The sequence below is a fragment of the Acanthochromis polyacanthus genome, chromosome 3, assembly GCF_021347895.1.
Source record: "Acanthochromis polyacanthus isolate Apoly-LR-REF ecotype Palm Island chromosome 3, KAUST_Apoly_ChrSc, whole genome shotgun sequence".
In the NCBI taxonomy this organism is placed as follows: domain Eukaryota; kingdom Metazoa; phylum Chordata; class Actinopteri; family Pomacentridae; genus Acanthochromis; species Acanthochromis polyacanthus.
The window spans coordinates 4,245,391-4,388,417 of NC_067115.1; the positions used below are offsets into that span (position 1 = coordinate 4,245,391).

General features: G+C 41.2%; 9 protein-coding genes across 14 annotated transcripts; 4 read left to right on the forward strand and 5 right to left on the reverse strand.

Moving 5' to 3' along the window:
• Window positions 1-1,647: 1,647 nt before the first annotated feature.
• Window positions 1,648-13,546, reverse strand: nptxrb (neuronal pentraxin receptor b). The gene is made up of 6 exons (XM_051945245.1): window positions 13,383-13,546; window positions 12,388-13,142; window positions 9,174-9,609; window positions 7,987-8,228; window positions 6,791-6,970; window positions 1,648-4,736 (listed from the first exon to the last, which is right to left on the reverse strand). Exons 2-6 carry the CDS (start codon window positions 13,135-13,137, stop codon window positions 4,491-4,493), a joined length of 1,854 nt encoding a protein of 617 aa, XP_051801205.1. The 5' UTR covers window positions 13,138-13,142; window positions 13,383-13,546; the 3' UTR covers window positions 1,648-4,490.
• Window positions 13,547-22,779: 9,233 nt separating this feature from the next.
• cbx6a (chromobox homolog 6a) lies at window positions 22,780-31,552 on the reverse strand. Its single transcript, XM_051945247.1, has 5 exons — window positions 31,170-31,552; window positions 29,979-30,022; window positions 29,743-29,808; window positions 29,107-29,173; window positions 22,780-27,597 (listed from the first exon to the last, which is right to left on the reverse strand). Exons 1-5 carry the CDS (start codon window positions 31,236-31,238, stop codon window positions 26,311-26,313), a joined length of 1,533 nt encoding a protein of 510 aa, XP_051801207.1. The 5' UTR covers window positions 31,239-31,552; the 3' UTR covers window positions 22,780-26,310.
• Window positions 31,553-34,267: 2,715 nt separating this feature from the next.
• pla2g6 (phospholipase A2, group VI (cytosolic, calcium-independent)) lies at window positions 34,268-49,324 on the forward strand. Of its 2 annotated transcripts, XM_022214020.2 has the most exons (18): window positions 34,268-34,365; window positions 34,998-35,218; window positions 36,117-36,326; window positions 37,319-37,499; window positions 38,553-38,740; window positions 39,546-39,642; window positions 39,903-40,085; window positions 40,425-40,533; window positions 41,683-41,799; window positions 43,105-43,195; window positions 43,593-43,756; window positions 43,835-43,985; window positions 44,402-44,538; window positions 45,634-45,788; window positions 45,942-45,993; window positions 47,096-47,211; window positions 47,375-47,448; window positions 48,175-49,324. In XM_022214020.2, the coding sequence occupies exons 2-18, from the start codon at window positions 35,004-35,006 to the stop codon at window positions 48,317-48,319; spliced, it is 2,385 nt and encodes a 794-aa protein (XP_022069712.1). In that variant the 5' UTR covers window positions 34,268-34,365; window positions 34,998-35,003; the 3' UTR covers window positions 48,320-49,324. The 2 variants fall into 2 exon arrangements, with proteins under 2 accessions (XP_022069712.1, XP_051801822.1); XM_051945862.1 differs by lacking the exons at window positions 45,634-45,788; window positions 45,942-45,993; window positions 47,096-47,211; window positions 47,375-47,448; window positions 48,175-49,324 and adding an exon at window positions 44,809-45,583.
• A 55-nt stretch (window positions 49,325-49,379) lies between these two features.
• LOC110965099 (junctional adhesion molecule A-like) lies at window positions 49,380-67,303 on the reverse strand. 4 transcript variants are annotated; one of them, XM_051946097.1, is made up of 10 exons: window positions 67,101-67,303; window positions 60,104-60,400; window positions 59,788-60,021; window positions 59,615-59,707; window positions 56,697-56,906; window positions 56,122-56,448; window positions 53,651-53,984; window positions 53,508-53,574; window positions 50,700-50,889; window positions 49,380-50,585 (listed from the first exon to the last, which is right to left on the reverse strand). In XM_051946097.1, the coding sequence occupies exons 1-9, from the start codon at window positions 67,153-67,155 to the stop codon at window positions 50,701-50,703; spliced, it is 1,806 nt and encodes a 601-aa protein (XP_051802057.1). In that variant the 5' UTR covers window positions 67,156-67,303; the 3' UTR covers window positions 49,380-50,585; window position 50,700. The 4 variants fall into 4 exon arrangements, 3 of the variants coding, with proteins under 3 accessions (XP_051802057.1, XP_051802056.1, XP_051802058.1); XM_051946096.1 differs by lacking the exon at window positions 67,101-67,303 and adding an exon at window positions 60,646-60,880; XR_007941081.1 differs by lacking the exons at window positions 59,615-59,707; window positions 59,788-60,021; window positions 60,104-60,400; window positions 67,101-67,303 and adding an exon at window positions 65,254-65,401 and having other exon boundaries at window positions 56,697-56,726.
• A 12,461-nt stretch (window positions 67,304-79,764) lies between these two features.
• LOC127533279 (snaclec 5-like) lies at window positions 79,765-80,097 on the forward strand. Its single transcript, XM_051945902.1, has one exon. The coding sequence runs from the start codon at window positions 79,765-79,767 to the stop codon at window positions 80,095-80,097; it is 333 nt and encodes a 110-aa protein (XP_051801862.1).
• Window positions 80,098-110,806: 30,709 nt separating this feature from the next.
• On the forward strand, window positions 110,807-111,139 carry LOC127533280 (snaclec 5-like). Its single transcript, XM_051945903.1, has one exon. The coding sequence runs from the start codon at window positions 110,807-110,809 to the stop codon at window positions 111,137-111,139; it is 333 nt and encodes a 110-aa protein (XP_051801863.1).
• An 831-nt stretch (window positions 111,140-111,970) lies between these two features.
• On the reverse strand, window positions 111,971-118,455 carry LOC127533343 (carcinoembryonic antigen-related cell adhesion molecule 5-like). 2 transcript variants are annotated; one of them, XM_051946100.1, is made up of 8 exons: window positions 118,243-118,455; window positions 116,915-117,241; window positions 116,588-116,818; window positions 115,218-115,478; window positions 114,806-114,893; window positions 114,634-114,691; window positions 114,311-114,414; window positions 111,971-112,489 (listed from the first exon to the last, which is right to left on the reverse strand). In XM_051946100.1, exons 1-7 carry the CDS (start codon window positions 118,415-118,417, stop codon window positions 114,322-114,324), a joined length of 1,233 nt encoding a protein of 410 aa, XP_051802060.1. In that variant the 5' UTR covers window positions 118,418-118,455; the 3' UTR covers window positions 111,971-112,489; window positions 114,311-114,321. The 2 variants fall into 2 exon arrangements, with proteins under 2 accessions (XP_051802060.1, XP_051802059.1); XM_051946099.1 differs by lacking the exon at window positions 118,243-118,455 and adding an exon at window positions 117,406-117,618.
• Window positions 118,456-126,411: 7,956 nt separating this feature from the next.
• LOC110972711 (pregnancy-specific beta-1-glycoprotein 3-like) lies at window positions 126,412-135,078 on the reverse strand. The gene is made up of 9 exons (XM_022223068.2): window positions 134,927-135,078; window positions 134,461-134,757; window positions 134,145-134,378; window positions 133,902-134,006; window positions 133,498-133,710; window positions 131,411-131,746; window positions 130,692-131,016; window positions 130,550-130,607; window positions 126,412-129,213 (listed from the first exon to the last, which is right to left on the reverse strand). Exons 1-9 carry the CDS (start codon window positions 134,970-134,972, stop codon window positions 129,019-129,021), a joined length of 1,809 nt encoding a protein of 602 aa, XP_022078760.2. The 5' UTR covers window positions 134,973-135,078; the 3' UTR covers window positions 126,412-129,018.
• A 7,545-nt stretch (window positions 135,079-142,623) lies between these two features.
• LOC127533281 (snaclec 5-like) lies at window positions 142,624-142,956 on the forward strand. Its single transcript, XM_051945904.1, has one exon. It carries the CDS (start codon window positions 142,624-142,626, stop codon window positions 142,954-142,956), a length of 333 nt encoding a protein of 110 aa, XP_051801864.1.
• The last annotated feature ends 71 nt before the right edge of the window (window positions 142,957-143,027 follow it).

The following is a 143,027-nucleotide window of genomic DNA, read 5'->3' on the forward strand; positions in this document are numbered from 1 at the left end:
TTAACCTGCAGGAGTATCACTTTGTGGACCAAATTTCACGCTACTCTAACCAACAGGTGTTGACAGAATTCCTTTGAAGATTTCCTTTGAAGCCACAAATGTCAATGTTGCCAAAGAACAAAAGTCCAGTGGTGGAGTGGGTTGTCCACTAATCACAAGGTTGGCAGTTCAAAAGGCACAGTACAAGAGCAGACCATTAATCGAAGTCGTGAGGTTTCTTCTTCTGGGCACCACGAATGAAACTAAATTTGGCTGCAACCCTTGCAATAGTGAGTGTGATTGTTTGTCTGTATATGCAGCCCTGTGACAGACTGGTGACCTGTCCAGGGTGTCCCCTGCCTTCGCCCGAGTCAGCTGGGATAGGCTCCAGCACCCCCCATGACCCTAGTGAGGATAAAGCGGTGTATAGAGAATGGATGGATGGAACCCTTGCAATAGTTGATATTTCAGCCTAAACCAGCAGAAAGATTTTTATTTGAACAAGTGTACTGAAGTTTGTTTTTTAACACTGTCAAAATCTCATGGAAATTGGAACTGGCATACTCTACTAAAAATGTACATCTAACAAAAAAGAGACAGATGAAAGAAACTTCATGAGCCAATCACCCATCCATCCATCATCTATACAGCGCTTAATCCTCATTAAGGTTGCAGGGGGAATGGAGTCTATCCCAGCTGATTTAGGGTGAAGGCAGGAGACACCCTGGACAGGTCACCAGTCTATCACAGGGCTACACAGAGAGACAAACAAGCACACCTACAGACAATTTAGAATTACCAATTAACCTCAGCATGTTTTGGACTCATGCATGCAGAGGGAGAACATGCAAACTCCACACAGAAAGATCCCAAGCCTAGGCCGTGAACCGGGGATCTTCTAGCTGCAAGGCGACATAAGTGCTAACCACCAAGCATCCATGAGCAAATCCACTGAATTAAAATCTTTGTAAAGTTGCTGATTGTTCCCTCCACTGTCAGAAGCTGAATTACCAAACAGCCAGTATGGGCAACTGTCAGAGGACTGTTAAGGGCTGCCTACTAACACTTGTTAACAACAGTGGTAATGGTGGTGTCATTTTCACAAGCAGCTTTGGTGGGATGTCAATCATAATTTGCTTGTTCATGAGACTGAAATGATGCACTCTGAGACAAAGAGAGGAAACCAAGTGAGACAAATAACGTTATGAAATGTTATCAGTGGGAGGTTACGCATCAACTGACAGTTCAGCTCAGCCGAACGCCAAGAAATGCTGTGCGTGTGGGCAGATCAGCAGTCACGAAACAACACGGTCTTCGGTAAATTTATGAGTAATGTATTATTTCTGTATCAAAGATCACACTTTGTGCATCGTCTCTGCTGAATACTGTCTCCATGTAAACACACACACACATGCACACACACACACACACACACACACACACACACACACACACACACACACACACACACACACACACACACACACACACACACACACACACACACACACACGTGTCTGAATCAGACGGCAAAGACACTGAGAATCTAGTCTGACTACAGCAAAGTGAAACTGAGCGAAATACCTTTGTGTGGGAGTGGAAGTGTGCCTGTGTGTTAGTGTGATGAAGTCTGAATACAACTGCAACGCACATACACACACACACAAATGTTGTCATAGCCATTTTATTAGTTTATCCACCTATTTCACAATATCAAAGAAGATCCATGAAGATGCAAATAAGGACAAGCGCAACACTGTCACAGCCATCAACAACCAAAAACAAGAGAGAGAAGAAGAAGAAAGAGACGGAGAAGAAAACATAAAAACATTTGACTATTTTTTTGGGCCTGAAAGCCCAGGCAGGCACTTTACAACAAGGTGTCAGATCATATGTGGGGCTGATGTCTTGAGGTAATAAGTGAACAGAAGCACTGACTGTATCTTGACCACAGTTCATTTTGCTGCACAGTGTTGACTGGTTACATTTTTAGTGTAGTTGGCCAAAGTGAGAATCAAACCCTCAGCCCTCACAGTGTGTCTGGCTTCCTCCACCTTCTGTTCCTGTGATGTCCACTGTGAACACGAAGCAAGACATTCGGCACATCCCATCTGTTTTGTTGTTGCGAGCAAAGATGCAAATCAGATGCTGAACATCGGAGGAATGCTGTCATTTCACGGAGCATATTCAAAAGAAAAGTCGCAATCTAATCCCAAGAATGTGATGCAGAGAGCATCAGAGTTTCAGGTGATCAGTCTATCTGAAGCCACACCTGGCTCAAGCAAAACTCTGTCATTGCAGTAGCTATAGAAGAAAATCCTCTATTAAAATCAGTATCAGCATACATGTTGTCGTCTATGCACTGAACATAATGCAGAATAGGATGCTTAGGCTAATTTAGAACTGATAGTTTGTTCAGCAGAGCAGAACATCCTCCATTGCTTACAATACTCAGCACTGTCTGCAGCACATGTAGCAGAGTATGTATCACAGCTGAGCAGACGGTGGTGCGGAGTCCATTGAAAGTGCTTTGTCTTTATGATTGGTTTGTATTTGTAGTTGTGAAATACGCTGCTGGAGAGTTAACAAGTGATTATTAATTATTTTTCCTTTTCAATATAACTTACTGAATGTATAAATATATGTATATGTACAAAAAATATCTGCCACGGTGCTGTTATCAGAGTGTTTTTTTGTTTGCCTTCAATTAGTGTCCGCATTGGCCCCAAATATCCAGTGTTGGTCAGACTCTACATTGCAATGAGACAGTTATCCTCAGGTACTTTTTTTTACTTGTATGACAAACACATCTTGATTCTGTCATTAATTTGCAGTCTAACTATTATTAAATACAGATTATATTAACACCAAAGTGGTAAATGTGACAAATAGCTATAAAGGTCGACTATAAAGAAACTGTGCTGTAAAATTAAAAAATTAAAAAAAACATTTCATTCAAGGGAAATGTCAAGAAGCCTTTTGAAATGATTTTGCTTATGCTGAATATTTTACTAACTGTCTCTGTAATGGATATCCACTATTAGACTCTTTCTGATATAAATGTTTGCATGATGTATACATGGCATTAGATGTTTTTTGGAACAAAGAAGACGGATAATATAGTTTTTGCTGTTTATGACAAAAAAAATGGCATCGGACTCTAATTCAGTTTTCTTTCTATTTATGTGTTTGCTTTGTTGTGCTTTACTTTGCGAAAATAGTAACAGAAGCAGGGATTTACAGTCACCTAACGATAGCAGATCCAGACGCTTCTGTGTGGGTCGACTCCAAATTGTCAGTGTGTGCTTGTTGGTAAAAGAAATTCTTTTCAGGCTGTTCCTCTGCACAGAGCCAGCTATTACATACACATCATTATCTATTCATCATGGAATCTTCAGACTTGCCCCTCGCTGTCTGTGAGGACATTTTTGACCAAAAACACATCGCTAAAGTGTGTTGTGAGGCAGTCTGGGGGACACAAACAATGTAATTTGCATGTTTAGTTGTTGGGGTTTTTTTGACAAGAAATGTGAAAACACTCATGCAAACACACTTAAATTCCATCTGGTTTACATTCAAGGGTACAACGGTTTTATCATCATTATATCAGTGTCTGATTGGTGCTTAGTTAGACATGAAATGTTTATTCCAGAGGTCCGTTGAGAGTGCTGCTTTGTCTACGTTACAAAGCAAAATGCTGCCGCTTTGCTTAGTGAGGTGTGTGAGAGGCTACAGCAGGGGGAGCAGACTGGTACAGAGCAACACTAGCAGAGGTACATTACACATTATACATTTATAAGACCACTGTTTTACCAGATCATGGTATGCAATATAGAAAACTTAAGAGCACACAGACGTTATTCAACAGGATCATATACAGTTAAAATTGAACAAAAACTCGTTTTGTTTCCCATTGAGTGATAAAATGAATATTACCACAAGAGCATCTCAGAAATCAGTTGTAGCATTTAAAACAACCAACTGGACACAAGATGAGCAAAGACAGAATTTTGTGTCACTTTGTTGTAAAACGACAAAACCCTTAGATACAGCATCAGTAAAGGTTATTTCTATGACTGTATTCAAACCCATCAAGGCCCTTTGCCTGAAATAATCATGTATGGTTAACTGGTCCAACAGACTATTCCCTTAAACAGAAAGTGGCACCAGATCCGATCGGTAGTCTATTATTTAGTGTCTCCATTGAAACTGTTCATGCCAGACGTTGATCGCCCCATGCAGCCTTCACTAAGGTGATTCTGTGACTAAACTCACTGTATCTCACTGCAGAAGTAAACACATGAGTGTGGACACCAACACAAAGAACAAAACAGATACACCACTCTTAACGACTTAATAGCGCCATCTTTCAGTCCACCGGCAAGCTTCCCACCCAGGAACAAGTAAATATACTGTAAACTCCAATTTGATACGACTTTAAACTCCTGAATGGACTCCTAAATTGCCCTATCAAACACGACCGCCCTTGGTCGACCTCTCCCAGTCACCCTTCACTGTTTGGGGTTGGAGGGGCTGGACCTCTGAGCAGCATGGCATGGGTCCAGGGACTCCTTGGTGGCTCCGCCGTAGACATCCACGTCATGGTCGGTCCAGGGGGCGATGTTCCCCAGAGCTGAGGAGCTGCACTCAGCCAGGGCAGCCACCTCTGCAGGTTTCAGCACCCGGTCCCACAGGTTGAACTGGGAAAGCTCACCAACCAGGGCCTGGGAGGCATCAAAACGCCCGCCCAACGTATCCTTGGAAAGAAGAGTTGGTACAAACAAAAGGGTTGGATGTCAGCATGCTAACATGAACAGTCAAGGCATTAGCGAGACAACGGGGTGACACTGGAACTGTTTTGTTTTCATCTGTGAAATAGTTTCTACCATTTTTTAATCTGTTTTCAGTTTACTCATCTAATCTTCATGGTTCTTCAGGTGCAGTGGAGATGTGCAATAATATCTTAGTTTCTGCAGTTGGTGACAAAAGCTTGAGTCATCAGGGGCTGTGCTTAGCTTTCTGGGAAGTCCTGTATAAATCATGTCTAATCTTATCTTATCTTATATGGAACTTAATTAAAAGCGGCACAATGAAACCGTTGCCGTCTCTGCACTAAGATGTGTCTGACTGTTCTTTGCAATAACACCCTTAAAAATGACAACAAGCCTGATGCTGTAAAAACTTGAGAATGAGTCAAGAAGAGACGGCAAATAAACACTCTAACAGATGTCAAGGAGACATCGCAGGCAGATTGTGATAAAAGGTAACCATGATAAGAGTTACGCTCCAACCAACTCAAGCTACTTCTCCTCAAGCAGTAATTACTAAGAATGTCAATACATATTTGTGAACAAAAAAAACACCTAACGAGAAAAAACGCATTGGTAGAGTAAAGCAAGAAATGGCTCAACGAGCTATTTTGAACATTTATCGAACTTGTGGTTGAAATCTCTACTCAGTACTTGCCCTTACAAATGTGAAAACATTTACATCTCAGCAAGTACATAAAGGGATGAGAACGTTTTGATGACCACTGAGTAAGAAAGAAGGATACATCTTCAATACAGCAGCTTGATTACTGCACTGTTGCTTGGATTAATGCAAAAGTACATTAAAATTAGTAGACTGTCTGATTCCAAAACGCATCATAACACAACAGGTGAACTATACTGGCAAGCTTTCCTGTCTGAAATATAAGAAAATGTAGCTTAAAACGCCCACAGAAATCTTGTGTTTGGGCGATTCCTCCCACACAACATTATAAATGTTTTTCCTGTTCAGGGCACCTTTATGAGAGGGATGTCCTGGGTTATTCCCGACAACACCTAGTCAACACAACAGCAATTTATCAGTCACCCTCAGTGGAGAATAGTAAGGGCTTGCTCTTTCGACAAAATCTGTCCATTAAATCAAGCCTTGTTGCATCAGTGCATCATCGTGGTGAATTGGAGTCCCAGCTCTGCTTTTTATCCTTTATGCAAGGACGATGGGCTGCACAATGAGCTCTGGGTCGTTCTTTAGACACCAGGGAGGAGGGATAATGTCAGATTTCATAAGGGTTATGTAACGCAGTTGTCTCGCTAATGAAGAAGGGAGGCAGCCCAGTGTGAGGATAAACACCATTAGGTTTCAGCCTGTTCATGTGTGACAAGCTAATGAAAGTTCCTTAAAATAGCCCTTCTCATCTCCCTACGTCTATCTATCCTATTCATCCATCAACCCTCCCTTCCTTTATCTGTCCATTATCCTTGCTGCTGCCATTTGTCTGTCGATCCATCTAATAATCCATCCATCTTTTTTTATCTATCCATTCATCCATCCTTCCAACATGCGTTAACCTCTCGGGCTGTTTGTCATCCATGCATCCACCCATCAGTTCACTGATCAGTCCATCCTTTCATCCATTTTAAACTATTCATCCACTCATATGTTAGTTTGTCCATCCATCCATCCATCCATCCATCCATCCATCCATCCATTTCTACACTTTTATTTAGCAGATGCTTTTATCCAAGCCTAGATACATCTGAGAGTAGATAGAACACAAACAAGGATCGAGTCAGGAGAAAACAACCTGGATAAAATAAATTCATGTGTGATAAGGCCTTGGTGCCTACAGGCAGTGCGGGAGGTAACAGGAATCTTTTTTTAATTCTTTTTTTTTTGCAGTCTTTCAAGGGTAAAGGTGTTCAGTGAAGAGCTGGTCTTTAGTCATGTCTTAAAGCATCATTTGTTTTGTTCATGCGTTCATTTGTCCATGGGCTATTCTTTCATTAATTTGTCCATCCATCCATCCATCCATCAATCTCACCTGCTCCTGTCCCAGTATGAGCACACCCCCAGGTTTGATGGGATGCCAGGCAGCCAGTCCCTCTCCCCTGCCCTTCATCTTGCCCCCCTGGTAGGCCTTCCACACCCCGTCCCTCAGGGTCCAGCTGACACAGATGTGCTGCCACTCGTCCTGCGGTGGAGATAGAGGCAGCTGCGCCACCTGCAAGTCATAGAGCACAGCGGCTACGGTTATAGACCCGCCTGTAGAAAGTGAGTGGGTGTTCTCACGTCCAGTAACCTGTCACACACCAAGCTTGCATTATGATTGGTTATTGGAGCAGTGTGGGTAGTAATGTGAGCAGAGGGTGCACTGATGGTTTATGTCAGCAGAACTGCACCCAGCGGACAGTCCAAACCTTCCTTCAACCACAGCAAACCTTCACTCCTCTCTGCCTCTGGAACAACACACACTATAAAAGGTAAACACCGGTGCACTGTATGAAACAACAGCTGCAAAAAGCTTGCCTCTGTGCCACTTCTGCTTAATAACACATATTTGCTGTGGGTCCCACCACTACAAATGTGAGAAAATAAACAGAGGACATGGGTTTCTCATGCACTCAGAACTGTATTCGAAAAAATTCAGTAGATTACACACAAAGTGATTTACTGCTGTCTATGATTAGGTTTTTTTCTAGAAGCATCTTTGTTTTTTTAATGCACTGTCTCGTTTCCTTTCTTATTCAAAGTTTTAAAATATTAATGTGTTATTCAGGGGCACATCTGCTTTGGTTCTATTTTGGTAGCAGGGATCTTTCTTTATTTTCTTCTTTTTTTCTCATCAAATGGCTGGTGAAGAGAAGGTCGGCACACATGAAACACCTTAGGCTACAGGCTTTACTATAGATTTTCAGTTTCAAGCTTTTTCACCGCTAGTCTGCTGCAAAACATGTTTTCATTGCACATTTTAATCAATGGATCACAGCGAGCCACCCGCCAGCCTGTAGAGTACATCATAATAAGCTGTTTTGGCAGTCTATTTTGCCTGAGTAATTACAAGGAAACCTGAAGGGTACAAAATATCCATGCTTGTCGTCTGAGGGAGCCATTAATTTCCACATAAAATGTTCTTTATTGCACTTCACTTTGTACAGCCTCTCTAAATTGATCTCACAGCCAGTAATTTATGGTCCCAACCCCCAGGTATAAGAGCAGCTACAAGAAAAGCGTTCTTACCTTGTCGTTGATGAGCAGCTCCACAGGATTGTGGACTCCCTGTAGCAGCACCAGCTCATTGGGCTGACCCGGCACAGAGTAGGAGAACGGGGTCCCGATGCCTCCTTCTTTGGCCTTGAGCCATACGCAGGCAGTGAAGGCGTACATCTCAGTTATCTCTTTCCTGACCAGGCCGTACATGTAGTTGGTCCTCATGGGGAAGGACAGCACGAAGCCGTCAGGGAACGACGGTTCAGTCAGCGCTTTGGAGGCACAGATAAAGGAGATAAAGAGAAACAGTCAGGCAGCGAGGGGGAGTTATGAGGCAGGCGGAGAGAGAAAATGGGAAGGGATGATGCCTTAATGGCCAATTTATACAAGGACACTGGTGTTTCTCTTTTCTCTTGTCCCTGTCAGTCCGTGCACGCACGCACGCACGCACGCACGCACGCACGCACGCACGCACGCACGCACGCACGCACACACACACACACACAAAGTGCCTGGCAAGAGCTCAAGTGTTACACTTAATGATCAGCCTCTCTAACTGGAGGCCACACTGCAGCTCTTAAAGCAGAGAAGATTTAGAGACAGTTGGGAAGGTTGGGAGAATGACAACGCTAAAAAGGGAATAGAGAAGTTCTTTTTCTTCCCTTATTACCTTCCTCCTGGCACCTCACTCCCATATTAGCAGACATCTCTTACTTCTTTCCCCTGTACTTTTCACCTACAGTTACCTTGATCTTCCATGGGAGAAATTTCAGGAAGAGCTACCAACATCAAGGTGACATTTCCAAACCGCATCTCCGCCAGCCATAAAGTGAGAATCGTTCATATAAATTCTTATGAGGATGATGAGTTAAAGTTTGCAAGTGATTTCGGGTAATTCCCTTTTCATTTAATTTTAGCTGTATCATTTTTATTTTCAGCTCCTGTCCCTATTTGACATTTCAAACTCTTCAGCACTCATTAATCATCCTATTTTCATCTACAGCGTATTCTCTGCTGCTGTGATGACCTAGTTCCACCCACAGTGCTTGTTAAACTTTCATTTCAGGCTTCTCTTGCAACGCTCTCATGTACGTCAGCTCGGTGATGCAATTGTTTCACTCCCCTTGGGCCTTAGTCTATCCATGCATCTCTTTCTTTTATTTGCCTAGCCACCACCCCGTGCATTTGCCCTCCTCCTCTTCATGCCCCGGACTCACTGTGTTCCAGCTCAGTGACGCGGTGGTTGACGGTATCGATCCCCTGGTTGATCTTCTCATGTTGGCCCTGTGTCTCCTTTCTCATGGCCTGACGCTCCTTTTCCAGCATCTTTATTTTTCTCTCCAGCTCTCCCTCCAGGTCCTCCACCCTCCAGGTGCCCTTTCCACGCCCAGGGGAACCCTTGGCGGGAGGCCTGGGGGCAGGTGAGGCAGGGGAGGCTGGGGAAGCGGGACGGCGGGCCCCTGGGGCAGCGCCGGCAGGTGGGGAGGAAGCACTGCCGGTGGGTGGAGCTGGAGCTCTGCCGGTGTTACCAGGAGGGCTGCTGCTGCTGCTGCTGCTGCTGCTGCTGCTGCTGCTGCTGCTGCTGCTGCTGCTGCTGCTTGTTGCACCAACGGATGTGTCGGAAAGGTTCAAGGCAGCAGGACCGATCTCTGCCTGCACAACGAAAACAAAAAAATGAAGTCTGAGATCAAATTGTTTAAACAATCACAAAGGGAGAACATGCCGCAGAAAAGCATCTAATTCTAGCAGATCTAGCAGCAAAGACTAAAAGACTGTCTTGTGTTCAGGTGGCATTAAAAATTCAATAGCACAGTTTCTTTTTAAAGGAAACAAATAATCATAATGTTTTTGCTTTTATACACTCTGAAACATTTCAACAACAGATGATTATGTGAATTTATTTTCTTTTTTTACAGATATTTATGGACCCCAGAAGATGAATCGCATGCTTTTTCCTCTAGTGCTACCAAGAAAACTTAGCTTTTTCTTGGCTCCAGCTGTTGTAGTTTTACTTGATTTTTTTTTTTCGCTTCAACCTTTAAATTCTAAATTTATTCTTACTGGGTTTACTATTTTATGAATTTTACCTTTTTATTCATTCCATTGTCATTCCTATGCCAGTTTCTTCGCTTTTATAAATGTTTAATTTTGTGACTGACTGAATGAATAAATGAATGAACTGTGTATCGTCCCATCTTGTTTAAGCCGTGGGTTACAAAAATACTCATGATTTTAAAGAGAACTTAGCTATCCCATGTTTTGTACTGTCAGCTAGACAGTGTCAATTTTTTCTGTGAAAATCTTGTTTATATACTGATGTATTTTGGTTTCTTGTTTTAGAGTTAATGCTACCAATCATCTGATGTGTATCGACTAATACAGGTACAGTTAGCCTTCTGAGCTTCACAACAATCCTGTTTAAATGTGTTGTGTGTTCAGCTGCTTGTACATGCACTCTGACAATATAGCTGCATTTACTGAAATTTGGAGCTGGAATAAACTTTACTGGGGCAGCTGCAGGGACGGACAATGACATTTGAGGGTTTTCTGTGTGTGGATGGACTAGAAAAGGGAAGACAGTTAGAGTTTGGCAGCATCATGATTACTTTTGGTAGCTGTGGAGGAGGCTGTTGTGGTTGTTTTTATAGACATTATTATTATTATGTTGAGCTTTTCTTTGGATTATCAGCTGGCGTGGTTTTAAAGTGACCCTCCTTTCCTATATTCCATTATTGTGATTTCTTGCTTGCACTGATTGATCGTGAGCTTGTGTGACATGCTGTATCTGTAGACCTTCCTGTGAATTTGGATTTTACGACTTAAATTTCCCATTTTACTTTGTCAGTATAAGCTTTTAATCGCTTTTGTCACACATCTGCCCTGATTCACATCAAAAGATCAGAAGCTTGACTTAATATTTTGATGTTTAATTGGATCTAAGCTTCTGAACCTTCTTTTTTTCGATTAAATTAATAACACTACAACATCCTGGGCTTCGTCTTTCTTACACAGAGCTGTCTAGGTATATATGACCAATAATCATTTTGAATACACTGATTTTTTTTAAAGGTTGTTTACGTTGCTTCTTCTTGGGAGCACAGAGCCTTCAGCAATGCTAATAAATCACAGGCGAGGGATCGATATAACAGCTGAAAGCAGCTTTGTGGTCCACACATGCTGACGAAATCACAATCAGGAAGATCTAACAGCAAAATGCAGGAAAATATCAAATCTTTCCCTGCTTATCACATGGACTTTTTTGAATTTTTGTTATAGGCAGGTAACCCTAAAGAAAACACTGAACATAAACGCAATAAGTAGAGCCCGTTCCCGTCTTTATTGTAGCACAAACATGGCCACTATTCATTTTAGTTATAGTGGTGGTATTGAACTGGAACGAGGCTGCGGGAGGAGGAGAGAAATGACAAAGCAGCACCACAGTGAGACCTGTTGTGTTGTGATATTAGTTGCCTCACAGTGTCAATATCAGTATGCGGAGCATAAGTTGAAAAAATAAGGTGTTAGAGAAGCAGCAGTAAAGAGAGAGAGAGAGCTGTTAGTGTGGATGAGGTGGCTGTGAGGGCGATATATAATACCAAGAGAGATGCTGAGGCAGGACTGGATCCAGACGTCCAGGGATATAAATTCACACTGACGGAGACAACCTTGTATCTGACTGTGCTTGGAGAGGGCTGGCAGTGATGCAGCAGTGGTTGTGTGGGTGTGTGTGTGTGTGTATGTGTGTGTGTGGTTATAAGAAAGCCTATATCTCAATCTCAGCACACACACACCCACATCCTGGCCCCCTCCTCCTCCTCCACCACCACCACCACCCTCTTTCCTGTCCAGCTAGCTTCATCTTTTATTTATGTCTCTCCTGCTGCTGGATGCGGAGGTAGAGGGTAGAGGAGGCTGACATGACGAGGGGGATGCAGGGGAGTGTGAGGGCCAGCAGCAGGAAAGATTTCCCCTGGGGAGGGTACGCAAAACATGAGGGGGCTTGTGTCACGAGTCACTCAGAGGAGAGGCAAGGTGAAGATAAAAGGAGGGGAGAATAAAGGAGAGGGAGGGTGTGAGAGAAGACCAGAGCACCTAAGATGAGGATCACTGAGGCCACAGCTCAGGCCCAGGACCTGCTCTGACATTATGTCTGCTACAGCTTTGACACTTCTAGTCTGAATATTTCATTTTTGTCAATCATTATTCCTCCAATTTATTCCAAAGAGAACTTAAATTGGCACTGGAACACCTGACTGTTACATGGACCACACATGGGTCTAATTTAAACCGGAAAACTGACTATGGCTGAATAACTTGGGTATCTGTCCAAATCTCCTGCTGTCAGACAAATCTCAAACAGACGGATAAACAGCAAGAACAACGGGCTTTGCTAAAGTTTGAGTAACATGTGCTCAGTATCTCTCTGCTCACCTCTAGTTTCTCTATGCGGTCCTTCAGGTCCATGATTGCCCGGGCCAGTTCCTCCACGGCCCGCGCCGTCTGCAGCTGCGCCGCGGCGGAGGAGCTCACATCATCCCCGGCCATGACGCGGCGGTTCCCGCTCCAGACCCCGATGCTCCGCTCCGGGACGCTCCTCTCGTCCTCCAGACCGCTTTCACACTCGCTTAGCTTCCCGGTCAGCTCCCGGATGGTCCTCTGGTCCATGAGTATCTGATCGTTCTGCTGTAGGACCATCTGCCGGAGCTCCTCGGCGGTGGTCCGGAGGTCTTCATCCCCGTTTCCGTACAGCGGCTCATCCGCCTGCTGCTGCTGCTGCTGCTGCTGCTGCTGCTGCTGCTGCCGCCGCTGCCTCAGCTCTTTGGTCTTACATTCTCCGACCGGGACAGGAGTGCAGATGAGTCGGCTGAAGCTGAACTGTTTGGCCGTTCCTCCCCCTGTTTGCTCCCCGAGGTTGAGCTCGTTCAGAGTGGGAACCTCCAGGCCGATTCCTCCCAGCCCGTTCCCTCCATCGTACGACTCGGCGCCGTGCAGAGCGCCCAGCGGTCCGGCGTGAGCCACCGATCCCGGCTCCAGCGGCTCCAGCAGCGTCTCCGATGCCAGGGTACCGTTGTCGCTGAGAGGCGCGGCGCGTTTTCGGGGATAAACGCTGGCGATGATGCAGATGGCCGCTCCGAGGAAGGCCAGAGCGCCCGCTCCAACAAGAACCACCACGAACTTCATTGTGACTGTGAAGACAGATGGAGACAGATTACGGCTCATGGAGGGATGCCACACACAAACCTGCACATAAAAGACGCATTCGCCTCGGAGTCTAAAACTGAGAGCAGCATCACTCCGTAGGCAGCAAGTAGGAAGACCACACAACACAATCACGATCTCTCCTGGTCAGATGATCCACGTTAGTCTCAGTCTGACCTCCTGTGAAAACCACCAGAGCTGTAGTTTGGGTGAAATGTGACACTTACACACAGCAGACTGACGGCTGTTTGCCAGGCGCTGCTGCTGTTGTCCTCTCGCTGCTGTCGCGCTGTCTGGACCACGGATGCCGCCGCTCTGTCTCCGTGTTGCTAAGCTGCTCTACCCTGTGCGTTACCATGGGGACCGCTGGAGAGGAGGAGCGAGGTACTGGGCATGCGTTAGCCAGAGCAGAGGTGAACCTCCAACAGCAGCAGCAGCGAACAAACAACAATGTGTGTGTGTGTGTGTGTGTGTGTGTGTGTGTGTGTGTGTGTGTGTGTGTGTGTGTGTGTGTGTGTGTGTGTGTGTGTGTGTGTGTGTGTGTGTGTGTGTGTGTGAGTGAGTGAGTGAGTGAGAGAGAGAGAGAGATTGGAGAAGGTTAGTGAACACAATGAAAGAAATGTGGAGTGTATGTGTGATTGTCTGTGTGCATTGCATGTTGAGTAGTTTTATATGTCTTGTCATGAGAATAAAGACATTTCATCACATTTTGCTTTACAGAGACGTCGCGCTTGAAATTTGGGTTATCACAAAACCATCAACTAAAGAAATCATCGGTCTTGAAAAAGTAATTTAAAAAGGGCTACACACAAATGATTTGTCACAATTCAATGCCTTGCATTTAAATACACTGTCTGGCAGACAATAACATCCATAATGATGTAGGAGTGGGACAAAGATAATACAATAGAACAGAATAGAAGAAGGAAAACCAAAAACAGATGTAGGAGCTTAAGCTCTCTGATGTTTTGACTGAAGAGGAGGAAGAACACGTCTTCCCCAAGAGGCAGTCCCAACTAAAGCTCACCACTGACGCCAACAGAGCTGATCTGGCCCTGACACTGTAGTCCTCTGTGGCTTGTTCAGCAAACTAACATTCAATGAAAAGCTTTTCTTCACCGAGTAGGCGAAACACTTGTAGGGAATAGAAACATGTTGACTAGCTTAATGCAGGATGGATCTACTTTAGATAGATAGATAGATAGATAGATAGATAGATAGATAGATAGATAGATAGATAGATAGATAGATAGATAGATAGATAGATAGATAGATAGATAGATAGATAGATAGATAGATAGATAGATAGATAGATAGATAGATAGATAGATAGATAGATAGATAGATAGATAGATAGATAGATAGATAGATAGATAGATAGATAGATAGATAGATAGATAGATAGATAGATAGATAGATAGATAGATAGATAGATAGATAGATAGATAGATAGATAGATAGATAGATAGATAGATAGATAGATAGATAGATAGATAGATAGATAGATAGATAGATAGATAGATAGATAGATAGATAGATAGATAGATAGATAGATAGATAGATAGATAGATAGATAGATAGATAGATAGATAGATAGATAGATAGATAGATAGATAGATAGATAGATAGATAGATAGATAGATAGATAGATAGATAGATAGATAGATAGATAGATAGATAGATAGATAGATAGATAGATAGATAGATAGATAGATAGATAGATAGATAGATAGATAGATAGATAGATAGATAGATAGATAGATAGATGGATGGATGGATAGATAGATGGATGGATGGATAGATGGATAGAGTGATTCAAAGAACACAGATTCAAGAGATGGAGAGTTTTTGTATTGGCATGATCCCTTTATAGACTTCAGTATTCACAATTTGCCAACTGTAATTACCTGTGGATGAGATGACAGTCGTATCCAGAATAGGAGGCACACTACATTCTGGAATCATTAAAGCTACAACGATTGGCTGTGCCTGAGAAAGAAGATAACGAGATTCTCTGGTAGAACCACTGATATCCCAGAATGTCCAACACGTTGACAGCAAACAGTTACTCGATTCTGGATAAAGTACTGCTAATTTGTCTGCCTGCTAGTAGTACTCAAGAGTCCAAAATTTTAACTACAGTGTAGATATCAGTTCATAACTGCATTCACCTCCTTTTGACACTTTCCGATTTTACTGCTTTCCAACTCTGAATTATGATCAATTTAATTTGGCTTTTTTGACAAGAGTGGAGTCCATACCAGTTTAGAATTACCAGTTAACCTCAGCATGTTTTTGGACTGTGGGAGAAAGCCGGAGAAAACCCACATATGCACAGGGAGAACATACAAACTCCATACAGAAAGATCCCAGAAAGGCCGGGACATGAACCGAGGATCTTCCAGCTGCAAGGTGAAAGTGCTAACCACTGATCCACTGTATAGCCCGTCTATAAAGTGACTCGTCTTATTCAACACGGGTGCAGTGCGTTCGGTGCAGAAGTGACACAGTTAGTAAAATGGGGATCATCTGAGTCCAGTGAATGTGTCTCAAGTGATTATAGCATAAAGACACCTCCACTGTCAAGACTCAATGGTGAATCTATCCTCTTGGATATAGCTACACCCTGATGACAAAAGAACACTCCAGGCAACTCTCTGAAAAGGTTATTGAAAAGTATAAGTCAAAAGAAAGAAAGGAAACTTCAAGATCACTGAATATCCCTTGGAGTATCCATGATTAAGAAAAGGAAGGAATATGACACATGCATACCTTTTCTGAAAGCAGACTGTCCTTAAAAACTGATTGATCATGCAAGAAAGAGACTAGTGAGGGAGGCCACCAAGACACCTATGACTCCTCAGAAGGAGTGAAAAGCTTCAGCAGCTGTAATGAGAGAGACCAGTCAAAGTTTTGAAGGCAAATACGTAAATTCCTTCCCTTGGAGTAGCAACTCCTCCCACCCCAAACACAAAAGAAGCAGTTCATGGTTTCTGCTAGAGAACCATGGCCTCAGACCTCAAAGACTCGCCACACTTTTATCCTCAGAGCTACGCTATCCAGGCAAAACGTATAAAAGGAAATGGGTCGAAGGGGAGAGATCAGACAAAAGCAATTCAAAACACTCCAAATATTGCACAGACCTCACAGTACTGCAGTGCAATACTTTACAGCACTTGTTTCACCAGCACAAGACTAGCAGAAGTACACCAATCAATCAGAACATTATGACCACCTGCCTAATATTGTGTTGGTCTCTGTGATGGCTGTGCCCACAGCTACACAAAAGGTTGCAGCATTCACTCACCCACAAACACCACTGTCACGTTTAATTATTTTGAGTTACAGTCATTTAAATTATAACATACAGTTGTTTAGAATTGATTTATTAGCCTGCACATTTACTTTATAGATTTCATCATATGGCTGTTTGTTGGTAGTAATTCATTTCTACTTTGTTTGAGTTACCTGGATGATGCATGGAATTCTGGCCTGGACAAACAAAACATGAGAATGAGGGCGGAGCAGACCTTTATGCTGAAGGCCCTGTCATGGGCCATACCAAGAGCTTTACATCATAGGGGGGAATCAGGGTTTTGTTTAGTTAGTTTTATCTATTTTGTATATAGTTTCCCCCTGTATGTTAAATATGGTCTGATCCATCAGTACATATGTTGCCCCAGTGGGTCTGTTATTTGAGTTGGTGTCTAGTTACTGTCAGTCTTATTTTCAGTAGAGTTATATTTTGTTGACCTCTTTTAAGGACCTTATAGCTTTGATTTAATTAGCTTTAGTCTTTTGTTTTGTAAAAGTTGCTTTTGGACAATAAATTCTTCTTTTTTTTAAACTTTAAACCTGTGTCATTTTGTGCTTGACTGCTTGGCCCACGACAGTCTCCTTTATGCTGCTAAAACTCCTCTGACCCAGCGGGGCATGAACACAGGAGTTCTGGGGATATCCTGTGACACCAGGATGGTGGCAGTGAATTCTGTGGGTCCTGTGGGTTGCAGGGTGGGACCTATCTAGACCAGGTTTATCCTGGCACATCCCACAGATGCTCAATAAGATTTTGGACTGTGGAACCCGGGTGAACAGCTTAGCTCTGCCGTGTCCCCCGGCCACTCCTGAGCAGTTTTTGCAGTGAGTCGGAGCACTTTGTCCTGCTGAAGGTGACAACTGGCATCAAGGACTGCTGAGGAAATGGGGTTAGACAGGTGGAGGGGTTGCTTGACCTGCTATAGTTAGGTAGATGGTACATATCAAACATCTCCATCAATGTCAGAACTCAAGTTTTCTCAGCAGATTATTGCATTATAACAAGATGATTGATGTTATTTACTTCACCTGTCAGTGGTCATAATGTTGTGGCTGATCGATGTACATCATGACAGAACCGCATTACATGCAACAGGTGTAAACAGTAACCTGCTGATTTCATGCACATGTTCTTGTCGTAGCAATGACTGTCAGAGTTTAGACATGCAATATGTAACACACTTAACTCAAATCCAATCATTCCTATGCCACCACTGTGTCCTGGTTTTGTCCAGTCTGCTGGTATCTCTCGCTCTACAGGTGCACATTTGTGGTCTGTTTGGTCCATATCCACAAAATTCACCATCATTCAGCAAACAACTTTTGCAGCACTTTCCTTCACTTTGCATTCATCTTTGGAATGACTGTATCTTTAGATTCAAATATCTGCTTGTTCGGAGTGATGAAAGAATATGTATTGTACTCCCCATAAGCCAAACAAAGCTTACATGACTTCCAGACTCACTTGGAGGCACAATGTAAACTGTATATAAATTACAGCATTAGCTCTGTTAAGCTTGCTCATGTATATGTCCCTTATTCAAAGTTTATCTTGAGTGCAAGTGCTGCATTCACAGTTTTCACTTAAAAACTGCATATTCAGTAATATTTAGATTTTACGCTATTGCACAAAGAGTTGCATTTAAAGAGAATGTGTCTAACCATCAGAGCATCTACATGTTATCCAAATGACCAAAAATAATTATAGGGCTTTTATTTTACTTGAGCAAGAACATAAATTTAATTAGAAGAAGTTGAATGAGGGGGAGCATTCCAGAGGAAAACTAGAGCAACTACTACTGTCATATTAAGATTTACTACTTGTTAGATTTGTTCCATGTCACTCTGTATGTTATCTTCTATGTTTTGCATGATGTGCAAAACATTGGATGTTTTATGCTGTCTGAGTTTTGTCATTAAACTGGTTCTCAGAGAAACAATGTCATAGTAACCTTATTTTGGAACAACAAATTCAAATTTAAGACATTTTGTTGTCGGGTTTCCTCAGTTGTTTTCTGTATTAGACCACACCCCGTGTACCTTTTCAGTCAATTTTGTTTTTATTCAGCAACAGTGAATAAATGTGGTTTAGAAATGATGTGGCCGCATCCCCTGACCAATCCTGAATCTGTTGACATCTTCTCTTGTTATTGACCATTTTGTCTGTAGAATATTAAAACTGTGAAAAATGTGGACCCAGAAAGTTCACATAGTCCAAGGAAATATATTCAGGCTAATTCAGAAACAGTGAGTGTTTTATTATTGTTTGAAAAATGATGAATGCAGTGTTTTTTTCTAGTTTAATCCCACCCAGTCTTTGAAAGAGTCTGCTGTTAAATCGTGTTGACAATTTAAAATCGCAATTATTTCCTCGTCTCTAACTTTTCTTTTTTGTGTGTGTTTTTGAGAGTTTTACTTGATATAACCTAATTCTGAAATAGACTGGGGTTTTTTTCACATCACTGGGGAAATATTTCATGCTAAGCTTTCATTCATTGTTATTCAAGTGGTCTGAGAGGAAACTAGAATTATGTAGCTCCCACTGAAAATAAATAAATACCATTCAGTGATGTCTCTGGATCGAGATGTTCAGTAGCACGTTGAAAGTCTTAAGTTGCCATAAACCTGCTTTAACTAGGTAATCTGCAATACAGGCACCCCACTGAATTTGTTTGAATTCAGGCTGTATAACGAACCATTTAACCAACCTCGAATTAAAGTAGCAGCCAGAGAAATGCAACCAGCAAATTGCATAGGCTGCAATTCAAGACATAGGCCATGATGTGTCCCTTCAAATGACTGTGACACTATTTTGCCTTTGTGGCACCACTCCTCCATGTTCCACATGTATTATACAGTGAATACTAAATTGAAACTCCACAAAAAACAACCCAAAAACATTATATCATATATCAATCTCAATATGTCAGAAAAATCACAACCACAAACCTTTCCTAAATCATGCAGCCTGAGTTGAAATGTTGAAAAACAATGAGTAATGTATTTTTATCGCAGGCATCCTCATTCTTCACAAGGTCTAGCTCATGACAAGAGTTTTTAGCAATTCTTCCACCCAGATGAGATGAAGTAGTTCAGCCACAGTAAGAGTCAGATGTGAAGGACTTTCACTCAGGAAAGTGGGCTTCAAATCCCAAGTGAAGCCACCAATCTATGTTAACTGCTTATTGCAGCTTTAACTTTGAGGAATAGGACTTTGTAATTCAGTATAAGACATTTATTCCACTTTCACAAGGGTTGTTTTTGCAGTAAAAAGACTATAAAACAACAGAGGGAATATTCTTCTCTTTATCTTCCTTCTTCTGTTTTCACTCTTTAGCTTGCTTATTTTTTCTTGCAAGGACTCTTACTGGCTGCTGATTGTTCTGCTTGTAATGTTGGCAAGCTAGAACATGATGTGAGGATGCTTTTTATAGACTTTAGCTCTGCCTTTAACACTGTCATCACCAGCAGACTGTAAACTGTCTGACTTTCACAGTCCACCTGCCACTGGATCAAGGACTTTCTAACACCCACAGACGGTCAGAATAGGAAACCACCCTTCCACCACCATCACAGTCTGCACTTGCTCCCCACAGGGCTGCATGCTGAGCCCCATCCTCTGCTCACATATCACTGTTCCCCCATCCATAGTTCCAACACTATTATTAAGTTCACCGACTATACGACGGTGGTTAGTTTTTATCTCAGGAGGAGATGAGTCCGCCTACAGAGATGAAGCCTAAAGACTGACAGTGTGGTGTTCAGGGAACAATCTGGTCCAAAACTCCACAAAAACCAAAGGACCTATTATGGACTTTGAACAAAAACAAGCAGACCATAATCTGCTAACAACCAACAGGGATTGTGCGGAAAGGGACCTTGCCCTCAGAGTCCTGGGTAAACACACTGATGAAAAATTTCTGCAGGAGTTCCAACACCGCAGCAGCAGTAAAGAAGGCAGTAGCTTCAATTTCATGAGGATCCTCAGCTCGTGTCCTTGGACCACAGCGAGTTTGATGGCGTACCGTATCTCTATGTGGTTCTTCAGCTGCTAAGCAGTGGATACAAGAGTCCTCCAGAGGATCATCAACACCATCCAGAGGATCATCTACACCATCCAGAGGATCATTGGTTGCTCACTGCCTTCTCTGGACAACTTCTTCATCTGCCTCAGTAGAGCAACAAACATTCTGAAGGATCAGTCCCATTCTGGACACCCTCTGTTTGATCCACTACCCTCAGGTAGATGCTTTAAGTCCATCAAAACACATACAAACACAGCCTCTACCCCAGAGCCAGAAAAGAGCTGAACTCTGTCAAATACTCTTACTAACTGTTTGGGCCTACCTACTAACTAATAATGCATTTTCTATTTATTTATTGTGTACTAAAGACTGAGCTCAATACAGTTTAAAAAAAATCCACTAAAGTGCATTTTTTTAACCCCTTCAAGTAAAGCCCTCATGGACCAAACAGCACATGCACATCTTCATTTGGCTTAAAATGACAATTAAATATCCACCACAGCCAGAGATGCAAACACCAGTTCAATCAGGCTGCAGTGCGTTGACCAGTCACCCAGATTGTATGTTAATCTCCAGAGGCGACTGATCTTGCATGCACAAATACACATGTACACACAGATGTGGTCCGGTCGTATCAAACCATGATAACTGTTTTAGTCCCATCTGGCTCGTGAGCTTGGTGGTTATCCTGCCAGGGAGTCAACAGACAAGACACAGAAAGAGATCAGGAAGGAGTGTCTTTATTTTGCATCCAACGGTATGAACAGCAGAAGAATAAAATAAAACACTGCCTGTGGAAGAGAGCACTGCTGTTTGAACTAGGTGTACGTATTCATCTCAACATCAAAACACAGAGATGAATACCCCGACGTGATGACCTTTTCATCACCTCAGCACTCTTGATCCCTCTGAAAAAACAGGATGCTGCGGTTACTCTGAAAGCACCAAAACAGCTCAACAGCGCCTCTCTGTGGGACATTTAGATATCGAGCTTGAGTGAAATGTGCTTTCTATCTTGATTGTGTGGAAAAACATCGGTCATTTCAGTGGCAGTAGAGTGAGACCTGGTCATTGTTTTCCTTGCTGAAAAAAATGTACAGACTAAAGTTCATAAACATTTAATAGAAAATGCTGGCACATAAAAACATGAAAGAAACTGTGAAAAAAATTGGGAAATATTCAAGAAATGCTGTTTTAGTTTGGCCTGCTTAAGTGCTAACTAGCGAAATACTAATAATCTTCGTGTAGAACTGACTCTGCAGTGGCACAGGATTTGATATCTTGTTTAATAATAATAATAATAATAATAATAGTAATAATGGTAATTGTTGCTCTTCTTCTTAATGTTATTATTATATCATCTGGCAAATCACTGCAGGCCAAGTAGCAGTTCAATTTATTGGGCACTCTTATTATTCACTTTATGTGTCATGGCGGGCATGTAGAAGTACACTATGAGGTCTCACACACAGTAGGTTTTTTTATGTAACACGAAACTGATATTTGCAAAATTTTATTTGTTCATTTTACAGTATAAATTCTATCATACAACTATAATTCTGCCTTATAATAACTGTGTTCTGAGTGTTTGCTGAGCCATCCAAGAGTTAAAACTGCACTAAACATTTTATTTTAAAACCCAGACAAACTCCCTTTCTACCTTAAAATGGCTTTAAAGGAGGACTACACCGGCGCTTCCTCTAAAATGTGAAGATCTATTAAGACCTGTCCACTCACTGCAGCTCGTACACACCGGCTCACCTGTGACTCTTCTCAAATGCTATACATTTATTCTATACTACACAAATTCTGATATTGTGGGACTTCAGCCATATGTGTTTGAGCCGGAAACCAATAATGGGGAAGAAGAATGACACAGAAAGTCAAGCTGAAAGGTCTGTCTCTTTAAATGTGCTTTGTGTGAAGCCTCAGAAGTCTGAATCTGTATGTTTGATGTTGTCATAAGTGCACTGCAGCTTCAAGGTGGACGAGCAACAAGACTGACTGCCCTCCACATTACATAGCTGATTTACATCAGAGGGAGTCTCTAATAATGGATCAAAAGACTGCATAAGGTGAAAAACGTATTATTTCCACCTTATCCTATAGCAGTCAGCTAAAGAGTGAGTGTATTTCTCTGCATTTTCTCCCCACGATGTCTACGATATATCTCCTGTCACCTAATTAAATCAAGCATAAAGCAAATGAAAAATTCTGCATCTTCCTTCTTACATTCATATAGTCTAAACTATGAGACAACAGCTGAAAAACAAAACAAAGCAAAGCTTTTTGAAGAGCTTTTAATTAAAAGCCTTGTACAAGAAACACACAGAAAGCAACAACAGTAACAGGTAACATGACACTGAATACATAATCTGTACAATAAGGGTTTGCAAAACATGCTTCAGAAGTTCAGATACATTACAATGTCATCATTATCCTCCACCTCCTCGTCATTTCCATTAATACAATGTACATAATTCATATCAGCATAAAACCAGACAAAACTGCAGTCTTGACACAATAAAATCAGAGTTTTCCTTCTCATCAAACCCATATTGGACTATTTAAAAAAAAAATGGCATTCAAATAAAACAGCATCACATTGACATTATTATGCATATTTCAAAATAGTATTAAAGTACAGTACAAACGAAAAAATAAATGCTTAAAAAGAACACATTTCAATTCATTAAGCATCTTATCCATACATTTAAACAAGGATCCTTCTTTTTTTTTCCAACTAGTGCCAAGTACATCTAGCACTTCAAATTACATCACATATAAATGTAAAACAACTCAAAAGGGGGGGAAAATAGGCTTAAAAAGTCAAATAATAAAATCAAGAGCCCTATTTGGTTGAAAGACAGGCCACTATGTTGAGTTGTGCTACCCCATATGACAAAGAAAAAGAAGGAAATAAAAAGAAAAACATCGCTTAGCAGCCTAATACCTTACACATCTACCAACTGCAAGAGTCACTTCTATCCACCACTTAAAGATATTTAAGATACAGTAGATGAAAAAATCTATTCCAAATCGTGATAAATCCATCTGGAGAAGAAAATAAGCCTTTAGTTTACCGTGTTTGTGGAAAATAAAGGACTCTGCTTTCACTTTCAGTCAAGCAAGAATTAAAGTACTGTCCTTTAAAAAAAAAAAAAAAAAAAAAAAAAACTTAATTTGAATTTGATTTCAGAATCATTTTTCTTCATATAATGGATGTGTCATTTTGGAATAAATCCTTCCATGTGTAACCTATGAGAGTATTGAAACAGTATTGACAACAACTAGAACCATCCAGTACATGACAGGAGAGCAGCCAGCGTCACCCTCTGGTGTTACCCACACAGGAGACGTGGCACTCAGAGCTTTTGGAAAACAGAAACCGATAAAAGTTACTACAGTTTGCTATAATGTAATCCTTAAAGTCATCAAGCTGAAGTCATGATCTAATGGAGTATTGTTTTATTTTTTAGCTGTTCTGTGTAACAAGAGCCAACTAGGACGAGGTAAACGTCGCCTGGAGTGCAGCTGGGGGTGACCGGAGCAGCTATAAGGCAACACATGCGGAAGATTTTAAAATATTATACCACAGAGATACATCAGAGTAAGAGCCAAGGTCCGGGAAGGTCTAAAAAGAGCCGGCAGCACCAGAAAAAAGAATCCGTGTGTGAAGAGCCACGTTCATTTTAAGTACTTCTGATACACCTGAAGGTCAAAAACTTTGATCACTTTCAAGCTTTTTGGGATTTCGATGGAAACGACCAGCAGTGAAGGTGCTCGTCAAAGGTTCGCGATCAAGAACTCGAGGGTGATGGATCAAACTTTCTGAGATCAAGCATCTTTTCTAACCATCAAGCTGCCTAACACGCCATCTGACTGTAATAAGATCCCGCTGAAAGACAGCGCACCTGGTGTGTTTGAAGAACACGACCGCACCGATGTCCTCTACAGTCAGAAGACGACAGCTCAGACAGATGTGCCTCAATAAAAGCAGCAAGGCAGGAAATAAAATACTTGGTCCATTTGGGTAAGAAATATGAAGCGTCTGATGGACTGTCGCCTCAGATTGATCAGAGAAGTACGGAATTGATACATTTATCAGCTGCAGACAATTTGTCTTGAGGTGATTTCCCACTGGGGAAACCAGCAGTAACAGAGGATGTTTTGTAGGTTTCTGGATAGAACAAGGCGTCCTTTGGTCTAATTTCTCATTGTTCCTCTGCAAGTACTCAAGAGCACCATGAAATCTAAAGTAAGCACATTACAATGTTCAAAAAATCTGGATTTAAAGCCAGCACATAAAAAACATAGTGTCTTGCTCATATCGATTTAAGCATCGTGGCCGACAACCTGCAACATGCTGTATTACGGTTTACTGCCAATAGCACACATTCTTGTGCCGAGAATGGGAAGAAAGAGAGCGCTAGAGAGAGCGGTTCAATCCCTGGCTCCCTTCTCACCTCTGCACAGCCGACCAATCACAGAGCAAGGTGGATGTGATTGTGAGACCCCCAACAGAACAGAACAACAATGACGAGAGTCCTCCAGTTGCAGCACTAGCCCTATGGATGGCAAGAAGACACTGTGAACCACGCTACATGAACCACTTGCATTGACACGAGTACTTGAGAACATACTAATCAAGAACAGTTACTGCAGCTAAAAGACCGACTGACAAGATCCAAGGGAACAAAGTGTGGAAAACTCTTTGTCTTACCCGCTAAAGTTAAAGCTAAACAGACAAAACTTACCCCTCACTACTGATTTTTACAAGCCAAAACTGCCTGGATTCATGCTGGACAGACTTGAAATCACAGACTCAACAAACTACTCTTTTTCATTGGTGGCTTCAGCCTGAACTGTGTTCAGCTCATGGACCTTCTGGGTCTTGACAAGTCGGGAAGTTACACGGTGAGATTCTAGCATACAGAGGAAATATCACAATTATTTGCCGGCCAGTTTAGAGTCTTGGAGGACGTTACAGAGCTGAAGATGGTGGGTTGTGAGAAAACAAGGATAGTAAGGAAAGACCGCAAGGACAGCAATAACTTAAAAGTCTATTGTTTTTGTATATTCTTATGCAGCTTTTAAGGTTGTGCGTGCATATAAATACTTACTCACACTGTATATATATGCATGTGCGTTCAAGAGAGCAAGAGGAAAAGGCCTTGAAAAATTGATGAACAACATAGAACAGGTTGTATTTTGATGCAGTCAAGTGCATTGCATTTACCTCGCTGTATCGATGCTGAGAGTCCAACAGTGTTAAGTGCAAAAACACATCATCTCATTTATCGTTAACAAGCTGGACTCCCAACGAGAGCAGGAGTCAGGAAACAGCCAACAGAGCAGAGTACGGTCTAAACAGTATGCTTCTTTCACATACATCAAGTGTGCTTGATAAAAGCTCAGCCCTCACACCAGACGGGTGAGGGCTTCACTTTTCGGACTAATCTGTAGTGCACCAAACAAGCTAAAGTGAGCATGTCTGAAGCAAGTGAAAGAAAACAGATTCCATTTCCATTCAAGTCTGCTTCTAGGAGTCAGTGCTGTGCAAGTGGATAAATATGGCAATTTAAATGACAAGGAGGGCGTATTAGCTGCCCCTTTTCGAATTTATACACTTCTTTTTCAAAAAAATATGCTTTTTTTTTACTATTCAACGGCTGGGCGGTGTTAACATTACATTACATTTTATTAACTATTATGCAAGTATGGACAAACCCTAAAGATAAAGGTAGGGCTGAAGTGGCAACACTGGCATGATATCTTCTCTATCATCAATGGCATCTTCATAACATCTGACCTCCTATGGCTTTGCTGGGGAGGGGTCTTCAGCGGTGGTGGCAGGAGGAGGGGAGGAGGCGTTTTCTGGGCTGGCCGAAGGAGAGGCAGGGCCGGAGGCAGGGGAGGGGAACTCTTTTATGGTGACGGTAACAAGGTTGGTGGTGACGTCTGTGACCACCACATCCTTGCAGCTCGGCGCCATTTCCGGGTGCCAGTCGGGGTCTCCCTCGGCGGGCACCCTCTGGGGTTCAGCAGGGGCAGAGCTTTGGTCCCCAGGAGCGACAGTGGGAAGCGTGGTGGGCGGCTGACGTTTAGCCCTGCGCTGCCGAGGATTTTTCCTCCCTCCCTCTGAGGACACTGAGTGGTCCTGGGCACCCTCCTCCTCTTCGTCTTCCAAGGAGGAAGAGGGAGAGGAGGGGAGGAATGGAGAAGCAGACGCCGCCGGGTTTCCATCGGAGGATGGGGCAGGAGCAGATGGCTTGGCGCTCTGGCCCTTCTGGGTCTCTGTGTGAGGTTTACTGGACTTGGCATCCTTGCTGGAGGGTGATGCTCCGGCGGCAGGCTGAGGCTGTGCGGCCGTGGCATTGGTGGGAGATTTTCCTTCAGACCCACTGGAGCTGGAAGGAGAAGGAGGTGACTGGTACTGCGATGAGGTGGTGCGTCTGTCCCGAGCGCCTGTGGTGGAGCATGAGCCTGGGTGGGAGTGGAAAGGCACGGGACCTCCACACTGCAGCCCAAATGGTTTTCCATACATCGGGAACCCCAGCATCTTCAGAGGAGGCTGGAAAGGTCTATAGGGGGCTTCTCCCTTCTTCCCAATGATGCGATTCCGGGAAGGGATGTTTTGGCGTCCTGCTGTAATATTCCTACTGCCCGAGGCGGTGCCACCCCGGCCTGGCTTGTCAATGACCTTCAGATTGAGGATAATCCGACCTCTCTTGACCTCCCGGGGCTTGACTCTACGGTTCAGGATGCGGACGGTCTCAGAGAAGGGGGAGACGTGCATGCGGGAGGGGAAGCCACCAGGGTTGGAGAAAGTAGCCGCCATGGGGTCAGAGCGAGGCAGAGGGCGCCTGGACATCCGGTGGCAGCGGTGAATGTCTTTCTTCAGCTTGTGGGTGGCGGCAAGTGAGTTGAGTTTAGGAGAGGGAGCCACAGTGGAGGAAGACGAAGACGATGAAGGTAGATGATGAGGCAGGGCGGAGGAGGAAGAGGAAGCTGCTCGACTGGAAGTGGACGAAGAGGAACGCGGGGTGTTCTGACGGCTGCTTGAGGCTCGGCTGCTGGTCTCTCTTTTCTGTCCACGAGCCTGAAGGAGAAAATGGATTAAGACAGCATTTTCACAGAGGGAGACAGATTTTTGTGATCTGATAATGCCACCTCGAAAAATCAGACTGCGCAATATCCGCTTTGTTCCAGTATTAGTGTGGGAAAAATGTGTTTGTCATTCAGAAGTAAAACTGACATGGTCTTAGTGTTAAAACTGATTTACAATTGGTCGAAAAAAATATTGTTTTGTTATCACAACTATTTGACAGCACCCATATAAAACCAGCTTGACAGAAAAATGTCATTATCTGCTACAGTTTAATCACACCAGCTGTTCACCTCAAGGCATTAAACTTCTTCTCGACTGCCTTTTGAGGGACATCTATTGATTTATTACCGTCATGGATTTAGTTGCAAAGTCAAACACAACACCACTGCTGTGGACACATTTTGGTTTTAAGCCAAATAAGCTAGAAAAGCTCAATAACTTCAAAGAGGAGATTTATCAGATTTGCAGCAAGAAGGATTTAGTTAAAAGTGGCAATAATCTAAAGCTAAGAGGCATAAAATTAACAGAAAGAGACGAATAAACCACTGATCACAACTATTTCTATGACAACTGTCAAATAAAATGTTTCGATGGTGAAAGTTCTATGTAAAGCGTCAATGAGTTACTACACAGTACATGTTGAGCTCCTGGTCACACTGATGACAGCCAGTAAAACAGTGTTGGGATAACAGTGTTATAACACTAATGTAAATATTGGCTAGAAATTAGACGTTTTTTAGGCCTTAAGGGTTTATCACCAGGAGTACTTAGCAGCATATAGACAGATTTAGATCTGAACATAAAGCTCAGCAACACAGCTACCTTTAACTGTGATTTTCAACAAAAATAGTCAAAGTGAGATCTCCGTATTGTTGTTAAGGTCAATATTGCCAGTCTAAATAATCCCAAAGCTCCTGTGCAGCTGAAACTACAGCTCAGATTATGACTGGCTAGCTCACATGTCATGCTATGTAAGACATTATAGTCAGACTTTGTAAAGCTTCAGAAAGCCCTTTTCTGTGGCCAAAGGTTTGTTGGCTGTAACACCTGTCAGCCTGCACTATGCCCACCCCACAACGAGTTAAAACACAGAAGCTGAGTACAAATGAAACCCCGCAGCGCTGACTTCTTTTCACACTATTTTATAAAGTCAAGACACACAAAGTGAAGCATGTTGTGAGAATAAGAATTACAATATACTTCAAAAGACGGCCTGCATCAAGTATGTTAACCCAATTCCTACTTTAACAACCACAAACTGAAACTTCAAGTTTCCTGTAACGCGCTGAAACCAGAACAAAGATGCTTATTTGACATAAAGCATTCTAATTATTTTCTCAATTTAGCTAAGCTGCATTTTTCTGCCTGAAAATGACTCATGTAAGACAAGAAACTAGCTTTTCCATCACTGCTAAAGTGTCAGTGTCCATTAAATATAATATTTTTATACAGTAGCTCGTCCCTATTTGGAAGCTTTAAAGCAACCATCATAAACTGTACCTTCATAACAAAGTTTTTGGGTTTCGGTCCCCGTTTCTTTGGCCCATGCAGCTCTCTTTCCCGCTCCCTATAAAAAGAAAATGACAGTTAGAAAAGTAAAGTGAACAAAAGGAAAGAATGAAGATAGGCTAAAAAAAGAACCAGAGAGTGAGAGCAAATATAACAAATCTCAAGAGCTGACAGCAATGAAAGCTGTGGGTGTGTGAAAGTAGAGCAAGCGGGGACAGAGAACATCTGAAGTTTGTACAGAGTTTGGTTGTCTGTCTGCTCGTGTCCGCTTTAGTTTCCATTTGATGTGTCATTTTAGTTCTTCCTGTCCATTTTAGTTTACTGTAAACATCTGCGTGAGCAGCACAAGTCTTTTATGTGGCTTGGCAACTGACAGAAAGTTCAGATGTTCAGCTCAGATGGGCTTTTTTTTTTTTACAATCAGACATAGAAGAGGAGGAAGAATATGAAGACATTAAAATAAGACATGAAAGCAAGAGAAAACATGAGCGTTTACAGTGAGATACATGCAAGTCAACTTAAAATGATCCTGACCTGGGTCAAATTCTAGACAAAATGTGCACAAAAAAAACACTCAGATCAAAAAACAAGGCGCATATGAACTCCCAGTGAACCAGCTTTACTCACTTTTGCTCAAAACCCAAAATCAGTCTGTCATCCAGAATGTTCTCCTCTGGCTCCCAGGTGCTGTGCCTACAAGAAGATGGAGCAACATGATGAATTATACCACAAAGTTTACCATCAGCTAATTTTACACCCCATCAGATATGAGCAACACTTTCGGTTGATTGTGAGCACATTAAAAACAATGCAGACAAATACTTCATTTTGAAAAGAAAGCCATCATTAAGAGCAGCACTTACTTCATTGCCCATCCTTTCCATTTTACCAGATATTCAATTCTTCCCTGCAAGAAAAAGACAGACGGTGGATTACCAAAAACAGCTCACACGTGAGAAGACAGATTCTGCAAAAACCCTGAAATCTCAAACACCTTTTGCAGCTCTTAGTGTTCTACATTTGTGGGAATTTCTGTCCTTTATGTTCAACACACACAAAAAAAAATCATACATGCCTTTCATGCAAAGCAACATCACATTAACTTGTAGGACTTTATATTTTAGTCTGAGATTGATTATATTCCGTTAAAGAAATGCTATAAATTACAGCTGTGAATTTCTTAACATTTGACTAAGAACACTTCACTGTTCTCATTGGATATAAGCTCATTCTCACTATAGTTATAGCAGAAAATATAATGAGTATCACACATTTTCACTGTTTTTACTGTTAGCAAAATAAGTATGATGAGTTCATGTGAAATCTGGTTTTGTTGTTGGATTGCCAGCATTTCACAAGAAGAGCTGCAACTATGAAGTTCCAACAGACATTTCAGAAGTGAGTGGAGGCCTGGTGGGCCTGCTGGTTAACTTTATATACTTCAGATGGCAGCCTGCCATAATTTATAGGGTCTCCTCTAGGATACAAGTCTTGCTGCACTGATAATACACAGAAAATCAGAAGCCCTTCAGCAGCTGTGTAGACAGACTCTCACACCAGCAGTACATGAGTGCAAGCACTAATGTTTTGGCAACCATGTTTCACACCATGCAGAAGAACACAAGTCTGAAACAGCCTCTAATGTGGTTGCTACCTACACCTCCACTACAGGCTGTAAAATGCACACTGTGACCGTATAGCTTTAGCTACCATTAGCTGGCAAAGAAAGCAGGCCCCTCCATTTCATAGCTCAGCCCACATCACATCGCCGGGACTGCCTTGTTCTGCAGCTAGCCCCTTCTTTGTGTCGCTGTTTTTATTGCCCTGCCAGTGCCTGAATATACGAGCCATGACTGATAGCCTCGCTGGTTAGCTCCTTGTTAGCTCTGGCTAGCAAACTAGAGGCATCCGCCATCCACAAGGCCTCCGCAGCATAGCATAGGCGCAAGAAGACAGCCCGGAGCCTATGGACCGGAGCGGTGACGCGCTGTGCCGACCGCGGCCAACATCTGCAGCCAGTCAAAACACGCGGGACGGCGGCGGCTGGAGCTCACCTTGCGGACGCGGCGTTTCAGTATGGCTTCCGCGGCGAAAATGCGATCTCCCGCCGCCGAGGGCTCCATGTTTCATGCCCCAGACTGAGCTACCTGTCTCTGTTTGTGTCTCTCCTGGCGACAAGCTCCGCTGTCTGCTCGGGTCGACCACAGCCAAACTGTGTGAGAGGCAGCAGACACACTCACTCAAACACACACACACACACTCACTCACACTCAGCACTACAGCGGCGGCGGCGCGGCCAGCCTGCTCTGTCACGTGGCCGGGGTCAGCCCCTCTGGTCGCCCTGGCAACGACGAAGACACTCACGAGGATGCAAAGAACCGCGCGCTGCTTTGAGCTTTCTCCATCGCTGTCAAATGATAGGAGGCGCCTTGATGACTCCTCCCTGAAACAGACAAAACTCTCAGTTCACAGCGATAGTTTGGAAAAGCAGACTGTTTACACATAATCTCGGTGGAGGCGGCACCTTGAAAAACAAACTCTGAACTCAAAATTCACCTCTTCCTAAGGCTCAGGTCAGGATTTCAAAAATACTAGGGGCATGACCTACCAAGCAGGGTATGTTCCCACAATATTGGCTAACATTACCAACAAGATCCAATAATGTCTTCAAGAAAACACTTTATTATAATGCTCAAATAACCTTTTGAGGATATTTATTGTTTTAAATAGTGTTCCTATGAGGTTAAAAGTGAACTAAGGCAGAACGTTTGAACTTTCAGAGGATGTTTGGAAGATGTCAGATTATGTTACATGATAACAAAAGAAGAACATTCCCAAACCAATCTTAAAAAATGCTTTCCAGATGTTATCCAGACCTCAAAAAGACAGAATGAATGTCCCTGTAACTTGATGCAATAACAAAAATAGAATATTTTACTGCAGTATTCTCAGGATGTTCTCAGAAACCTGCTGTTAAACATGTTCTTCTCTAAAACATTCCCTTAATGTTACATAATAAAGTAAGAACACTGATGCAACATTCAGAAAATGCTTTAAAAAAATTTTTGGGGTTGTTTCTACATAGAACTTTATTTTACCTTTCAGAACATTATGGGAACTAAAAGAAAACAACATGCAGAAAACATTACTAGACCTTTGGAGAACTTTCTCAACATTACAGAATCAAGCCCCACCCTAATCACAGAAAACTAAATGTTTTAATTATCGATATTTACACGTTTTTTTCCATTAGCTATTTGTAAAATGCATTAATTAGTATTTTTACAGTTTATTTTATCATGTTAATTTGTTTTTACTTTACATTTTTAACACAGCACATACTGAATTTTTTTCTTGTAGGTAATGGTATTTTTAATAACCCTAATAGTGGTTCTGTTCAGCTCAAGTCTAGAGTATTGCAGACAATTATTCCCAGAGACATTGCATTAGAGAGTGCCCTGATGTGTAGATTTACAGCCACGCACGGCAGCATTTTGCAACACCGTTCTTAATCGCATTCACAAGGGTATTTTCTGTCTATGGCATGGCAAAATGTTCTCTGGGAAAAGAACCTGTGGCAGCTATGCTATAGTCCTTAGCAATCCTGCGAAGGCTTAAGTGTATGTAGCTAATGAAATGACTTGGTTTATACTTACTAACACAGTAATATGAATAACATAACACTGATAAACATTTGAAGGTCCCATATGGTGAAAAACCCTTTGCTAAAAAAGGAAAGAACAGGGGACCTTCAATGTAAGTGCTCCCCAGTTGCAAAAATATCTAAATATAAAGTCTTCAGCTGAAATTTCAATAAAAACTACAGAAAAATAGTCCTGTTTATCTGTGCCAAAAGCTGATTATGACACATAGGTTTGATAGTGATAATACCCTCTAGTGGCAATCATCCACAAAAACCCTGCAGATGTCTTTCTCAAGTGTTTTTTTCTTTGTTGAAACTCCAAACAAAAATCTGTGATGCATTTCCTGCCTGAGGAAAAAAGTTTTGATTCAGAAAATGGGTCAAACGTGGAGGACAAAGGACAGATTTGGTCACACTGTTAAGAGAACTTACTGTTTTTGTACTTCCAGTGGTTCCTTAAACTATCTGACTCTAAAATGTTCACATTCAAATGATCTGATCTTTGACTGGAATGAGAATACAGCAAAGGCAGCATTCTCTGTTAATATTCAGTTTAGACATTCTAAAACTAGCATTCAAGCACTTTTAGACAGGGTTGGGAGCATCCACTTGGTTATATCAAACACTGTCTGTTCTTGACTGCTACAAAGTCTTTCCTGCCTCACCGTTTCCTCAAATTATGGAATAGCATGACAGTAATCATGTCAAATCTCTGTTCTGAGGGCAAAAAAGGGACAAAACTATACATTTTACCCGAAGATAAAGCATAAATGGTATTTACCCCCAAGAAAATGTGGTGTAACAAAGATTTTAATTCTACTAAATAAGCGTCACTTTACTGTACACTTTAAATGGCAGGCAGAGACTGCAAAACTACTTTTGTCACTCTCGTTGATTTTAAATGGAACAAACTGTTAATCAGAGTTAGCTACTGTTTTTGTTTGTTTGTTTTGCAGACTAAGGGCTTGTTGACTTTATGCAGCTTTTTGAGATTATTTGAGTGAGGTTAAAGGCAATGATAGTATTATCATTTTTACATGAGGAACTGAATCTGAAATCATCTGAGTGATACAGTCATGTGATTTATTGGTGCTTTTAATGGCTTGTGAACCAAGGACTGATTTAGAACTAGCATCTTTAATCTCATATAATATCACTGAACCCTTTAGGCAAGTTAAATGTAATTCTTATGTATTGATATAGTGGCTATTCACAATTTAAAGTCACATGTAAGCAGCTTAACCCATCTGGTGTGGTTCCTCTTGATATATTCCTTATACTGTATGTAGCCTTGTGCCAATGATAATATAAGAAATCTTGAATTTCTCAAGTTAACATTTTTATGTCTCAATTAATTTGTGTATTTCTGTGAAGTTTTATATATATTATAACAAGGTTCTATGTGTCTGCTGGTGGGACTTCACAGCTTAAAGATTGATCGAGCATTCTATATGCAAGCCCCGCCTTACTGCCTAGCAGTTCTCATCCTTGGGCGGTGATTGGTTGAGCTCACGTCAATCATGATTTTCAACGGGGTTGGTTGCAGAGCGGTGGTTGTTGATGTATCTGTCAGAAGTCAGGCAGTGAGTGCAGGGAGCAGCTAGCAGGTAAGCACGGATAGCAGCCGGCTTTTATACTCTTTAATGCGATTAGCTGCAGTAGACAGGGAGCTAGCTGACTGTAGTAAATGCAATAAGAATGATTTCAGGTCTTTTTATGAAATAAAACATGAACTAAAGGTGTGTTTCAGTGACAGTGCTCGCTGCCTCCGGCGTTTAGCTTCGGTTTCAAATTGATTCTTCCCAACTTTAAACTCGTGAGCGGCATGAATGGAGCCACTTGTTCATTTAAATGAAGACCAGTCTCAATTACCGTCAGTTTTCAAAGCTGCAAGAAGCGTAATAGGAAACAGGATGTCTACAGCTAACCTTAGCCCAGCTAGTACTAACAATAGTTTAGCATTAATATTCCAAACCTCAGTAAGATGTTGATAGAGAAGCTCATTATTCCACTTATCTAGCCACAAATTGGAGGATGTCAGCAGCCATAATATGTAATACGTGGCTTATTGCACTTGTTGCTCTTCCTGATTGGTTACATCCTGTATTAGGGGGAGAATAAATCATTCATTATTGTTGACAACAATCCTGTGGCAGAGCTGCCAAACAGATGCTACCCTGCCGAGTTCATAGACACTGTGCTATAGATGGTTTTGATCTTATTTAATATATGTTTCCAGGTAACAATGCAGTTCCTGGGCAAGCTGCTGGACACAGTCTCCTCTGTGTCAACTCTCTTCACCAACCCTTACCGAGTGAGAGATGTGCCGCTGTCTGATTATGGAGGAGCAGGCAAAGTTCTGCTGAAAGAAGAGGGACGCATGGTCCTGTACAAAAATACCCAGTGCCAGTCGTGGGACTGTCTGCTTATGTGCCCCGAGACGCCAGCTGTGGTTCTGAGGTCAGTATTGATCGCATCATGTGAGGAATGGTGTTATGTGTCCTTTGCAGTGTTGTGCAATCGTCAGAGTAGTTTAAAAATGCACATATTATGGTTTTATGATGCACTTTTTTGTTTTTCTGTGATTCCACAGACTTCTGTAGACATTCTTACTACTTTTATTCAGTATTAATAGTACTGATTTAGCTTAGTTCACTGTTGACCTCCACCAATACCCAAATGAGCAGCTTAACTAAATTCAAGCTCATTAGTTTGAATGAGTCACTGTTGAGTCATTCAGCTATAGATCTGAAAAGAGGCTCGAGGAAAGGTTGAAGGACTTTACCTTAACGGAAACCAAATTCAGAAGTTGTCAGAGATTATTATTTTTGATGTTCGAGTCAAGCTTTCTCTGAAAACACTGTGGACTTTACAGACTTAACAGCAGACATCTAAAAGCAAAAGTTTTAAAGATCTTACAGCTTGTTAAAGTTGCTTGTAAAACTTTGTGTTTTTTTACTGCAGATTGTTAAAGCTACTTTCAAAACTTGAGCATTCTTTTAACTGTGTCAGTATGACTGCAACTGCAAACATTTATACTGTGTACATCAGTGTTCTACAAGTCGATTCAAGGTGGGAACCAAAACACAACTGAATACAAACGGTAAACAAAAGGCGCTTTTTGAAAGCGTAGTAGCCAAAAGGTAAAATTCAGATATACTCAGAGACTCGAAGCCCTTTTGAGTGATCTTTATTGCTGGAAAAAAGTCCTTCTTGTTCTTCATTTTTGTTGTTTATGGAGTCTGTTATTGTACTATGAGCACATGGTATTAACACATTTCCAGTTTTTGGGATAAATTTAGATTCCCTCAAACAGTTCTTGTGAAATTCAACTTTGTACCCACTGCACTGCCTGAAGGCTGTTTCAGGTGGTGTCAGAGGAGGATGCCATGAACTGGTTCCCGCAGTATGCGCTCAAACTCCGACCTTTCTATGAGACACTTTCTCTGAAGGCAGAGACTGCACAGCCAATCGTGGATTGCATCCGCAACCACCCAGACTGGAGCTCCGCCCATATTGCCGTGGAGACGGGCCTAAGAGAGTGTCTCAAACATAACTATGTCCAGAGGTAAGATGGGACATGTTGACTTTTATTCAGTGGTGGTTCTGAGGAGGACTGTAAGGGTCTCAGTGAATCTTACCGTTAGTTTTTGATTATTTGTTTAATTAGCTAATTGTCAAACAGTGGTACTTCAGATTTAAAGGTCTTCATATTTATAGTACTGACAATCCAAAACCCACATATTCACTTTAAAGGATGTGTATGTGGAGCTGGTCTGGATTATTTTTAACCAGATGCATTATTATACAGCTAAATGAGGAGCAGATTGTAATGTGCAGGCCTCGTCTCTAGAGACTTAAAATCGTGAGGAGTCAGTGAGAGTGCCAGCTCAATGCATGCAATACAACAAATAATGACTGATTATTTATGAATAATTTATGTAAGTAGGGCTTGAAAACACTTAGGGTGAATATTAAAACTTTAAGCCCATTAGCTACTGATCGTTTCACATTATTCCTTCCATTTTCCCATTTATGTCATTTTTAGAAAAAAAAGCATGCAGCAGTTTGAAAGCTTGAAAGACACATGATACAGTCAATTCATCGCAGTGGATATTTAAGTGTTGCAACTTTTGTTGGCCTCAAACACACTTTGCTTTCAATAGTAGTGTTTTCCAGGAAATTTAATGAGAAGGAGACTTTGATAAAACATGATCATGACAAGAAAGTTCAAAGCTAAATTGATCTTCTATTGAATTTAAAAGCTTGCTGCCAAGTGTTGGATCAAGGATGCTGGAATATCCCAAATGGACAAACCAGAGAGACTTTTCAAACACCCCACACCCTGATAACATGAGCTTGCCAAAAAATAAAAGCTCTTCAGGCCAACATTTATACTGATATTATGTGAATAAACTTATAGCAGCCTAGAAGGAAGGACAATGCTTTGAAACCTACTGATTCTTGTAAAAAATAAATTACCAAAACATGCAAAAGTACTTGTTTGATTGCTCAGTGTGCAGAGCTCCCATAAGTACAATCAAGTCCTCGTGTTTCCAGTCAGATCAATTCTCGGGATGCGTCAGGCCAGACTCCACTGCATCTGGCGTGTGAGCGAGGTGACTTGCCGTGTGTGAAGGAGCTCTTGGAGGAAAGTCAGGCTCGCACCGACATTAAAGACCGCAACGGAGAGACGCCCATGCACAGCGCCTCCAAGCAGGACACTTCTGTCATCATCCAGGTGAGAGTGAAGTCTTCAGTGAGATTCATCTGTCGCTGCTTCATGAAATCATTGGATCAGTCTCCACCCATCGATCAAAATTATGCCAACACTTTTTGCGATTTATCACATCACCATGTAGGGCCACAAATTACTTTGAAAAGATTGAAATAAGGCGTTGTAATGTCAGATCTGCGTAAGATAATACGGAGTGTTTTTTTTTTTTTCTGTGAGTGCACAGAACAGAGCATGTTGCAGCACTCTGCATTTCACGAGAAACGCCCATTTACAAACTGAATTTGGTCGTGTTCATGTAATAGTGGGAGGCTAAACTCATTAATGTGATTATTGTTCATTTAATTTGGCGACACTACTTCACCGGTTCAGTCGGTATGCTCCTGCCTGCACCTGCTCTCTGATCATCAGGTGTCTGAGTCCTCATTTTGTTTTCAATAATGAGCTGCAGATCACATCTTTTTTAAGATGTCACATCAGGTAAACAGTTTGTTTTGTGCACCGGGCAAAAAATTCTAAAAGTACTGTAATACTTCCTACCACTGTGGTTGACACAGGTGCTGCATGTGCCAGTTAGAGAGACACCAAAACAGCTTCATAATCATCACACGCTCACACAAATGTGACCACTTGAAATTTCAGCTTGCACACTCTCTAAAAAAAGGTCACCATTTTGGTTGTAGTCTGGAACCCTGCAAATCCCAAATCAGTCAGTTTAAATGATCCATTATGTAGAGTGTCTGAGCCAGGATTTAAACTGCCATGTTGGTAGTTTTACAAATTCATACTTTCCTTCATGTATGATCACTGTGCTTTTAATGTTTTCTCATATGATAATGCCACTTCACATGATTTAAAGCTATTATACAGTGAATCTTGAACTTAAATTTGACTTAAAAAAGACATATGTTGCAAATCAAATGGCATTATCTGTGTGAAAAATCCAGCTGATCACCCTGTGGAGGTTGTCACTGCTATTTAAACCCTCAAAGCTGCACATAAACATGACTTTCTGTCTCTCTGCTCTCCCGTCCTTCCATCCATCCTCTCCTCATCCAGGTCCTGTGCTCGCGGTTGTGCTCGGGGGTGAATGAGCTGAACAACAACGGGGAGACGCCGCTCCATGTGGCCTGCCGTTTGGGCCGTGTGGAGTCAGTCAAAGCCCTGTTGGGGGGCGGAGCCAAGTGTGATGTCATTGGCGGGACGGGCTACCCCATCCACATGGCCATGAAATACAGCGAGAAGGGGTGAGTGTGAGAGAAAGGACAAAGAGTTACAATAGGAATCACTTTTGTAGCTACAGAATAACATCACTGGTGCTAAAAGGGTGTCATGATTTTCCTCTGAGCCAGTAAAGAGATTACCTCTGACCTGCTTTTATTATAGATGGAACTCTGACTGTACTGAAAAATGCTCTAATAGATATTATTGAGCCTCTGAAGATTGTTTTGCAGAGGGAACCTGTCGAGGTTGTTGAAAGTTATTTTCCAGAGATTAAAGAAATGAAACACTGTGTTGTACAGCATGTTTCAATCAATCAAGTGTCATGCCTTTATGCCTAGTTGATCATTTCTCTCCATCTAATCTGATCTTTTGCTCTCTGAATTGTGACGGTTGCCCGTTCCATGTGTAGCCACGATGTCAGTCCATCTATCATTTTCATTCTGTCTGCCTCGTCCTCTCTTCCCATTCATTTTTCCAGTTGTGACGATATATTCCAGGGTCTGTTTCCTTATTATGTGTCCAAAAAATGTTACTTGCCGTTTCCTGATTTTGTTCAATAGCGTATAATTTATGTTCAGCGTTTTTAAAACATCTTAATTGGTTTTCCTGGCCGTATAAGATATTTGTAGCATGCGTCTGTAAAACCACATCTCTGCTGCAGTGATTTTGTTTGACATTTTATTATTTATGTTCTAAGATTCACATCCATACATCAGAACTGGTAGGATATAAAAGCTGAGAGTCTTCATATGGATGTTAATTACTACTAGCAATGTTTAAAGCGTAACTAAAACTTTGCTCTAAAAGTTTTTTTTGTGTGTTTGTCAGCTGTGTGGAAGAGATCCTCAAAGCGGACCTCGGCCAGCTCCATGCTGAGGACACTTTGTATGGAGGGACGCCTCTCCACTGGTCCAAAACCGCTGAGGTTACAAATACTACCTCATATGTTTAGTGATTAGAAATCCATAATGAGCTGTTTAAATTGCATTTTGCTTTGTGATCATGCATGTCTGGAGAATGTACTTTGTGAAGCGGTGATGAAACATGTGGATGGTGGTACTTTGCCTGTACTTGGTGTCACTGTGGTGTTTTTCTGGTCTCTCAAATCAGGAACTCACTGTTGGAGTGATTTGCAGGTTGTCAAAGTGTGACTTAATGTTTGCTGTCGTGGTCTCTCTGTGCCAGATGTGTCGTATGCTGCTGGAGCACGGCTGTGCAGTGAACTACCTCAGTAAGACCGGAGAGAGCGCCCTCCACATTTTGACCAAGAGGGGGCGCTTTGAGGCGGCCATGGTGCTGCTCACTCATGGGGCGAATGCCAACCTGAAGGGTCAGGATGGGAACACAGCCCTACACCTAGCTATGAAGGTGTGTGCGCGAGATATGTATACCGTTAGTATTATCTTTCAGACAAAGGCAAGAAATGAAGGAATGATGTAGAATGGGACAGGCATTGCTTGAAAGAAAGATATTGTTTCTTTTGTAATCAGAGCTGCACAATTCAGGTTTTCTCAGTGAAAAAATGACTGTCATTGATGTAACTACTTTAAAACGGAAATTACACATTAAATTACTGCCTGTGAATGTATTGAAAATCACAGATTAATAATGTGAAAAGATAAAGAATATCCAAAGATTATGTTTTCTTATTATCCTTCATTATGCGTTTTTGAAAAAGTAGTAATGTACATATTTTCTGTTCATTAGATGGACCACATAGAGTTGATCAAAGCTCTGATTGTGTTTGGAGCTGATGTGGAGATCCACAACGACCTGGGAGAAACACCTGGACTCATCGCTGCCCGCACCAGCAAAGGTAAGAGGGAGAGAAAGGCAGGAAAAGAGCGCCTTAAACTGTGAGGAGGAGGTGTACAGGGGGTTGAATAAGGCGTTTACAGAACAGCCTGGGTTTGGACAATAAAATCAGAACTTAACTTGTTTGACCTAATCAACCTGCTTGATCGCATTAGTCTCATTAAAAGCATGTACCTCTGCATACATGGTAAGATTTTGCATGAAAATGGACAGACTGTGATTTTTTAGAACAAAGTGATGCATCTCATGCCATCTTCAGTGCAGTTGGTCAATATATGTAATCTTGTTTTACAACTTCTGCAGTAAATAAATATTTTGTGACTCCTTAGGCCACATTGTGGAAGATAATTGATCAGAAGGTCTGCTGTGAGCGACGTTTGAAAATATTTTGTATTCTGAAGCTAGAAATGTTTGTCAGAGAAGACAGAAGTTTCTTAGTCTTACTTTTTTAGCGATAAAAATGATTAGAGTGTCATATTGTATGGCATTACAGTGTTTCTAATTTTCTGACCACTCAGAGTATTTGACATAAAGTCATAAGAAGCTCGGCCCACCAGTCTCAGGAGATAAATTTAGGTGCAATCAAGCTTCTTCCTTTTTCCGTTCTTCTGTATTAGTGAGAACAAACCCGCCACAAAGGTGCATGTCAGATTGACGTGCATTGCATTTTGGCCTGAAAATGTGGCACACTGGTTGTATTTTTACAGTTTGCTGCAGCTGATAGAAGAATGCGATTTTGTACCTTTTGAAAGAAACTGCATTTTAAATTCCTAAACATTGTCAAATTTCTTTTTGATTTCTTATTAAGGACCTGAACTCTGTCACTCATGTTTTGGACTTACAATAACTGTTGATAGAAAGTTAATGCATGGGCGTATCTGATGTATGCACATAAAGAGGATGCACAAAACCACGCACTTGATGCTCCGAAGCAGAAAGGCTGGTAAATTGGGTTTACTGTCACTTATTGATTTTGAAGATGCATGATAATTGCTAACAGCTTGCTTGTGTTCTTGCTTTCTCTCTTCCTTTGTCTCTCTCTCTTTGCCATCTGTCTGTTTGTACGTCTCTTCTTTCTCGCTGCTGTTTATGTCGTGTGTGCATGTCCAACATGTTGCTCTGCCTGTGTGTGTTTGTTTTAACATGAAAGGTCCTAATAGAAAGATACTGCTGGACATGCTGTGTAGTGTAGGAGTGCAGCGTTGCCTCCCTCCCTCCCCTGGCAGTCCTCCTCCCATCTACAACAAGGCCAAGCCTGAAGGCATAGGTAACACCATCGTCCCTCGCTTCTCCCTCTCCTTCACTGTTCTGTTTTGGCGTTTCTTCCTCTTAAATGTATACAAGGGAGATCTTTTGTGAATTTTTTTTATCACCTACACTACCTTTCAAAAGTTTGGGGTCACTTAGAAATCTCCTTTTTTTGAAGAAGAAGAAGAAATGTTTTTTTTTTTTTTTTCAATGAAGATAGAATTAAATGAATCAGAGATCCAGTGCAGATGTTGTTTTCTCGCTGGAAACGTCTGATTTTTAATGGAATATTTTCATAGGGGTACAGAGGAACATTTCCAGCAACCATCAGTCCTGTGTTCTAATCACAGACTGTATATAAAGATGGACGTAGCATCTGGCTCCAGAATTGAAGCCAACCCGGAAGTGTCAAAAACTTGCCGTCCGCTAGGGTTGGCTCCAAAAAGCTTTTTCTCCATAGACCCCCAATTCATTTTTGGAGAAAATAAAATTTGATAGACTGATGTTCTACAGCTCAGGATTTTTTTCCCGTTAGTTTTCATGGTCAAAATGAGAGATCAGGTGGCCGATCTTAAAATAAATCAATACTGAATTTTGAATAAATCGTTAAAGTTGGCGGAGCCAGGGGGCGTGGCTATACTTGATAGACAGCAACAGAAGCCTCTGCGGTAAAATGTGGGTGGGATAAGAGAGTCCTCAGGCAATCCTGCCCCTAGTTGCTCTCCGGTCCAGCCTGTTTGATGACGCTTTTTACGTCACTGGCTCCAAAAAATCCAAAATGGCGACCAGGAAGTAGCAAAATCCGGGCTTCATTTTCTCGGTGTTGAAACCAACCGGTGACGTCACGGTTAGTTTACGCCTGGTTCTAATGCTACATTGTGTTAGCTAATGGTGCTGAAAGGCTCATTGATTAGAAAACCCTTGTGCAATTATGTTGCACATGAATAAAAGTGTGAATTTTCATGGAAAACATGAAAATGTCTGGATGACCCCAAACCTTTGATGCTGAACATTTTATGGTCCAATATACCTTGCATTTTGTGCAACTTGAGGATCGTCTAAAATGTAACAAAAAGATGGGTTTTAGGGTTCTGTCTTATTGTAAATCCTACTGACACATCTTCAGATTAACATGTTTTCAGAGTGCATTTGAAGTGCTGTGGGAGAAAGTTTAAACTGGAACTTGTGAACTTTTAACAACCCAACAACATCTGAATTTTCTTGTGGCTTGCTGAGAAGTGGCCCCTTTCCGTTTTCTGTTCTTCATGCAGATTTGATGTCATGTGTTAGTCCGGCACCAACAGCTGTTGTTGTTGGCTTACAGGGTTTGAGGACATCATGTACGTGGGGGCAGCAATGAGTGCAATGAGCAAAGGCTACTCTGAAGTGGATGGCCACAGAAAGGAGAAAAAGAAGTGAGTGGAAGACTGTATTAATGTTACGAGGAAGAAATAATGACATGTACTTTCAGTTTTTGCTGCTTAGAGGCTCTTAACATTGGTTTACATATTTAGGTTTCATTTGTTTGCCTTTTCATTCAGTGTAAGAAGTAAATAAATAATGTAGTTAAATCAGAAAGATTGCTTTTGTTTGCCACCAGTCATAAAACTTGTGACCACATGAAGAGGACAACAGTTAATGCAAACTTAACTACAATGTATAGATTTATCCCTCCTCTTCATACCAGTCATTTTATATCAAACCTAAGAAACCTGATTAGTTTTATTGATATTTTCATTTAAATAAGGACTTTCTGTGCATGAATGTGCCAAAGCATTCATGTGATCTTATTTTTTGCTTTGTGTCCTGCAGAACGGACAGTCTGCTGTGTCTGGACGGTGGAGGGATTAAAGGCCTGGTGCTGATCCAGATGTTGATCGCTCTGGAGAGAGAGGCAGGTAGACCCACCAGAGAGCTCTTCGACTGGGTTGCTGGAACAAGCACTGGGGGCATCCTGGCCCTCGCTATAATCCACGGTGCGTTTGTGTACTTCCTTTTACTTTAGATTTTGTACTGTAGAATCAGCACAATTCTAATGTTTCTTCTACGTGCAGGGAAGTCCATGGAGTACCTGCGCTGCCTGTACTTTAGGATGAAGGAGCAGGTGTTCAAAGGGTCCAGACCTTATGAATCAGCACCGCTGGAGGACTTTCTGAAGAAAGAATTTGGAGAGAACACCAAAATGGCAGATGTCCAATTCCCCAGGTATCTGTTCACATCAACAGCTAGCAATACTCGAGAGAAAAAGAAAAGTGCCAAGGATAAAATGCAGAAAATGCCCTTTTCAGACATTTTAAAATGTTAGCTAGGTGATAGGGTAAGCTAGCATGACTGCACCAAAAGAAAATATGTATCATTTTGTTTTTTTTAGGTTTTGCTATTTAACCAATGCATTCGCTTAAATGCTTAAGCTGCTTAGAAACGTGCACAAGTGGGGTTATCACACAAAAATATGCACAGAAATATGTAACCGGATTCTGGAAATATTTTGTCATTTAGCGCAACTGCTAATTTTCAGATTTAAGGGAGAATTCCAAATCATGCCTTTATTCTGCACCATCATGTATTTGACCTCTCCTGTCTCTGTTTTTCTCTCCACTCATTTATTTCTTTCTGTACAGGGTGATGGTCACCAGTGTTCTGGCAGACAGACATCCTGGCGAGCTGCACATCTTCAGGAACTACAACCCTCCATCCGTCCACAGAGAGCCTCCGTATGCCACCACTGCCACATTCAAGCCTCTCACCACCCCACAAGGTACCTCAGAAATTGTCTTTGTTCATGTTAAATGCTAAATGTAATAGAAAGATGTTGGAGTGCATTGATCACACCACTGGATGGTGCCAAAGTAAGCCATTTTCAGAACCCACAGGTAATGGTAATTTCTAGGATGAGCTAATCTCAGCAGGAAAACAAGCTCTCAGGTCTACAAAAAAGGAAGTTTCTGGGTCTGAGTTTGAATGTTGTATTCATGACGAAGTCTGGTTGTTCTGTGCTGTTTGAGTGCCAGCCCTGTTGTTGTTACAGGATGGGAGGATGAGGATGTGTTGATAGTAGGATACACAGAAGAGCCACCCAGAAAGCGTAGGAAGGTGACAGATGAAGGTGTGTGGACGCATGTGTGTCTGTGGGCAGGCACAGGTCTTACTCAGATCCATACATAGTATTAAAAAGTCTTTATCGTTTGTTCATCAAGCACCATCACACTTGTAGCAAACACTGTCACTAACGCTAGTAGTACCTTATAATGGGTGTTCATTTCAGCAAAGACTTCAATAACCATTAAATAACCAAATGACGTTTAATTGGTTAAGACGAGGTTGAGTCTCGATTGCTTTATTTACATTATTGTCGCTATGAATCACTGTTAAATACTCCTGGGAAGTATTGAAATAATGAGATATAATAAATGAGTGGAGGCCATTATTGTTCCTGAGGATTTCCATCATAATGTCCTTTTTACGTTCTGGTTATGAGAAAATGTTTTAAAAATATCTAAAAACCTGAAAGCCAACTCAATAAATTCAGTCAAAACATTGGTGTGCGAGAGTCTAAAAATCCTTTAATGGAAACAGATTCAAAGGAATTTATTTTTGTCCGTCTCAATTTAAATAGCACACAAATCTCAGTATGCTGATTTAAATGCAGTCCACAAGAGAACACATGCTTTTGAGGAATGTTCAAGATCACAGCAAAAAGGAAAATGATGCAACTACTTTAAAACACTATTCCTTTGTTTTCTGTTGTGCTATTTGTACTTTTATGAACATATTTTTGCTGTTAACCAATGTTCTTTGCAATTTGAAAGCTTAAGTTATTCTCGTCTAACTCAGTTCTTTGTCTTCGTAACAGAACAACTGGTGTGGAGAGCTGCCCGCTCCAGCGGTGCTGCTCCTACCTACTTCCGACCAATGGGCCGCTTTCTGGATGGAGGGCTGCTGGCCAATAACCCGACACTAGACGCCATGTCAGAAATCCATCAGTACAACAAGGCCTTGAAAGCAGAGGTAGGCCATCTGACAGCTGTTTTATGTCTCTGTTGGTCTTTTATTAAGTGCACACTCAACTGCTCAGCTATATGGAATTATAAACCGTTTGTTTTTTGTTAGATCATTTATTCATCATTACAGATCATTGAATCAGTGATTTATCTCTTTCAGGGTCCTGAGGAGAACATTAAGAAGCTGGGCATAGTGGTGTCCCTTGGTACAGGTAGGTCACATAATTGTGACTGAATGGCAACTGACTTTGTTACTCTAAATGTGTTGTGTGTCGGGTTTCTCCTTGTTTATTAGTTTTCATTTGTTTGCAATAAAAGACACGTATACAATACCGTTCAAAGGTTTGGGCTCACTTATAAATGTTCCTATTTTTTAAAGAAAAGCATTTCTTTTCAATGAAGATAACAATAAATTAATCAAAAATACAGTCTAGACATTGCTAATGTGGTAGATGACTGTTGTAGCTGGAAATCTTTAATGGAATATCTCCACAGGGGTACAGAGGAACATTTCCAGCAACCATCACTCCTGTGTTCTAATGCTACATTGTGTTAGCTAATGGTGTTGAAAGGCTCATTGATGATTAGAAAACCCTTGTGCAGTTATGTTAGCACTTGAATAAAAAAAGTATGAGCACAGTGTGTCCCAACTTGAAACAAGGAGTTAAATTTTTTGTATTTTTCATATCTTCCAAATAAAGACAATCGCATTAACTCTTTGAGAATAAGTTACACTCAGTTGGACCCAAATGAACTCAGTTTAGCCGTGCTGCAAGTCCCAGCAACGGCTGACTTGAATGTGTGCTACAACACTCCTGTACAGAAAAATGCTGCTGTATATTTATGGACAATGATACACGGAACATTTTCTATGCATTTCTATGTTTAGTTTTTCTTGGAGGTTAGTGAGGATTTGATCCTAACATCTCATCTTGTGACAATTGGTGAAAACAACAAAAATAAAAAAACTCCCAAAACCTCTATAAGTGCTACTTGCTGTTAGGAGAGTGTCTATTCTATCCATCTAGACTATTCGTGTCAAATTAGGTGTGCCATGGAACATCCATGAGTAGTTGTATGTCAGTAGATGGATGTGGTTTATTCACGATGCTAATCAACATATTCTGTAGTTTACACATATTGATATGGGTGGCGGTGTGGACAGTCGACTGTTCTCACTGCTGCATCGACAACTGTGTACAGTTTTGGTACGCAGGAAAACGTATATAACAAATTCTAAATAACAAGCTTGAGTTGCCTGTGAGGAAAGTCCCGCTAGTTGTAAACTTTTGTTTTAAATACGCGTGTCTGCAGGTAAACCTCCTCAGGTGGTGGTGAGCTCTGTGGATGTTTTCCGACCCTCCAACCCTCTGGAGCTGGCCAAGAGTTTTGTAGGAGCTAAGGAACTGGGCAAAATGCTGGTGGACTGCGTGAGTAAAACACTGTTTGTGTTTAAATCAGTGATGGCTGATCTTTAACCATCAATTTCCACTTTAACGCTTTTCAAGTTTCTTCATAATTTGTTCATGATAAGTAGTAACCGACGTATTCTAGTAATGCTTTCTTTGTCTTAATTCAAAAACACGTGCACAGTGTACAGACTCTGATGGCTGTGCAGTGGACAGGGCCAGAGCCTGGTGTGAAATGATCGACACCACCTACCACAGGTCAGCTGACTGAACGTGCTGTTTTTGGTTCTCACATCCTGCTGCCTCTGCTGTCCGTCTTATCTCTCTATCAGATTGAACTTTGGCTAAACGTCTTTTCTTGGCCCACTTCTTGTTATCACAGTGTTTATTCAGTCTTTTAACGTGCTGTAACGTGTTGCGTTTAGTGAGTCCGACCACAGAGGTGCAATAAAAAAAAACAACTAACATTTAGGTGTTACAGCAGACATTAATTAGAGCAATAGTTGAAAGAATGCTTGTTTGCTAGCCATCAGTGTATGGCATAAGTGTGGTTGAGAGAGAGTCTGTGGGTTGGAGAGGATGATGACACACTGATTCAGAAAAGTTGTCTGGGAAACAGAAGTAGTATCATCTGTAAAGTTTCTGATCTTAACGCTACACGGATGCAGAATGACAAACTACATATCACATAGATGCTGCATTGAGGACAGGGCCGTGGCCTTTTAAACTTTGACCACATAACAAACAACATAATTCCATGTGTTCTTTCATAGTTTTATGTCTTCAGTGAGAATCTACAATGTAGAAAACATTGAATGAGATGTGTCCAAGCTTTTGACTGCTAATGTATTTATACTAATTTATCATCAGGAGGTGGTTAAAAAAAGCAGAGACTTGTTTCAAACACTGTTCTGCAGACTTTCACGCATTCATTTAGCTCTTATTGTTGGTCCCTATTCACTGTTTCCATTGTGTTTTGTGCAGACTGAGTCCCCAGCTTTCTCAGGAGGTGATGCTGGACGAGGTGAGCGATGCTGTCCTGGTGGACATGCTGTGGGAAACTCAGATGTACTTGTATGAGAAGAGGGATGTCCTTCAGTCTCTGGCAAAATTACTACTAGACAACTGAAAGCACAAAAATACCACGAAGAGGCTGTGAAGAGTCAAGACTGGTTGGACAAGACACAAAGACTGGAGTACCATGTAATGTCTGTGCTTGTGTGGCCTCTCTATTCAAACACTCAGTGAGTCTGCGTGGCCACAATGACTTCCATATTTACACTGACATGTGGCCGCACAGTAGCAAACGTGTGAAACATCTCAGATACTGAAAACCAACACAAGAAACAACTGACTTATCTTAACTTCTTGAACAGCAACATGTGTAGCATTTTGTGACCTTATAACTGATTTTTTTTTTCAAGCTTACTGTTTGTATATAAAACCAATGAAGGAGAGATTGTGGCATCTTCCTCTATTTGGTCTGAATACAAAGGAAATGTAGAAGGAAGTGGTAAGAACTGAATCCAACAAGAAACTGACTGATGTGTTCAGCTAACTGTCCTCCTCCCCCTGTCTGCACTGTGTTGGGAAACAAAAACTCTCCGGCTCATTTCTTATTCCCTTGTTCCTCTTTTCACTGAAACAGCTAAAACTACACACAAGATGAATATATTTTCCCAAAAACCACATGACAGAAGGGATCCTGCAGTAAAACCTGCATTAAACTGTAGCGCAGCTTCACTGATGGCGGGGATGAACCAGTTCTGCCTTATGTCTCTGGGCCCCGTGTTCGTTCCATTTCCCACAAGACGGTTTACAGTAATGCCTTTCTACGTTATTTATACTGACTTTAACCACAATGTTCAGCCTCACACCTGTCGGTAACTTAGTTTCTCTTCGTACACTGTCAAACCTCTCAGTCTGCTGTAAAAGTGTTTTGAGTGCGTATTTACCGTGTAACCAGGGTGGAACATACACTTGAATTATGCATTTACTTGAAGGACAAAGGAAGAGAAGACCTGCTGCTATTTCCATAAATAAACAGAAGGCAACAAATTATTTTCTCTGTTTTTGTATCTGGATTAACTATTGAAGTGTATACTAGTATGGTAATAAAATCTGTTAATGTTGACCAGTGGCTGAGTTGGTTCTTTGTGGTTTCATTAATCCGAGTCACATTGCTTCACTATGTTTTATTAATTAGGAAGAAAAAAAAACAAGCATATTTTAAATGATAGTCAAATAAGAACATTCAAACACACATCATTACATACTTAATGGTTTAACGGGTTGAGAAGAGTCCTGTGTGAGCTGATGTGCTCCAGCTGCAGTGATGGAAGAGGAGCATAATTACATCTTAGCCATTTTAAGGCAGAAGGGGATTTGTTTCATGGAAAAAAAAAACATCTAAATAAGTAGCTTTCGTACTTTGGCAACATTTTTGAAGTTTATCCTTCCTGTTGTCCTCATTTATGGGCACCAAAACAATACTGTTTCCTTGTTGGGAAAAAAAATCCCAAAATTCAGCAAAAAAATAAAAAAATCCAAAATTTCTGAAAATTTGCAAAACCTTCAGGAAGAAAAGTCCAATAATTCCTTAAGTTTTTTTTTTAATCCCCCAAATGTGGCAAGAAAATTCTTGTGAATATTTTCAAAAACTGAGTAAAAGTCTTACAAAAAATCCTAAAAATATCTAAAATGATTGCATATATATCAGTAAAACTTTTCTTTAAGAACACCAAAAATTATTCAAAGATTTCCCAAAAATGTTGAAAATGTGAACATCAGAAGTTTCACAGTGAAAATATATTTTTTCCCCACGTTTTCAAACTTTAAAACGGGTCAGTTTGACCCACAGGACAACACAAGGGTTAAACGACAAACCGAGTGTCTTGATTGGTTATGAACCAATCTTGGTGATGAAATGTGAAACAAATCAGACATTGTCCTGTGTGCACTGAAAACACACAAAACATACTGTATTTGCTACTTTTATAGACATGGAATAGTCCTTTGCAAGCTTCCTGTTACTCAACATGAAATGAGTGTGTGAAGCACTCATGAATGTGTGACATTAGTTGAAAGTTGTGACATTAGTTGAAAGTGGCAGTGTCGCTCTGAAGTTGCAAGAGTAAAATGGGGTGGTGTCACTTCCTCAAACAGGGTGAGAATCCTTATCAGCACAGTGAGTGTGATCCAGAGGTGTGAAGACACTAAATGTCTGACTGCTTATCTACAGCCAGATAGAATTAGAGAAGAACAGAAGGGGAACCCTAAATGTGAGCACATTGCAGAGATAATGACGTTTTTCCGGTTCTGTACATCACACAGGCAAGCGTGCCATCTTTGTCGTGTTGTACAACGTCTAGTTGTCCACTGCCTGGTCAGCGTGCCTGGAAGTAAAGAAAAGAATGCTTTCATGGACAGAGGTTTTTACAAAAAACAAAAAATTAAAATGAAGAAGTACCATTTTCTCAGTTGTCAAGTTTCAGTGTTAAACCAGTCACCTCACTTGGTGGTGTTGGGCCTAATTTCGACCACGTCGTAGGGGGTGAGCTCCTGTTCCTGGGACTGATGTGGCTGGACGGTGGAGTAGAGAGGATTTGTCTGGTCCTGAGAGAAGCGGACTCTGCTGTAGTAGTGTTCCTCCTCTGCTGGCTGAGGTAGGATTTCACTGTACTTAAGGTCATACTGCGACTGATAAAAACACAAGACAAACAGCATGAAATGACTCCAATTGGAATTGAATTGCTTTGAAGGATGAGCACAGAACAGCAGGGACTCGGAGTAGTTCTCGGATATGGATTCGGGGTTTAAATAATGTGAGGTTGGATGTTAATATAAATAAATGATAGAATTTTAAATAATAATATAAATACATTTTATTTAAAGCACCTTTCAATGAACTCAAGGACACTTTACAAAGAAATAAAAAAACAAAGACAATAATAAAAAAACTATACGATAAAAATAACAACAAGAATAAAATAAAGAACAACAAAGAGGTGTGACACGGTGAGGTTAGGATGTGAGGGAGTATGCAGTCCTGAACAGATGAGTTTTGATTTTGGATGTGAAAATTTGGAGGGTGTCAGTTTCTGATATCTGGGGGAAGTGAGTTCCAAAGCTGGGGAGCAGAACGGCTGAAGGCTCTGCTCCCCATGGTGCTGAGACCGGCAGAGAGGACAGTGAGGTGGATGGAGGAGGAGGATCTGAGGGAACGGGATGGAGTGTTGACAGAGATGAGGTCGGAAAGGTAAAGAGGAGCGAGATGATAGATGGACTTGAAGGTGAACAGGAGGATTTTGAATTGAATTCTTTGCTTGATTGGGAGCCAGTGGAGCTCTTGCAGGATGGGGGTTATGTGGTGGGAGGAGGGGGTTTGGGATATGATACGGGCGGCAGAGTTGTGAACAAGCTGAAGTTTACGGAGGGACTTATGAGGGAGGCCAAACAGAAGGGAGCTATAATAATCCAGGCGTGAGATGACAAGGCTGTGAACCAGGATGGAGGTGGTGGGGGTGAGAAAGGGGCGGAGATGGTTTATATTACATAAATGGAAGTTAGCAGACCAGGTGATGTTATTGATGTGTGAATGAAAGGATAGTGTGGTATGGAGGATGACACCCAGACTCTTTACCTGAGGGGAGACTGAGGAGCTGTCAACTTTACTAGATAGGGTGGATCTGGTGCCGATGAGGAGGAATTCTGTTTTGAGATTTAATTCCAGAAAGCTAAAAGTGAACCAGGAATTAATTTTGGAGAGACAAGCGGTAAGGGAGGGAGGAGGAAATGTTGAGTTTGGGTTACAGGAAAAGTAGAGCTGGGTGTCATCCGCGAAGCAGTGAAAATTAATGTTAAATTTACGGAAAATATGGCCAAGGGGGAGGAGGTATGTAATGAAGAGGAGGGGCCCTAGGACAGAGCCCTGGGGCACACCTGAGGTAACTGGGGAAGGATTGGATGTGAAGGACATGCGCTGGATAAAGTGAGAGCGGTCTTTGAGATATGACTGAAACCAGAGGAGGGGGGTGTGCGTGATACCGAGTGAGGAGAGTTGACTGAGGAGGATGGAGTGTGAGATGGTGTCAAAGGCCACGCTTAGGTCAAGGAGAATGAGAAAGGAGAGTAGGCCATTGTCGGCTGCAAGGAAGAGGTCGTTGGTGATTTTGATGAGAGCTGATTCGGTGGAGTGAAGGGGGCGGAAACCAGACTGAAATGGCTCATAAAGGTTATTTTTGGTGAGGGGAGAGTGGAGTTGAGTGGCCACTGTTTTTTCAAGGATTTTGGAGAGGAAGGGTAAGTTGGAGATGGGGCAGAGGTTATTGAAATCATTGGATCTGAACCAGGTTTTTTGACAATCAGGGTGACAGCTGCAATTTTGAAAAGTGAGGGAACACCTGTGGAATGTGAGGAGTGAATAATGTCAGTTATGAGGGGAAGCAGAGATACCAGCCTCAGAAACTGCATATGAACAGCACCTCAAAACATAGCCTGTGTTGTTAAACGCTTTTTTGTTAACAATGTTACGTTTCACCCCCCTCTTTTCTTAGAAGAAACTAGATGAACCAAGGTTGTTCACGGGTGAAACTAAAAAACTGCACAAACAAACAGAAAACGGGGTTCTGTGGTCTAAAAGAGGACAGTGTGTGGTTGAATACCACTATCCCCCACTAAGTCTATCAAGGTGGTAGAACAAACAAAAACAAAAACCCCTTAAAAGAAAAACTTTCCCCAAAACAAAAGAAAGGAAGTGCTGGGTTCTGTGCACTGACACAACACAAAGACAATTAGGTTTCCATAAGAAGGCCGACTGATGGTGTCAAACCTTCCAGGTCACCTACCCACAGCCATCTGAGCAGCTGGGAGATGCCTCCTTATAGCCCCACCCAACTGACTGGGAACAGCCGAGCTCAATCTCACAGGTGCAGCAGATTGAGCCTGATCTGTGAACTTTCCAGGTCCGTAACAACATAATTCTATATGTGTTCTTTTATAGTTCTTATGTCTTCAGTATTAATCTACAATGTACAAAATGATTAAAATATATAAAAACCATTGAATGGTGTGTCCATACTTTTGACTGGTACTGTGTGTATTTGTTATGTGGTAAAATAAAGGACATATGTTGGGACAATATATTCTGTGTCAATCTTTGTTTGCTAATGTGACATTTTATAAGATGGGGCCAAAATAATGTTGAAACAGAACAGAAGTCATGGCATTATTTTTGTCTTCAAAAATCATTGCAGGAGATAAGATTGGTGTTTTTTTTGTTTTTAAGGTAGCATAATTATATAAATTTGTCTCTTTACCTGCTCCAAGTTGTCCAGTGTTTCCTCATTAGGAGATTGGCTGGAAGTCTTCTTTTTTCTGCAAAAACTAGTAGATGATAACAGGTCAGTGTGACTTCATGTGTGAATCTCATTTATGTGAAACAGAACACAGTGAAGCTCACCCAATCCACAAGATGACAGCGAGAAGTATCAGAACCACGAGAGCAGCACCAACTCCTACAGCTACTGCTCCAGAGTTTCCTTTAATACTATGGACAGTGAGCATCTTTGCAGCTGATGTCATGTGTTCGTGGGTTTTCACAGCACAGGAATAGTTTCCTGCATCCTGAAGGCTGACTGGATCCAGAACCAGGTGTTTGTTTTGGCTCAGAGGTCGACCGTTCAGGTACCAGATGTAGTTGTTGTTGTCAGTCAGAGGACAGCTGGTGCTGCAGGTCAGAGTGACTCTCTGACCTTCTGTCACCTCTGCAGAAGGAGTCATGGTCACCGACAGGCCTGGAAGACGGTTAGATTGTTCATGTAAAAGAGACGTTTTATAATTAGTCCTTATTGCATAAATTCAGTAGCACAATGTAATTACTGGTCAGTGTTTTCCAAAACAGCCCATATTGCTTGGAGAATGTTTTTCTTTTTTCAGATCTGCCAGATGTATTATATTTATTTATGTAACTTTAACTACTTTCTACTTTTCAGCTCAATGGATATTAGAAACCAACCTGAACTATCTGTAGGACCTGGGAGCAGCAGATGTGAGTGTTAAATTTATATAAGCTTAATCAGGGGTTAAACTGGAATTTGTGAACCACTGCATAGTGGTCTATGCAGTGAGGTCAACGTCACAGACTATACGGCAAACTGAAGAAACAGGTGATATTTCTAGAAAGCAGTTTTAGTAAAACCTACACAATGTGTTCAGTGGATGTGGAAAAGAGATGGGGAATTTTTCCAAATGTAATTTTTAACCTAATAAACTAAGTTCCACCACTATCAGAGCTGTTAAATCAAGTTAAATCTAACAATTTAAACAGCCAGAAGAAAGATTTTTAATTTTGAATGATTTTATTTATTTGCTGCTCTTTCTGGTCACTTGGATGAAGCAACATTTTAGATGAATTTGAAGAAAAAAGTTTACATCTGTGATATTCAGAAAGGCAATAATACAACATCCCAAATCAATTTCAAGGACTGTGAAATTGTTTTTTCATTACTAGAGCAACTTTCTGTTGCCTAATTTTTATTTGACTCAATTGATCAAATTTCATGTCTGAAAATATTTATGCATTTAAGCTGCAAAACTGAAAACTCTCTATAAACTTCCCTGTAATGATCTGCCTGATATATAAGAAAAAACTATTTGAACCCCTGGTGGGGAAAAAAGCTGCATTACTGCTTTGTTCCCAGTAAGTTCACTGTAGAAACTTCAATTTTATTCACAGTAGTGTTTGCTTAAAGATAATCATTGAGCTAAATAAGGTCACGCGAGATCACAGTGACACATCAAAAGAGAAAAACAGTTCATGAAGTTAATGCTGCTGTATATTATATACAGACAAATTAGTCAATGTGTTCTCTACTTTTTGTTTATATCAATGTGTCTAGTTGCTCCCAGCACTCAGTACAATAGATAGTATCATAGCAACAACACAACAAGCAATCCAGTTAGAGAGTTCAGAAGGTTAATGCTTGAATCCCGGACAAGGTTTGTGTCTCTGTACCTGTTTAACATGTTGTCCAATTTGACATGGAAGACATTCATGATCTGATTTTGACAAAACTAAACTGGATGGATAATATTAGCTGATCGACCTCAGGTGGAAAGCGCTGAAAAAATTCAAAATCTTCAAGGTGATAGCCGTTAATATCTGTAAGTAAGGAGTGTGGTGACTTTCTTTACAAGAGAAACCTTAAAATCTGCGTGTTGAGTAAAGCTGTCTGGTGATAAAATATGAGGAAACATTTAATATTGACACCATGTTGTAAAAGACATGGACATGATACCTTTCCAAATACCAACAAGTCAATAATGCTAGTATTTACTTGATGTCAAGCAAAGCAGCAGGACCTGACTCTGTCTCCTCCTCCACTTTGAAATACTGTGCTGATCAACTGTCTCCAGTCTTCACTGACATCTTTAATGAATCACTGGTGACATGCCACGTTCCAGCCTGTTTCAAGACCTCCACCATCATCCCTGTCCCGAAGACGCCAAGACCCACTGGACTTAATGATTACAGACCTGTCGCTCTGCTCTCTGACCTCCCCTCGGGCAGGAGGCTGTGGTCCATCAGGACTAAAACCTCTCGCCACAAGAACAGCTTCTTCCCCTCTGCGGCATCGCTGATAAACACTGCCCGGGCCACTGCAAATCAGCTCTGTTGACTATATTAATTACTACTGCGTAGTAACTGTACATACCTGTCTATTTACCCGTATTCTCACATCGCTTACTTACTATTTTATTGTATCTGCACCAAGAGCACCATAGAAAATTCCTTGTAAGTGTAAAAAACCTACTTGGCAATAAACCGCATTCTGATTCTGATTCTGATTCTGATTCTGATGTCCTCTTAATATTAAATATTACAGCTGATTTCTGCTACAAAATGAAGAGAGAACAATAAATTATAATTACCTGTGACAACCAGAGAAACTTCAGGAAAACCACAGTGTTTCAGTTCATTGTTGGATGTCTCAATAATGAACTTATATTGTGCTGAGTCGTTCTTCTTCAGGTTTTCTAATCTGAGGATGTTTTGCTTCTTTATCTTATTATATTTCACATTATGCCCTTTCAATTCTTTCTGCTTTTTATTTCCCTCTGCTTTAAACCAAAGTGTAGACATTGGCTCCTCATCTTCAGAATGTGAATATTCATGTGAGATGTTGACTGAAGATCCCTCCAGAGCACAAATTCTTCTTTTCACACAATTCAGACTCCAGCAGCTGTTATCATCAGCACCTGAAATATACATAGAAAGAACTGAAATTAGTTGCTAAACTTACTTTAAATGATGTTTAAACAAACATTTCTGTGTCTTACACATAAATGTTTGATATCAGGACCTGCTAGTCTCAAATGTGTTTGCGTTACATATTTTAAACATTAAATAATACTAAAATCATCATAAATCTCATTGTCATTTGCAGACCATTAATACAAATGTCCTGTTCCATTAGTTAACTGACAATAAGTTGGTTCATACTCACAGACATCAGCAGAGCGGAGATCCTCAAAACCTGTTACAGCACAAGAGAAGCTGGCGTTGTCTGTACTACTGGGAAGTAGAATCTGTTGTTTTTGCTTCTGTCTGTATGTTATTCTGTCCTTATACCACGTAAATGAAGTCAGAGGACAGCTGGTGTTACAGGTCAGTCTGAAATGATCTTTTTCTGCAGGAGTCACTTGAGCATGAATTTCTGTGGGGAGATTTAAATACATCTTTCATTAATTTATCGTTGCCATGTCAAATACATAATTCAACACACCGACCAGATAAATTATCAAATGTTACATTTTCAAAATGTTGGATAACTGAAAACTGAGAAATTAAATGAAAAGCAGCATAAAGTGTCTTATTAAGATGCTGAGTCACTGCATGGAGCCAGAGCAGCTTCAGTGTTTATTTAGCATTGATTCTCCAAGTTTCTGGAACTCTAGTGGAGGAATAAAACACCTCAGTTGGTGTTTGGATGATTGTGGTGAATGAGTGCTGCTCCAGAATCTCCTATGGGTCATTCCATCTCAAGTCAACAAATGGCTCCAGCAGCACCATTTCTGATTTGCATTATATTCAGTTTCAGTGTGCCATTAGGTCCCAAAAGAAGATAGCAAACAGGTTTTTGGTCATATGTGTACACATTTTGCTTTTACACCCAATTATAAGGGGGTCGGTTTCGGCCTAAATCTGATAGCCGTCATTCAGGTACATACTTCAGAGGTCCATAATTCTTGAAATGTGCAAGCTAGAAGCATGAAATTCACAGGAACATTTCATTTTTCACTGCTAGTTGCAAAACAATCATGTTTTTAGCCCTAGTCTGAGTGTGAAAAATTTTATGGAGGGTGGAATTCCTAGAAAAAAACAAACGAAAATCTTAATTTTGCGCATGTCTGAAAGGCCTCTGTATGCCATTTTAATCTAAAAAAACATATTAAAACAGCATTTCTTTCTTTAGTATGGGTCTTTACTGACATGCTAAAACCACTGTTGAAGTACTCAGCTGTTTAGTGTGGCTGCAGGACCTACTTTAATTAGGGGCGAATCTGAAATTTCATGAAATGCAACCACATTTTTCACCATGTGTGATAAATAGCACCACTCTGAAACTTTTAGTAAAGAATCTTTGTGTACTAGTTGTCAAAACTTCAAAATATTGAATTGGTGTTCTGTCACCTTCATATTGAAAATCTAGGCCAAAAGGAGGCCTAAAATGCCCTCGGCCATCATTTTTGCCAGATTTAGGGCAAAGAAGTGTCACAGGCCCTTAGAGGATACAGGTTTCTTTGTTGTTTATGTATGATAAGATGGTTGCAACACTCCATCAAAGCCTATATGGAGATGGTTTGAAATACTGAACTCACTGACTCTAGCCTGTTAGTTTTGGAAACATTCCCATGAAGCCCTGGAGCCACGACAAGGTCGGCTAGTTGTTCCAGGGTTTTATTTTTTGTTATTTTTTTTGTATTTTTTTTATGGCAATCACTGGATTTCATGTGCTGCCCCACCGAGCAGGGTTGCATGGCTGTAGCCATCTTGCTGCCCTTTCTTTAGATCAGAAAGGTATAATTCACAAATAGTGGTTTGAAGTACAGTTCAAGGTACCAAAGTAATTTAAGTTCCAATTGCCCACAGAAGAGCAGAGAGTTATTAGACTGAGGTAGAGATTTTCAGAACTTGTACCAAACCCTCCCCTTAAAGTACATCATCAGTATAAATAGTTGTGGTGTCCCTAGACTGGGTGTGTTGGCCTCAACAGGTAATAAGTGTGGTTTCATAACATCTGCTGATATACCTGAGGTGCAATATGACACATTTGATACTTCAAAATAATATATGTTGTATGGCAAAAATGCTGCTCCAGGGCACTTTCAGGCCCCTATTTGACATAGATTTTCTATATGAAGGAGCCAGAACACCAATTCAATATTTTGAATTTTTATTACTAGAATATGAAGATTCACTGCTAAAAGTTTCAGAGTGGTGCTATTTATCACACATGGTGAAAAATATGGTTGAATTTCACAAAATCCCAGATTCGTCCTCATTAAAATAGGTCCTGCAGACAAACTAAACAACTGAGTACTTCAACAGTCAGTCAAGACCCATACTCAATGATTAAATACTATGAGTCATAATTTATTGATTTAAATGGCATACAGAGAGCTATAAAGACATGGGCGAAATTAAGATTTTCAGTTTTTTTCAAGAAATCAACCCTCCAAAAAAAATGTTCACACTCAGGCTAGGGCTAAAAGTCAGATTGTTTTGTAATCAGTAGTGAAAAATGAGATGATCCTGTGAATTTCAGGCCTTTAGCTGTTATATTTCAAGAATTATGGCAATGTGAAGTACCTACCAGAATGACGGCTATCAATTGTAGGCCTAAACCTACCCCCATATAATGGGGTGTAAAAGCAAAATGCATACACATATTACAGAGAACCTGTTTCCTACCTTCCTTTGGGACCTAATGGCACACACAGACTGAATATGGTGGAAATCAAAGGTGGTGCTGCTGGAACTTTTTTGGATATTGGTTGATTTGACATGGAATGACCCCTATAGGTGTTGTGCTTAGATCTGGTGACTACAAAGGCCATGATATATGATTCATTTCATTTTAATCTTCACCAAACCATTCAGTGATCCTCATGTTCTATGGATGTAGTGCTGAACAGATTTGTATTGATTTACAGTGACTCATCCCTCTAAAGAGGCAGATGGACCCAAACCATGTCAGCACCACAGAGCCACCAGATCCCGTCACTGGAGGCTTTTCCTTTAATTCGACATTCATCTTTATGTAGAACTGAACACAGTCTTAACACAGAATAATTGATCTGGTGTAAAACACTGCCTTTAAAGACATTAGATTTGAGGTGTGTGTAAATGAAGAACCTTCACCTCTGGGATATGTGATGGAGCAGGGCTCACTCTTAAATGAACACATCCTCCCTGTAGCATAGGTCACACTGAAGCAGGTAGATGTGACAGAATCTGCACAAAAACAAGTTAAATTCTGAGTGAATGCTGAGGTTTTCTTGAACATTAAATCTGAGGTTTTTAACGTCACTCACCCACTGAGACTTCAGGAGCTCTGAGAACCTCGTAGCCTTTGACAGCACAGGAGTATCTGACTGCTTCATCACCGCTGAGCAGCTCTTGGTACCAGGGAGACCAGTCCTCATAGAGAAGAGCTCCGTTCTTGTACCAGATGTAGGCTGCAGGGTTTTCAGTCAGAGGACAGCTGGTGCTGCACATCAGAGTTACTGTCTGTCCCTCTGTGGAGGGAAACACCTTCACCTGCAGGTCTGAGACAGTTATTATGAATAACATTAACTCACTGTTTGTTGTTAAAGTGATCAGTTTATACATGAATGATGATCACTGTACCTGTAACTTTGAGAGGAATTGTCAGATCTGTCTGACAGCTGACTGATTGGCCAGCAGGTTTTCCACAGCAGTAAAGCTTTGTATCACTGTCCGATAGATTGTTGATTGTTAGAGTGAAGTTATTCTCTTCTGAGATGCTGTACTTTGAATGATTTCCATCTGCAGATACTTCAATCCTGGAGAAATCCAAGCTTATGGTGTGCCATTCCAAACCTGAAGTTGGATGTTCAGCTGAGCAGGTCAGATTCACTGATGAACCTTTCAAAGCACAGATGATGATTTGTTTTCCCTGAACACCTTTAACAGAAGATTTCATGAGCAAACATCAAGTCAGAATTACAGTTTCCAACATTCCTCTGATCAGTTATTGATAACAGTCTGATACTATAAAAGATCACTCTCTTACTTCCAGAAACACGAGGAGCTCAGAACAGCAGAACAAGTGAACTTACAGTGAATCTTAATTTGTCAAAACTTCAGCTTCTAGATTACATTTTCATTCCATTTTCATTAGCATAAAGAGGAAAAGTGATCAAACATACCTGAGATGTTGAGAATGAACCCCAGAAGCACACATGCAGCTGCTGCCAGGAACATGGTTGTTGTAGACTTTAGCTTCTAATCAGGAAGTTGGTTGTTTGATTCTTTAAATGACCTTATTACAGCGGCTGCTTTTATGAAATCTGCTACAAAATATCCAGAATATTAATGAATGACAGAAATCAACAGCGCCGTCTTCTCACAGAGGAAAATGTGAATGTGTCTGACAGAGACACTGCTTCTGTTCCACTCAGAAACCATTTCCTTCCTTATAACTGTTATGACAAAGAGGAGACCTCTAGTGAAGAACCTGTGTAGTGAAAGGATTATATCATGTAATGTTACATTTATTGTCTCCCTGTATAATTTGTCAGCATTCTTAGAATTATTATTTTTCATTCCTTGTGTCTTCATGAAACTTGAAGTGGGAATAAATGTCATTGTTTTTTCATGAGAAAGTTGTTGTGGTCGCCAGAATGAGAGCAGAGACATGTGGGGGTGTCAGAGGTATTTTTGTGGTGTAGAAAAAAAGAAAACTTCACTGAAGAGAAACGTGAAAAATGTGATGTTTTAATTTATCACAACAAATGCAGACAGCCTAATATTTCAAACAGTTAACAAGAGATTTCTAAAACATTTTCACAATGAAGCTTTCTGGTGAATTTATTCTGAAAAAAGATAAAATATTTTACACATTGGAGCCAGATTATCACAAAATACATACACACAGAAAACTTGGATTGGGAAGTGATAGTTTTTATTTTTTGTTTTCTGACACAGACGCCACAAGTAGATGACTAATAAACAATGTTAAACACAGACTAGAACCTATCAATAATCTGATTAAGTCAAAACATACTGGCAGTCCAAATACAGTATCTGGCAAATTCTTAAATAATATTTACATTCTTGAACAAGGACGGCACGGTGTGAGGTGGTTAGCGCTGTCGCCTCACAGCTGGAAGGTCCTGGGTTTGAATCTGGGCCTGGAGTCTTTCTGTGTGGAGTTTCCATGTTCTCTATGTGCAGTGTGGGTTCTCATCAAACGCTCCAGCTTCCTCCCTCAGTCCAAAAACATGCTGAGGTTAACTGGTGGTTCTAAATTATCCATTGGTGTGAATGTGGGTGTGATTGGTTGTTTGTCTTTCTGTGTGCAGCCCTGTGATGGACTGCTGGTCTGTCCAGAGGGAGCCCTGCTTTCACCCAAACTCAGCTGGGATAGACTCCAGCCCCCCAATGACCCTAGAGTGGTGTATAGGTAGATAAATGAAAACATGATATAGATAGACATTTTATACAAATATGAAAAGTTCCCTTTGGTTTCTCCCTGAGCGATATGTCAACTGAGACTTAAAACAAGAAGAGATTCTTGTTTTCTTGCAGTGCAGATGTGAAGAACTGAACTTTTTCCATCTTCTATCCGGACAGGTGTGCTGTTGTGTTCTGTCTCTCCAACATTTAGTTTGCTGTGTTTGTACACTTTCTAGATATCCACTGCCTGGTAAATGGGCCTGAAAGTAAAGAAAATAATGTACTGAGGCTTAAAAATAAAACAAAGCATTTAAATAAAAGAGTTCCACAGTCCTTAGCTACATTTTGAATCTAACATAACGCTTTACGTAACTAAATAATCTGTAATCCAGTTTGTTATTCTTTCAAATTGACCAAGACATCATGATATCACACCCTCAAACTTGTAATAAGATACAGAATTCTTACAATACTTAGAAAGAATGTGAAATAAAATATGCAGACATACGTACTCAGTGGTGTTGTTGGACACGGAGCTGATCACAGAGAGAGGGATCTGCTCTTGTTCTTGCTGCTGAGGACGCTGTTCAAAGTGTGACAAAGTAAGTTATCATTTGATCATATAAATTGTACAGTTTTTGCTCAGTGTTACAAAGAATCTTCATAAGACAAGAGGTGAACAAGATGACTGTTAGTGTCTAATGTTTTACTAAAGCCCTACTGGCTCATTATGGGCTGCTGCACAATAAGATTTATGACCTACACTGGAAAATATAGGACTGGTGGAACTTCTGGACAGTTTATTCTTGTGTCAACAGAAGACAAACATTGTTTAGGAAACATGCAGATCTCAGAGGGAATCTTTAACAAAGTCAGGGCAGAATCACGCTCTGATTTTAGAGAAACATATTTTCATGAACTGAACCTGCCTTTTCAGCTGAGATGTAAGAATGATTCTTTCTGAAGAGATGCAGAAACAGATGAAGGTGATGTTTTTATAAAGTAGCAGCATTTTAAAACTCTGGTCTTTACCTGCTCCAAGGTGTCCAACGTTTTATTTCCAGGAGCTTGGCAGGACATCATCTTCTTTCTGCTCGGTGAAATAAGTGAATATGAATCAATGATGCCAAGCTGGTGTGTGTTTGCAAATGGCATTAATCTGAAATAGAGCGGAGTGATGCTCACCCAATCCACAAGAGGATCAGAAATATTAGAACCACGAGAGCAGCACGGATTCCTGCAGCTACCGCTCCAGAGTTTCCTTTAAAACTTTGGACAGTGAGAGTCTTTGCAGCTGATGTCATGTTTTGGTGGGTTTTCACAGCACAGGAGTAGTTTCCTGCATGCTGAAGGCTGACTGGGTCCAGAACCAGGTGTTTGTTTTGGCTCATACGTCGACTGTTCAGGTACCAGATGTAGTTGTTGTCAGTCAGAGGACAGCTGGTGCTGCAGGTCAGAGTGACTCTCTGACGTTCTGTCACCTCTGCAGAAGGAGTCATGGTCACCGACAGGCCTGGAAGACGGTTAGATCGGTGCATAAATGCAAAAGAGACGTTCACAACTTGTTTTCAATTAGAGCTGAGCAGTTATTAAGCAAGAAGCAAACCATGAATGCTGCAATTTAAGTTTTTCAAGTTGTGGTACACTGTGAGCCTCACAATGTCGTTATATTTCATTGAGTTTGAGCAAATTGGGCCGTTTATATCAGCTATTAATCAATATGTAGGACATGATTCAGTCATTCACACTGTGGTACGACCCATGAAATGTGTTCAGTTTAGGCAACTTAAGTTACATTTTTTGTCACCTTAATGGATGAGAGAAACCAAAGTGAACTTTCTGTAGGACATGGGAACGACAAACTAGGATGTTGAATTTACCTGAATTCAACCAATTCCAGTTTTGGCCCTGATGCTTTTTGCAGAGATCAAACAGTGTCTCCAGTTTTTTTGTTCTGTCTTTCTGGCTGCACAGTTAGTCAAACATTCATCACATGATTTTGACTTTACACAATTAAATAAACATGATGGACTGTATTATTGACTCCTAAATTATTAGTTTGCTTATAGAAAATCTGATGATCATAAACAGCCCACACAGCAGAGATGAAGTCACTCAGTTTCAGTGTAGGTTAATGGTTATGTCAGAACTCTCTATTTCACTCTTTTCAAAGTCGTTTTTAGTCCCACATCTGTCTGAGCTGCTGTAACTGAGTGAAGACTAAGTGAAGAGAAGAACGGAATTCAGGAAGCAGAAGAAATTTAGTTTAAGTCTTATCTTGATGCCACATCTTGTGTATTTATAGAATGACAACACATCATGACAATGAAGGAAGTGATCTATGCATTTAAATTTGAATGTGAAATGAAAGTATTTTGTCCCTAAAAGCAAGAAATAAATTACAAATAATAATCATGATCTCTGTATTGATCAGAATAACCTTATTTATTGTGTTGGCTGTAATGGTGTAGCCCTGCTTTCTTTGCATGTCTATAAGTAGCATTAAAACCTGTGTTTCAGCTGTAATTCCAGCTCCTGGATGTTTAATGAAGAAACATGAATAAATGTTCGAATACTATCAACTTGTTCAGGTTCTGGGATGAACACAGTATCAGCTTTTCACATTTCTAAATACCAACAGGAGAAAATAAATATAAAACTGTAATGTAGATAGATAATGTTAGTATTTACATGATGTCTACTTAATTACAGCTGATTTCTGCTACAAAATGAAGAGAGAACAATAAATTATAATTACCTGTGACAACTAGAGAAACTTCAGGAAAACCACAGTGTTTCAGTTCATTGTTGGATGTGTCAATAGTGAACTTATATTCTGCTGAGTCGCTCTTCTTCAGGTTTTCTAATCTGAGGATGTTTTGCTTCTTTATCTTATTATATTTCACATCATGCCCGTGTAGTGCTTTATGCTTTTTATTTCCTTCTGCTTTAAACCAAAGTGTAGACATTGGCTCCTCATCTTCAGGATGTGAATATTCATGTGAGATGTTGACTGAAGATCTCTCCAGAGCACAAATTCTTCTTTTGGTACAATTCAATCTCCAGCAGCTGTTATCATCAGCACCTGAAATATACATAGAAAGAACTGAAATGAGTTGCTAAACTTTCTTTAAATGATGTTTAAACATTTCTGTGTGTTAGACATAAATGTTTGATATCAGGACCTGCTAGTCTCAAATGTGTTTGACTTATACATATTTCAAACATTAAATAATACAAAATCATCATAAATCTCATTGTCATTTGCAGACCACGAATACAAATGTCCTGTTCCGTTAGTTAACTGACAATAAGTTGGTTCATACTCACAGACATCAGCAGATTCAAAATGCTCAAACCTTTGACAGCACAAGAGAAGCTGGCCTTGTCTGCAGCACTGCTGGGAAACAGAATCTGTTGTTTTTGCTTCTGTTTGAGTATTTTTCTGTCCTTATAGAACGTAAATGAAGTCAGAGGACAGCTGGTATTACAGGTCAGTCTGAAATGATCTTTGTCTGCAGGAATCAGTTCAACATGAATTTCTGTGGGGAGATTTAAACACATCTTTCATTAATTTATCGTTGCCATGTCAAATACATAATTCAACACACCGACCAGATAAATGATCAAATGCTACATTTTCAAAATGTTGCAAAATGTGAAACTGACAAATTAAATGAAAAAGCAACATAAAGTGTCTTATTAAGACGTTGAGTCACTGCATGGAGCCAGAGCAGCTTCAGTGTTTATTTAGCATTGATTCTCCAAGTCTCTGGAACTCTAGTGGAGGAATAAAACACCTCAGTTGGTGTTTTGATGATTGTGGTGAAAGAGTGCTGCTCCAGAATCTCCTACAGGTGTTGTGCTTAGATCTGGTGACTACAAAGGCCACGATATATGATTCATTTCATTTTCACCTTCACCAAATCATTCAGTGATCCCTCATGTTCTATGGATGTAGTGCTGAATAGATTTGTATTGATTTACAGTGACTCTTCCCTGTAAAGAGGCAGATGGACCCAAACCATGTCCGTACATTTATGTAGAACTGAACACAGTCTTAACACAGAATAAGTGATCTGCTGTAGAATACTGGCTTCAAAGACATTAGATTTGAGGTGTGTGTAAATGAAGAACCTTCACCTCTGATATGTGATGGAGCAGGGCTCACTCTTAAATGAACACATCCTCCCTGTAGCATAGGTCACATTGAAGCAGGTCGCTGAGACAGAATCTGCACAAAAACAAGTTAAATTCAGTGTCTGCATGATTGAACCTCATAAAGGTCTACAAACAGATTTATTCAGTTCCAGCTGAGTTTTTCTTGAGCATTAAATCTGAGGTTTTAACGTCACTCACCCACTGAGACTTCAGGAGCTCTGAGAGCCTCGTAGCCTTTGACAGCACAGGAGTATCTGACTGCTTCATCACCGCTGAGCAGCTCTTGGTACCAGGAGACCAGTCCTCATAGAGAAGAGCTCCGTTCTTGTACCAGATGTAGGCTGCAGGGTTTTCAGTCAGAGGACAGCTGGTGCTGCACATCAGAGTTACTGTCTGTCCCTCTGTGGAGGGAAACACCTTCACCTGCAGGTCTGAGACAGTTATTATGAATAACATTAACTCACTGTTTGTTCTTAAAGTGATCAGTTTATACATTCATGATGATCACTGTACCTGCAACTTGGAGATGAAAATGAGTCTGTCGACAGTTGTCTGATATGTCAGTAGGTTTTCCACAGCAGTAATATTTTCATCCGTTACATTGTTGATTGTTAGAGTGAAGTTATTCTCTTCTGAGATGCTGTACTTTGAATGATTTCCATCTGCAGAAACTTCAATCCTGGAGTAATCCAAGTGTATGGTGTACCATTCCAAACCTGAAGTTGGATGTTCAGCTGAGCAGGTCAGATTCACTGATGAACCTTTCAAAGCACAGATGCTGATGAGTTTTCCCTGGACACCTTTAACAGAAGATTTCATGAGCAAACATCAAGTCAGAATTACAGTTTCCAACATACCTCTGATCAGTTATTGATAACAGTCTGATACTATTAAAGATCACTCTCTTACTTCCAGAAACACGAGGAGCTCAAAACAGCAGAACAAGTGAACTTACAGTGAATCTTAATTTGTCAAAACATCAACTCCCAGATTACATTTTCATTCTATTTTTAGTAGCATAAAGAGGAAAAGTGATCAAACATACCTGAGATGTTGAGAATGAACCCCAGAAGCACACATGCAGCTGCTGCCAGGAACATGGTTGTTGTAGACTTTAGCTTCTAATCAGGAAGTTGGTTGTTTGATTCTTTAAATGACCTTATTACAGCGGCTGCTTTTATGAAATCTGCTACAAAATATCCAAATAATCGTGAACAATAGAAATCAACAGCGCTGTCTTCTCACAGAGGAAAATGTGAATGTGTCTGACAGAGACACTGCTTCTGTTTTAATACCACAAAAAGCATTTCCTTCCTGTTAATTATGTCAACATAGAGGAGGCTTCTAGTGAAGAACCTCTGTAGTGAAGGAGTTATTTAATGTGATGTTGAGTTCAAGTATTTCTGAAGCTGTTATTTTGGTCATTTTCTAATAAAAAAGTTTCAAAAACTTAAATCACCAAAGTGTACGATATTTTAATTAATCACAACAAATGCAGAGAACTCCCATATTTCAGGCTTTCAGTAACAGTTTACTCTAATAGAAATGTAAATATACAGGTTAGTAAAACACAAAGCCCACAAAACACTCCAATTAACTAATTTTTTAAAATTAGCAATGTGAGAATCATATTATTACAAAATACAACATACAAGCAATAATGTTCTTGCTCTGTTGCTGATCAATAATGAATATTTAAAAAATAAACACAACAAACTGCAAATTTAACAAGAATCAGGTTAAATCAACACGACTTGGTAGTTCTAGTAACTGTACATTTCTTGTCGATTTCTAAAAACTGATGCACAACACACTACTGTTATTATTTCTTTATGGTATTTGTTATTCTGATGTCAGTTTTTGGAATTTGTTCTCATTGGTTGTTGTCGGCTGCTCTCCTGGGCACTAATGGTAGAGTCCAACCACAAGAACAAACACAGAAATGACAAAAGAAGAGAAAACATATAGCTTCAAACCTATTTTCTATTTGATTCTAAATAACTGAACAGTGAGCTGCAGCTTGAACTACATGGAGAAAATGAGCTGGCCCTGATCCTCACACAGTTTGGTCAAAGTTTAATTCACCAACTGGTCCCTTTGGTCACCATTTTTCCATTGCTCCATGCTGTCACATGTTTTATTGATCTGATTGGTCGCATGTTTATCCTATTGCATCCTGTGGGCTTTTATTTCTGCATCCATTTATAACGGCTCTTGGAGATGGAAAGTAGAGGTATGAGACTAATTCACAGTAGTGAAGTTTTCTTGTCATGCTGGAGCTTAAATTAATGGTTCCTCATCTAACTGTTAGTTGTGGAGCTGCATTCATGTCTGTTTTTCTTTTATAAACCATTTGTCAGTTCTATTGAGTTTTTTTTATACATGACTCTGTCAATTTTATCTACCAATGCTGGAATATCACAGATATATGAAATGATTTTGCATTTCTCATTTTGTTTTCTGGTTTTTACTATTTATTCATTGTTTTTTTAAACTTATGTATGGAAGTTATTTGAGGAAGTGTGTGCTGTTATGTCTGCCATGAAGCTGCTCTGTCACTGTAATTTCCTGCAAAGGATTATTAAAGGATCTATCTGTCTATCTGCATGAAAATTATGTTTTTTATAGGGCATAATGCAGACAGAGATGCAGTGATCATTTTGAAATGGTGTTAATCAACACTTTCAGCACTGTCTGCAGCACATATAGCAGAGTATGCATCACCGCTGAGCAGACGGTGGAGCAAACAGCAGAGGACTGTTAGAATCTGTCAAGAAAGCTTGAGAGGAGAGTTTAAGATGCACTTCAGCTGCTTGTCTGCTTGAATCTGACATTCAGATACGCGTAAGATCTCTTTTTTTTAAAAAATAGATGCATCATGAAGAGTTTTCCTAATCAGCCCACTGAAATGCTCTCCTCATTCTGCATCTACAAGATCTGACCAACACCAAATCTCAGATGTGGTCATGGAATGTAGGATGATCATTTGATTTCTCTTCTAAGATTTTGGTGATGCAATAAAACTTCCAACACTTGAAAAACTTAATTCCTATCACAACTTTATCTTCTTAATTAGTGTCTGTGTAGGTTCTCATTCATCCAGGTCATGGTTATCCAAAGTAGTTTAAATCAATCCACTGGACTTTAAGAAAGTTTCTTGAAGATGTTTCACCTCTCATCCAAGAGGCTTCTTCAGTTCTGGTGGTGGTTGGTGTTGCCTCAGCTTTTAAACCTCTGTGACGTTGAAATGCACAGATGTCACTGAGCCCTTGTGTGCTAATGGTGGTCATTAGCATGAGTCTGCTGAGTAGTTCTTTTGGGGAGTTTTGAAAAGACCTGATTGTAAACTGGCGAAAGATGATGTCGCAGACACCCCCCCACCCCCCACCCCGTTCAGAGATGGCTTCTCTACTTTGACATGGATGGCTTCTTTCACTCCTCTCTCAAACCATCTGTCCTCCCAGTCCAAAATCTGAACATTGGTGTCCTGAAACGAGTGTCCTTCTTCCTTAAGGTGAAGGAAGACTGCCGAATCCTGTCCTGAGGAATTGGCTCTCCTGTGTTGACCCATGCGCTTGTTAAGTGGCTGTTTGGTTTCCCCTATGTAGAGATCTGAGCATTCCTCGCTGCATTTAACTGCATACACCAGGTTGCTCTTCTGGCTGTGTGGTGTGGGGTCAACAAACACCAGATTCCTGTCTTTTCTAAGCCAAATAACACCCTCAGGCAAAGAATGGTCCACCCAAAAGACCCCAGACCACACAGCCAGAGGAGCAAGTTAGTGGATGATACGTTCAACACGGTGAAATATATTTGATGTGCAGAGTAGAGTGAGGAATGACTAGCTTGTAGAGGTTGTAAAATGTTAATAGTTCAACATCTAGTGCAGGGGTCGGCAACCTTTAACACTCAAAGAGCCATTTCGACCCGTTTCCCACAGAAAAGAAAACACCGGGAGCCGTAAAATCCTTTTGGCATTTAATTTTGACTAATTAATTAATAAAATATAATGCATTAAAAATAATGTATTTAAATGCACCTTTCTCAGTTTCCAAATTTCTGGCACACCGGTAACACTGATGAACACTCCAGCCAGGTAGGTAGCGCTAATGAACCTAAAGTCTGTTTTCCAGCCGTGAAGAAGATTCACAGGATGTACTGTCAGCGCACGACAAAGTCTGGTGAACAGTGATTGAAGACGAGAACACTGAATGTGTTGGGCAGAAAGTTTCTTTTAAAAATCTTCCTGATGGCAGCTTGGATAAAAGTGTGGTTATTTGCAAATTGTGCAACAAATAGCTTTCTGATCTCCGCAGCACTTCAAGCCGGTGTATCCATCCCATAATAGACCACTTTTCAAGATGCTAAAGGTGCTTGAGTTTACAAAAAGCTTTAAAATATTGAATAAAATCACTCTCAATGAACTTTGAGTTTGCAGTAATCTGTAAATGTAGCAGACAGATGAAAAATGCACATAAGTATAAATTAAATATACTTGTTGTTTAAGTTAACGTATGTGTCTGTTCACCAATTCAGTCATCAACCAAACTTTGAGATTATGTCAGATATTGCTATTTGATGCCATCAGTCGTGATTAGTTAATTAAAAAGCCTCTAATTAGATAGATTTATTTTTTTAATTGTGTCCTACCACTAATATTTATCTTACTTGGTTAATGTCATTTTTGCTCCTGGACCTCATATGTTACGTAATGTTAGCTGGAAATCAATATTTTGCTAATGTCTATTGACAGTGGACATGGAAAGTATTCAGACACTTAAAAATGTCCTTTTTTTTTTAAAGAAAAGCATTTTTTTTTCAATAAAGATAACATTAAATTAATCAGAAACACAGTCTAGACATCGTTAATGTGGTAAATGACTATTCTAGCTGGGCAACATCATTACAGGATGGTCTTAGTGGGTCACTGGGTCACTGGGCCCAAATTCTGAGTATCCACCAGCTGTATATACACAGTGACACTTTCCACTTTATGACGTGACTTTTTTCTAATTTTCTGTTGTTTTTTTAAAGTTTGTTCTTCATAATGTCTTACTTTTTTGCAGGGCCTTGAGAAACAGTCACTTTGCTTTTGACTGCACATACCGTATAAACATGTGACAAATAAAAACTCTTGAAGCTCTTGAATCTTTATCTTCTTCAAAACATCACCATCAATGCTTATTCAAATAATGGAAACTGTAAAATAAACTGTACAAATTCTGCACACATCCACAGACAAAGTGCCTGTATTTATTAGCTCACATACAGCATGCGTTCAGAGGCCCTTCCTCCTCTCTGCGCTCTCTAGCACTTCAGGCTCCGTCCTCCAGAGGGCGCCATTATCCCAGCCCATTATCCAGCAGCAGATTGTCTTTCAGTGAAACAGAACGCTACGCTGCTGAGGCATTTGGTGGGCTTTTCTTTTCCACTGTTGCAAGCATAATTTACACTGTAAGCTGTTCATTTCATTCATGTTAATGTACACTGTATTGCCAAAAGTATTCACTCACTTGTCTTGACTCGCATATCAAATCAAATCAAATCAAACTATTTATATAGCACCTTTCATCCATTTAAAATGCAACACAAAGTGCTTCACAAAATATAAGAATAAAACAACAGAGAGAATAAAAACATAGTGTAACCAACAATATATATACATATATATACACACACACACACATACATATATATATATATATATATATATATATATACACACACACACACACATATATATATACATACACACATACACATACATATATATATATATACATATATATACACACACACACATTTATATACATACACACATACATATATATATATATATATATATATATATATACACACACACACACATACATATATATACATATATATACACACACACACATTTATATACATACACACATACATATATATATACACACGTGGACAAAATTGTTGGTACCCCTCAGTTAAAGAAGGAAAAACCCACAATTCTCACTGAAATCACTTGAAACTCACAAAAGTAACAATAAATAAAAATTTATTGAAAATTAAATAATCAAAAACAGCCATTACTTTTGAATTGTTGATTAACATAATTATTTAAAAAAACAAACTAATGAAACAGGCCTGGACAAAAATGATGGTACCTCTATAAAAGATTGAAAACTATTTGACCAGAGTGACATGATTAACTCAGGTGTGTCATTTAATTGACATCACAGGTGTTTCCAAACTCATAATCAGTCAGTCTGCCTATTTAAAGGGAGACAAGTAGTCACCCTGCTGTTTGGTGAAAAGGTGTGTACCACACTGAACATGGACAACAGAAAGCGAAGGAGAGAATTGTCCCAGGACATCCGGAAAAAAATTATAGACAAACATCTTAAAGGTAAAGGCTATAAGACCATCTCTAAACAGCTTGAAGTTCCTGTGACAACAGTGGCTCATATTATTCAGAAGTTCAAGACCCACGGGACAGTAGCCAACCTCCCTGGACGTGGCCGCAAGAGGAAAATTGATGACAAATTGAAGAGACGGATCGTTGGAATTGTATCCAAAGAGCCCAGAGCAACCTCCAAAGAAATTAAAGGTGAACTCCAAGGCCAAGGTACATCAGTGTCAGATCGCACCATTCGTCGTTGTTTGAGCCAAAGTGGACTTCATGGGAGACGACCAAGGAGGACACCACTGCTGAAAAAAACTCATAAAAAAGCAAGACTGGAATTTGCAAAAATGCATGTTGACAAGCCACAAAGCTTCTGGGAGAATGTCCTTTGGACAGATGAGACCAAACTGGAGCTTTTTGGTAAGGCACATCAACTCTATGTTCATAGACTCAAAAACCAAGCATACGAAGAAAAGAACACTGTCCCTACGGTGAAACATGGAGGAGGCTCAGTAATGTTTTGGGGCTGCTTTGCTGCATGTGGCACAGGGTGTCTTGAAAGTGTGCAAGGTACGATGAAATCTGAAGACTATCAAGGCATTCTGGAGAGAAATGTGCTGCCTAGTGTCAGAAAGCTTGGTCTCAGTCGCAGGTCATGGGTCTTCCAACAGGACAACCATCCAAAACACACAGCCAAAAACACCCAAGAATGGCTGAGAGAAAAGCGTTGGACTATTCTAAAGTGGCCTTCTATGAGCCCAGATCTGAATCCCATTGAACGTATGTGGAAGGAGCTGAAACATGCCATTTGGAGAAGACACCCATCAAACCTGAGACAACTGGAGCTGTTTGCTCATGAGGAGTGGGCCAAAATACCTGTTGACAGCTGCAGAACGCTCATTGACAAACACAGAAATCGTTTAATTGCAGTGATTGCCTCAAAAGGTTGTGCAACAAAATATTAAGTTATGGGTACCATCATTTTTGTCCAGCCCTATTTCATTAGTTTGTTTTTTTAAATAATTATGTTAATCAACAATTCAAAAGTGATGGCTGATTTTGATTATTTAATTTTCAATCAATTTTTATTTATTGTTACTTTTGTGAGTTTCAAGTGATTTCAGTGAGAATTGTGGGTTTTTCCTTCTTTAACTGAGGGGTACCAACAATTTTGTCCACGTGTGTATATATATATATATATATATATATACACACACCTACATATATATATATATACATATATATACACACACACACATATATATATATATACATACACACATACATATATATATATATATATATATATATACACACACACACACACACACACACACACACACACATATATATATATATACATACACACATACATATATATATATATATATATATATATATATATATACACATACACAACATACAATGCATACACACATGCGCTCACACACACACTCACACACACATACACACAACACGGTGCTGAGACACGGCAGGGCACTGAGGAACCATGTGGGGAAACACCTATGGGAGCCCTCCACACCTAGACACGCCACAGCCCACAGAGAGTGCCGCCACAGAGATCACCCAGACGCCGATGGGCAGGGGCAGACCCCGCACTTAATGCAGAGCCGCCCCAGCCCCGCGGGCCCAGGAGGCCTCCAGGGCAACGCCCCCCGCGGGCAGACCGGGCATACATCCCAGTGTGGAGGCCTCCCATGAGGAAACACTGAAGCTAAAAACTAAAAGACTAACGAGAAAAAAAAAAGCAGGTATAATGCATAAAAATTAAAAGCTTTAAGAAAGTTAAAAATGTAGAGATAAAATAGACAAATAAATAAATAATAAATAGTAAATAATAAATAAATAGTAAATAAATAATAATAATAATAAGGGTTTAAGATATAATACTGATAAAATGCAGAAGTGCAGAAGAGCTATAAGAATATAAGAACTAAAAATAACATAATAGAAGAATTAAAAGTTTAAAAGAAATCAGTTAAAAGCCAAACCAAAAAGATGAGTCTTGAGCCTCCTTTTAAAAACATCAACAGTCTCTGCAGTCCTGATGCTCTCCGGCAGGCTATTCCATATTCGAGGGCCATAATGGCTGAAAGCAGCCTCTCCGTGGGTTTTTGTATTCACTCTAGGAATAATTAAAAGTCCAGTGCCGGAGGACCTCAGGACCCGCGAGGGTTGATATGATAAAAGTAGGTCAGATAAATAAGAGGGCCCAAGACCATTAAGACATTTAAAAACTAATAAAAGAACCTTAAAATCGATCCTGAAGCACACGGGGAGCCAATGCAGCGATTTTAAAATCAGTGTAATGTGAGCCCGCCCTCTGGTCTTCATCAGCACACGTGCGGCTGAGTTCTGTAGTAACTGCAGATTAGAGATGGTCTTTTTGGGGAGACCAGAGAGCAGGGCATTACAGTAGTCTAAACAACAGGAGATAAAAGCATGCATCAGCACCTCCGTGTTAGCTTGAGAGAGAAATGGGCGGACTCTGGCTATATTCTTAAGATGATAAAAACCTATTTTTGTTACATTTTTAATATGTGGAATAAAATTCAGCTCGGAGTCAAAAATGACGCCCAGGTTCTTTACACATTGTGTTGGTTTAAAATCTTGTAGTTTTGGTAAAAGTTTCTCTCTCTTGCCTTCAGGACCAATGACTAAGACTTCTGTTTTGTCCTGGTTGAGCTGTAGGAAATTCTCTGCCATCCATGAATTAATATCTAAAATACAGCTAAAAAGAGCATCAATTGGCCCTGTGTCTTCAGGAGACACGGCGATGTACAGCTGTGTATCATCTGCATAACTGTGGAAGCTGATGCCGTGCCTCCTGATGACGTCCCCAAGGGGAAGCATATATAGATTAAAAAGAATTGGACCTAAAATTGACCCTTGGGGCACCCCACAATTTATTTTATGAGTTCTGGAGGAACATGTGTCCAAACCTACACGGAAATATCGATCTGTGAGATAGGAGCTGAACCAGTTAAAAACAGTACCAGAGAGGCCGACAAGGTTTCTCAGTCTGTTTAATAAAATGTGGTGATCTACTGTATCAAAGGCAGCACTTAGATCCAGTAGTACCAAGACCGTAAGTTTTTGTGAATCTGTGTTATACCTAATGTCATTTAGAATCTTTAAAAGGGCTGTCTCTGTACTGTGGTTCATCCGAAAACCAGATTGGTATTTCTCTAAAATATTGATACTATTTAAAAAATCATTGACTTGATTAAAAACCAGCTTTTCTAAAATTTTACTTAAAAATGGTAAGTTGGACACAGGTCTGTAGTTATTAAAAATGTTGGGGTCTAAATTACTCTTCTTCAGAAGGGGCTTCACCACTGATGTTTTAAAGGCGGCGGGGAAGACACCCGTCTGAAGAGAGTAATTTACAATATTTGAAATCTGTTCCTCAAAAAAGCCATAAAATTTTTTTAAAAGTGATGTGGGAATTGGGTCTAAAAGGCAGGTTGTTGGGTGTACTTGGGAGAAAACTCGACCAAGTGTCCTAGCGTCCACCAGGGCAAAACTCTCCAGTGTTTCCTCAGGTAAAAGTGGTGGTACAGGCATGTTAAAAATGAATTCTGCTAAAAACAAAGGCATGATGCTCAAACGATATATAACTGTTAAAGGAGACTTCATTTGAGTTCAGTGTGTTTCTCGTGATAGAGGCAGTTCCACCCCCTTTTTTACCACCCCTGGTCGAAAATAAAAAATTAAAATTTGGTGGGCAAGCCTCGGTGAGAACAACTGATGCGTCAGTGCCAAGCCATGTCTCTGTTAAAAAGATGCTGTCTAACTTGTTATCTAAAATCAGGTCATTTATGATAAAAGTTTTATTTAAAAGGGAGCGCACGTTCAACACGGCCAGCTGGATGTTCGTGGTGAACGTGCGCTCTTCATCACGGTGTGAGGAGGTTGAAGCAGGTGTGACAGGAACTAAGTTATTTCGCTTTTTTTGATCTGTGATGGGTGGTGGGAAGGCGAGATTGTCCTTGTTTATAGTTCTGATGCTGCGACAACTGGGTATGAACATAAGTGACATCCCATTCCTAATCCATAGGGTTCAGTGTGACGTCGGTCCACCCTTTGCAGCGATAACAGCTTCAGCTCTTCTGGGAAGGCTCTCCACAAAGTTTAGGAGTGTGTTTATGGGAATTTTTCACCGTTCTTCGAGAAGCGCATTTGTGAGGTCACACTGATGTTGGACCAGAAGGCCTGGCTCTCAGTCTCTGCTCTAATTCATCCCAAAGGTGTTCTATCAGGTTGAGGTCAGGACTCTGTGCAGGCCAGTCAAGTCCATCCACGTCTTTATGGACCTTGCTTTGTGCACTGGTGCACAGTCATGTTGGAAGAGGAAGGGGCCAGCTCCAAACTGTTCCCACAAAGTTGGGAGCATGGAATTGTCCAAAATGTCTTGGTATGCTGAAGCATTCACAGTTCCTTTCACTGGAACTAAGGATCCATTGATGGAGAAGCGCGATTGGTCGCTCCAGAGAAGGCGTCTCCACTGCTCTAGAGTCCAGTGGCGGCGTGCTTTACACCACTGCATCCCACTTGGTGATGTACGGCTTGGATGCAGCTGCTCGACCATGGAAACCCATTCCATGAAGCTCTCTGCTGAAGCTCTGTTCTTGAGCTAATCTGAAGGCCACATGAAGTTTGAAGGTCTGTATCTATTGCCTCTGCAGAAAGTTGGCCACCTCTTGGCACGATGCGCCTCAGCATCCGCTGACCCCGCTCCGTCAGTTTACGTGGCCGACCACTTGGTGGCTGAGTTGCTGTGGTTCCCACACACTTCCACTTTCTTATAATACAGCTGACAGTTGACTGTGGAATATTTAGGAGCGAGGAAATGTCACGATTGGATTTATTGCACAGGTGGTATCCTATCACAGTTCCACGCTGGAATTCACTGAGGTCCTGAGAGTGACCCATTCTTTCACAAATGTTTGTAAAAGCAGTCTGCATGCGTAGGTGATTGATTTTATACACCTGTGGCCATGGAAGTGATTGGAACACCTGATTCTGATTATTTGGATGGGTGAGCAAATGCTTTTGGCAATATAGTGTACATACTTACATACATAAGGATAAACTTTATTGATCCCATAGAGGGGAAAATTCACCGTTACAGCAGCTCCAAAGGAAAAGTAGAAGAGGATGTGTCACCACAGAGGATAAGAGGAAGGCCATTGATTATGGTGTGGCTCCTGAAGAAGACAAGGTGTAGTCTGAGTGACAGCAACAGCGATACACTGAGCAGAGCTGCAGACACTGTGGACCTCAGCTGCAAAGTTTTCAACAACATCTCACCTGAAGAACAACAAATCTTTGAGATGTCCTCCACTGCAAATATAAGCAAAAGTAAACAGAGGAATGAATGAAGTTCAGTTTGTGTGCTTTGATTCCGATGTATTGTTGAAGAAATTTCACTCTTAGTCCTTCAAAGTTTGCTGTACCGAGGTGTTTGTTGGCAATCCAGTATACGGTGGGCTTACCAACACAGAGTGTGAGTCTGTAAAGGTAAGCTGAACCAGAAGATTACACATTTTATAGGAATGGTCAGAGAGTGGGTCAGAGTGTAAGGAGAGGAGCTGTATGTAAATACCAAGGTCAATAGTGGTTAATTTGTGTATTACTGCTAATCACTGACAGAGCGTAAGGCAATAAACAGGAGATGAATCAAGTGTCCTGGCAGACCAACAAAGGGTAAGAGATGAGAGGTCTGACAAACAGTTTCAAATAACAGATAAGCAACAACAAAAAGTAAGAGGGGGAGTCTGACAGACAGCAACAAATATCAAAAGACAAAAGAATTGTGGATAACAGTGGGAAATGGAATGAAAGAGTGACACGTGACACGAGAAGGTATCTCTAGTAAAAGGTGTGCTGTGCTCTTCATCAGGATCTAAATGAAGGATCCCTACCAGTCTAGTGGTAGGGAGATCAAACATCAGGAGTCTTCATGGGCTTTAGTGGGGACATTTGTGTAATCCAAAAATAGGAAAGAAAGAAAACCAAACGTGAAGAAAGACTACAGTGTCCTTATGATCCATGAGGCTGAACCACCATTTCTTACCATGACTGGTGTTCCTGATGCCGTTCCACAAGTGAATCTGTTTCAGTGGATTTTTCAGTTTAGTGTTGACAGTGCTGATAGAAATGAAGCTCCTCACATCTCTAGACTGTTTCACTTGTAACTGCTACAGAGAGAACTGACTGCTCAGCAGCAACGCAGCAAAATATTTCAATACAGTCATGTCAAGAGGATATTCTTAGGAGTCTAACAGGAAATACTGAGCAAGTGTCCACAAAATCATGGGAAAAGCTTTTTTAAAAAGTTTTACATAATCCACAAAACAACATAAAATGTTCCAAGCTCAGTAGATGGCATTTGTCCAGGACACTACGATGATGGAAGTGCATTGATTCTTTGTTTAGTACACTGCAGCACAGACACACAACAACCAGAGCTATCAACGGGTTGAAAGTGTCATTTTTTTAGTGGTTGGTTTAAAATTACAATGAATTGCTCTTGCTTGTCTAAACAAAGCATCTTCATGCAAAATGACATCCTCAAGTGATTTAAATGATACTGAGTGTAGAAACAGCCACAGAAAAAAGAGTCAGCTTCAGCTACAAAGTTCTGACCATGAAAAGAAACATCTTCATTTTTCTTTCCATTGCTGTGGAGGGAGATGAAGGAAAACACAATTTTGTCTTGAACATTTTTCCTAAATGTGGCGTTCACTTCAAAGCCTGGTTTCTCCACCTGTCAGTGGACCATGAATATGTTTTGTTTGTGCAGACAAGATAGAGCCATGCAAAGTCATGTCCTGAAGTGATTTAAATGACATTTAGTGAAGAGACAGCCACAGAAAACATTGTCAGCTTCAGCTACAGAGCAGTGATCATGGAGAGAATCATCTTCTTTGTTTGTCTTTGCGTTGCTGTTGAGGGAAATATCGGAAAACATGTTTTTATCAAAAACAGAGTAACCTGGTCTGAAGCTCAGGCTTACTGTCGACAACATCACACTGATCTGTCTTATTTTAATAGTCAGAGTGAGATAGACAAGCTTCCAAGAACTGCAAATGGAAATCTTCCCTCTGGATGGATCGGCCTTTATCGAGATCCCAACAACAAAACTGCTTGGAAGTGGTCAGGAGGGGGACACGTTACATACCAGAACTGGGGTTATAGACAACCAGATAATACAGGGGGCATTGAGAACAATGCAATGATTTCTTGGAATGGACAATGGCATGATATTAGAGGCAGCTATTCCGACTACTTCTACTGCATGGATGTGACTGTGGTGGAGGAGAAGATGTCCTGGGAAGACGCTCTGAGCCACTGCAGAGAGAAACAAACTGATCTCCCCAGTCTGCTCTCTGAGACCGATCGGCTTCTGGCCCACACTCAGATCAAGCACAAGAACATCAGTGAGCGGGTGTGGATGGGTCTGCGTTTCCTGGGTGACCGCTGGATGTGGATGAACGGTGACCCTCTGGAATATGAAGAAGGAGCTCAGTACCAGCAGTGTCCAGTCATGAAACGCTGTGGAGCTTTAACCAAAGAGGGACTGTGGGAGAACTGGGACTGTCAAGACAAACTCAACTTCATCTGTGTCTGACACATTCTGGAGAGAGAACAGATTAACTTAAACATATACTGATACTTATAGAAATTCATCTAAACTGTCATTTGTTGTTTGCTTCTCTGTGATCAGACTATATTCATCAGTAATTTTCCAGTTTGGTGGTTTGTATTTGTCAGGTGAAGGGTTTGTGTGTTTCTTGTTTTGTGAGTGAAATTAGAATACATTGTGAGAACATTTGAATAGATGAGTGATTTTTAAAGTATCCTCTGGTGATGTTGTTGTAGAATAAACTTAGAGTGAGAATTAACATGTTAACTTGTTTGCAAGAGCAAGCATGAAAAAATATCTAAATAATGATGTGTTCTGTGTTTTTTTTCCACTTCCTGTCATTGGTTTATTTAAAAGAAACATTTTCAGCTCAAACAAAAATGTCACAACTGACACATTTGTTCTTATTTTTATTTGGTGTTTTGTACTTGTCAGGTGAAGGGTTTTGTGTTTCATGACCTTGTCTTGTGATTAAATTAGAATGTGTTGTCAGGACATTTGAATGGATCAGTGATTTTCAAAGTATCCTGTGGTGACGTTGTTACAGAGCTGCTTAACATGTTGACTGGTTCACATTTTGACCTATTCAGCAAGTTTTTATCAATAAACACATTTTAAAAAATTCTCCCTCTGTCTGTGTCATCTGTAATGAAAAGTTGAGAATCCCAGTAAACCTATAAATAATGCCATTTAACATTTAAATACGTTCATGATGAGCTGATTAGAATCTGTCCTGATCTGACATGAAGTCTTTGTATCTTCATCAATTGTGAATTTCACATCAGAACTTTGTGAACATATTCCAGTCCACACCTGTGACCTCAACAAGTACCTGCAGGGCAGAAAATAGCTGGAGTGTGAGGCAAAGGTACAAACCATGATGGTGGAGTGTTCTTGTGTTGTGTGTCTGAGTTGGTTCACAGCTGAAACGTTACATTTGTTCTCTTGGTGCTGTGAGATTCCAACTGTGTCTGTTTTTCCACTTTTCCAAAAAATGTTCAATGGGCAGAGACGTTTTTCATCCCTGAATATCATGTACGAGGATGCTGACATCAGTGCTGAGTTGTCTGCAGGGAGGACACACGAGATCACCCAAAACAACCAGAGCTATCAATGGGTTAAAACACCTACAAAGCACTGGATTACAGAATATCTTTGTTAAATATTTCAAGTGGAAAATAAAAGGAATTTATATCCATTGTGTTCATTTTTCTGTTCTCTCATCTTATTTAGTGTTCTGTTCTTGTGAGAGTCATTTGTTTTAGTATTTGGTTTGAAGTTACAATTAAGTATTCGTGTTTGTTTAAAGAAAACATCTTCATGCAAAGTTACATCCTCAAGTGATTTGAATGACACTTAGAGAAAGATCAGTCACAGAAAAAACAGCTTCAGCTTGTTCTAGCTTGGCTCATAGGCTGCAAAAAAACAGGAGACAAACCAGTGACTGAAAATGATTTTATTGTAACTAAACAAACCAAAATGTGCACAACAAACCACAAACGGAAAGCCCAAAAACATGCAGCTGAAGCTCCCACAGGAGGGAGGAAGGTTATATAGAGCTGAGCCACTTGATACAGGTGTGGCTCATCAGCTGACGACCCTCAGCTCAAGCAAGACAGGAACACCTGTCCAGGTGGAGGGTCGTTAAAGTTACAAAGTTCTGACCATGAAAAGAACCATCTTCATTTTTCTTTGCATTGCTGATGAGGGAGATGAAGGAAAACATTTTTATCCTGAACACTTTCACCAAATGTGGCGTTCACTTCAAAGCCTGGTTTCTCCACCTGTCAGTGGACCATGAACATGTTTTGTTTGTGCAGACAAGATAGAGCCATGCAAAGTCATGTCCTGAAGTGATTTAAATGACATTTAGTGAAGAGACAGCCACAGAAAACATTGTCAGCTTCAGCTACAGAGCAATGATCAAGGAGAGAATCATCTTCTTTGTTTGTCTTTGCGTTGCTGTTGAGGGAAATATAAGAAGACACATCCTTATCAAAAACAAAACAACCTGGCCTCAAGCTCAGTCTTACTGTCGACAACATCACACTGATCTTTCATTTTTTAATAATCAGAGTGAGATAGACAAGCTTCCAAAAGCTGCAAATGGAAATCTTTACCATGGATGGATCGGCCTTTATCGAGATCCCAACAACAAAACTGCTTGGAAGTGGTCAGGAGGGGGACACGTTACATACCAGAACTGGGAGGATGGACAACCAGATAATTAGCTTTAATTTTAATCTGTATTCATTAGAGGTCACTACAGCTTTTTGTGTATTGATCCGAGGAATCTCAAACAGTATACAACACAGTCTATAGATGCAGTGGTTAATCACCATTTTCCTAAATACTCATGTCCCAAACGTCTTTAACCTTAAACTACCACACTAAGAATTTGCAGTCCGCTTCAAGTAAACAATGTGCAGACCATCATGCTCACCGATCCTATGCAGATCCTCTCCAGGCAACCCACCATCTCCATGCTGCACCCAGCAACCCCTGCCACCTGGAGAAGCACAGTGTAGTAGGAGAAACCGACAGGGACCAGGAGGACTCTGCATGGATCCAATGAGCACAGTTCTACCAACCATGGCTCTGGACAAACAGCCACCACATTTCATAGCCTTTAATGTGGCGTGCATCCAAACAGTTGGACCATAAATAAAAGACATAAAAGACACGGGACTGATGCTGCAGGGCATAGACTTAAGCAGACTGAACTGACAAACCTCAGTTTAGGGTCATACAAACACTGTTCATTCTGGGGATGGGAGGCCTGGTTCTTTCTCACCCTAATATACTGAGACACATCTCTCTTCACACGAGGCCAAAAGAAGTACTGACAGATGTAAGAGTACATCTTACCAACCCCCAGATGTCCACACCGACCATAAGATGTCCTCAGTACCTCCCCACGGAATGCTCAAGGCACAACAATCTGAAAAAAGGGCGCCCCAATGAAACCTTTCCCATTTGGCACCCACTTCTTTACCAATAGATTGTTGTCTACCCGATAACCCTGTGCAGAAGAGAACAGAATTAAACATCACACTGAGTGAAGGATCAGCTCATTGTTCTGCTGCCAGGTCACTATGAGAAAGTGAAAGGGGGGAAATCAATCAGGTATCACAGTGAAGGACCCCCGACCCTCTGTACCACTCTGCTTGGAGTCTGATTCTGCCTCTCTAACACACACTGTCCGGGCAGCTGCCCAACCGGAAAACCTCTCTACAACACAATGAAAAGCTGTTACCACAGGCTGAGGTGGACCATCAGCCCACACACGGCCACCAGCCGGGTCATTTCCCAGAATAACCTGCACCCCTTGGACTGGTCGAGCCGGATGCATCCCCATGGTCACCTCCCCCCAAAGTATTTTGCTATTTTCATAAGCTGCTCCCGTGAACAGCGGTCCAGTAGCTCCTCTGATGGAAGCCACCCATGCCTGAAAAAAATCCTCCTCTGAAGGATGACACAGCAACAGACAGACTACACAAACCGATACAAACCTTATTAACATCACTGCTATTTAACAGTAAAACCTCTGCAGCTAAAACAGCTGATTCATCATCGTGGTTCCATCCCTCTAACCGGACTCCCCCCTAGTCTTCAGGTGCTACTCGTGGCGGGTATTTATGCACTAACTCCTGCAGGCCTGGTGAAGAAACCGAGGACCGGCAGCTCCACCTGCAGCCTCAGACGTGCTCCAGAGACAACTGCTCCAACCACTTTCACACCACACTACCGACCCCCCAACGGACTCCAAGGGAGTTCGCTCTTTAGCCGAACAGGGACAGAACCACAGCGACTTACCACCGCTGTGCCGCTACAGAAGCAACAGAACTCAGAACCAGAAACACCAGCATCACAGCCTGACAAACCTGTCCTCTGAGCCAATCAACAAAATAACTTCAACTGACCAAGAGCTGCTTCTTACTCCAGAAAACCCTCACCACACACGTTGTCTCCAAACAACCACAATATGCAGTTCCCCACAAAGGTATAGCAAGCCACAGACATTTAGCTGGTTTACCAAAGTGTGGACGAGCCCCCATTTGCTCCAGCTTGGCTCATAGCCTGCAACAAAACAGGGAGACAAACCAGTGTGGTGACTAAAAATGATTTTATTGTAACTAAACAATCCACAATGTGCACAACAAACTACAAACAGAAAGCCCAAAAACATGCAGCTGAAGCTCCCACAGGAGGGAGGAAGGTTATATAGAGCTGAGCCACTTGATACAGGTGTGGCTCATCAGCTGACGACCCTCAGCTCAAGCAAGACAGGAACACCTGTCCAGGTGGAGGGTCGTTAAAGTTACAAAGTTCTGACCATGAAAAGAAACATCTTCAGTTTTCTTTACATTGCTGATGAGGGAGATGAAGGAAAACATTTTTATCCTGAACACTTTCACCAAATGTGGTGTTCACTTCAAAGCCTGGTTTCTCCACCTGTCAGTGGACCATGAACATGTTTTGTTTGTGCAGACAAGATAGAGCCATGCAAAGTCATGTCCTGAAGTGATTTAAATAACACTTAGTGAAGAGACAGCCACAGAAAACATTGTCAGCTTCAGATACAGAGCAGTGATCATGGAGAGAATCATCTTCTTTGTTTGTCTTTGCGTTGCTGTTGAGGGAGATATCGGAAAACATGTTTTTATTGAGAACAAAACAACCTGGTCTAAAGCTCAGGCTTACTGTCGACAACATCACACTGATCTGTCTTCTTTTAATAGTCAGAGTGAGATAGACAAGCTTCTAAAAGCTGCAAATGGAAATCTTCGCTATGGATGGATCGGCCTTTATCGAGATCCCAACAACAAAACTGCTTGGAAGTGGTCAGGAGGGGGACACGCTACATACCAGAACTGGCATAATGGACAACCAAATAATTATTGGGGTAATGAGAACAATGCAGCGATTTCTTGGAATGGACAATGGTATGATAGAAGAGGCAGCAAATTTCACTACTTCTACTGCAAGGATGTGACTGTGGTGGAGGAGAAGATGTCCTGGGAAGATGCTCTGAGCCACTGCAGAGAGAAACAAACTGATCTCCCCAGTCTGCTCTCTGAGACCCATCGGCTTCTGGCCCACACTCAGATCAAGCACAAGAACATCAGTGAGCGGGTGTGGATGGGTCTGCGTTTCCTGGGTGACCGCTGGATGTGGATGAACGGTGACCCTCTGGAATATGAAGAAGGAGCTCAGTACCAGCAGTGTCCAGTCATGAAACGCTGTGGAGCTTTAACCAAAGAGGGACTGTGGGAGAACTGGGACTGTCAAGACAAACTCAACTTCATCTGTGTCTGACACATTCTGGAGAGAGAACAGATTAACTTCAACATATACTGATACTTATAGAAATTCATCTAAACTGTCACTTGTTGTTTGTTTTTCTGTGATCTTGTTTTGTGAGTGAAATTAGAATACATTGTGAGAACATTTGAATAGATGAGTGATTTTTAAAGTATCCTCTGGTGATGTTGTTGTAGAATAAAGTTAGAGTGAGAATTAACATGTTAACTTGTTTGCAAGAGCAAGCAGGAAAAAATATCTAAATAATGATGCGTTCTGTCCTTGTTTAACTTTCTGTACTTGATTTATTTCAAAGAAACATTTTCAGCTCAAACAAAAATGTCACAACTGATGAACTTTTTCTTGTTTTTTATTTGGTGTTTTGAACTTGTCAGGTGAAGGGTTTTGTGTTTCATGACCTTGTCTTGTGATGTAAATTAGAATATGTTGTCAGGACATTTGAATGGATCAGTGATTTTCAAAGTATCCTCTGGTGACGTTGTCATAGTGCTGAGCCCAGTCTGCTTCAAAAAATTTAAATGAACCATAATGAGATTAAATATGGCAACAGTTAAATTCCTAAATGTGAAGGTTTGTCCTTACTTCAGCAACATCTCAAATAATAAACTACATTACTGTGGCAGCTTTCACACCTGTATTGACAAAATACTAAAACTCAGGATGAAAGGAAAACCTAAATTGTTCTTTATTTCTGGAAAGTACAAAGTGAAAAATCAACAGAAGCATTTGCTGAAAATTTACTGCTAGAACTGAAAACTTTCTGCAGTGTTTCCTTCTTCAGCATTTAGAGTAAACTGAAATGATGCTGATGTGGACAGTCCTGTTTGTTGTCACAGTTTCTTGGTCCTTGAATAGGACTCACTGACGTACAGTCTCTTCTGTTGTGTCGAGGATTGTGGGTCAGAAAGGCCAGAAAGCATGCTGGCTTAGAATCTCAAAGTGTAGCAGCACATCCTGATATTTTCAGCATTCTGCATTGCACAGACTATCATTATTACATGTATAGTATGTGTTTGACACATGGCAAAGCGTTTTCTGGATAACTGTGTGGGGAATGAAACGCAGCCTTGGACGAGTTAAAAACAGAAGAACATGAGGTTCACGACACACACACAGGACGTCATTAGCAGATCAGGTGCATAAAAGGAGTAAATAATTGTTTAATGTTCATGAACTGTAAGGCGATGACATTTTAATTTACAACCATTTTATTTGTGACTGAAAATTACACCATTGTGTCAGATAAGCTGCACCAAAACTGTTACTCCCTGATAATGAGCTGTGTAAATTTGATGAAATAAGGGAAAGGAATATTCTGTACCAGTGACTACATTCTGAAAATGCTGAGATATAAAGGAAACAAGATGACAGCAGGGCCATTTTCGTGAAATGCCAAAAATATTTTTGCCAAGACTGAAAAAAGTTTTAATTTCTTATAGAAAATACTGAGCAAGTGTCCACAAAATCATGTGCCAAGCTTTTAAAAAATGTTTTACACAAGGCACAAAGTGACATAAATGTTCCAAGCTCAGTAGATGGGATTTGTCCGATACTACAGTGATGGAAGTGCATTGACTCTTTGTTTAGTCCACTGTAGCACAGACACACAACAACCAGAGCTATCAATGGGTTGAAACAACTACAAAGCACTGGATTACAGAATATCTTTGTTAAATATTTCAAGTGGAAAATAAAAGGAATTTATATCCATTGTGTTCATTTTTCTGTTCTCTCATCTTAGTGTTCTGTTCTTGTGAGAGTCATTTCTTTTAGTATTTGGTTAGAAGTTACAATGACGTTTTCTTGTTTGTTTAAACAAAACATCATGGAAAGTTACATCCTCGCGTGATTTGAATGACACTTAGAAAAAGAACAGCCACAGAAAAAACAGCTTCAGCTTGTTCTAGCTTGGCTCATAGGCTGCAACAAAACAGGAGACAAACCAGTGACTAAAAATGATTTTATTGTAACTAAACAATCCACAATGTGCACAACAAACCACAAACAGAAAGCCCAAAAACATGCAGCTGAAGCTCCCACAGGAGGGAGGAAGGTTATATAGAGCTGAGCCACTTGATACAGGTGTGGCTCATCAGCTGACGACCCTCAGCTCAAGCAAGACAGGAACACCTGTCCAGGTGGAGGGTCGTTAAAGTTACAAAGTTCTGACCATGAAAAGAACCATCTTCATTTTTCTTTACATTGCTGATGAGGGACATGAAGAAAAACATTTTTATCCTGAACACTTTCACTAAATGTGGCGTTCACTTCAAAGCCTGGTTTCTCCACCTGTCAGTGGACCATGAACATGTTTTGTTTGTGCAGACAAGACAGAGCCATGCAAAGTCATGTCCTGAAGTGATTTAAATGACATTTAGTGAAGAGACAGCCACAGAAAACATTGTCAGCTTCAGCTACAGAGCAGTGATCATGGAGAGAATCATCTTCTTTGTCTGTCTTTGCGTTGCTGTTGAGGGAAATATTGGAAAACATGTTTTTATCGAGAACAAAACAACCTGGTCTGAAGCTCAGTCTTACTGTCGACAACATCACACTGATCTGTCTTCTTTTAATAGTCAGAGTGAGATAGACAAGCTTCTAAGAACTGCAAATGGATATCTTCGCTATGGATGGATCGGCCTTTATCGAGATCCCAACAACAAAACTGCTTGGAAGTGGTCAGGAGGGGGACACGTTACATACCAGAACTGGGGTTATGGACAACCAAATAATAATGGGGGCAATGAGAACTATGCAAAGATTTCTTGGAATGGACAATGGTATGATACAAGAGGCAGCAAATCTCTCGACTTCTACTGCATGGATGTGACTGTGGTGGAGGAGAAGATGTCCTGGGAAGACGCTCTGAGCCACTGCAGAGAGAAACAAACTGATCTCCCCAGTCTGCTCTCTGAGACCCATCGGCTTCTGGCCCACACTCAGATCAAGCACAAGAACATCAGTGAGCGGCTGTGGATGGGTCTGCGTTTCCTGGGTGACCGCTGGATGTGGATGAACGGTGACCCTCTGGAATATGAAGAAGGAGCTCAGTACCAGCAGTGTCCAGTCAGGAAACGCTGTGGAGCTTTAACCAAAGAGGGACTGTGGGAGAACTGGGACTGTCAAGACAAACTCAACTTCATCTGTGTCTGACACATTCTGGACAGAGAACAGATTAACTTAAACATATACTGATACTTATAGAAATTCATCTAAACTTTCAGTTGTTGTTTGTTTTTCTGTGATCAGACTATATTCATCAGTAATTTTCCAGTTTGGTGGTTTGTATTTGTCAGGTGAAGGGTTTGTGTGTTTCTTGTTTTGTGAGTGAAATTAGAATACATTGTGAGAACATTTGAATAGATGAGTGATTTTTAAAGTATCCTCTGGTGATGATGTTGTAGAATAAAGTTAGAGTGAGAATTAACATGTTCACTTGTTTGCAAGAGCAAGCATGAAAAAATATCTAAATAATGATGTGTTCTGTGTTTTTTTTTTTCCACTTCCTGTCATTGGTTTATTTAAAAGAAACATTTTCAGCTCAAGCAAAAATGTCACAACTGATGAATTTGTTCTTATTTTTATTTGGTGTTTTGTACTTGTCAGGTGAAGGGTTTTGTGTTTCATGACCTTGTCTTGTGATGTAAATTAGAATATGTTGTCAGGACATTTGAATGGATCAGTGATTTTCAAAGTATCCTCTGGTGACGTTGTTACAGAGCTGCTTAACATGTTAACTGGTTCACATTTTGACCTATTCAGCAAGTTTTTATCAATAAACACATTTTAAAAAATTCTCCCTCTGTCTGTGTCATCTGTAATGAAAAGCTGAGAATCCCAGTAAACCTATAAATAATGCCATTTAACATTTAAATACGTTCATGATGAGCAGATTAGAATCTGTCCTGATCTGACATGAAGTCTTCGTATCTTCATCAATTGTGAATTTCACATCAGAACTTTGTGAACATATTCCAGTCCACACCTGTGACCTCAACAAGTACCTGCAGGGCAGAAAATAGCTGGAGGAGTGTGAGGCAAAGGTACAAACCATGATGGTGGAGTGTTCTTGTGTTGTGTGTCTGAGTTGGTTCACAGCTGAAACGTTACATTTGTTCTCTTGGTGCTGTGAGATTCCAACGTTGTCTGTTTTTCCACTTTTTCAATAAATGCTCAATGGGCAGAGACGTTTTTCATCCCTGACCATCATGTACGAGGATACTGACATCAGTGCTGAGTTGTCTGCAGGGAGGACACACTCACACAGTTTTGCATCTTCGTCTGATGGACGTAAATATATTTTGTCAGATGTTTCACCCAAAACAACCAGAGCTATCAATGGGTTGAAACACCTCCAAAGCACTGGATTACAGAATATCTTTGTTAAATATTTCAAGTGGAAAATAAAAGGAATTTATATCCACTGTGTTCATTTTTCTGTTCTCTCATCTTATTTAGTGTTCTGTTCTTGTGAGAGTCATTTGTTTTAGTTTTTTTTAAAGTTACAATGAAGTATTCTTGTTTGTTTAAAGAAAACATCTTTATGCAAAGTTACATCCTCAAGTGATTTGAATGACACTTAGAGAAAGAACAGCCACAGAAAAAACAGCTTCAGCTTGTTGCAGCTTGGCTCATAGGGTGCAACAAAACAAGAGACAAACCAGTGACTGAAAATGATTTTATTGTAACCAAACAATCCAAAATGTGCACAACAAACCACAATCAGAAAGCCCAAAAACATGCAGCTGAAGCTCCCACAGGAGGGAGGAAGGTTATATAGAGCTGAGCCACTTGATACAGGTGTGGCTCATCAGCTGACGACCCTCAGCTCAAGCAAGACAGGAACACCTGTCCAGGTGGAGGGTCGTTAAAGTTACAAAGTTCTGACCATGAAAAGAACCATCTTCATTTTTCTTTACATTGCTGATGAGGGAGATGAAGGAAAACATTTTTATCCTGAACACTTTCACCAAATGTGGCGTTCACTTCAAAGCCTGGTTTCTCCGCCTGTCAGTGGACCATGAACATGTTTTGTTTGTGCAGACAAGATAGAGCCATGCAAGGTCATGTCCTGAAGTGATTTAAATGACATTTAGTGAAGAGACAGCCACAGAAAACATTGTCAGCTTCAGCTACAGAGCAGTGATCATGGAGAGAATCATCTTCTTTGTTTGTCTTTGCGTTGCTGTTGAGGGAAATATAAGAAAACACATCCTTATCAAAAACAAAACAACCTGGCCTCAAGCTCAGGCTTACTGTCGACAACATCACACTGATCTTTCATTTTTTAATAGTCAGAGTGAGATAGACAAGCTTCCAAAAGCTGCAAATGGAAATCTTTACCATGGATGGATCGGCCTTCATCGAGATCCCAACAACAAAACTGCTTGGAAGTGGTCAGGAGCGGGACACGTTACATACCAGAACTGGGAGGATGGACAACCAAATAATTAGCTTTCATTTTAATCTGTATTCATTAGAGTTCACTAGAGCTTTTTGTGTATTGATCCGAGGAATCTCAGACAGCATACAACACAATCTGTAGATGCAGTGGTTAATCACCATTTTCCTAAATACTCATGTCCCAAACGTCTTTAACCTTAAACTACTACACTAACAATTTGCAGTCCACTTCAAGTAAACAATGTGCAGACCATCATGCTCACCGATCCTATGCAGATCCTCTCCAGGCAACCCACCATCTCCATGCTGCACCCAGCAACCCCTGCCACCTGGAGAAGCACAGTGTAGTAGGAGAAACAGACAGGGACCAGGAGGACTCTGCATGGATCCAATGAGCACAGTTCTACCAACCATGGCTCTGGACAAACAGCCACCACATTTCACAGCCTTTAATGTGGCGTGCATCCAAACAGTTGGACCATAAATAAAAGACATAAAAGACACGGGACTGATGCTGCAGGGCATAGACTTAAGCAGACTGAACTGACAAACCTCAGTTTAGGGTCATACAAACACTGTTCTTTCTGGGGATGGGAGTCCTGGTTCTTCCTCACCCTAATATACTGAGACACATCTCTCTTCATACGAGGCCAAAAGAAGTACTGACAGATGTAAGAGTACATCTTACCAACCCCCACATGTCCACACCGACCATAAGATGTCCTCAGTACCTCCCCCCGGAATGCTGAAGGCACAACAATCTGAAAAAAGGGCGCCCCAATGAAACCTTTCCCATTTGGCACCCACTTCTTTACCAATAGATTGTTGTCTACCTGATAACCCTGTGCAGAAGAGAACAGAATTAAATATCACACTGAGTGAAGGATCAGCTCATTGTTCTGCTGCCAGGTCACTATGAGAAAGTGAAAGGGTGGAAATCAATCAGGTATCAGAGTGAAGGACCCCCAACCCTCTGTACCACTCTGCTTGGAGTCTGATTCTGCCTCTCTAACACACACTGTCCGGGCAGCTGCCCAACCGGAAAACCTCTCTACAACACAATGAAAAGCTGTTACCACAGGCTGAGGTGGACCATCAGCCCACACACGGCCACCAGCCGGGTCATTTCCCAGAATAACCTGCACCCCTTGGACTGGTAGAGCCGGACGCATCCCCATGGTCACCTCCCCCCAAAGTATTCTGCTATTTTCATAAGCTGCTCCCGTGAACAGCGGTCCAGTAGCTCCTCTGATGGAAGCCACCCATGCCTGAAAAAAATCCTCCTCTGAAGGATGACACAGCAACAGACAGACTACACAAACCGATACAAACCTTATCAACATCACTGCTATTTAACAGTAAAACCTCTGCAGCTAAAACAGCTGATTCATCATCGTGGTTCCATCCCTCTAACTGGACTCCCCCCTAGTCTTCAGGTGCTACTCGTGGCGGGTATTTATGCACTAACTCCTGCAGGCCTGGTGAAGAAACCGAGGACCGGCAGCTCCACCTGCAGCCTCAGACGTGCTCCTGAGACAACTGCTCCAACCACTTTCACACCACACTACCGACCCCCCAACGGACTCCGCTCTGAAGCCGAACAGGGACAGAACCACAGCGACTTACCACCGCTGTGCCGCTACAGAAGCAACAGAACTCAGAACCAGAAACACCAGCATCACAGCCTGGCAAACCTGTCCTCTGAGCCAATCAACAAAATAACTTCAACTGACCAAGAGCTGCTTCTTACTCCAGAAAACCCTCACCACACACGTTGTCTCCAAACAACCACAATATGCAGTTCCCCACAAAGGTATAGCAAGCCACAGACATTTAGCTGGTTTACCAAAGTGTGGACGAGCCCCCATTTGCTCCAGCTTGGCTCATAGCCTGCAACAAAACAGGGAGACAAACCAGTGTGGTGACTAAAAATGATTTTATTGTAACTAAACAATCCACAATGTGCACAACAAACTACAAACAGAAAGCCCAAAAACATGCAGCTGAAGCTCCCACAGGAGTGAGGAAGGTTATATAGAATTGAGCCATTTGATACAGGTGTGGCTCATCAGCTGACGACCCTCAGCTCAAGCAAGACAGGAACACCTGTCCAGGTGGAGGGTCGTTAAAGTTACAAAGTTCTGACCATGAAAAGAACCATCTTCATTTTTCTTTACATTGCTGATGAGGGAGATGAAGGAAAACATTTTTATCCTGAACACTTTCACCAAATGTGACATTCACTTCAAAGCCTGGTTTCTCTGTCAGTGGACCATGAACATGTTTTGTTTGTGCAGACAAGACAGAGCCATGCAAGGTCATGTCCTGAAGTGATTTAAATAACACTTAGTGAAGAGACAGCCACAGAAAACATTGTCAGCTTCAGCTACAGAGCAGTGATCATGGAGAGAATCATTTTCTTTGTCTGTCTTTGCGTTGCTGTTGAGGGAAATATCGGAAAACATGTTTTTATTGAGAACAAAACAACCTGGTCTGAAGCTCAGTCTTACTGTCGACAACATCACACTGATCTGTCTTCTTTTAATAGTCAGAGTGAGATAGACAAGCTTCCAAGGGCTGCAAATGGATATCTTCACAATGGATGGATCGGCCTTTATCGAGATCCCAACAACAAAACTGCTTGGAAGTGGTCAGGAGGGGGACACGTTACATACCAGAACTGGGGTTATGGACAACCAAATAATAATGGGGAAAATCAGAACACTGGAGTGATTAATTGGAATGGACAATGGTATGATATTGGAGGCAGCAATTCTCGTTATTTCTACTGCATTGATGTGACTGTGGTGGAGGAGAAGATGTCCTGGGAAGACGCTCTGAGCCACTGCAGAGAGAAACAAACTGATCTCCCCAGTCTGCTCTCTGAGACCGATCGGCTTCTGGCCCACACTCAGATCAAGCACAAGAACATCAGTGAGCGGCTGTGGATGGGTCTGCGTTTCCTGGGTGACCGCTGGATGTGGATGAACGGTGACCCTCTGGAATATGAAGAAGGAGCTCAGTACCAGCAGTGTCCAGTCAGGAAACGCTGTGGAGCTTTAACCAAAGAGGGACTGTGGGAGAACTGGGACTGTCAAGACAAACTCAACTTCATCTGTGTCTGACACATTCTGGAGAGAGAACAGATTAACTTAAACATATACTGATACTTATAGAAAATCATCTAAACTGTCACTTGTTGTTTGCTTCTCTGTGCACTATATTCATCAGTAATTTTCCAGTTTGGTGGTTTGTATTTGTCAGGTGAAGGGTTTGTGTGTTTCTTGTTTTGTGAGTGAAATTAGAATACATTGTGAGAACATTTGAATAGATGAGTGATTTTTAAAGTATCCTCTGGTGATGTTGTTGTAGAATAAAGTTAGAGTGAGAATTAACATGTTCACTTGTTTGCAAGAGCAAGCATGAAAAATATCTAAATAATGATGTGTTCTGTCCTTGTTTAACTTTCTGTACTTGATTTATTTCAAAGAAACATTTTCAGCTCAAACATAAATGTCACAACTGATGAACTTTTTCTTGTTTTTTATTTGGTGGTTTGAACTTGTCAGGTGAAGGGTTTTGTGTTTCATGACCTTGTCTTGTGATGTAAATTAGAATATGATGTCAGGACATTTGAATGGATCAGTGATTTTCAAAGTATCCTCTGGTGATGTTGTCGTAGTGCTGAGCCCAGTCTGCTTCAACAGATTTAAATGAACCATAATGAGATTAAATATGGCAACAGTTAAATTCCTAAATGTGAAGGTTTCTCCTTACTTCAGCAACATCTCAAATAATAAACTACATTACTGTGGCAGCTTTCACACCTGTATTGACAAAATACTAAAACTCAGGATGAAAGGAAAACCTAAATTGTTTATTTCTGGAAAGTACAAAGTGAAAAATCAACAGAAGCATTTGCTGAAAATTTACTGCTAGAACTGAAAACTTTCTGCAGTGTTTCCTTCTTCAGCATTTAGAGTAAACTGAAATGATGCTGATGTGGACAGTCCTGTTTGTTGTCACAGTTTCTTGGTCCTTGAATAGGACTCACTGACGTACAGTCTCTTCTGTTGTGTCGAGGATTGTGGGTCAGAAAGGCCAGAAAGCATGCTGGCTTAGAATCTCAAAGTGTAGCAGCACATCCTGATATTTTCAGCATTCTGCATTGCACAGACTATCATTATTACATGTATAGTATGTGTTTGACACATGGCAAAGCGTTTTCTGGATAACTGTGTGGGGAATGAAACGCAGCCTTGGACGAGTTAAAAACAGAAGAACATGAGGTTCACGACACACACACAGGACGTCATTAGCAGATCAGGTGCATAAAAGGAGTAAATAATTGTTTAATGTTCATGAACTGTAAGGCGATGACATTTTAATTTACAACCATTTTATTTGTGACTGAAAATTACACCATTGTGTCAGATAAGCTGCACCAAAACTGTTATTCCCTGATAATGAGCTGTGTAAATTTGATGAAATAAGGGAAAGGAATATTCTGTACCAGTGACTACATTCTGAAGATGCTGAGATATAAAGGAAACAAGATGACAGCAGGGCCATTTTCGTGAAATGCCAAAAATATTTTTGCCAAGACTGAAAAAAGTTTTAATTTCTTACAGAAAATACTGAGCAAGTGTCCACAAAATCACTCACCAAACTTTTAAAAATGTTTTACACAAGGCACAAAGTGACATAAATGTTCCAAGCTCAATAGATGGGATTTGTCCGATACGACAGTGATGGAAGTGCATTGACTCTTTGTTTAGTCCACTGTAGCACTGACACACAACAACCAGAGCTATCAATGGGTTGAAACAACTACAAAGCACTGGATTACAGAATATCTTTGTTAAATATTTCAAGTGGAAAATAAAAGGAATTTATATCCATTGTGTTCATTTTTCTGTTCTCTCATCTTCGTGTTCTGTTCTTGTGAGAGTCATTTCTTTTAGTATTTGGTTAGAAGTTACAATGACGTTTTCTTGTTTGTTTAAACAAAACATCATGGAAAGTTACATCCTCACGTGATTTGAATGACACTTAGAGAAAGAACAGCCACAGAAAAAACAGCTTCAGCTTGTTCTAGCTTGGCTCATAGGCTGCAACAAAACAGGAGACAAACCAGTGACTAAAAATGATTTTATTGTAACTAAACAATTCACAATGTGCACAACAAACCACAAACAGAAAGCCCAAAAACATGCAGCTGAAGCTCCCACAGGAGGGAGGAAGGTTATATAGAGCTGAGCCACTTGATACAGGTGTGGCTCATCAGCTGACGACCCTCAGCTCAAGCAAGACAGGAACACCTGTCCAGGTGGAGGGTCGTTAAAGTTACAAAGTTCTGACCATGAAAAGAACCATCTTCATTTTTCTTTACATTGCTGATGAGGGACATGAAGAAAACATTTTTATCCTGAACACTTTCACTAAATGTGGCGTTCACTTCAAAGCCTGGTTTCTCCACCTGTCAGTGGACCATGAACATGTTTTGTTTGTGCAGACAAGATAGAACCATGCAAAGTCATGTCCTGAACTGATTTAAATGACATTTAGTGAAGAGACAGCCACAGAAAACATTGTCAGCTTCAGCTACAGAGCAGTGATCATGGAGAGAATCATCTTCTTTGTCTGTCTTTGCGTTGCTGTTGAGGGAAATATCGGAAAACATGTTTTTATCGAGAACAAACAACCTAGTCTGAAGCTCAGGCTTACTGTCGACAACATCACACTGATCTGTCTTCTTTTAATAGTCAGAGTGAGATAGACAAGCTTCCAAGAGCTGCAAATGGAAATCTTCGCTATGGATGGATCGGCCTTCATCGAGATCCCAACAACAAAACTGCTTGGAAGTGGTCAGGAGGGGGACACGCTACATACCAGAACTGGGTTATGGACAACCAGATAATTATGGGGGCAATGAGAACTATGCAAAGATTTCTTGGAATGGACAATGGTATGATACAAGAGGCAGCAAATCTCTCGACTTCTACTGCATGGATGTGACTGTGGTGGAGGAGAAGATGTCCTGGGAAGACGCTCTGAGCCACTGCAGAGAGAAACAAACTGATCTCCCCAGTCTGCTCTCTGAGACCCATCGGCTTCTGGCCCACACTCAGATCAAGCACAAGAACATCAGTGAGCGGGTGTGGATGGGTCTGCGTTTCCTGGGTGACCGCTGGATGTGGATGAACGGTGACCCTCTGGAATATGAAGAAGGAGCTCAGTACCAGCAGTGTCCAGTCAGGAAACGCTGTGGAGCTTTAACCAAAGAGGGACTGTGGGAGAACTGGGACTGTCAAGACAAACTCAACTTCATCTGTGTCTGACACATTCTGAAGAGAGAACAGATTAACTTAAACATATACTGATACTTATAGAAATTCATCTAAACTGTCATTGTTGTTTGCTTCTCTGTGATCAGACTATATTCATCAGTAATTTCCAGTTTGGTGGTTTGTATTTGTCAGGTGAAGGGTTTGTGTGTTTCTTGTTTTGTGAGTGAAATTAGAATACATTGTGAGAACATTTGAATAGATGAGTGATTTTTAAAGTATCCTCTGGTGATGATGTTGTAGAATAAAGTTAGAGTGAGAATTAACATGTTCACTTGTTTGCAAGAGCAAGCATGAAAAAATATCTAAATAATGATGTGTTCTGTGTTTTTTTTTTTCCACTTCCTGTCATTGGTTTATTTAAAAGAAACATTTTCAGCTCAAGCAAAAATGTCACAACTGATGAATTTGTTCTTATTTTTATTTGGTGTTTTTGTACTTGTCAGGTGAAGGGTTTTGTGTTTCATGACCTTGTCTTGTGATGTAAATTAGAATATGTTGTCAGGACATTTGAATGGATCAGTGATTTTCAAAGTATCCTCTGGTGACGTTGTTACAGAGCTGCTTAACATGTTAACTGGTTCACATTTTGACCTATTCAGCAAGTTTTTATCAATAAACACATTTTAAAAATTCTCCCTCTGTCTGTGTCATCTGTAATGAAAAGCTGAGAATCCAGTAAACCTATAAATAATGCCATTTAACATTTAAATACGTTCATGATGAGCAGATTAGAATCTGTCCTGATCTGACATGAAGTCTTCGTATCTTCATCAATTGTGAATTTCACATCAGAACTTTGTGAACATATTCCAGTCCACACCTGTGACCTCAACAAGTACCTGCAGGGCAGAAAATAGCTGGAGGAGTGTGAGGCAAAGGTACAAACCATGATGGTGGAGTGTTCTTGTGTTGTGTGTCTGAGTTGGTTCACAGCTGAAACGTTACATTTGTTCTCTTGGTGCTGTGAGATTCCAACGTTGTCTGTTTTTCCACTTTTTCAATAAATGCTCAATGGGCAGAGACGTTTTTCATCCCTGACCATCATGTACGAGGATACTGACATCAGTGCTGAGTTGTCTGCAGGGAGGACACACTCACACAGTTTTGCATCTTCGTCTGATGGACGTAAATATATTTTGTCAGATGTTTCACCCAAAACAACCAGAGCTATCAATGGGTTGAAACACCTCCAAAGCACTGGATTACAGAATATCTTTGTTAAATATTTCAAGTGGAAAATAAAAGGAATTTATATCCACTGTGTTCATTTTTCTGTTCTCTCATCTTATTTAGTGTTCTGTTCTTGTGAGAGTCATTTGTTTTAGTTTTTTTAAAGTTACAATGAAGTATTCTTGTTTGTTTAAAGAAAACATCTTATGCAAAGTTACATCCTCAAGTGATTTGAATGACACTTAGAGAAAGAACAGCCACAGAAAAAACAGCTTCAGCTTGTTGCAGCTTGGCTCATAGGGTGCAACAAAACAAGAGACAAACCAGTGACTGAAAATGATTTTATTGTAACCAAACAATCCAAAATGTGCACAACAAACCACAATCAGAAAGCCCAAAAACATGCAGCTGAAGCTCCCACAGGAGGGAGGAAGGTTATATAGAGCTGAGCCACTTGATACAGGTGTGGCTCATCAGCTGACGACCCTCAGCTCAAGCAAGACAGGAACACCTGTCCAGGTGGAGGGTCGTTAAAGTTACAAAGTTCTGACCATGAAAAGAACCATCTTCATTTTTCTTTACATTGCTGATGAGGGAGATGAAGGAAACATTTTTATCCTGAACACTTTCACCAAATGTGGCGTTCACTTCAAAGCCTGGTTTCTCCGCCTGTCAGTGGACCATGAACATGTTTTGTTTGTGCAGACAAGATAGAGCCATGCAAGGTCATGTCCTGAAGTGATTTAAATGACATTTAGTGAAGAGACAGCCACAGAAAACATTGTCAGCTTCAGCTACAGAGCAGTGATCATGGAGAGAATCATCTTCTTTGTTTGTCTTTGCGTTGCTGTTGAGGGAAATATAAGAAAACACATCCTTATCAAAAACAAAACAACCTGGCCTCAAGCTCAGGCTTACTGTCGACAACATCACACTGATCTTTCATTTTTTAATAGTCAGAGTGAGATAGACAAGCTTCCAAAAGCTGCAAATGGAAATCTTTACCATGGATGGATCGGCCTTCATCGAGATCCCAACAACAAAACTGCTTGGAAGTGGTCAGGAGCGGGACACGTTACATACCAGAACTGGGAGGATGGACAACCAAATAATTAGCTTTCATTTTAATCTGTATTCATTAGAGTTCACTAGAGCTTTTTGTGTATTGATCCGAGGAATCTCAGACAGCATACAACACAATCTGTAGATGCAGTGGTTAATCACCATTTTCCTAATACTCATGTCCCAAACGTCTTTAACCTTAAACTACTACACTAACAATTTGCAGTCCACTTCAAGTAAACAATGTGCAGACCATCATGCTCACCGATCCTATGCAGATCCTCTCCAGGCAACCCACCATCTCCATGCTGCACCCAGCAACCCCTGCCACCTGGAGAAGCACAGTGTAGTAGGAGAAACAGACAGGGACCAGGAGGACTCTGCATGGATCCAATGAGCACAGTTCTACCAACCATGGCTCTGGACAAACAGCCACCACATTTCACAGCCTTTAATGTGGCGTGCATCCAAACAGTTGGACCATAAATAAAAGACATAAAAGACACGGGACTGATGCTGCAGGGCATAGACTTAAGCAGACTGAACTGACAAACCTCAGTTTAGGGTCATACAAACACTGTTCTTTCTGGGGATGGGAGTCCTGGTTCTTCCTCACCCTAATATACTGAGACACATCTCTCTTCATACGAGGCCAAAAGAAGTACTGACAGATGTAAGAGTACATCTTACCAACCCCCACATGTCCACACCGACCATAAGATGTCCTCAGTACCTCCCCCCGGAATGCTGAAGGCACAACAATCTGAAAAAGGGCGCCCCAATGAAACCTTTCCCATTTGGCACCCACTTCTTTACCAATAGATTGTTGTCTACCTGATAACCCTGTGCAGAAGAGAACAGAATTAAATATCACACTGAGTGAAGGATCAGCTCATTGTTCTGCTGCCAGGTCACTATGAGAAAGTGAAAGGGTGGAAATCAATCAGGTATCAGAGTGAAGGACCCCCAACCCTCTGTACCACTCTGCTTGGAGTCTGATTCTGCCTCTCTAACACACACTGTCCGGGCAGCTGCCCAACCGGAAAACCTCTCTACAACACAATGAAAAGCTGTTACCACAGGCTGAGGTGGACCATCAGCCCACACACGGCCACCAGCCGGGTCATTTCCCAGAATAACCTGCACCCCTTGGACTGGTAGAGCCGGACGCATCCCCATGGTCACCTCCCCCCAAAGTATTCTGCTATTTTCATAAGCTGCTCCCGTGAACAGCGGTCCAGTAGCTCCTCTGATGGAAGCCACCCATGCCTGAAAAAAATCCTCCTCTGAAGGATGACACAGCAACAGACAGACTACACAAACCGATACAAACCTTATCAACATCACTGCTATTTAACAGTAAAACCTCTGCAGCTAAAACAGCTGATTCATCATCGTGGTTCCATCCCTCTAACTGGACTCCCCCCTAGTCTTCAGGTGCTACTCGTGGCGGGTATTTATGCACTAACTCCTGCAGGCCTGGTGAAGAAACCGAGGACCGGCAGCTCCACCTGCAGCCTCAGACGTGCTCCTGAGACAACTGCTCCAACCACTTTCACACCACACTACCGACCCCCCAACGGACTCCGCTCTGAAGCCGAACAGGGACAGAACCACAGCGACTTACCACCGCTGTGCCGCTACAGAAGCAACAGAACTCAGAACCAGAAACACCAGCATCACAGCCTGGCAAACCTGTCCTCTGAGCCAATCAACAAAATAACTTCAACTGACCAAGAGCTGCTTCTTACTCCAGAAAACCCTCACCACACACGTTGTCTCCAAACAACCACAATATGCAGTTCCCCACAAAGGTATAGCAAGCCACAGACATTTAGCTGGTTTACCAAAGTGTGGACGAGCCCCCATTTGCTCCAGCTTGGCTCATAGCCTGCAACAAAACAGGGAGACAAACCAGTGTGGTGACTAAAAATGATTTTATTGTAACTAAACAATCCACAATGTGCACAACAAACTACAAACAGAAAGCCCAAAAACATGCAGCTGAAGCTCCCACAGGAGTGAGGAAGGTTATATAGAATTGAGCCATTTGATACAGGTGTGGCTCATCAGCTGACGACCCTCAGCTCAAGCAAGACAGGAACACCTGTCCAGGTGGAGGGTCGTTAAAGTTACAAAGTTCTGACCATGAAAAGAACCATCTTCATTTTTCTTTACATTGCTGATGAGGGAGATGAAGGAAAACATTTTTATCCTGAACACTTTCACCAAATGTGACATTCACTTCAAAGCCTGGTTTCTCTGTCAGTGGACCATGAACATGTTTTGTTTGTGCAGACAAGACAGAGCCATGCAAGGTCATGTCCTGAAGTGATTTAAATAACACTTAGTGAAGAGACAGCCACAGAAAACATTGTCAGCTTCAGCTACAGAGCAGTGATCATGGAGAGAATCATTTTCTTTGTCTGTCTTTGCGTTGCTGTTGAGGGAAATATCGGAAAACATGTTTTTATTGAGAACAAAACAACCTGGTCTGAAGCTCAGTCTTACTGTCGACAACATCACACTGATCTGTCTTCTTTTAATAGTCAGAGTGAGATAGACAAGCTTCCAAGGGCTGCAAATGGATATCTTCACAATGGATGGATCGGCCTTTATCGAGATCCCAACAACAAAACTGCTTGGAAGTGGTCAGGAGGGGGACACGTTACATACCAGAACTGGGGTTATGGACAACCAAATAATAATGGGGAAAATCAGAACACTGGAGTGATTAATTGGAATGGACAATGGTATGATATTGGAGGCAGCAATTCTCGTTATTTCTACTGCATTGATGTGACTGTGGTGGAGGAGAAGATGTCCTGGGAAGACGCTCTGAGCCACTGCAGAGAGAAACAAACTGATCTCCCCAGTCTGCTCTCTGAGACCGATCGGCTTCTGGCCCACACTCAGATCAAGCACAAGAACATCAGTGAGCGGCTGTGGATGGGTCTGCGTTTCCTGGGTGACCGCTGGATGTGGATGAACGGTGACCCTCTGGAATATGAAGAAGGAGCTCAGTACCAGCAGTGTCCAGTCAGGAAACGCTGTGGAGCTTTAACCAAAGAGGGACTGTGGGAGAACTGGGACTGTCAAGACAAACTCAACTTCATCTGTGTCTGACACATTCTGGAGAGAGAACAGATTAACTTAAACATATACTGATACTTATAGAAAATCATCTAAACTGTCACTTGTTGTTTGCTTCTCTGTGCACTATATTCATCAGTAATTTTCCAGTTTGGTGGTTTGTATTTGTCAGGTGAAGGGTTTGTGTGTTTCTTGTTTTGTGAGTGAAATTAGAATACATTGTGAGAACATTTGAATAGATGAGTGATTTTTAAAGTATCCTCTGGTGATGTTGTTGTAGAATAAAGTTAGAGTGAGAATTAACATGTTCACTTGTTTGCAAGAGCAAGCATGAAAAATATCTAAATAATGATGTGTTCTGTCCTTGTTTAACTTTCTGTACTTGATTTATTTCAAAGAAACATTTTCAGCTCAAACATAAATGTCACAACTGATGAACTTTTTCTTGTTTTTTATTTGGTGGTTTGAACTTGTCAGGTGAAGGGTTTTGTGTTTCATGACCTTGTCTTGTGATGTAAATTAGAATATGATGTCAGGACATTTGAATGGATCAGTGATTTTCAAAGTATCCTCTGGTGATGTTGTCGTAGTGCTGAGCCCAGTCTGCTTCAACAGATTTAAATGAACCATAATGAGATTAAATATGGCAACAGTTAAATTCCTAAATGTGAAGGTTTCTCCTTACTTCAGCAACATCTCAAATAATAAACTACATTACTGTGGCAGCTTTCACACCTGTATTGACAAAATACTAAAACTCAGGATGAAAGGAAAACCTAAATTGTTTATTTCTGGAAAGTACAAAGTGAAAAATCAACAGAAGCATTTGCTGAAAATTTACTGCTAGAACTGAAAACTTTCTGCAGTGTTTCCTTCTTCAGCATTTAGAGTAAACTGAAATGATGCTGATGTGGACAGTCCTGTTTGTTGTCACAGTTTCTTGGTCCTTGAATAGGACTCACTGACGTACAGTCTCTTCTGTTGTGTCGAGGATTGTGGGTCAGAAAGGCCAGAAAGCATGCTGGCTTAGAATCTCAAAGTGTAGCAGCACATCCTGATATTTTCAGCATTCTGCATTGCACAGACTATCATTATTACATGTATAGTATGTGTTTGACACATGGCAAAGCGTTTTCTGGATAACTGTGTGGGGAATGAAACGCAGCCTTGGACGAGTTAAAAACAGAAGAACATGAGGTTCACGACACACACACAGGACGTCATTAGCAGATCAGGTGCATAAAAGGAGTAAATAATTGTTTAATGTTCATGAACTGTAAGGCGATGACATTTTAATTTACAACCATTTTATTTGTGACTGAAAATTACACCATTGTGTCAGATAAGCTGCACCAAAACTGTTATTCCCTGATAATGAGCTGTGTAAATTTGATGAAATAAGGGAAAGGAATATTCTGTACCAGTGACTACATTCTGAAGATGCTGAGATATAAAGGAAACAAGATGACAGCAGGGCCATTTTCGTGAAATGCCAAAAATATTTTTGCCAAGACTGAAAAAAGTTTTAATTTCTTACAGAAAATACTGAGCAAGTGTCCACAAAAATCACTCACCAAACTTTTTAAAAATGTTTTACACAAGGCACAAAGTGACATAAATGTTCCAAGCTCAATAGATGGGATTTGTCCGATACGACAGTGATGGAAGTGCATTGACTCTTTGTTTAGTCCACTGTAGCACTGACACACAACAACCAGAGCTATCAATGGGTTGAAACAACTACAAAGCACTGGATTACAGAATATCTTTGTTAAATATTTCAAGTGGAAAATAAAAGGAATTTATATCCATTGTGTTCATTTTTCTGTTCTCTCATCTTCGTGTTCTGTTCTTGTGAGAGTCATTTCTTTTAGTATTTGGTTAGAAGTTACAATGACGTTTTCTTGTTTGTTTAAACAAAACATCATGGAAAGTTACATCCTCACGTGATTTGAATGACACTTAGAGAAAGAACAGCCACAGAAAAAACAGCTTCAGCTTGTTCTAGCTTGGCTCATAGGCTGCAACAAAACAGGAGACAAACCAGTGACTAAAAATGATTTTATTGTAACTAAACAATTCACAATGTGCACAACAAACCACAAACAGAAAGCCCAAAAACATGCAGCTGAAGCTCCCACAGGAGGGAGGAAGGTTATATAGAGCTGAGCCACTTGATACAGGTGTGGCTCATCAGCTGACGACCCTCAGCTCAAGCAAGACAGGAACACCTGTCCAGGTGGAGGGTCGTTAAAGTTACAAAGTTCTGACCATGAAAAGAACCATCTTCATTTTTCTTTACATTGCTGATGAGGGACATGAAGAAAAACATTTTTATCCTGAACACTTTCACTAAATGTGGCGTTCACTTCAAAGCCTGGTTTCTCCACCTGTCAGTGGACCATGAACATGTTTTGTTTGTGCAGACAAGATAGAACCATGCAAAGTCATGTCCTGAACTGATTTAAATGACATTTAGTGAAGAGACAGCCACAGAAAACATTGTCAGCTTCAGCTACAGAGCAGTGATCATGGAGAGAATCATCTTCTTTGTCTGTCTTTGCGTTGCTGTTGAGGGAAATATCGGAAAACATGTTTTTATCGAGAACAAAACAACCTAGTCTGAAGCTCAGGCTTACTGTCGACAACATCACACTGATCTGTCTTCTTTTAATAGTCAGAGTGAGATAGACAAGCTTCCAAGAGCTGCAAATGGAAATCTTCGCTATGGATGGATCGGCCTTCATCGAGATCCCAACAACAAAACTGCTTGGAAGTGGTCAGGAGGGGGACACGCTACATACCAGAACTGGGGTTATGGACAACCAGATAATTATGGGGGCAATGAGAACTATGCAAAGATTTCTTGGAATGGACAATGGTATGATACAAGAGGCAGCAAATCTCTCGACTTCTACTGCATGGATGTGACTGTGGTGGAGGAGAAGATGTCCTGGGAAGACGCTCTGAGCCACTGCAGAGAGAAACAAACTGATCTCCCCAGTCTGCTCTCTGAGACCCATCGGCTTCTGGCCCACACTCAGATCAAGCACAAGAACATCAGTGAGCGGGTGTGGATGGGTCTGCGTTTCCTGGGTGACCGCTGGATGTGGATGAACGGTGACCCTCTGGAATATGAAGAAGGAGCTCAGTACCAGCAGTGTCCAGTCAGGAAACGCTGTGGAGCTTTAACCAAAGAGGGACTGTGGGAGAACTGGGACTGTCAAGACAAACTCAACTTCATCTGTGTCTGACACATTCTGAAGAGAGAACAGATTAACTTAAACATATACTGATACTTATAGAAATTCATCTAAACTGTCATTTGTTGTTTGCTTCTCTGTGATCAGACTATATTCATCAGTAATTTTCCAGTTTGGTGGTTTGTATTTGTCAGGTGAAGGGTTTGTGTGTTTCTTGTTTTGTGAGTGAAATTAGAATACATTGTGAGAACATTTGAATAGATGAGTGATTTTTAAAGTATCCTCTGGTGATGTTGTTGTAGAATAAAGTTAGAGTGAGAATTAACATGTTCACTTGTTTGCAAGAGCAAGCATGAAAAAATATCTAAATAATGATGTGTTCTGTGTTTTTTTTTTCCACTTCCTGTCATTGGTTTATTTAAAAGAAACATTTTCAGCTCAAGCAAAAATGTCACAACTGATGAATTTGTTCTTATTTTTATTTGGTGTTTTGTACTTGTCAGGTGAAGGGTTTTGTGTTTCATGACCTTGTCTTGTGATGTAAATTAGAATATGTTGTCAGGACATTTGAATGGATCAGTGATTTTCAAAGTGTCCTCTGGTGACGTTGTTACAGAGCTGCTTGACATGTTGACTGGTTCACATTTTGACCTATTCAGCAAGTTTTTATCAATAAACACATTTTAAAAAATTATCCCTCTGTCTGTGTCATCTGTAATGAAAAGCTGAGAATCCCAGTAAACCTATAAATAATGCCATTTAACATTTAAATACCTTCATGATGAGCTGATTAGAATCTGTCCTGATCTGACATGAAGCCTTTGTATCTTCATCAATACTGAATTTCACATCAAAACTTTGTGAACATATTCCAGTCCACACCTGTGACCTCAACAAGTACCTGCAGGGCAGAAAATAGCTGGAGGAGTGTGAGGCAAAGGTACAAACCATGATGGTGGAGTGTTCTTGTGTTGTGTGTCTGAGTTGGTTCACAGCTGAAACGTTACATTTGTTCTCTTGGTGCTGTGAGATTCCAACGTTGTCTGTTTTTCCACTTTTCCAATAAATGCTCAATGGGCAGAGACGTTTTTCATCCCTGACCATCATGTACGAGGATACTGACATCAGTGCTGAGTTGTCTGCAGGGAGGACACACTCACACAGTTTTGCATCTTCGTCTGATGGACGTAAATATATTTTGTCAGATGTTTCACCCAAAACAACCAGAGCTATCAATGGGTTGAAACAACTACAAAGCACTGGATTACAGAATATCTTTGTAAAATATTTCAAGTGGAAAATAAAAGGAATTTATATCCACTGTGTTCATTTTTCTGTTCTCTCATCTTATTTAGTGTTCTGTTCTTGTGAGAGTCATTTGTTTTAGTATTTGGTTTGAAGTTACAATGAAGTATTCGTGTTTGTTTAAAGAAAACATCTTTATGCAAAGTTACATCCTCAAGTGATTTGAATGACACTTAGAGAAAGAACAGCCACAGAAAAAACAGCTTCAGCTTGTTCTAGCTTGGCTCATAGGGTGCAACAAAACAAGAGACAAACCAGTGACTGAAAATGATTTTATTGTAACCAAACAAACCAAAATGTGCACAACAAACCACAAACAGAAAGCCCAAAAACATGCAGCTGAAGCTCCCACAGGAGGGAGGAAGGTTATATAGAGCTGAGCCACTTGATACAGGTGTGGCTCATCAGCTGACGACCCTCAGCTCAAGCAAGACAGGAACACCTGTCCAGGTGGAGGGTCGTTAAAGTTACAAAGTTCTGACCATGAAAAGAAACATCTTCATTTTTCTTTACATTGCTGATGAGGGAGATGAAGGAAAATATTTTTTCCTGAACACTTTCACCAAATGTGGCGTTCACTTCAAAGCCTGGTTTCTCCACCTGTCAGTGGACCATGAACATGTTTTGTTTGTGCAGACAAGATAGAGCCATGCAAGGTCATGTCCTGAAGTGATTTAAATGACATTTAGTGAAGAGACAGCCACAGAAAACATTGTCAGCTTCAGCTACAGAGCAGTGACCATGGAGAGAATCATCTTCTTTGTTTGTCTTTGCGTTACTGTTGAGGGAAATATAAGACGACACATCCTTATCAAAAACAAAACAACCTGGCCTCAAGCTCAGGCTTACTGTCGACAACATCACACTGATCTTTCATTTTTTAATAGTCAGAGTGAGATAGACAAGCTTCCAAAAGCTGCAAATGGAAATCTTTACCATGGATGGATCGGCCTTCATCGAGATCCCAACAACAAAACTGCTTGGAAGTGGTCAGGAGGAGGACACGTTACATACCAGAACTGAGAGGATGGACAACCAAATAATTAGCTTTCATTTTAATCTGTATTCATTAGAGTTCACTAGAGCTTTTTGTGTATTGATCCGAGGAATCTCAGACAGCATACAACACAATCTGTAGATGCAGTGGTTAATCACCATTTTCCTAAATACTCATGTCCCAAACGTCTTTAACCTTAAACTACTACACTAACAATTTGCAGTCCACTTCAAGTAAACAATGTGCAGACCATCATGCTCACCGATCCTATGCAGATCCTCTCCAGGCAACCCACAATCTCCATGCTGCACCCAGCAACCCCTGCCACCTGGAGAAGCACAGTGTAGTAGGAGAAACCGACAGGGACCAGGAGGACTCTGCATGGATCCAATGAGCACAGTTCTACCAACCATGGCTCTGGACAAACAGCCACCACATTTCATAGCCTTTAATGTGGCGTGCATCCAAACAGTTGGACCATAAATAAAAGACACGGGACTGATGCTGCAGGGCATAGACTTAAGCAGACTGAACTGACAAACCTCAGTTCAGGGTCATACAAACACTGTTCATTCTGGGGATGGGAGGCCTGGTTCTTCCTCACCCTAATATACTGAGACACATCTCTCTTCATACGAGGCCAAAAGAAGTACTGACAGATGTAAGAGTACATCTTACCAACCCCCAGATGTCCACACCGACCATAAGATGTCCTCAGTACCTCCCCCCAGAATGCTGAAGGCACAACAATCTGAAAAAAGGGCGCCCCAATGAAACCTTTCCCATTTGGCACCCACTTCTTTACCAATAGATTGTTGTCTACCCGATAACCCTGTGCAGAAGAGAACAGAATCAAACATCACACTGAGTGAAGGATCAGCTCATTGTTCTGCTGCCAGGTCACTATGAGAAAGTGAAAGGGGGGAAATCAATCAGGTATCACAGTGAAGGACCCCCGACCCTCTGTACCACTCTGCTTGGAGTCTGATTCTGCCTCTCTAACACACACTGTCCGGGCAGCTGCCCAACCGGAAAACCTCTCTACAACACAATGAAAAGCTGTTACCACAGGCTGAGGTGGACCATCAGCCCACACACGGCCACCAGCCGGGTCATTTCCCAGAATAACCTGCACCCCTTGGACTGGTAGAGCCGGACGCATCCCCATGGTGACCTCCCCCCAAAGTATTCTGCTATTTTCATAAGCTGCTCCCGTGAACAGCGGTCCAGTAGCTCCTCTGATGGAAGCCACCCATGCCTGAAAAAAATCCTCCTCTGAAGGATGACACAGCAACAGACAGACTACACAAACCGATACAAACCTTATTAACATCACTGCTATTTAACAGTAAAACCTCTGCAGCTAAAACAGCTGATTCATCATCGTGGTTCCGTCCCTCTAACTGGACTCCCCCCTAGTCTTCAGGTGCTACTCGTGGCGGGTATTTATGCACTAACTCCTGCAGGCCTGGTGAAGAAACCGAGGAGCGGCAGCTCCACCTGCAGCCTCAGACGTGCTCCAGAGACAACTGCTCCAACCACTTTCACACCACACTACCGACCCCCCAACGGACTCCGCTCTGAAGCCGAACAGGGACAGAACCACAGCGACTTACCACCGCTGTGCCGCTACAGAAGCAACAGAACTCAGAACCAGAAACACCAGCATCACAGCCCGGCAAACCTGTCCTCTGAGCCAATCAACAAAATAACTTCAACTGACCAAGAGCTGCTTCTTACTCCAGAAAACCCTCACCACACACGTTGTCTCCAAACAACCACAATATGCAGTTCCCCACAAAGGTATAGCAAGCCACAGACATTTAGCTGGTTTACCAAAGTGTGGACGAGCCCCCATTTGCTCCAGCTTGGCTCATAGCCTGCAACAAAACAGGGAGACAAACCAGTGTGGTGACTAAAAATGATTTTATTGTAACTAAACAATCCACAATGTGCACAACAAACTACAAACAGAAAGCCCAAAAACATGCAGCTGAAGCTCCCACAGGAGTGAGGAAGGTTATATAGAGCTGAGCCACTTGATACAGGTGTGGCTCATCAGCTGACGACCCTCAGCTCAAGCAAGACAGGAACACCTGTCCAGGTGGAGGGTCGTTAAAGTTACAAAGTTCTGACCATGAAAAGAACCATCTTCATTTTTCTTTACATTGCTGATGAGGGAGATGAAGGAAAATATTTTTTCCCTGAACACTTTCACTAAATGTGGCGTTCACTTCAAAGCCTGGTTTCTCCACCTGTCAGTGGACCATGAACATGTTTTGTTTGTGCAGACAAGACAGAGCCATGCAAAGTCATGTCCTGAACTGATTTAAATGACACTTAGTGAAGAGACAGTCACAGAAAACGTTGTCAGCTTCAGCTACAGAGCAGTGATCATGGAGAGAATCATCTTCTTTGTTTGTCTTTGCGTTGCTGTTGAGGGAAATATTGGAAAACATGTTTTTATCGAGAACAAAACAACCTGGTCTAAAGCTCAGGCTTACTGTCGACAACATCACACTGATCTGTCTTATTTTAATAGTCAGAGTGAGATAGACAAGCTTCTAAAAGCTGCAAATGGAAATCTTCGCTATGGATGGATCGGCCTTTATCGAGATCCCAACAACAAAACTGCTTGGAAGTGGTCAGGAGGGGGACACGTTACATACCAGAACTGGCATAATGGACAACCAAATAATTATGGGGGCATTGAGAACTATGCAGCGATTTCTTGGAATGGACAATGGTATGATAGAAGAGGCAGCAAATCTCACTACTTCTACTGCATGGATGTGACTGTGGTGGAGGAGAAGATGTCCTGGGAAGACGCTCTGAGCCACTGCAGAGAGAAACAAACTGATCTCCCCAGTCTGCTCTCTGACACCGATCGGCTTCTGGCCCACACTCAGATCAAGCACAAGAACATCAGTGAGCGGGTGTGGATGGGTCTGCGTTTCCTGGGTGACCGCTGGATGTGGATGAACGGTGACCCTGTGGAATATGAAGAAGGAGCTCAGTACCAGCAGTGTCCAGTCATGAAACGCTGTGGAGCTTTAACCAAAGAGGGACTGTGGGAGAACTGGGACTGTCAAGACAAACTCAACTTCATCTGTGTCTGACACATTCTGGAGAGAGAACAGATTAACGTAAACATATACTGATACTTATAGAAATTCATCTAAACTGTCAGTTGTTGTTTGTTTTTCTGTGATCAGACTATATTCATCAGTAATTTCCAGTTTGGTGGTTTGTATTTATCAGGTGAAGGGTTTGTGTGTTTCTTGTTTTGTGAGTGAAATTAGAATACATTGTGAGAACATTTGAATAGATGAGTGATTTTTAAAGTATCCTCTGGTGATGATGTTGTAGAATAAAGTTAGAGTGAGAATTAATATGTTAACTTGTTTGCAAGAGCAAGCAGGAAAAATATCTAAATAATGATGTGTTCTGTGTTTTTTTTCACTTTCTACACTTGATTTATTTCAAAGAAACATTTTCAGCTCAAACAAAAATGTCACAGCTGATGAACTTTTTCTTGTTTTTATTTGGTGGTTTGTTCTTGTCAGGTGAAGGGTTTTGTGTTTCATGACCTTGTCTTGTGATGCAAATTAGAATATGTTGTCAGGACATTTGAATGGATCAGTGATTTTCAAAGTATCCTCTGGTGACGTTGTCGTAGTGCTGAGCCCAGTCTGCTTCAACAGATTTAAATGAACCATAATGAGATTAAATAAGGCAACAGTTAAATTCCTAAATGTGAAGGTTTGTCCTTACTTCAGCAACATCTCAAATAATAAACTACATTACTGTGGCAGCTTTCACACCTGTATTGACAAAATACTAAAACTCAGGATGAAAGGAAAACCTAAATTGTTCTTTATTTCTGGAAAGTACAAAGTGAAAAATCAACAGAAACATTTTCTGAAAATTTACTGCTAGAACTGAAAACTTTCTGCAGTGTTTCCTTCTTCAGCATTTAGAATAAATTGAAATAATGCTGCATCTACAGAGTTGTTGGAGGAAGCTGCATTTAACGTGTGATACATGAAGCTTTGTACATGGAGGAATTATCTGTTTTCAGGAGCTTTCCTTGTCAAATATTAACAGTTATGTCATTAATAAACATTTTCTATACGTCACAACTAAATCAAAGCCCTTTTGTATCCACAGAAAGAAGCAAACCCAAAACAATCCAACAAATAAAATGCCACAGGGAATCATTTTCTGCATGGCGTTCTTATTCTCATCATGAGCCAACAACAGGACACTGAACACTGTCTTCCCACACTTAACAGCACAGATTAATTATTGAACTGTACATGTCAGCTCATTTACAGCACATGTGGTGAGAATATCCATCCATCCGTGATCTATACGCCACTTAATCCTCAGTAGGGTCACGGAGGGGCTGAAGTCTATCCCAGCTGACGTAGGATGAAGGCAGAGGACACCCTGGACAGGTTGCCGGTCTATCACATAGAGACAAACACGCATAAGGACAATTTAGAATCCCCAATTAACCTCAGAATGTTTTTGGACTGTGGGAGGAAGCTGGAGAACCTGGAGAAAACCCATGCGTGCACACGGAGAACACGTAAACTCCATGCAGAAAGATCCCAGGAAAGCCAGGATGCCAACCAGGGATCTTCCAGCTGCAAGACAACAGTGTTAACCACCGATCCAATGTGCAGCCCGAGGTGAAAATAGAATAAGAAAACAAAATTAAAGCCGCAAGCGGCGTCAAAAGGCCCTCGCCGGCCACCGACCTGACCCGGCCCGTTTTTTTCTGGCGAGTGTACGTCAAAATTTCTTCAAAATATTTCCAAATGTGCGAACAGCAGCAAACAGGAGCCATGCTCATTCATTGCTGCATTATGACAATATGTGACATGTTGGCCATCGCCACAGCAACACCATCCAAAATGCTGCATGGATAACATTGACGTTTTTTACCTGCATGTGTGTCAGAATTTATGTGTCAAATTTGGAACGTTTCCATGGTAACAGGTAAATTTAATATAATGGGAGATTTTTCACTTGGGCCCATTAGAATAACATGAGGAACTTCAGCCATTGCCACGGCAACACCGTTAAAATTACAACATGGTTACCATTTGCTTTTTTGATCGGGACCACATGAAGGAATAGTCACCCAAATTTCATTCATTTCTGACAAACTAATAATTTTACTCCCCATACAGATATTATTTTGATTCTGTAGGGGGCGCTGTAATGCCAATTGTCAAAATTTCACTGTCAATGTGTCCAGGAAGGAAGGGTCAACAAGTGTTTAAAATTTGGTTCTGATTGGAGTCGTTATGTACGAATGGCAGCCATTTATCACGCACAAAAAATGACAAAATTTTACATCAAATTTGCGGCATCGCCACGCGGAAAACGTGAAATTAAATTTTATGATTTGAATAACCTTTAATTGTCTACTTGTGTAGATGGTGTCCACCAAATTTCAGCTCATTCGGAGAAGTGTGCGATCAAAACGAACATTTTGTACGACGTCCTCGAAAATGCTGACTCAGCATTTTTGAAATTTCAATCCCAAATAGCTACCTTTCTGTTTGTCTGAGGGTGGGGTCATAACAATATTTTTTGTTTGTCCCGACAAGACGCATGTGTGTGCCGAATTTGGTGGCTGTACGAAAAAGTTGATGTCAGACCCCCTCCCATTGACGCAATGCATTTTGATTTTTGCAGGTGGCGCTGTAGAGACAATTTTTAAGTCCCAATTTTGAAATGCATATTAAAAAAAATTTTTCGCCGGAACTGAAATGTGTGCAAAATTTAGTGAGTTTTCGAGCTGCGCGCTCAACTAGTCGTTGTCTATGTTGCAAAAGCAATAGGCCCTTCGCCCTACCAGGGGCTCGGGCCTAAAAATCTTCCTGATTTAGCATCAAGGGGATTTGAAACCACTAATTTACTGAAATACGTGTCTCAGTGGTTCTATGACAATAAAGACTTACAAAACGTCTCGCTAACACCATACATGTAACAGTTTGATTGTTGATTGTTACATCAATAAAACAAGCAAGTGAACTTGTTTTCATCTATTCTATGACTTGAACTGCACACAACGTATAAATCTAGTTTCTGAAGCTGAAGGTAAACATATTCATGCCCCCACAGCCTCTCCTGTGCTGCTTCAGTGTTACTACTTTGTCTTTCCATCAGGTCATTCTCAGCTCTGCTTCAACTGCACATGAAGAAAATCACGTGAGATTTGGGTGAAGTACTTGTCATGAATGAAATGTGAAGTGAAGTGCAGGAGCTCTAACCTGACTGGACTTCACTCCAGGTCTTCCTGCTCCTCTGTGTCGTCTGTCTGTGCTGCAGTGACGTCCTTCAAAGCTGGATCATTCTCATAGTCATGAGAGTCCAACTTATGGAGAGATGAAATGAGCCGATGAAAAGGGCTTCAGTCATGAAAACTGTTCTTATATTTGAGATAAAATGACTTCCTGAGTTTGTGCTTATTATAGAATTACTCATTCCTGAACTTCTAATTCACTTAAACTGACCTTCTGTCCTCATATTCCAAATGTGCCTGAACAAACCCATTTATTCTGATCATACCAGTGTTATCAACAGCACCTCTCACCTCCATCATTTCTACAGCTTCATTCTGTTCAGGTTTTACATTCACAGTTGTCTTCTTCCTGACAAAAACAAAGAACAAATAAAAAACTACAGATTAAAATGGAATCATTGACTTTAAAAATAAAGTGCTGAAGAATAATGAAAGACCAGTGACGAGAACTTTATGAATTTACCTCGTCCACAGACTCAAGACAAACAGCGGAATCAGCATCAGGACCACCAGGGTCAGCTTGATGATATTCATTATATTTGTTGACTTATCTACAAAATGAAACACACAGAGAGCAGACTGGTCTTAGCGGTACGATTGGATTGATCAATAATTTTTCCAGAAGATAATGTTAGTCAGTTAGTGTCGTCAGCCACTGATATGATACTGTTTCCAAGTATAGTATGTCCAGAAAACCTCATATTTGCTTTACACCATGGAAAAGTTGACAGTTTTGCTGATGATACAAATTCTGCATTTCTAAACAAGTCATTGAGCCAGGCTGTTGTTGACATCCTGTGTGGAGTTTCTCCCTGCATTATAACTGATGCTGTGTTCTGCACTCTGCTGCAGTGTTTCAGTGAACAGAAACTTACCTGCCCAAACAGTCACATGTACAGAGACTGTCTGACGTCCAAAGATGTTCTGAGCTTCACAGGAATACTTTCCACTGTGTTCAGCTCTGAAGTCAGTGATGGTGAAGATCTGTCCTGAAGCTTTTGGTGAGTCTTGGTTCTCCTTGTACCAGCTGTAATTAGCTGCTGGGTTAGCATCACTGCTGCAGGTCAGATTCACTGAACTTCCCTCCACTATCTCAGCAGAGGGACTCACCGACACAGAGGGAAGCTTTGGAGCATCTGGAGGAGAAAAACACATGAAGTCTGAGATGAGACTGAACACAACCTGTTTTATTTCTTAATCACTCATTTCATCTCAAATCATTAAGTTTGGAGAACAATTTCTGCCCAACCGCCTCTGATTATCTCCAAACTTTAAGGCATAAAAATTGGATATTTATAACAATAAATGTGAAACTTTAGCTTGATTTATTAAATATCTTTTGAGATACTTTTTTAAAACTACGTTTTTTACACATTGAAATGTTTGGATGGCAAAATGTGAGGAATTATTAAAAATAAAAACCTAAAGTTTTCACTGTTATTTCTCATTATGTCAGTGATTTAGAATCTGTAATATTTGACAAAAAAAATCAAATCATCTCTGATTATTGGTGAGTTTATTTTTTTAATTAAATTAAAAGAATATAATAAAGTCATCATGAACAGTCCCATTGTTGAGTACAAACTAATAGTAATAAAAATTAAATAATTTACTCATGAATATGAACTTAATAACTTAATAAAATTCTGAAAAACAAAAATGAAAGAGTTGATTTTCTGTTCTTAAAACTGTCAGAACTGAGCAGGTTTGACAACTTGTACCACAAAAACAAAAACATGGCAGAGAGCCTAACCGAAGTAGAACCAAGTTCTGGAGATCAAAATTAAAAAATGAAAAATATGAACATATTAAAGAAAATATTGTCATTATTAAAACTTCAGAGTCATGACAGTGCAACAAAAAAAATTTCATCAATTTTGTGACCAAATATTTCATATTAAAAGTATTCTATATGTTTTGTTTCATAAAATTGTCTCTTGCAGCCAGAAATGGTTCAGAAAATATCACCAGTTGGTTTCTGCATTTTCAATGTTTTTCATTGTGTTCTTAAAGAGGCAACATTTTATGATGGCTTTAAACTTTTTTGATTTCAAGTGTTAAAAGTTTATTTATAATTTCTTCTAAAGACAGCTGATAGCTTTTTTTTTTAACTATTTCTTGAAACTGTTTATTTTATTCTGTGACATCTTATGTGTTGGATCTTCTGTACTCTGGAAATGTCTGTTTCATAATGATGCATTTTGTAACTTTGGTAACTGAATGAAACAAAGAACAGTAAACTCACACACTGCATGAGAACGGAAACGCTCCTGTCCTTGTACTGCACAGTAATAGCTGTCTGAAGGACCAAATGTCTGCAGGTATAGGTATCTTTTTCCTTCTTGAACTTTGAGGCTGTTATTGTACCAGTTAAAGGAAGAATTATCAGACCGCTGACAACTGCTTTGACATGTCAGCTCTGTCCAGGTAGAAAACTGGTTGACTGATCTGCTCACATGGACCTGGAGCTGTGGATCTGTGAAAAACCAACAGAAATGTTAGTTTAGAAACAGATGTCAACACACACTCATAGAAATGTTTATAATATGTTGACTTCCAGTGAAAATGTTACCTTTGACAGACAGAGTGACTCCAGGTGAACCCATATATTGTTCTTGTGGGTCTGTTATGAATCTGAACTTGTACTCAGCTGAGTCACTTTCTGTCAGATTTCTGATTGTCAGACTGCATCTCTTCTGATCGTATTCAACACGACCTGCATACTGTGGATCATCTTTCAGTCTCACATATTCATCATCCTTCCTGTTACTGAACCAGAATGTTTCATTTACACTTCTTCCAAGAGGGTATGTGTAGCTGCAGTACATTTTCACTGTTGATCCTTTGAAGGCACAGATCTGAGTAGAAGAATAAGTCACATCCCAGCTATCCTTTACCACTGTGACACACAGCAAAGCAGAAACCAGAGTCAGATTCAGGACATCAGAGGACAGAGGTGAATATTTTTTGTAAACTATTTAGAAAGTTCACTGCAAACACACAGTCATGGTGGTTGTGTGATCAGAAAATACAAGACACAAGACGTCTGAGAAGTAAACTCACACACTGAAGGAGAAGGAGAGTCCTCATGTCCTTTTACAGCACAGGAAATTCTGTTTGTGGAGGGAAAGCGACCTAAATAAAACTGATATGTTTGTCCAACAATGATGTGTTCATTGGAGTACCAGATGTAGGACTGAGGGTCTGCTAGAGGACAACTGCTCTGACACTTCAGCATGACTGAGTTTGAACTGATCAGTGATCTGCTCACCCAGAGATCTGGATCTGTAACAAGGAACACAAATGTTTTAAACATAACAGGCAAAACATTTGGAAGCACAAAGAAACTCAAAGTAATCCTCATAACTAAATGAATAAATGTTACCTGTCACAGACAAAGTGACTCCAGGTGATCCAGTGAAACTTCCACCTGGTTGGCTTGTTGTGAATCTGAACTTGTACTGAGCTGAGTCGCTCTTTCTCAGGTCTGTGATTCTCAGAGTGCAGTTGTTGTTTCCACAGTTGTACTGTACACGACCTGAATACTCTGGGTCTGTTTTCAGATCCACAAAGATGTTATTACTGTCTTTAGAAAACCAGAATCCTTTTTGAACACTAGTTTTCAGGCCATCTTTTTCCAAAGGGTAATGGTAGCTGCAGTGTATTTCCACTGTTGATCCTTTGAAGGCACAGATGTGAGTAGAAGAATAAGTCACATTCCAGGCATTCTCTACCACTGTGACACACAGCAAAGCAGAAACCAGAGTCAGATTCAGGACATCAGAGGACAGAGGTGAATATTTTTTGTAAACTATTTAGAAAGCTCGCTGCAAACACACAGTCATGATGGTTTTGTGATCAGAAAATACAAGACACAAGACGTCTGAGAAGTAAACTCACACACTGAAGGAGAAGGAGAGTCCTCATGTCCTTTTACAGCACAGGAAATTCTGTTTGTGGAGGGAAAGCGACCTAAATAAAACTGATATGTTTGTCCAACAATGATGTGTTCATTGGAGTACCAGATGTAGGACTGAGGGTCTGCTAGAGGACAACTGCTCTGACACTTCAGCATGACTGAGTTTGAACTGATCAGTGATCTGCTCACCCAGAGATCTGGATCTGTAACAAGGAACACAAATGTTTTAAACATAACAGGCAAAACATTTGGAAGCACAAAGAAACTCAAAGTAATCCTCATAACTAAATGAATAAATGTTACCTGTCACAGACAAAGTGACTCCAGGTGATCCAGTGAAACTTCCACCTGGTTGGCTTGTTGTGAATCTGAACTTGTACTGAGCTGAGTCGCTCTTTCTCAGGTCTGTGATTCTCAGAGTGCAGTTGTTGTTTCCACAGTTGTACTGTACACGACCTGAATACTCTGGGTCTGTTTTCAGATCCACAAAGATGTTATTACTGTCTTTAGAAAACCAGAATCCTTTTTGAACACTAGTTTTCAGGCCATCTTTTTCCAAAGGGTAATGGTAGCTGCAGTGTATTTCCACTGTTGATCCTTTGAAGGCACAGATGTGAGTAGAAGAATAAGTCACATTCCAGGCATTCTCTACCACTGTGACACACAGCAAAGCAGAAACCAGAGTCAGATTCAGGACATCAGAGGACAGAGGTGAATATTTTTTGTAAACTATTTAGAAAGCTCGCTGCAAACACACAGTCATGATGGTTTTGTGATCAGAAAATACAAGACACAAGACGTCTGAGAAGTAAACTCACACACTGAAGGAGAAGGAGAGTCCTCATGTCCTTTTACAGCACAGGAAATTCTGTTTGTGGGGTGAAAGTAACTCAAATAAAACTGAGATGTTTGTCCAGCAATGATGTGTCCATTGGAGTACCAGATGTAGGACTGAGGGTCTGCTAGAGGACAACTGCTCTGACACTTCAGATCTACTGAGTTTGAATTTCTTCGTGATCTGCTCACTTGGAGATCTGCATTAATAACAAGGAACACAAGTGTTTTTAACACAACAGGCAAAACATTTGGAAGCACCAAGAAACTGTCAGGATTCTGCCCCAGTTGCTGCCTTTTTGTTCCTTTTCCAATTTTTTCCTCCCGTGTTGTCTTGTTCCTCTGGCTCCCCCTGTCTGCAGCACCCGGTCCTCTGATTACTGTCAGCTGATGAAATCTGTTCAATTCCATTCACCTGGTCCTCCCCTCTGCTATTTAAGCCCTGCTTTCCCTCAGTTCTTTGCTGGCTCATTGTTGTACACACACCCCACTTCAGACTCCACTCCCCACTTTCCCTTTTCTGGATTACGTCAGTTTTTGGACTTCTCTGCTTTGCTCCCCTTTTGGATTTACCCTTTTTGGACTCGGCTGTTGGTATGGACTTTAGTTTGTTTCACCTTAGTTATTAGTTTCCCCTTGTCTGAGTATCTGTTTGTAGCCCTGCTGTTTGTCACTGTTTAGTTTCGTTGTAGCCATGTCAGTCCCGTTTTCAGTTTGTAGTTGCCTTAATAAATAAACCTTTTTTATTATCATTATTATACCCGACTGCCTGTCTGTTTGTGCCTGCATTTGGGTTCTCCACCCCATGATCGAGACAGAAACTCAAAGTAATCCTCAGAACTAAATGAATAAATGTTACCTGTCACAGACAAAGTGACTCCAGGTGATGCAGTGAAACTTCCACCTGGTTGGCTTGTTGTGAATCTGAACTTGTACTGAGCTGAGTCGCTCTTTCTCAGGTCTGTGATTCTCAGAGTGCAGTTGTTTTTTCCACAGTTGTACTGTGCACGACCTGAATACTCTGGGTCTGTTTTCAGATCCACATAGATGTAATTACTGTCTTTAGAAAACCAGAATCCTTTTTGAACACTAGTTTTCAGGCCATCTTTTTCCAAAGGGTAATGGTAGCTGCAGTGTATTTCCACTGTTGATCCTTTGAAGGCACAGATGTGAGTAGAAGAATAAGTCACATCCCAGCCATTCTGACTGTGTATCACTGTAACACACAACACATCAGAAGTCATCACATTCACACACAACAGGATCAGTAAACACATGTAGTTTGAATTCATTGCAGCATCAGAAATCTAATTGATATAAACTTATTTTGGAATTTCTAACCTACATTTTAAAACTCATTTGAGGGAACAATGTGTCCTGTAGAACAAACAGTCTGCAGGTTTTCATTTCAACTAAAGACACATGATGAGCCTCCTTCATGCAGAGGGGAGGGACTCAGTGAAACCACCTGCTGAGATGACTGATGAAAACGATGGTTACGAATGTAACTACGGTTCTATGAATCCCGGATGACCGCCAGAGGCGGTGCATAAAGCACTGGATGATCATCCTTACACTTGCACAGGTCGAGTATTAATGACAACAGAGTCACATGTGACCTCCCGGTGGCTCACGTGACCCTATATAGTCACGTGACACCAGGAGCTCAGTTCCTCGCAAGCAGGAGATTCCGAGGGACTGGACGCTCTGGCGGTCATCCGGGATTCATAGAACTGTAGTTACATTCGTAACCATTGTTCTATTTCATCCCTACTGACCGCCAGAGGCGGTGCATAAAGCACTGGATGACATATATCAACAAAGTCCCGAGGAATCCAATAAAAGACAACAGCAAACCATGCCCACCTTATAAAGCAGACGAGTCGTGCCGAAGGACCCCGTCCAACGGGTTGGACACCGTCACGTTCACTCTGTAAAACCTCGAGAATGTAGACACCAACGCCCATGATGCAGCCTCACAAATAACATCAAGGGGAACACCGGCCAACGCAGTCCATGAAGTGGACAGACCCCGCGTGGAATGGCATCTCACACCCTCCGGTAGAGACCGCCCCTGCGACAGATAAACCTGCTTAATAACATCAACAACCCAATGGGCAAGTCTCTGTCTTGACAGAGCCTGGCCCAAGCGAGGTCCGGCATAGCAGGCAAACAGTTTGTCAGACTTGCGGACACCCCCGGTGGCCCGTACATACATTTCGAGAGCACGAACAGGACACAGAGGCTCAGACGAAGTCGTTGATCCAAAACGCGCCAGCTGGAGTGGACGTGCAATAGCGGTACCGGTAAGTACCTTAGGAAGAAAAGAAGTGTCAGACCAGAGAGTAACACCAGAGCCGTCAGCATTCCACCTGCAGCAGCTGTCATGAACCGACAGGGCCTGCAGTTCCCCAACATGCTTACGCGAAGCTATAGCCAACAAAAAGGCAGTCTTCAACGACAGCCATTTCAAATCAGCCCGGTCCAGGGGTTCGAACGGAGCAGCCCGAATGGACTCCAGCACGAGAGATAAATCCCAAGACGGAGCCACCGGCCATGTGGGAGGGCGGAGGCGGCGAGAACCTTTTAAAAAAGACGACACAGTCTTATCACTGCCAACAGTACAACCATTAAAACCATGATGCCAGCAAGAAATGGCGGCAACATATACCTTAAGGGTAGACGGCGAGCGACCCAGGTTAAAAAGTTCCTGTAAAAACTCCAAGATGAACGGCACAGGGCACTGGACAGCGTCAAGGTTCCTGTTCCGACACCACCTATCAAAAAACGTCCATCGGCTGGCATACAACCGCCGAGTAGACGGTGCCCGGGCATTGGCAATAGTGCGGCCTATGTCCCCGTCATACTCAGAGAATGAGATCCCGGGCCCTGTAGCAGCCAAGCCCACAGCCGGAGCTGATCCGGATTCGAGTGCAACAACCTCCCCTCGAATTGGGACAGGAGGTCCTTTCTGGACGGCAGGGGCCTCGGCAAGCTGCAGCAGAGCCTGCGCAGCAGCGGAAACCATGTCCTGGGCGGCCAAAATGGGGCTATCAGTATCAAACGATGGCCCTCGTGAAAAACCCTGAGCAGCATTGGCAAGATTAGCGGAACAGGTGGAAAAGCATACAGGAGAGTTCTGGGCCAAGTGTGCGCCAGAGCATCCAGGTCCCGTGGAGCCGTGTTGTCCGCAAGGCTGAACCAGTCGGGACAATGTGTGGACTCCCTGGACGCAAACGGGTCCACTTCGGCCCTGCCGAAGGTCTGCCAGAGATGACACACCACCTCCGGGTGAAGTCTCCATTCCCCCGGTCGAGGCGTCCGCCGGGACAGGAAATCCGCCGATGTGTTCAGCACGCCTGGGATATGCATAGCCCTCAGGCTGGCCAGACGTGGAGCAGCCCAGGTCAGAATCCACGTGGTGAGCCTCACCAATCCCAGAGACCGGGTGCCCCCCTGGTGATTGCTATGGAACACCGCGCTCGTGTTGTCGGACCTCACCAAAACATGCCTGTTCCGTAGACACGGAAGAAAGTGCCGCAGCACCAATTCTACCGCCATCAGCTCCAGAACATTGATATGAAGCCTCCGCTGCCAAGGCGCCCACACGCCTTGAACCATGTGGCCCTGCCATGTCGCTCCCCAACCTCGAAGGGAGGCGTCTGTGTGGACCACCGCCCGGCGAGCTGGAACAGAGCCCATAGGCACCCCCTGAGTGATGAAGTGGCCCCTCCTCCACTGTGAGAGAGATTCGAGACAACGTCGGGACACACGGAGGCACCTCCGCCTGTGATCGTGTCGTTCTGGATCGAGGTGCAAGCTGTTTAGCCACATCTGGAGTGGTCGAAGCGACAGTAGACCCAAAGGAACTACCGTCGACGCCGCCACTAACTTCCCAAGTAGGCGAAGGTACAGGACGTAAGGCGGAGCCCGTCCACGCTGAAACTGTGGGAGCATATGCAAGATATCCCGGACTCTCTGAGGTGAGGGGCAAGCGGTCATAGTCCGCGAGTTCAGCACCATACCGAGAAAAGTCGTCACCTGTGTGGGCACCAGGTTGCTCTTCTCTACATTGATGCGCAAGCCTAGAGAGGCCGCGTGATCAAGTACAGTTCGAGTATCCTGAGCAACTTCGTCGTGAGACGGGGTGCAGATCAGCCAGTCGTCCAGACAGGGCAGCAGCAGGGGAGAGCGAGAGGGGAAGAGAGAGAGGAAAAGGGGAGATGGATGTCAGGATGGGGCAGAGGATGTGGAGGGAGAGGCCCTGACACATCCTCCATAAACAGAAGAAAGACATGAGAAAGAAGAAGTTTTGACTTCTTTTAACCATCATTTATTTAAGTGTGGAAACAGTCTCAAACTCACACTGAACAATTTCCACAGTGGTCAGTGCTCATCAAACCAGCGCTGATTGTGCAGCCCTTGGAGGGCGAGAACACTCGCAGTACCGACCTTACCAGTCACAGGGCTTCCAGCAACAAACTGCGACTGGAGAGTAGTGTAGTCAGCTGAAAACGCTCACAATCACACACACCAAACCTGCGCGCGAGAAGGTGAAAAAGGGACTGAGCTCCCGGTGTCACGTGACTATATAGGTTCACGTGAGCCACCGGGAGGTCACATGTGACTTTGTTGTCATTAATACTCGACCTGCGCAAGCGTAAGGATGATCATCCAGTGCTTTATGCACCACCTCTGGCGGTCAGTAGGGATGAAATAGAACCTGCAGACTGTCTACTTGCTACACAGCAGGACACATAAATAGACTGTGATCTTTATCACTGCTGCAGGCTTCATCTCTGATCGGCTTTGAAAGGATTTCACACTTAAAATTCACGTTTACAAACACGTCTGTATGAGGGAGGAGCAGCATTTCAACAGGGTTGTATTCAGATCACAAACAAATGTTATCAGGTCATTTCTGCACAAAGTCAGACTGAACACAGAGATGAAGGAAATATAACTATAAATAGTTCATTAACACATTCTAGAGATCTGACACCAACGTCTTCATGTCACTTTGTCACTTTAAATCCGTCCAGATGCTGCTTGTAGAGATGTTTGTGAGAGCAGACACATCATTTCTTTCAACTCAGACATCGGTAGTCATCAAACTAAAGGGGTTTTCTGAAATTGCTGCTACATTTTTATTGTAGGTTTTAAAAGAACAATCATCTGAATTAAAAAAGGATTCTCTTTAAGGCAAATATTCCAGGTAAAATCATCAGACTTGTAATTTGCGCATATCCAATGATAAAATTCAAACAATTTAAGGTAAACCCCCCTGAGGATGCATTCAGATCAGGCGTAAACTAACCGTGACGTCACCCGTTGGTTTCAACGCCGAGAAAATGAAGCCCGGATTTTGCTACTTCCTGGTCGCCATTTTGGATTTTTTGGAGCCAGTGACGTAAAAAGCGTCATCAAACAGGCTGGACCGGAGAGCAACTAGGGGCAGGATTGGCTGAGGACTCTCTTATCCCCCCCACATTTTACCGCAGAGGCTTCTGTTGCTGTCTATCAAGTATAGCCACGCCCCCTGGCTCCACCAACTTTAACGATTTATTTAAAATTCAGTATTGATTTATTTTAAGATCGGCCACCTGATCTCTCATTTTGACCATGAAAACTAACAGGAAAAAAATCCTCAGCTGTAGAAAATCAGTCTATCAAATTTTATTTTTTCCAAAAATGAATTGGGGTCTATGGAGAAAAAGCTTTTTGGAGCCAACCCTAGCAGACGGCGTGATATTGCAAGTTTTTGACACTTCCGGGTGGGCTTCAATTCTGGAGCCCGATGCTACGTCCATCTTTATATACAGTCTATGATTCAGATCAGCCTGTTTCTTTCTCCACACCAGCCTCCAGAGGCAGAGCTGACTGATTTTTAACATTTTTTTAAAGTAAAAATGGTCCTAAAATGATTAAACAAGGTTGGAAGCTGTATCAAAGTGATCATCGTTTTATCTGTTAATCTCACAACATGGACACCTCTGAGAATAAATGAATGACAGTTTTCTTTCTTTCAGCCACTCTAAGTAGAAATATTGTACCACATCTATGAGTAGATCCACATTACCTGTCACAGCGAGAAGAAGCACCACAAATCCTCTGGTTGTAGCAGTTAAACTCATGGCTGCTGCTCTCATCTCTGTGTGAGGCAGTAAAACATGTCTGCACATTATTAATAAAGGAAATGACTCACTAACACCTTCATCTGCAACGCAGAAGGAAGTTTTCTTCATAAGATGACTTTATGCAGGTGACAGAAGCTGTGGCTGTATGTGTAAAAATACACCTAGTTTTTTCCCCTTTGTTTCATTTATAGATATGATTGAACAGATGCTGTTAGATTAAAACAAACGGACAAATGATGTGAGAGCATGATAAAGTAGATTTGTTGGAACCAAGCAATGTCATTTACCACATCCTGTTATGATTTTAGGTTTCAACTCTGGCAGAGAGCACACAGCGAGGCAGGCTGAATGGAAAACAGGCTATTAATGGGGTGTGTGTGTGTGTGTGTGGGGGGGGGGGGGACACCAAGGAGGGGAGTGAGGTGGAGCAGCGGCGCTGGAGATCAGCAGTGGGAGGCCACCCGGGAGGACCAGAGCATGGCACCGGCGAGTAGGTGAACGTCGAGCTCTTGCTCGGAGCTCCGGAGAAGGTGGCGACCAACACGTGTCAGGGCCGGGGAGTGTGACAGCAGACCCGATGGAGACTTCAGGCGGGGAGGGAGCCAGGCAGGGGGGAATCAGAGAAGGGGAGGCCGAGATCCGGGAGGGGCAGCAGACAGACCAGGAGAGGAAGATCCGCGAGGGAAAACCAGAGTCCAGGGGAGACGGCAGGTTATCCAGGTGGGGGGGGGGATCTGAGAGGAGAGATGCGGGGAACCAGGAGGGTCGACAGGCGGTCAGGGCAGCTGGACCGGGGTGTTTGGAAACACAGGAAAGGTTAGTACTCATACAATCAGAGATACGAAGCATAAACATAGGCTAGAACGAAACTGATTGCCGTTGCAGAGTTTACTATTTGACGGCGTGTGGAGACCGGTTCTTATTGCTGGTGGTGTAATCAGTAAGAAGACGTACAGCTGCCCGGGCACTGGGGAGAATGCTGATTACCAAGTGGAGGCAGCCGTGAGGCTGCACTCCACTTGGCAGCAGCAGGGGAGAGCGAGAGGGGAAGAGAGAGAGGAAAAGGGGAGATGGATGTCAGGATGGGGCAGAGGATGTGGAGGGAGAGGCCCTGACACATCCTCCATAAACAGAAGAAAGACATGAGAAAGAAGAAGTTTTGACTTCTTTTAACCATCATTTATTTAAGTGTGGAAACAGTCTCAAACTCACACTGAACAATTTCCACAGTGGTCAGTGCTCATACAATGTTCTTCAGGGCAAAACATACAAAAATAAATTACAGTGAATAAGATAATGGTAAATGGTCTGCATTTATATAGTGGTTTTAGGCCAAATCAAACATGCGAATCAAATGTATTAACCTTGCCAGCAAGTTGATTTCTCGCGATATTTGTGAGTTCACAAATCTCTCAAACCATCTTGCTCCGCTCCCACGTTCACTGTTCGTACAGAGCCAAGTTGACACGGGCCAATCACGCAGCAGTATTCGTGTGTGGGGCGGGATATCCGGGTGTGAAGACGACACCAAGCGCCAGTAGATCAAAACAAACATGGCAACGGAGGACAACGATCGTGTAGATGCTGCTATTAAGTCAGTTTTAGCTGAATCTCCTATCGCTTCTTTGAAGGAAGAACAACGAGAGGCGCTTTGCGCATTTCTGGATGGTAAAGATGTTTGTGCTTATGTACCTACGGGTTTTGGTAAGAGTTTAATCTACCAATTGGCTCCGCTCGTTGTGAAGATCCCGTGATTGGCTAAAAACAAACCTGTCAGAGGCGGGACATACTGTTGCATTGTCCAATCCGTGCCTCTTTCCTCCGAACGGATTTACATGGAGCGGTCCCAGATTGATATTGTGGAGTACTATCAAGTACTACACAATTATTAATCTGGCTATTGCCAGGTTACAAATGTATGACTAAATCTGAAAGATACCCAAAGCGCTCTACATTATACATCACATTCACCCATTCATTCACACACTGATGGCGGAAGCTGCCACGGAAGGCGCTAACCGTGACCCACCAGGAGCAATTAGGGGTTCGGTGTCTCTCTCAGGGACACCTCGACATGAGCTCTCCGGGCCAAGGATCAAACCAGCAACCCTCCGGTTGCAAGACGGCCACTCTACCCACTGAGCCATGCCGCCCCTTGGAGAACAATAACATGATTGCAATGAGCAGGTTAGGTAGTAAAAATGGTTCACAGAATGTTTTTAATTCTCTGCTGATAAAACCAGCTGGGCTTAAAGACATTAAACTGTCCAATTAGTAGCAGAGATCTCTTTACTGACATCTAGTGGTAGTAATTACAAACAGCAACTACATCAAACTAAGCAACAAAACACGTCTCTCTCCAAGTGGACAAGCAGAAAAATTAATAAGCAGCAATGTTCAGTTACTCAGCATCAATATAAAGAATAAACTGTCCAGAACTTCAGTTCACTGGTTAAAGGTCCAAACTGTCTCTCTGTGGTTCCATCATGCTGCCTACAAGGATCCTGACAGACAAATGAAAGAAAATAATTAAACTAAAATCACATTTTCAGTCTGCACACTGACATTCTTGTGGTTTTATTCACTCTGCTCTTTGTCTCCTGCTTTTCAGACCACAAGACGTTATTGAACATGTGTCTGTCCAGAGACCCAGCACAACGAGCCTCTGTGGAGGAGCTACAGGCCTAAAACGACCTTAACCAACACTAAAAACATGTTTCCATGTGGTCATCTTTCATACATGACTTGACTAAATAAAGCAGCTTGTGTTTGATGGCAGAGAACTGGTTCTCGGTGCTGATATCAATGTAATTATCAGACTGGATATTCAGCTTTCACACATAATAAAAGCAACAAAGGCATAGAAATTATAATGTTTATAATGATGATGTCAAAAGTTTTTAAGCTGAATGCAAGAACCAAGAACAAACCAAGGACAGGTTAGCATAATGTATCCAAATCCAGGTCAGTGTGAGAGTTTAACCCTCGTGTTGTCCTGCGGGTCAAAATTGACCCATTTTAAAGTTTGAAAATGTGGATAAAAAAATATATTTTCACAGTGAAACTTCTGATGTCCACATTTTCAACATTTTTGGGAAATCTTTGAACATTTTTTGGTGGAAAATGAAATGTTTAAGATGTTTCTTTAAGAACATTCACATAAAAATAAACCAAAATTCAGCACAGTTCGCTGGATTTTGGTTGATTTTTATGTGAATATTCTTCAGAAAATATTACAAGTTTTACTGATATATATGTGATCACTTTAAATATTTTTAGGATTTTTTTTGGAAGATTTTTCCTCATTTTTTGAAAATATTTACAAGAATTTTCTTGCTAAATTGTGAGGATTTTTTAAAATAAAACTTTTGAGGGAAACTTTTGAGGAATTATTGGAATTTTCTTCCTGAAGGTTTTGCAAATTTTCAGAAATTTGGGAAAAATTTTTTGCTCAATTTTTGGATTTTTTTTTCAGACAAGGAAACAATATTTTTTGGTGCCTGTAAATGAGGACAACAGGAGGGTTAACACTGAGGCAGCCTTCTTCACATTTCTGTGCTGTCTGGCCTTTTAGCATAGGCAGACCTACATATTACTGCTTCTTCAGAAACATTTATTTTCTGACAAATGCATCAATTTGTTTCAGAGTGAAGTGAAAATGGTACTGGAGAATCCTTGACTTGTAACAGAAAACCTGACATATCAGGCAGAACGGTCACTCACAACAGATTCTGATTCTGATTGAGTAAAGTGAGACTCTAAACCAGTTATACCGGGACGATATGCTCACTCAGGGGTCTCCTTGGGTCTAATGTTCACAACGGCATAAGCAACGTGCTCGTCTTCTTTGGGCTGATGAGGCTGGACAGTGGCGTAGAGAGGACCAGTGGGGTTCTTGGAGAAGTGGACACTGCTGTAGTGAAGATCCTCCTGCTCTGCTGGCTGAGCCGACACGTTTTCATACAGAAGACCTGGGTTCAGCTAGAGAGAGACAGCAAAGGATATTCATTTATATCGGAGACATGTACTTGGTGAAGTGGAGCTGAACTGATGAACCTTTACTGTTGTTGTTTATATCACCATCTGTAACCAGCTGACAGGTTTGAACTTCATGTTCTGTTTGCAAAATCAGCAAAATTACAGCATTTATCAGAGCCAGAAGCTTTGAAAACAGAAAGAACTGTTCTACTTTTAGCTTTCAGGAAAAAAAAGACTAAATCTAAACTTAAATTTGGAGCATTATCATCAAAATCACCTGAAAAAAGATAAACCGTTTGCACTTTGGTCCAACCAGAACCAGTCAAAAACAACAACAAACTTGAGCCTCTCTGGAAAACTGAGAAGCCAAGACTGGCTCAGCTCACAGGACAAACACTCTCTGACTTTTTGACAACTTTTTGGATGAACTGCAGGCTGTGTTTCTGCAGAACAGAGAGGAGAAAACAAGAGGAAATAAAACATGCTTGAGCAAAAAGAATAAAATGCAGCATGAATCAAAAACGGCATACAGAGGAGCAAGTTATTGGACGATGCGTTCAACATGGTGAAATATATTTGATGTGCAGAGCAGAGTGAGGAATGGCTAGCTTGTAGAGGTTGTAAAAATGATAATAGTTCAACATCTAGTGTACGCAGAACCACTGTTTTTGAATACTTGGAAATATGCTGTAGATGTTGAAATCAGTTTTTAATTTTGTTTGTAAAATAAATTCAAATTCGGCTTCTTTGATTATTTATGGTATTATGAGACATTTCTGACTTCTCTCCACTTCCAGCCGAGGATTTGCTGTTTCCATAGAGGAGGAGGACGACAAGTTAATATTGCAGTGAAAAATTATCCCACAGTCAGTAACAATCTGACAGCAGCAAAAACTGTCCAGACCCTGCCTGGAGTATAAATATATATGGACACCATAACACAGTGAAGGCTCATTGACCCAACTGTGTTTGTTCTTTGATCATTTAAAGCCTTAAACAGGACTAGGATTCTGTTTTATTAAGTCAGAAAAAACAGGATTCACATCACTGATGTCACAGAGTCAGTAAAATAATGTTTGTGTCTCTTAAAGAATCATTTCACTGGAAGATAACCAGGATAAATGAGGAAACATATAAAATAAAGCAGAATATCTAAATTTCTGTTTTTCGTAACTATACTGCACTCTTCGTGTTACCAAGAAAGAATATTTTTGAAAGAACCGAGAAGAAGTGTGTGGGTTCTTTCGGCTACTTCACAGTGGAGAGCTTTAGATAGTTTGGATCTTCTACTATTAATACGTAAATGTTGTCCAAGAACTTAAAAATGTCTGATCTTTACCTGCTCTGCATTGTCTGTTGCTTCAATCGTAACAGACTGACCTGACGTCCTATTCCTTCTGTTGAGGGAAATGGATTCATGAGTACGTACGAATATTCAGATGAGAAACAGAATGTCAGTGACGTGGAACAGAGCTGCTCACCTTATCCAAAAGAAGACGACGAGAAGTGTGACGATGAGAAAAGCAGCGCCGACTCCTGCAGCTGCTACAAACGTTCCTGCAGCACGTTCGACAGTCAGAGTCTTTTCGCTGGAGGTGATGCTTCTCCTGCCAATTCTAACAGCACAGGAGTAGGTTCCCGCATGCTGGATGCTGACTGGATCCAGAACCAGGCGCTTGTTTTGGCTCACAGGTTTACTGTTGAAGGTCCAGGTGTAGTTACCAGGCAGAGGACAGCTGGTGATGCAGGTCAGAGTGACTGTCTGACCTTCTGTCACCTCTGCTGGATGTACCCACACGCCGAGCTCTGAAAGATTGTTAGTGTTAGTAAATGTTAATAAAGTAAGTCTTGAATCATGACTAAATATCAACATTTTCTGCTGCTTTGAACCTTTTGGTCACTCCTTGATAACTTGCTCACAGCCTCCTGCATTTAAGATCTGTAGACGACTCAGGAAATGAAGACATCACTGGGGGAAAAGTAACTCTGAAAAGATGCTTTCGCATAAGTGTTTAGATTTTGATGATAGTCACAGGACTTGACTGTGTCTGTAGCATCTCTTCAACCTTTAAACTGCTGAAGACTCTTGGCCCAATCAAACATGAACAAACCATTTACTCATCATTGTTCCTCTTTCTTGATAACCCTGAACAAACGCCCTGTGATAACATCTGCAATGCTGCAAGTTCTGCTGAATTACCTGTGACAACCAACGTCACTTTGGGGAAAGCAAACGGTTTCCGTCCTCCGTCAAGTTTCTGCTGCTGTGTTGTGAACATGTATTCTCCTGAGTCGTTCCTCTTCAGCTTTTTGATGCTTAGTATGTGCTCATTCTTCTTGTCATGATACTTAACATGTTCTGACTCCTGCACAGCGCCCTCCTGCTCACCACTTTTTATTTTATACCATGATTTAAAAGTGGTTTGCTCGTTGTCAGGCTGCGAGTATTGACTGGTAATGTTCACTGAAGAGCCTTCCAGAGCACAGATTCTACTGCTGCTGTAGTTCACCGTCCAACACTTCTTCTCCACAGCACCTGAAATACAGAATAACCCAACTGGATTGAATGTTGTCCCATGCACCAAAATATTCAGATTTTTTGTCTTTCTTTTAACATTGCCTTCACCGTATCCCTCACTGTTATCTTTGTCTATTCCAGGGTACTGGATTGTAACAGTGACTGCTTTCCCAGAGTAATTTAAATAAAAGGAGTCAAAATTCTCTGATTGCAGCTTCTGAAATCCTAATATTTACTCATCTTGGACAGTGAACTAAACACCTTTCAGTTATAGATGAAATACTGCATAATTGGATGTCATCTTTGACTTTGGAAAACCAGTTTTTGACATTTATTAACAACTAATCAAATAATCCTTTGATGCATAACATGGGTCAAAAAACGACCCACATTCATTTTCTATATTATTTCACGTACGACTTCTATCATATATACTGAAATAAACATTATTTTATCATTTAGTGTTTCAGTATATTCAGTAAATATCTTGTTTTTGTTCAGCACAAATCATCATTTTATTTTTCCTTTCTCACATGAACAAGCACAGCTTCAGTATTTCTGAAATCAAGTTTGCACACATGGGTCAGAAACGATCCACATGCATTCACTGCAGCATTTGGCAGGAAGCTGTGAGTTTGTTTCCAAGCAGGAACAGATTTACCTCAGACAACTATTGGCTGGAGTTGTCAGTGTGTTTGGAAATCCAGCTCTTCTCCATGAAGGAGACTCCTCTGATGAGTTACAGTATAAACTACAGTAACTACAGTGTGGTTTAATAGCTGTGTCATCTGTTATTGGAGGTATGTGTGAAAAAACTCCAAATAAACATATTGCAAATATTATGCTTGGCCCCACTCACTGCTAAAGTAATTATTTGAAATTACTGATTATTATAGCATTAAATCATTTAATTTTAAAACACACTTGAATGAATGGATCATATTTGACTCATGTGAAAACCTGATGTAGTAATTAAAAATATATATACACTTTTATTCATAAAGTATGAAAAAAAAAACAGAAATAATGATCTGTGGTAATCAAAAACAAAATATTTGAATAGAGCAATCATAAGATGAAATTATTTCATGAAATAACATGGGAAATGAATGCAGGTCATTTTTAACTCATGTTGTACATCAAAGAGTTAATTAGGATAATAACTGACCGACTATATGATCATTGACAGACTGATCTTTTGGAAGAATGTTGTTCATTCCTCAAAAACAGCTCCAGAAACTTGGAGAATCAATACCAAGGAGCATTAAAGCTGTTCTGCTGTTCTGTTTACATTCTCAAAAGCAGATCGATGAACTTATTCCTGACTATTTATAGATGAACTATTTAAGTTGCAAACAACGCTTGGATGAAATGTGTTGACTTTCTGATGCTGGTGACTGCATCCACTTTATATTGTGTGTAATTTAAGCTCAGATTTTTACTTTCATCAAATTAAAACTAAATTACAGTTGTAGTAACTTCATTAAATTAGCTTGATACTTGATTGACCTTTACTTTGTGATCATCATCTGATACAAAAAGCAATGTTGCAAATAAATTCTACTATAAAAATGAATTTGGGATGTTCTCTTTTGATATAACCATGAATCTACATGAAATCTATCTTTATGACCAAAGCTGACTGTTTGACACTGAAACAAATGGACATAGTCTCATTAAGGGAAGAAGGTAGAGGAGGGAGCGATTGGAACTAATTGAACTATAAAACTGTGTTTGTAAGAATTAGTTGTGAGTTGCTTCATACTCACAGACGTCAGCAGACAGCAGATCCTCGTGGTCTTTGACAGCACAGTAGAAGCTTGCAGCTGAAGAACTTCGAACTGAAAACTGTGGTTTGTTAGACTGTCTCTGTAAAATTCCGTTCTCATACCATCGATAGGAAATCTTTGGATCAACTTCAGGACAGCTGGTGGCACATTTCACTTCAACCGTTGACCCTGCAGACCTTTGAACTTTTAATTCTGTTGGAAAATGAGAAATGCACTTTTCGTTTGTCTCATGTTAAATTTAATAAAAGAACAGTTACAGAAACTGTGTCCCACCTTAAAGTGTGACTTGTAGAGAAACCCAAACATGAAATAAACGATACACAGCAACAGACTAAATTAAACTCTGAAGGTGGGAGGTGTGGAGACATTTGTATAAACTTCACCTCTTGGATATGTGATCGAACACGAATCTCTGTATGATGTTGGATTATTTGAACACATCCTCCCTCTAGAGTAGATCACACTGAAGCAGGTCGATGTGACAGAATCTGAATCAGTCAAGAGGAAAAGAGAAGGAAATCTTTATTTTATTTACTGATGAGCTTAGCAACAGTTTGCACATTTGTGAAACAGTTTAGCCAACAGTTTTGGATGATGAGGAGGAGGAGCCAATCATAGTCACTCACCCACTGAGACTTCAGGAGCTCTGAGAGCCTCGTAGCCTTTGACAGCACAGGAGTATCTGACTGCTTCATCACCGCTGAGCAGCTCTTGGTACCAGGGAGACCAGTCCTCATAGAGAAGAGCTCCGTTCTTGTACCAGATGTAGGCTGCAGGGTTTTCAGTCAGAGGACAGCTGGTGCTGCACATCAGAGTTACTGTCTGTCCCTCTGTGGAGGGAAACACCTTCACCTGCAGGTCTGAGGGCATGGTAAATTAAATGTAAAATTCCATGTCTGTTGCAGCAATTCTGGTTGTAATAGTCATGAATAAGGATAGTACCTGAAACAGTGAGCTGAACTGCATTTTCCAAACAACCTGCAGGTTTCTCATGATTGTTGCTGCAGCAGTAATATTTTGGGTCATTTCGTCTCAGATCATTGATGGTCAGAGTAGGGGGGCTTTCTTCAGACATCTTGTAATTTCCATGACTTTCATCTGCAGAGATCTCCTTCTGAACATAGCTGTCACCGTCCTTGTGTACAGTGTACCATTTCATACTCGGTGAGCGAGACGAGCAGGGCAGAGCCACCGAAGATCGTTTCAAAGCACAGATGCTTTTTGTCTCACCATTCACCCCTTTAACAGAAGCTTTAATGAGCAAACATCTGCATTTGTTTCATACCGTTTCAAGAGCTGATTGTTACATGTCACATGAACATTTCTGTTATCTATAAACATTTAAACTGTTTGTTTTATAGTCAATCAACGAAACAGATTTTTTCAAAGTATAAACAGTAACTCATACCTGAGATGGAAATGAAGAAACCCATCAACACACCTGGCAGCAGCATGGCTCTTGTAGTCCTTAAGTGTTTATTCAGAAAGTTGGTTGGACAACAGTAATTGAATTAGCCTGACCACAGCTGCTGCCCAAAAGAGAAAGTTGAACATTGAGCAGTGGTTAAAAAAGCAGCAGTTGGTCTGGAGAAGTGCAGTAACCATCCAGCTCTGATGGTCTGATTACAACACTTCCTTCCTTCCTCCTATGTCTATTTCCTGAGATAAAGATGCAGTTCAAGTAAAGAATACACTTGATGTGCATGTTGATCAAGAAGACCCTTTCCCTGTAATATATAGAAATAATTTATTTTTACATGATTGTAGATATACATGTACACCACCGTTTAAAGGTTTGGGGTCACTTAAAAATGTGCTTGTTTTTTAAAAAAAAGAAAAGTATTTCTTTTTAGTGAAGATAACATTAAATTAATCAGAAACACAGTCTAGACATTGTTAATGTGGTAAATGACTATTCTAGCTGGGCAACATCATTACAGGATGGTCTTAGTGGGTCACTGGGTCACTGGGCCCAAATTCTGAGTATCCACCAGCTGTATATACACAGTGACACTTTCCACTTCATGACGTGACTTTTTTCTAATTTTCTGTTGGTTTTTTTTAAAGTTTGTTCTTCATAATGTCTTACTTTTTTGCAGGGCCTTGAGAAACAGTCACTTTGCTTTTGACTGCACATACTGTATAAACATGTGACAAATAAAAACTCTTGAAGCTCTTGAATCTTTATCTTCAAAACATCACTATCAATGCTTATTCAAATCATGGAAACTGCAAAATGAACTGTACAACTTCTGCACACACACACACACACACACACACACACACACACACACACACACACACACACACACACACACACACACACACACGTTTGTTTTTCTATACCGGTGGGGACTTACCATTGACTCCCATTCATATCTAACTCCTAACCCTTACCCTAACCCGAACCTTAACCATCACCAAATCAATGCCTAACCCTAAACAAACGTTTTTGCACTTTTACATTTTTTATTAACAACAATATGGCTAAGAAAACGGTGTTGCCACCCGTGGGGACCTCATTTTAGGTCCCCACCGTAAGACAAGTCCCCACCTTTATAGCAAATAGTCAGGTCAAAGTCCCCACCGGTATAGCAGAAACAAGTACACACACACACACACACACACACACACACACACACACACACACACACACACACACACACACACACACACACACACACACACAAAGTGCCTGTATTTATTAGCTCACATACAGCATGCGTTCAGAGGCCCTTCCTCCTCTCTGCGCTCTCTAGCACTTCAGGCTCTGTCCTCCAGAGGGCGCCATTATCCCAGCCCATGATCCCAGCAGCAGATTATCTTTCAGTGAAACAGAACGCTACGCTGCTGAGGCATTTGGTGGGCTTTTCTTTTCCACTGTTGCAAGCATAATTTACACTGTAAGCTGTTTATTTCATTCATGTTAATGTACACTATATTGCCAAAAGTATTCACTCACCTGTCTTGACTCGCATATGAACATAAGTGACATCCCATTCCTAATCCATAGGGTTCAATGTGATGTCGGTCCACCCTTTACAGCTAGAACAGCTTCAACTCTTCTGGGACGGCTGTCTACAAAGTTTAGGAGTGTGGTTATGGGAATTTTTCACCATTCTTCTAGAAGCGCATTTGTGAGGTCACACTGATGTTGGACAGAAGGCCTGGCTCTCAGTCTCTGCTCTAATTCATCCCAAAGGTGTTCTATCAGGTTGAGGTCAGGACTCTGTGCAGGCCAGTCAAGTTCATCCACACCAGACTCTGTCATCCATGTCTTTATGGACCTTGCTTTGTGCACAGGTGCACAGTCATGTTGGAAGAGGAAGGGTCCAGATCCAAACCCAGATAGCAAACTATGGGTGAATCAATGTTGAATCTATGTTGAGACTTAACGTAGAAATTATACAGAAAGCGCAAGGTTGATAAAATGTTGAGTCAACATTTGCTTACATAGATTACATGTTTGCAAACATAGATTCAACATTAATTAAACATTGACCTGTCAAACATTTTAATTAAACCAAAATACAATGTAGATTCAATGGTATCTTTTAAACACAAACTTCAATGTTGACAAAATGTTGTTGAATCAACGTTGATCCAACCATCAGTCTTCAACCGTAACCACAAATGGAAGTGATTGGAACACCTGATTCTGATTATTTGGATGGGTGAGCAAATGCTTTTGGCAATATAGTATACATACTTACATACATAAGGATAAACTTTATTGATCCCATAGAGGGGAAAATTCACCGTTACAGCAGCTCCAAAGAAAAAGTAGAAGAGGATGTGTCACCACAGAGGATAAAGAGGAAGGCCACTGATTATGGTGTGGCTCCTGAAGAAGACAAGGTGTAGTCTGAGTGACAGCAACAGCAACAGCGATACACTGAGCAGAGCTGCAGACACTGTGGACCTCAGCTGCAAAGTTTTCAACAACAGCTCACCTGAAGAACAACAAATCTTTGAGATGTCCTCCACTGCAAATATAAGCAAAAGTAAACAGAGGAATGAATGAAGTTCAGTTTGTGTGCTTTGATTCCGATGTATTGTTGAAGAAATTCCACTCTTAGTCCTTCAAAGTTTGCTGTACCGAGGTGTTTGTTGGCAATCCAGTATACGGTGGGCTTACCAACACAGAGTGTGAGTCTGTAAAGGTAAGCTGAACCAGAAGATTACACATTTTATAGGAATGGTCAGAGAGTGGGTCAGAGTGTAAGGAGAGGAGCTGTATGTAAATACCAAGGTCATTAGTGGTTAATTTATGTATTACTGCTAATCACTGACAGAGTATAAGGCAATAAAGAACAACAGGAGATGAATCAAGTGTCCTGGTAGACCAACAAAGGGTAAGAGATGAGAGGTCTGACCAAAGGCGTCAGTTTGTTTTTTAAAGTGGGGGGGATGGAGACCACAGCACTTTGAGAAAATGTCGAAGAACGGCGGCAAAATGCCACAAGCTCGGCAGGAACTCACAACCACCGTACTAAAGGCAGAGGCTCAAGCTGTTGAGCTATCGGTACAGGTAGAGGGGTCTGTGGGCCGCTATAATACTGATTCTCCAGGGCCGAAATTTTGCTCCTGCACGCCTCTGGTCGGAGCTTTCACTTGGCACAGGCGCAAATTTAGCATCTGCGCGGTTTTTTTTTAACCTCACGAAGGTGTGCTGCATGTCTGTGCAACTCTCGGCCGAGTGCGGATGGTGCGTTCAGGAGCGTCAGAATTTTCTATACTACTGAAAATAACTGGGTTTACAACGGCTTACATGTGAAGAATTTGAATGTGTTGGAGACAAAATGACCCCTGACAAAAAGTGGGGGGACACATCCCCACCGTCCCCCCCTAAACTGACGCCTATGGGTCTGACAAACAGTTTCAAATAACAGATAAGCGACAACAAAACGTAAGAGGGGGAGTCTGACAGACAGCAACAAATATCAAAAGACAAAAGAATTGTGGATAACAGTGTGATATGGAATGAAAGAGTGACACTGGAAGGTATCTCGAGCAAAAAGTGTGCTGTATTCTTCATCAGGATCTAAATGAAGGATCCCTACCAGTCTAGTGGTAGGGAGATCAAACATCAGGAGTCTTCATGGGCTTTAGTGGGGACATTTGTGTAATCCAAAAAAAAAGGAAAGAAAGAAAACCAAACGTGAAGAAAGACGACAGTGTCCTTATGATCCATGAGGCTGAACCACCATTTCTTACCATGACTGGTGTTCCTGATGCCGTTCCACAAGTGAATCTGTTTCAGTGGATTTTTCAGTTTAGTGTTGACAGTGCTGATAGAAATGAAGCTCCTCACATCTTGAGACTGTTTCACTTGTAACTGCTACAGAGAGAACTGACTGCTCAGCAGCAACGCAGCAAAATATTTCAATACAATCATGTTCAGAGGATATTCTTAGGAGTCTAACAGGAAATACTGAGCAAGTGTCCACAAAATCATGGGAAAAGCTTTTTAAAAAAGTTTTATATAATCCACAAAACGACATAAAATGTTCCAAGTTCAGTAGATGGGATTTGTCCAGGACACTACGATGATGGAAGTGCATTGATACTTTGTTTAGTACACTGTAGCACAGACACACAACAACCAGAGCTATCAACGGGTTGAAAGTGTCATTTTTTTAGTGGTTGGTTTAAAATTACAATGAATTGCTCTTGTTTGTCTAAACAAAGCATCTTCATGCAAAATGACATCCTTAAGTGATTTAAATGATGCTTAGTGTAGAAACAGCCACAGAAAAAAGAGTCAGCTTCAGCTACAAAGTTCTGACCATGAAAAGAAACATCTTCATTTTTCTTTCCATTGCTGTGGAGGGAGATGAAGGAAAACACAATTTTGTCTTGAACATTTTTCCGAAATGTGGCGTTCACTTCAAAGCCTGGTTTCTCCACCTGTAAGTGGACCATGAAGATGTTTTGTTTGTGCAGACAAGATAGAGCCATGCAAAGTCATGTCCAGAAGTGATTTAAATGACATTTAGTGAAGAGACATCCACAGAAAACATTGTCAGCTTCAGCTACAGAGCAGTGATCATGGAGAGAATCATCTTCTTTATTTGTCTTTGCGTTGCTGTTGAGGGAAATATCGGAAAACATGTTTTTATCAAAAACAGAGTAACCTGGTCTGAAGCTCAGGCTTACTGTCGACAACATCACACTGATCTCTCTTCTTTTAATAGTCAGAGTGAGATAGACAAGCTTCCAAGAACTGCAAATGGAAATCTTCCCTCTGGATGGATCGGCCTTTATCGAGATCCCAACAACAAAACTGCTTGGAAGTGGTCAGGAGGAGGACACGTTACATACCAGAACTGGGGTTATGGACAACCAGATAATATAGGGGGCATTGAGAACAATGCAGCGATTTCTTGGAATGGACAATGGCATGATATTAGAGGCAGCTATTCCGACTACTTCTACTGCATTGATGTGACTGTGGTGGAGGAGAAGATGTCCTGGGAAGACGCTCTGAGCCACTGCAGAGAGAAACAAACTGATCTCCCCAGTCTGCTCTCTGAGACCCATCGGCTTCTGGCCCACACTCAGATCAAGCACAAGAACATCAGTGAGCGGGTGTGGATGGGTCTGCGTTTCCTGGGTGACCGCTGGATGTGGATGAACGGTGACCCTCTGGAATATGAAGAAGGAGCTCAGTACCAGCAGTGTCCAGTCATGAAACGCTGTGGAGCTTTAACCAAAGAGGGACTGTGGGAGAACTGGGACTGTCAAGACAAACTCAACTTCATCTGTGTCTGACACATTCTGGAGAGAGAACAGATTAACTTAAACATATACTGATACTTATAGAAATTCATCTAAACTGTCAGTTGTTTGCTTCTCTGTGATCAGACTATATTCATCAGTAATTTTCCAGTTTGGTGGTTTGTATTTGTCAGGTGAAGGGTTTGTGTGTTTCTTGTTTTGTGAGTGAAATTAGAATACATTGTGAGAACATTTGAATAGATGAGTGATTTTTAAAGTATCCTCTGGTGATGTTGTTGTAGAATAAAGTTACAGTGAGAATTAATATGTTCACTTGTTTGCAAGAGCAAGCAGGAAAAATATCTAAATAATGATGTGTTCTGTCCTTGTTTAACTTTCTGTACTTGATTTATTTCAAAGAAACATTTTCAGCTCAAACATAAATGTCACAACTGATGAACTTTTTCTTGTTTTTTATTTGGTGTTTTGTACTTGTCAGGTGAAGGGTTTTGTGTTTCATGACCTTGTCTTGTGATGTAAATTAGAATATGATGTCAGGACATTTGAATGGATCAGTGATTTTCAAAGTATCCTCTGGTGACGTTGTTACAGAGCTGCTTAACATGTTAACTGGTTCACATTTTGACCTATTCAGCAAGTTTTTATCAATAAATACATTTTAAAAAATTCTCCCTCTGTCTGTGTAATCTGTAATGAAAAGCTGAGAATCCCAGTAAACCTATAAATAATGCCATTTAACATTTAAATACCTTCATGATGAGCTGATTAGAATCTGTCCTGATCTGACATGAAGTCTTCGTATCTTCATCAATCCTGAATTTCACATCAGAACTTTGTGAACATATTCCAGTCCACACCTGTGACCTCAACAAGTACCTGCAGGGCAGAAAATAGCTGGAGGAGTGTGAGGCAAAGGTACAAACCATGATGGTGGAGTGTTCTTGTGTTGTGTGTCTGAGTTGGTTCACAGCTGGAATGTCACATTTGTTCTCTTGGTGCTGTGAGATTCCAACGTTGTCTGTTTTTCCACTTTTTCAATAAATGCTCAATGGGCAGAGACGTTTTTCATCCCTGACCATCATGAACGAGGATGCTGACATCAGTGCTGAGTTGTCTGCAGGTAGGACACACTAGATCACCCAAAACAACCAGAGCTATCAATGGGTTGAAACACCTACAAAGCACTGGATTACAGAATATCTTTGTTAAATATTTCAAGTGGAAAATAAAAGGAATTTATATCCACTGTGTTCATTTTTCTGTTCTCTCATCTTATTTAGTGTTCTGTTCTTGTGAGAGTCATTTGTTTTAGTATTTGGTTTGAAGTTACAATGAAGTATTCTTGTTTGTTTAAAGAAAACATCTTCATGCAAAGTTACATCCTCAAGTGATTTGAATGACACTTAGAGAAAGATCAGTCACAGAAAAAAACAGCTTCAGCTTGTTGCAGCTTGGCTCACAGGCTGCAACAAAACAGGGAGACAAACCAGTGACTGAAAATGATTTTATTGTAACTAAACAATCCACAATGTGCACAACAAACCACAATCAGAAAGCCCAAAAACATGCAGCTGAAGCTCCCACAGGAGGGAGGAAGGTTATATAGAGCTGAGCCACTTGATACAGGTGTGGCTCATCAGCTGACGACCCTCAGCTCAAGCAAGACAGGAACACCTGTCCAGGTGGAGGGTCGTTAAAGTTACAAAGTTCTGACCATTAAAAGAAACATCTTCAGTTTTCTTTACATTGCTGATGAGGGAGATGAAGGAAAACATTTTTATCCTGAACACTTTCACCAAATGTGGCATTCACTTCAAAGCCTGGTTTCTCCACCTGTCAGTGGACCATGAACATGTTTTGTTTGTGCAGACAAGATAGAGCCATGCAAAGTCATGTCCTGAAGTGATTTAAATGACATTTAGTGAAGAGACAGCCACAGAAAACATTGTCAGCTTCAGATACAGAGCAGTGATCATGGAGAGAATCATTTTCTTTGTCTGTCTTTGCGTTGCTGTTGAGGGAAATATTGGAAAACATGTTTTTATCGAGAACAAAACAACCTGGTCTGAAGCTCAGGCTTACTGTCGACAACATCACACTGATCTCTCTTCTTTTAATAGTCAGAGTGAGATAGACAAGCTTCCAAGAGCTGCAAATGGATATCTTCGCTCTGGATGGATCGGTCTTTATCGAGATCCCAACAACAAAACTGCTTGGAAGTGGTCAGGAGGGGGACACGTTACATACCAGAACTGGCATAATGGACAACCAAATAATTATGGGGGCATTGAGAACTATGCAGCGATTTCTTGGAATGGACAATGGTATGATAGAAGAGGCAGCAAATCTCACTACTTCTACTGCATGGATGTGACTGTGGTGGAGGAGAAGATGTCCTGGGAAGACGCTCTGAGCCACTGCAGAGAGAAACAAACTGATCTCCCCAGTCTGCTCTCTGAGACCGATCGGCTTCTGGCCCACACTCAGATCAAGCACAAGAACATCAGTGAGCGGGTGTGGATGGGTCTGCGTTTCCTGGGTGACCGCTGGATGTGGATGAACGGTGACCCTCTGGAATATGAAGAAGGAGCTCAGTACCAGCAGTGTCCAGTCAGGAAACGCTGTGGAGCTTTAACCAAAGAGGGACTGTGGGAGAACTGGGACTGTCAAGACAAACTCAACTTCATCTGTGTCTGACACATTCTGGAGAGAGAACAGATTAACGTAAACATATACTGATACTTATAGAAATTCATCTAAACTGTCAG

What these genes read in the sequence shown, in the direction of transcription:
- nptxrb (XM_051945245.1), bottom strand. Translation starts at nt 13,137, where the DNA reads ATGAAGTTCGTGGTGGTTCTTGTTGGAGCGGGCGCTCTGGCCTTCCTC. An exon ending in AGCTGCTCATCAACGACAAG is followed by an intron (nt 6,971 to 7,986) that starts GTAAGAACGCTT and finishes TATGACTTGCAG; the next exon opens with GTGGCGCAGCTGCCTCTATC. An exon ending in TCATACTGGGACAGGAGCAG is followed by an intron (nt 4,737 to 6,790) that starts GTGAGATTGATG and finishes CTTCTTTCCAAG; the next exon opens with GATACGTTGGGCGGGCGTTT.
- cbx6a (XM_051945247.1), bottom strand. Translation starts at nt 31,238, where the DNA reads ATGGAGCCCTCGGCGGCGGGAGATCGCATTTTCGCCGCGGAAGCCATA. An exon ending in TGGAAAGGATGGGCAATGAA is followed by an intron (nt 29,809 to 29,978) that starts GTAAGTGCTGCT and finishes ATCTTCTTGTAG; the next exon opens with GCACAGCACCTGGGAGCCAG. An exon ending in ATTTTGGGTTTTGAGCAAAA is followed by an intron (nt 29,174 to 29,742) that starts GTGAGTAAAGCT and finishes TTCTTTTTATAG; the next exon opens with GGAGCGGGAAAGAGAGCTGC.
- pla2g6 (XM_022214020.2), top strand. Translation starts at nt 35,004, where the DNA reads ATGCAGTTCCTGGGCAAGCTGCTGGACACAGTCTCCTCTGTGTCAACT. An exon ending in AAACATAACTATGTCCAGAG is followed by an intron (nt 36,327 to 37,318) that starts GTAAGATGGGAC and finishes TCGTGTTTCCAG; the next exon opens with TCAGATCAATTCTCGGGATG. An exon ending in GCCTCTCACCACCCCACAAG is followed by an intron (nt 44,539 to 45,633) that starts GTACCTCAGAAA and finishes TCTTCGTAACAG; the next exon opens with AACAACTGGTGTGGAGAGCT.
- LOC110965099 (XM_051946097.1), bottom strand. Translation starts at nt 67,155, where the DNA reads ATGTTCCTGGCAGCAGCTGCATGTGTGCTTCTGGGGTTCATTCTCAAC. An exon ending in GTTCATTCTCAACATCTCAG is followed by an intron (nt 60,401 to 67,100) that starts GTATGTTTGATC and finishes CTTCTGTTAAAG; the next exon opens with GTGTTCAGGGAAAACAAATC. An exon ending in GCTGTCATCTTGTGGATTGG is followed by an intron (nt 53,575 to 53,650) that starts GTGAGCTTCACT and finishes ATCATCTACTAG; the next exon opens with TTTTTGCAGAAAAAAGAAGA.
- LOC127533279 (XM_051945902.1), top strand. Translation starts at nt 79,765, where the DNA reads ATGGATGTGACTGTGGTGGAGGAGAAGATGTCCTGGGAAGACGCTCTG.
- LOC127533280 (XM_051945903.1), top strand. Translation starts at nt 110,807, where the DNA reads ATGGATGTGACTGTGGTGGAGGAGAAGATGTCCTGGGAAGACGCTCTG.
- LOC127533343 (XM_051946100.1), bottom strand. Translation starts at nt 118,417, where the DNA reads ATGCTGAAGTGTCAGAGCAGTTGTCCTCTAGCAGACCCTCAGTCCTAC. An exon ending in AGTCACTCTGTCTGTCAAAG is followed by an intron (nt 116,819 to 116,914) that starts GTAACATTTTCA and finishes GGTTTTTCACAG; the next exon opens with ATCCACAGCTCCAGGTCCAT. An exon ending in AAGCTGTAGAAATGATGGAG is followed by an intron (nt 114,415 to 114,633) that starts GTGAGAGGTGCT and finishes TCTCTCCATAAG; the next exon opens with TTGGACTCTCATGACTATGA.
- LOC110972711 (XM_022223068.2), bottom strand. Translation starts at nt 134,972, where the DNA reads ATGCTGCTGCCAGGTGTGTTGATGGGTTTCTTCATTTCCATCTCAG. An exon ending in AGCTCCTGAAGTCTCAGTGG is followed by an intron (nt 134,007 to 134,144) that starts GTGAGTGACTAT and finishes TGACTGATTCAG; the next exon opens with ATTCTGTCACATCGACCTGC. An exon ending in GTCGTCTTCTTTTGGATAAG is followed by an intron (nt 130,608 to 130,691) that starts GTGAGCAGCTCT and finishes TTCCCTCAACAG; the next exon opens with AAGGAATAGGACGTCAGGTC.
- LOC127533281 (XM_051945904.1), top strand. Translation starts at nt 142,624, where the DNA reads ATGGATGTGACTGTGGTGGAGGAGAAGATGTCCTGGGAAGACGCTCTG.